At 39.5% G+C, this 143,745-nt stretch overlaps 6 protein-coding genes and 3 pseudogenes across 6 annotated transcripts; 5 read left to right on the forward strand and 4 right to left on the reverse strand.

Annotated features, from left to right (window-relative positions):
- Window positions 1-21,742: 21,742 nt before the first annotated feature.
- Window positions 21,743-23,187, reverse strand: LOC142605996 (uncharacterized). The gene is made up of 3 exons (XM_075777419.1): window positions 22,684-23,187; window positions 22,144-22,602; window positions 21,743-21,892 (listed from the first exon to the last, which is right to left on the reverse strand). Exons 1-3 carry the CDS (start codon window positions 23,185-23,187, stop codon window positions 21,743-21,745), a joined length of 1,113 nt encoding a protein of 370 aa, XP_075633534.1.
- Window positions 23,188-30,795: 7,608 nt separating this feature from the next.
- On the reverse strand, window positions 30,796-76,091 carry LOC142607321 (elongation factor 1-alpha-like; annotated as a pseudogene).
- On the forward strand, window positions 46,059-47,762 carry LOC142607547 (protein FAR-RED IMPAIRED RESPONSE 1-like; annotated as a pseudogene).
- LOC142607552 (protein FAR1-RELATED SEQUENCE 5-like) lies at window positions 47,770-51,343 on the forward strand (annotated as a pseudogene).
- LOC142607553 (E3 ubiquitin-protein ligase JMJ24-like) lies at window positions 59,210-66,474 on the reverse strand. Its single transcript, XM_075779088.1, has 14 exons — window positions 66,277-66,474; window positions 65,772-65,999; window positions 65,287-65,589; window positions 64,938-65,109; window positions 64,267-64,471; window positions 64,060-64,159; window positions 63,777-63,923; window positions 63,505-63,702; window positions 62,532-62,960; window positions 62,355-62,427; window positions 61,464-61,549; window positions 60,253-60,372; window positions 59,799-59,869; window positions 59,210-59,499 (listed from the first exon to the last, which is right to left on the reverse strand). Exons 1-14 carry the CDS (start codon window positions 66,472-66,474, stop codon window positions 59,400-59,402), a joined length of 2,430 nt encoding a protein of 809 aa, XP_075635203.1. The 3' UTR covers window positions 59,210-59,399.
- Window positions 76,092-79,951: 3,860 nt separating the features above from the next.
- Window positions 79,952-81,985, forward strand: LOC142606881 (pentatricopeptide repeat-containing protein At2g27800, mitochondrial-like). The gene has a single exon (XM_075778246.1). The coding sequence runs from the start codon at window positions 80,349-80,351 to the stop codon at window positions 81,663-81,665; it is 1,317 nt and encodes a 438-aa protein (XP_075634361.1). The 5' UTR covers window positions 79,952-80,348; the 3' UTR covers window positions 81,666-81,985.
- A 10,920-nt stretch (window positions 81,986-92,905) lies between these two features.
- LOC142607322 (elongation factor 1-alpha-like) lies at window positions 92,906-95,706 on the forward strand. The gene is made up of 3 exons (XM_075778767.1): window positions 92,906-93,028; window positions 93,902-94,364; window positions 94,467-95,706. Exons 2-3 carry the CDS (start codon window positions 93,903-93,905, stop codon window positions 95,346-95,348), a joined length of 1,344 nt encoding a protein of 447 aa, XP_075634882.1. The 5' UTR covers window positions 92,906-93,028; window position 93,902; the 3' UTR covers window positions 95,349-95,706.
- Window positions 95,707-97,078: 1,372 nt separating this feature from the next.
- LOC142607226 (uncharacterized) lies at window positions 97,079-100,564 on the forward strand. The gene is made up of 4 exons (XM_075778649.1): window positions 97,079-98,761; window positions 98,856-99,195; window positions 99,295-99,915; window positions 99,998-100,564. Exon 1 carries the CDS (start codon window positions 97,303-97,305, stop codon window positions 98,323-98,325), a length of 1,023 nt encoding a protein of 340 aa, XP_075634764.1. The 5' UTR covers window positions 97,079-97,302; the 3' UTR covers window positions 98,326-98,761; window positions 98,856-99,195; window positions 99,295-99,915; window positions 99,998-100,564.
- An 18,601-nt stretch (window positions 100,565-119,165) lies between these two features.
- LOC142605997 (uncharacterized) lies at window positions 119,166-120,326 on the reverse strand. The gene has a single exon (XM_075777421.1). The coding sequence runs from the start codon at window positions 120,324-120,326 to the stop codon at window positions 119,166-119,168; it is 1,161 nt and encodes a 386-aa protein (XP_075633536.1).
- Between the last annotated feature and the right edge of the window lie 23,419 nt (window positions 120,327-143,745).

A 143,745-nucleotide genomic window follows, 5' to 3' on the forward strand; every position in this document is an offset into this window, starting at 1 on the left:
GTAACAGTTAACACAGAGAGACCTTAGAAGTAAAATTGAAATTCTGATTTGAGGTTCATTCCATTTGTATTACAAAAATTTGATCTTGAACCTCTAGAATCATTGTGAATAGAACTAAAATAAATACTGTTATTGGACCGGTCAGGCTAATATGAATTATGATCTAAATTTGGCAGTTGTCATAAAATATGAAATCTGTGTACCCATATGTTTTCATGATTACGTTTCCCACACTTGTGTCAGACTTACCCCTTTTTAATCTTGGACATATTTCATGGTCGTTTTGTGATATAAGGAACTACTCCACTATATCGAGGATTTTAAAAAAAAAGTTTTTGTGCGTGTTTAAAAATTTTAGGCTCCTTATCAAAAAAAAAAAAAAAAGGTTCCCTAAGATTCAGTAAAAATTAGTTATAGACAACATTTACCCGATCAGTTAGAACAGAACAGGGGGAGAGTAACAAAGATAAAAATTGGAATTGTAAATAATAAAATTGATGCACGAATCATTACTAATCACATCAATAAATTATAGAAATAATTTATACTTAAAGTCGCGCACGTATACAACTTAATACCCTGTTATTGTTGTCGTCCTCATCAAAATAATACCCTGTTGTCCTTGATGTGACTTGTGAAATTGATTGATCAATCAGGATAGCAACTAGCGTTTTATAGGAGTAAAGTAAGGTTGTCCAGTAGCAGTGATGGCTGGTAGAAAAATATTGTAAAAGGCAACTTAGAGCATCTTTAATAGTATATATAAAGGTAAAATACCGCCTAAATAGAGAATGAGACCAAAAAACTAGCCTTCAACAGCTTTTTTATATTTAGATTTTTTTATTTTTTGCTCATGAACAGTAGCTCATCAAATCTGATGGGCTACTATTCATTCTTCAAATGTTTTTTTCTCTTATAATAATCAGATATTGAATAAAAAAATGTTGGAAGATGTGTAGTTGTTAAAAAAAAAATAAAGAATGAATAAAGAAATAATATTTAAATGAGAAAGAGAACGTAATAGATAATTTGTTAGAAAATGTATTTGAAAAAGTGGGTAGGTAATAGCTAAATGTCACTGTTTATTCTCCAAACAGTACAAAAATTTAAAAATTTAGAGAATTTGCTGAAAATGCTCTAAGCTCTAGCATTCGGGATAGTTAGGCCATTTGGTAGCAACTAGCGTTTGATAGGAGTAAAGTAAGGTTGTCCCGTAGCAGTGATGGCTGGTAGAAAAATATTGTAAAAGGCCACTAAGCTCTAGCATTCGGGATACTTAGCAGTTTGGTAGAGAAGTTTAAATAATATTATTTGGATGTTTTTGATATATGTGTAAGTGAAAAAGCATGTTGAAATGTGTGCAAAGTTGTTTAAAATGTGAAAATGTATGTTAGAACCACACAACTAAACATGGCCTTAAGCTCATTTGGTACCTATATTTAAATACATATTTTCAATTTTTAAATAACATTATATGTATTTTTACATATTTTTTTATACACATGTATTTTGAAAAAATACAAACAACATTACTAGAATAACACTACCAAACGGTCCCTTAGCATTCAGTGATATATCTCGGATTCTATTTTACCATCTAAAATGTTACTTTATGTATTATATTTAATCATTTTACAACTACAAAGGTAAAGTTCTTTTGTAGTTGTACTTTGATTATATAATGTATTATAGACTCGATTTAAAACATTAATATTACTGTTTTTTGTGTGTTCTAATAAGTATTATTGTTCACTAAAAACAACCATTTTACAAGACACTTCATATCTTAGCCTTTATTCTTTATCACTTTATTTACATATTTTTTTATTCTTTATTTACCATTTCTTTTTTTTTTTCCCATTTCATTTTCATTCTTTTTTGTATCATTCTTCTACAAGAACAACCACAAATTTACTGGACCACCAACAAAAAGAAAGAAAGAAAGAAAAAAAACCCAGCTACCACACCATCCCACCATAATTACTACCAACAACAAAGCAACCACTAGCAACAACAACAAAAACGTAGCAACTCCATCCACCACTGCTGCACTACAAACACCTGACACCATCACTACAAGCAACCCACAAATCCACCATCAACACCACCACTAAACCCACCACCAAAAATAAATAAATAAAAAGCAACCCATGATCCCTACCATCACAAGCAAAACCCAGACCCATGGTGAGCAAACCCACGACAGCAAACCCAAACCCACAGCGAACAAAACCTAGAAATGATCTGGCCAAACTCTAACCACCACCGAACCACCCATCTACCTTGGAAACACCAACCCACAACCTCATTGATCCACAGCCAAACCTATGCCACCACCACTGCAATACCCATGACTCACCAGCAACCCACAACCCATAAGACAACAACCCACAAATCAAAAACCAAAACACATGACTCATAAAACCCGACCATGTCCCACAACCCATTGGTCAAACCACCATTGCACCACTTGAGAGAGAGGAGTGAGAAGGAAAACAGAAAGAAGCACAGAACAAACAAAGAGAGATGGAAGAAATAGAGGGAGAGAGTGATGAGAGAGAAAACCAGCGATGAGAGAAAGAGAATATATATTAAACAAAAGGAAAAGCAAGTTTCCATCCCACTACAATATATATTAAACAAAGGGAAAAACAAGTTTCCATTCCACTACACTAAGTTCTATAAATACAAACTTATTGTAGCAGGTTGCAAAATAAGTTTAGGTTCTCATACTCGGCCGAAGCTTCTTCTTATGGGTTTGGTGGGTAAAATAGCAACTTTGGAGGTTTTACACCCCCCCCCCCCCAATACTAGTGCTTAGCAAAATTCTTATTCTCAGTTGGGCACAGTTTAAGCAAAAATCTTTCTTGGTTAAGATTTATGTATGTGTCTTCCTTCCATGACAAAGTTTATACGAGAAAAGGGAGTGTATTCAAAAGAAAGCTAGGAAATTAGCAGAGAGAGAGAGAGAGAGCCAAGGTTCATCTTGGAATGCATACGAGAGTGCTCAATCATAAGTGCTTGTGCTTCAGCATCTTCAAATGCATATAGGACAAGGGCCAAAGCTCTAGTCTTCTAGAGAGAGACACAAACACATACATTTAAATAAATAAATAAAAAATTGAAGACAAGTTGACATATAGTGGCCAAAGCACATGTGGGAGGTGTCTAATGATTTCATCACAAAACACATTGTAACATAGCCATTCATAGAGCAACACGGTTGCCCATATGTCCAACTTGGGTTGATGAATCATGAAAAAGGACCCCATCCCTACATCTGATTATTATAAAGTGCCATTTGTGGGCAAATCGCATGGTTGGCCTTTGGGGGGAGTATGCCTTGGCCAAGTGGACCAAGGTGGAGAAAACACATGCACCTAGTTTTATGGTCTAGGAACAATGAATATAGCGCCCTTACATGAAATGACTAGTCTTACTACCAAAGTATGGGTTCGGAGTTTAGGAACGGTCTTGAGAAGGTGTTAGGCACCCAAAACTGCTTGACCCATGGGTCAACTTTCACTCATTGTGTCCTACATCTTAATCCTATTAAAGGCACATTTAACATTGCATCTTAAAACACACACACACACACACACACACACACACACACACACACACACACACACGCGCACATTAGCATACATCTAAGCATACAACATGACATTTCATCCCAAGACCTAACATTCATCCATCATGCTCATCAACCAACTCTAGCATTCATTTATCATGGCATCTCATATTATCTCATCCAAGGCAGCAAAACAATTAATGGCAGAAAGGTTGGTATGGCAATATTCAAATAAACATGCGATTGTATCAAGAGTAAATTATTCAAACGAGCATGGTCGTATTCATCATCAAACATATACCCAATGCATGTTCATGTGAATGCATGACTTACCTCACTACATCTTAGCACCTATGCATCAAAGAATGGACATATGAATGCATGTTCATGGTATTTAAGCAAGGAAGAGAAAGAAACCCTAATCTAGCATTTTAAAGAAAATGAACATACAAACAAAGAAGCAGAGACTCAGACCGGTAAAAAGAAATCAAACAAAGGCATATTATATGAAAGGAACAAGGAAACAGAAGGAGAAAATTTGAATTAGGGTTTTTCGGTTTGAGTACGAGTACGCATACTTCGAGCATGCGTACGCATGTAAAAGCATGCACATGCAAACACGCCCTGAAAAACCCTAACCCAGAAAGCAAGAACTGAAACTAAAACAAAAAATCTAACAATCTAGCATGCTTGAAAATATAAAAACAAATAAAACCTAAACTGAGCAAACATGTTAACACATAAACAAAGCAATAAAACAGATCAAAACACTATCAAAATGAATAAATGGACAGAAATGTTTTAGAACTCAATACCTCAAACAAATAGCTTTTTAAGCTTGATTTTGGCCATTTCCTTCAGTCAAATCTATTCATAACCAAAAAAGAATGATTAGTAAACTTCAAAATTTGAAGATCAAGACCAGAAAAGGTGCCAATCAAAATAAAATTGGCTTGAGGATGTTTTGTGAAAAACTCCCACTTTGATTCATAATTTCTAGTAAATCTTAGGTTTTCCTTTAGGATTTTATGTGTGTGTTGAAAAGGTGCTATGTATGGCTTTATATAGTGAGAAAATAGGGATTTGAAATGGCCCTCAAACAATGTGGGATTCATTAAAAAAAAAAAAAACTTGTATTTCATAGGTTTTTGAAACCCTAGTTGCATACGCATGCATCAGACCTGTGTACGTAGATTTTAGCCTTCGTATGTAGGTTGAGGGTTTTCTTGGTCTTTTGTTTTCCAAAAATAGATTTATCTGCTCATAAAAAGGTTATATTTTCCATTTCAACACCTTTCAAGTCAATTTGTAATCTGATTGGGCTCTAAACCAACCTTGAGCTTAAGAATTTCAGCATTGTAGACACTCGATTTTACACCCATGATTTAATCAAGGAAGATGGCTAGAATGACCATTTATATACCCAAAATTCATGATTGCATTACATGCATTAATTTGTTCATTGCATATCATAAAACTGATCTTGAGGTTCTACTAGTCGCAACGATATGCTCGATTTTCAAATCGGACTGTAGGATTGAAAGATATCGCATTATCAAATTTGCATGGTCTGCATGCATTTTGTTTAGGTAGAATTAACTACACATGATTAATTTAAATTAATTCTAATTGGCTAGACAAAAAATTAATTAAATAATTTTGTGATTGGTTGTTAGTTAGTGTCTAAAATAGGCTTGCTTGCATGGAAATAAAGGGGATAATTAGATAACAATAAAACTATGGATAATCAAGACTTTTGGAAGTGTTTATCGACAAGATAATCATTGCTGAAAAGACCTGAATTATCACCAAAAAAAAATAATTCTTAGAATATGGATTAAAAATGAGTCTAAGTGCAAGTTCCAACTCAAAAAACCTCAAAAAATGAGTCCAAAGTGGACCTAAAGTCAAACACGGGACCGGCACCCAATAGGGCCATTTGGCACTTTTGGAGTGCCGATTGGCACAAATGTAGGCCTCGGCCCGAGGACACTTGGATTGAGATAAAACACATCATTTTCAATTTTTGAGAGATAAGGACGCGTCCTAGTTCGTATTCTGATCATTTAGCTGATTTTTCGAACATCCCAGCCTCTATAAATAAAGACTTCATCTTAAAATTCAGCACACTTTTTCATGCTCTCTGACTCCCCTCTTTTTGAGTCTTCTCTTATTTTATTTTCTCTCTTACTTTAAAGACGTTCTAGCGGCTCTGGCCTTAGGAATTTCTTTTTTGTAAGTAGAATATTTTAAGTTTCAAAGAGAATTAAATAAATGGCGATTCCAAGCCTGTAAAATTAGGACTCAAAGCCTTGTAAAATTCAATTTATCAAGATTGTATTTATTTTTAATCAGTCAATGACAATGAAGCATTTTGATCATGTAAATTTGTATTCATTCATTTATTTATTTTGTATAAAAAATAAGTGGCGACTCCACACCACTTACCCAAAAAGAGAGGTGCCCTTAAAAGTATCCAAATCTCTTTTTTGAGAGCACCCCAAAATTTTCGCAGTCTCTCACAAGTATCATTGGAGAATAGGGGCCCAAGTCGTAAGAGGTGTCTACACTATTATTGAGGTAGCTTGCAAATTCTTCCAAGAGCCCTGCCGTTGTCTTGATGACTGGCCCACTTTAACCTCATTTCGATAACACCATAGTCGTCATTCGCCACAGTACCATACAGAACAGGCCCATCCTGAGCTTAAATGCTACAATCCCTCCTCTAAAAGTCCTATAACAGATGAGAAATTTGGGTGCAACTTTGACAAAACAAGTCCATATTAGCAACCTGTTTTCAATTTCATCCTTGTTTGAGTTTTTCTTTAATGCAAGTTCATTTTCTCCCCCCCCCCCTCCCAAAAAAAAAAAGAAAAAGAAAAAGAAATCCATATTAGCCCACTCCCACTCGGCTCCCATACCATAGGTATTGCTTTCTCCTAAGCTGAGTGGCAAACTTCACATATTCTATTTGAGTTTTGAGATCACTTTTCATTTTAATCTTTTGGTGGTAGGATATGTTTACTCTAAAGAATCCCAATCTCAAATCATATGAACTCTTACTAATACCCAAAATGCATAAATCTGAAGTATGAAATATATATATCCAAAAGGGTTCTTCAAAAGAATATATCCAAGCTAATTAAAAAAATTCATTCAATATAAGAAATTTTAAAGTAGGAAAGCATCTTATGGCCAACTTACTCTCTAAACAAATTAACACACTAGAACCCCCCATGTATCTCAAGCATATTTGTAAATAGCATTTTATAGCCAAGCTCTTTCTCTCTAAGAAACCAAGTGCATTTTCTAAAAGCTTACTATGAGAGACTACAAAAATTCGAGGTGCTCTCAAAAAAGAGATTTAGATGCTTTTCCAGACACCTCTCTTTTTGGGTAAGTGGTGTGAAGTAGCCACTTATTGATCTGAGTTGTCGAAGTGTTGATCAAAGGGTTTCTTTACTTCGATCTGAACTGTTGATCAAATGACTTCTCTACTTTGATCTGAGTTGTTGAAGTGTCGATCAAAGGGCTTCTCTACTTTGACCTAAGCTGTTCAAATGTCAATCAAAGGGCTTCTTTACTTTGACCTGAATTGTTGAAATGTCGATCAAAGGACTTCTCTACATTGATTTGAATTATTGAGATGTCGATCAAAGGGCTTCTCTACTTTGACGTGAATTGTTGAGATGTTGATCAAAGGGCTTCTCTACTTTGATATGAACTATTGAGATGTTGATCAAAGGGCTTCTCTACTTTGATCTGAGCTATTGAAATGTCGATCAAAGGGCTTCTCTACTTTGATCTGAGTTGTTGAAATGTCGATCATAGGGCTTCTCTACATTGATCTGAGCTGTTAAAATGTTGATCAAAGGGCTTCTCTACTTTGATCTAAGCTGTTGAAATGTCGATCAAAAGGCTTCTTTACTTCGATCTGGAACTGTTGAAATGTTGATCAAATGGCTTCTCTACTTTGATCTGAGTTGTTGAAATGTCGATCAAAGGGCTTCTCTATTTCGATCTTGTGCTATTGAGATATCGATCAAAGGCCTTCTCTACTTTGATTTGAGTTGTTGAAATGTCGACCAAAGGGCTTATCTACTTTGATCTAAGCTGTTGAATTATTTATTAAAGGGTTTCTCTACATTGATCTGAGCTGTTGAAATGCCGATCAAAGGGCTTCTCTACTTTGATCTGAGCTATTGAAATGTCAATCAAAGGACTTCTATACTTCGATCTAGAACTGTTGAAATGTTGATCAAAAAGCTTCTCTACTTTGATCCGAGCTGTTGAAATGTCGATCAAAGGGCTTCTCTACTTTGATTTGAGCTGTTGAAATGTCGATCAAAGGGCTTCTCTACATTGATTTGAGCTGTTGAAATGTCGATCAAAGGGCTTCTCTACTTTGATCTGAGCTATTGAAAAGTCGATCAAAGGGCTTCTCTACTTTGATCTGAGCTGTTGAAATGTCAATCAAGGGGCTTCTCTACTTCAATCTTGGGCTATTGAGATGTTGATCAAAGGGATGTCGATCAAAGGGCTTCTCTACTTTGATCTGAGCTATTGAAATGTCGATCAAAGGGCTTCTCTACTTTGATCTAAGCTGTTGAAATGTTTATCAAAGGGCTTCTCTACATTGATCTGAGCTATTGAAATGCTGATCAAAGAGCTTCTCTACTTTGATTTGAGCTATTGAAATGTCAATCAAAGGGCTTCTTTACTTCGATCTGGAACTGTTGAAATGTCGATCAAAGGGCTTTTCTACTTTGATCTGAGCTGTTGAAATGTTGATCAAAGGACTTCTCTACTTTGATCTGAGCTTTTGAAATGTTAATCAAAGAGCTTCTCTACTTAGATCTGAGCTGTTGAAATGTCAATCAAAGGACCTCTTTACTATGATCTAGAACTGTTGAAATGTTGATCAAAGGGCTTCTCTACTTTGATCAACAGGTTGAGACCAACACCATTGTAAAGATAATCAAATTCTCATTCCAACGACTATTCATGAGTCGAAATTGAAGTTAAAACGGTTAAGATATTGAGAAAACTGTGAAAAGCGCGTTTGCTAACTTCCCAAAGCTATAACTTTTGATCTGACCGTTGGATTTTTTAGTTCCATACCTTTTTAGAAGCTGAAAATCAAGATATTTCTAGGGGTGTCAAGATCAACTCCATCTAGGACCGATTAAAGGTGGCGGCCATAATTCGTGCCAGGCTTATAAATAGCCCCAAACACCCCCCGATTGAAGGTTTTTACTCTTTACCTGGACCCTGTTTGAACATTTTTTCTCTCTTCCAAAGCAAAGCCTCTTGATTCTTCCTTCTTCACCAAAAATATAAGGTAGTGTTCTTGCACCTAATCTTCTTCTCCTTGGTTCTACACTTTGGATTTGGGGTTTAGGGGTGTAGATAGTAGCTAAGGTAGTGTTCTTGATCTTAATCTTCTCCTTGGTTCTACACTTTTGATTTGGGGTTTAGGGGTGTGGATGTAGCTTTTTAGCTACTATCCACACCCCTAAGCCCCTAAACCTTTTTCTAGCATTTATCTTGCTCTTTTTGCCTTAATAACATGATTTATTGCTTTCTTTAGCATGCTTCTTGCTTTATCTTGCTCCTAGAATGTTTTTAGCTTAAATCCATGTTCTTCCATGCTTGTCTATATGTTATTTGTCTCGATCTACATGTTTTTGCTTTTTGCCATGTTTTCCTATGTTTTGTTCCCCTTTTCGTTCTATGTTGATGTTAGGGTTACATGCTCACATGCTTGTATGATGTTATTGGCTATGCCTTGCTTGTATCTATGTGTTTATGTGCGTGTTTCCATGCTATAGGGTTAGATCCTTGTCTTCACTTGCTTATATGCTTGGATTCATGTTCTTCCATGTTTATGTGCTAAGATCTACATGTTTACATGCATGTTTCTATACCTATATGTATAGATCTATGTTCTCACATGCCTACGTGCTTAGATTTATGTTCTCTACATGCTTTATGCCATCTTCCATGTCCTTGTGCGCTCTATGCCATGTTTGTGCACTTAGACCTAGGCTATGTTTGTCATGCCATGTGTTATTGTAGCCCTTTCATTGGTTTTGTCTCTCTTTCTTGTGTTTAGGCCATTTGATAGGATTTAGATCTTGAACCCTTTATGGTCTTGATCATCATCCGTACACCTTGACCCATATCAAAGGGTTTGGATCATATTTATTTGCATGTCTATGCTTGCTTGCTTCTATGCTTTATGCTTGTGTTAGCCTCTCTTGTTCTAGGCTTTGCCATGCTTGACGCCTTTAGTGGGTTTGTGGTTGTGTGGTTACATCCGACGTCCATGAGGCCTTGTTTGGATATAACCACTTGGGATGCATCTTCGGATGCCGGTTGCTTCGTGCATCCCATTCCCCTTTTCCGCTCCGTGCGATGCTATGCTTACCATGCTTGTTTGTGGCTCCCATTGGCTTTCTATGTGTCTTTACATGCTTGCTTACATGTCCATGCATAAGTCTTGCTTGCTAATGTGTCGTCCATGCTTCAACATAATGAAGTTATGGACATTCGATCCAAACCTACATTTGTCCCTTGTGGACACCACCTTTTGTTTGCTTTCTTGCTTGTTTGCTTTCTTGCTTGTTTGCTTGCTTTCTTGTTTCTTTACTTGCCATGTCTATCATGCTTTTTTGCTTTATGCCTCTTTCACATGCTCTTTTCATCTTTTTCTTCCATTGCATGTTTGCTGGTTTCTTGTCTTTGCCTTTGCAGGTACACATATAGAGCGAGGACGCATGGAGCTAGCGCACAGTCTCCCAGGCACAAGCAAGATGGGTGAGGATGCAAGCATGTGGATATAAGCCAAGCGGTCACGTTCAGTAAATTTAGGAGTCTAGCCTCTCCCTTTTGGTTATGTACTCTTTTAAACGCCCTTCCTTCCTCCTTCATTTCTCTTTTAGATGGGTTGTATTAGGTATATCATGCCATGTACCATTCATCCTCGTCTCTAAAGTATGGCGACCTCTGTTTACTTTCCTGCACCTATGTTTTAGGCCATGCTCTAAGGATGTAGGCATTTACTTTCCTGCTCTATGTGCTTGCATTATGCATGATGTATGTATATATATACTAGCTTCGCCCTTTCCGGTGTGATTGTCACAGTTCATGTCACCTAAGGCAAAGCAATGCCTAATTTTTGTCGTGAAAGTTAAGTGACACGTCACTGGATTTTCGCCGTGGAAATCTGGTACTTTGCCTAAATGTCTTAGGAAAGCATAGATTGAGACCACACCCATTCAAAAACCAAACCTCAAAGCCCCCCATTCATGCGAATTCCCGAAAGCCAATGCCAAAATCATGTTTTTATTGTCAATCTTTGAAAATTAAGGTTTTATCAAAACAAAGGACTGTCCTTGGACAGGCATTGTGGGGTGCCTAACACCTTCCCCACACATAACCAAATTTCCGGACTCAAGAATCAAGATTTTTTGCCATCCACATCAGATTAGGAAAAATGCCATATTTCTTAGCCTAGGATTGGTAATAAAATCAACCAGAAACAGGTGACCAATCACACCTTAAAAAAACCCAATGATCCCTTAAAATTTGGCCAAGATTCTCGCCACACCACCAAAGGTAGACAAATACCTTTCCTCCACCGAGAGAGAGCACTCGAAGCTTCGTGTGAACCAAGCACATCATTCGAGAGGGGCCTCCAATTGGCCCCCCGCACGCGAGAGCGTTGCCACGGCGGGTGGTTGGACAAAGGCCCGATGGCAGTTATCCGTCTCGAGACCAAGCATCAACAGGATTGACAACTTGAAATTTGGAATTGAAAATTTGAAACTTGAGATTGAAAATTTGAGATTTGGAATTGAGAGTTTGAAGCTTTTTCTCCTTAAGAGAAATTGAATCTTTTGTCCTTGATCATCTCCAAGAATTTTTTCTTTCAAAATCACTCAATTTTTTTTTTTTTTTGAAATTGATATCATCTATTTTTGAAATTTTGAAAAAATTCACTCATCCTTCATGATTTTTCTCTTTCTTAAAAGAAAAGAAAAAAAAAGAATTTTTGTTTTGGGAGTTGATTAAGTCAACTCAGTCAAACTTGAGTTGACTCAACAACTCAGGTCGTTTTAATAAGGGGGCCGAATTCTTGGCCCCCATTTCGCTGTCCTTTCTTTCTTTTTTATTTGTTTTTCTCTCTTTTTTCTTCCATCTTCGACCATTGTTACTATTCATCTCCTTCTTCCACTTGAATTTTCTCCTTCACTACACCATTTCTTCTCTAAAAAAACACTTTTCTAAACTTCTCAACTTCCCTTCACTCATCCCCCTCAATATCTTTTCAGATCCATGTGTTCTTGGCCATTTTAGCTACACACCCATTTTGTGAAACCCATTTTTAAACTTCCTTTTTCTTTGTATTAACAATGGCATCATATTCCAATGGGCCTTCTTTCCTTACTTTTCATTGGAAAAAATACCACCCATCCCTTAAATGGAGTGATGAAGAAGAGCTCCTTCAAGACCCCAAGACCCATGCTCCACATCTAAGATGGACTTCAAGGTGAGTTTGTTTTTTTTTTTGTTGAGAAAATTTGTTGTTTTCATGTTCCGTTGAGAGTTTGATGTTGAGACATTGTCATTGTGTTGTTGTGTGCTCTTGTTGAAATTTGGGCCATTGTATGGTTGATCACGTTGTAATCTTGGCTTTGGGGTTGTGTTTTTTTTTTGGCATGGTGCAACTTGAACAATATTGGTGGATCATGAATTTTGGCAATATTGGTAATATGTGATGTTGTTGAATGAATTTTGAGTTGAATTTTGGAGGCATTGAAGTTATGAAAAATTTGTTGTATAGGCTTGGTTGAACTAATTCATGATGAGTGTAGAAATTTTGTTGACATGTGTAAATCTTATTTCATGAGCATGGCGAAATTTTGTGGATATGAGATTTTTGGAAAAATTTTGTGGTGGCTTGTATTTTTTTTTTTGTTGGTCATGGGACTTTGATTACGGCAAATTTTTGTTGAGCATGAGATTTTGGTCATGGAAAATTTTTGTTGGGTATGTGATGTTGGAGCATGGAAAATTTTTGAAGTTGTGATTTTGGTCATGGAAAATTTTGTTGGGTATGTGATATCGGACGTGGAAAATTTTGTTGGGTATGTGATGTCGGATCATGGAAAATTTTTGTTGTGTATGTGCTAACATTAGGTCAAACTTTATTTTGCAGAACCTTAAGAGCCGAGGCAGCCTTTAGATGTTGAAAAGCATATGAGAGATATTGTCTCTAGATATTAAGAACATCATCAACGAGGCCGGCTTTCAAACTTTTTTCCAAGCTTTATTGAACTAGGAAACCAATGAGTGCAAGGATCTCCAGCTACTCCTTACTTTGTCAGAACGGTTTTGGGATACCACGTACACATTCTACTTTCTAGGCATTGGTGAAGTGATGTTGACACCTTATGAATTTTCTGTCATCACTGGCTTGGGATTGGGTGGTGAAAGAATCAAGATCAATGATTACTCCAAAAGAGATCAAAAGCCTCTTGGGTGTAGTGCCGTCAAAATTGAAGAGCAAAAATGTCTCTTTAATGTAGCTGTATGAAAACATTGAGAACTGTAGTACCATAGCAACCAGCACACACATGTTCATGCTCCTCTTCATTGAGACTTTTTTATGCCTAGATTTAGGTAGTACTGTGAGTTTGCGCTACCTATGGAGTCTGAAGGATATTGATCAAATCAAAAATTATGACTGGGGCGGCATGGCTTATGCTACCCTTTTGCACTTCATGAATCAACTTTCTCGGCTTAGCCTCTCAAGCTTAAGTGGTGCACCATTTGTTTGGTAGGTGAGATTTAAAATTTTTGGCTATGTGTGGGTTTTGTTTTGAAAATTGCTTTGGCTATGTCATCATGGTGTGTGTTGATTTTTTCAGGTTTGGATGTATGAATATTTTAGGGCTGGTCCTCAGGTTCAGGAAGATATTGATGGCATATATCCGAGGTTTCTCCGTTGGTTGCTCAAATATCACCTGTCAACGCCTTTCAAGCGTTCTTTGGAAGTTTGGCGTATAGTGATTAACAATTTAACTGTGGCTTATGTGAGTTTGTTTTTTGTGTGGGGTTTTTGGTGTTTGATTGTGGTTTGGTCTTCTTTTCATTTTGGGTTCTTTGTGATTTTCAGATGTCTTTGATTACTTGGCGTGGATGTGAGGAATATGTGGAATGCAAATGGGCTTTGGAGCTGAATAGCTGTCAGGTGTTGTTTTAGTGTGGCCATGGGAGGTACTGGTATCTTGGTGACTGGGTGTTGCCTCAAGTTCAGCACGTGTACCCTCCTACAATAATTATGGTTCCTCCTTGTCCCTCCATTTGGTTGGCTGACCTTCTAGCTAATGAATAGATTGCTCATGCTCGAATTGGCCATGTTCTTTTAGGGATACCAGGAAGTTATTTTGAATTTATTCAAACTCAATTAAAGGGTAGTCTAGCCGACATTCCTGTGACATTAGTATTTCCCTTCCTTTTTGAAATTGAATTTTCATCTTGTATGTTCATCCTCCATATTTTGGCCTTGTGAAAATATTTGTATGTTGCACATTCAGGCTTTATCTTCTGAAGAAGAGGAAGAGGAAGAAGAGACTCCCCCTCCTTACCATGCTAGCGGCTCTTCTAGTCCTTTCATGGAGACCTATCCTTACTTTCCTACATGGCAATATGAAGTAATGAATCCAGATGGATCATATAGCTCCATGACTTTTAGAGGCTAGAGTACACCCTAAATGTTCCTTGGCTCGATGTAGTGTGTTCTTGAATCTTTCAGTTCCTTGACTTCATTCCTTTTGGATCACTGAGTTGTTCATAAACTAATGCATTTGTACTTCATGTCGGTGTTGATCTTGTGAAGGAAAGTATGCAAATGATTGGAGGCTTGCAATTGGTAGCACAAACTCAGTCCTCTTAATATGTGATCAATGAAGTGAGCTGGGTATAAGATGATGCTTTCTGAGTGTTTTTGCTTGAACTTTCATGATGACTGATCTAACATTTGTGTTTCTTGACTTTTCAGGTGAGTTGCATGGCGTTGTCTGAAGCCAATAGAAGGTCCTTGGAGGAAAGGATCAAGAATCTTGACCTTGAGAACCGGCAACAGGATTCTCAGTTTTATGCAAGTCAAGAAGGAAACACTGAAGGCGGCTCTTCTAGAGGTGGGTTGAGGAGATCTTTGCACAGGCAGACTCAGAGTCCCAATGATGCTTGATTTGTGTTTTAATTTTCCTACAAAAACAAGAAGAAGTGTTCCTTAGAAAATCTTGTATTAATTTCAACTTTTAGCTCTTCGCCCTTGGAATTGCTTTTGATCATGTTGGAACTTTAAATGAGACAAGTTTAGAATTCACCTGATGAAGTCTTGTAGTACCAATTTAAACTTATCTTGATCAATTTTAATGGAATTTGTACTTTCTTGAATGAGGCAGAGCTGAATGCCCCTAGTTTAGAAATGAATGCATGATTTTTTTGGAATCTTGAAATCTTGTTTTTTTAAAGGAAAAGATGATGGTGGTGGTCCCCCCCTTTTTATTGAAAATGAATGAGGCATGGTCGAATGTCCCTAGTTTGAGATGTGAATTCATGGTTTTGAAAGATCTTAATTTGATCAATTTTTCTCCCTTCTCTTTCTTTCTTTTTTTTTTTTTTTGAAAATGATGCAAGTTATGATTTTTTTTTTTTTGTTGTTGAAAACAAATGAGTAAGGCATGTCTGATTGAGATCCAATGTAGCTTACTTTAGCAATCTTTCCTGCAACAACTCTCTACATAAAGGTTAGCAAGACACAATGATCACAAGCAAGAGTTATCCATGGCTAACAATCTAAATTTTTCTTATTCAACAATTCATGATATCCACAGATGGGTTCGTAGCTTTGATTTTAGCACCAAGACCAATTTTACAGCCTACAAACTATAGGGAATTAAGGCTTTGCGGAATATCAAGATCAAGTGGGATTTCCTCCGTGCTGCTGTGAAGTTCTAGGATACTGAAGACCATGTATTCCGGTTTCAAATTGTTGAACTTTGTCCCACTATTGAAGAATTTTCGGCTATCCTGGGTTATGATCCTAGCAAGAAATCCGCAACAGTTTCTTGTGATTCCAGGCATAGGGAAAATTTGTTTGATGCACTAGGACTTCCTACTTCAATTACCAATAGCATGATTTAAGGGCACATGATGAATCTTTATGTAGTTCTTTCCAAAGTGATCAATAAACATACTCATGAAGTGACTGACAACATGTAGAAGAATTTTGGCTTAGCTCTTTGCTTTGTGGGAAAATTCTTGCTTTGCTCTGGAAGGCCTAATTTTGTGGATGCCCGAGTCATAAGTGTTGTGAATCAGATTAAAGATTGTGACAATCCTGTTCCTCTGATCTTAGTAGAAACTCTTCTGCGATTGGACTCTGTATTCCATGGTAGAGAGTCACAAAACTTTCTCGGGAGTCCCTTAGCTTTGCAAATATGGTTGATGGAAAGATTAGACATGATTGCCACTCCTATTGTTGCTGATTATGGTCTTGGAAATTTTCTCAATAGGACTGTCCTCAAAGTTGAGTGTCAAATTGAGAGTGACTAGGTGAAACTTCTAAACAAGAAATCTAGCGCCTCTATTTGATGGAATTGTTATTGGTGGAAGTGCCCACCCCCTTTGTCGCGATCTCCGGGATCAGATCATATTTTCCTAGTTGGGCTTGGAGATGGCTAATCGAGTGGATCAGTCCTTTGTTAAGGTTCACTTTCAAAGGATGACCACGGACTACTCTAACTGGCTAGTGAACAAGATTGTGAACAAAGAGGCTGACATGGTCGCTATGAGAAAACAATTCCTCAGAGATAATAGAGAAAGACACGAAACTAAAAACTATGAATTTAAAAGGAAGGACCCAGATGACGGTACCTAACATAGATGAAAACAACGAGCAACCTAAGGAGAAACAACTGAAGAAATGACCATTTTATTTTTTGGCTTTGAACATGTTTATTTTAAAAGTGGATGTGAAACACTTAAGTTTTAGGAATTAGTTAGGACTTGCAAGTTTAGGGTTTTGTTTAAGGTGTAGGTTTTTCAGGTTTGGTTTGGTTTGGTTTGTTTTTTTTTTTTTTTTTTTTTTTTTTAAGGATTTGGTTTTTAGGGTTTTGTGTAATGACAAGGTTTAATGGAATGGTTGAATTTTTAAAAAATTGTTTTGCTTAATGGGTAAATGGTGGTGATGATGCATCGAAAATCAGTAGGCTGAATGCTCCGGGCTTCAATGGATTGGTGATTGCTTGGAAGGCCTAATAAGAAAAAGACACAAGATCAAAGGAGACCGGGATGGACCGGTAGTGAACCCTCCTATGCTTAAATTAGTTTTTTCTCTAGGACTTAGGAATTCCAACTTTTTAGGAGTAATGAAAACTTACCTTTTGTTTGATGTTGATGAATCTTTATATAGTGAATTTTTGGAATGGTTACTTTCATGGTAACTTTTGCAATATTTGTGGAAGTTTGAAGGTTCAAACTTAACCTCTACAACCGCTACAAAAGTTAGAACATTCAATCTTATCTTCTACAATTGCCGTTGGAAGTTAAGTATTTAATAGCGATGATCAAGGATTTGATAGCACGTAGTTTGAGTTACAAACTCTTGTGGATAGGTCAATTTCAAGAAATATCATAAGTGCTGGGGGTCGTCCAGGTGTTTTTCCTTGGACGACCCTCATGTCTATGGACAACCTTCTTACGTCCACGAACGAGCATATCATTTCAGACAACCTTTGGCTCTGGACGACTCTTATGGACGAACTGGAGATGGTCTTAATTTTAGTTCCCCATCAGCTGCCCCCTTTGTCCGGAGGGTCGTCCAGAGTATTGTAGGATTTACTGTTATGTTTGACACATGCCTTTATGTTACAAGTTAGACGTCGTGTTGCGTGTCATAATCTCTTGGTTGAATTTTACTAGTTCCAGATTGTGCCACGTGTCACAATCTCATTGGAGACTTGTTGCATCGATTTAATTTTTCGAAAAAAATACCATGTGGCACTCTTTGGTTGGTTTTGTCATTTTAAATGCCCAATTTTTGCCGCCTATAAATAGTAGAATTCATTTCCTACCCCTCACATTTCGTAAATTTTCTTCCTTGGCATTCGTCATCCAACGCCTCTTCTAGGAGTCTTTCTATGTCCTTAGTTCTCCTTCGTCTAGAGCCAGGTATTCCCCTCATCTTTGTCTTTAGGTTTTCCTAGTTTCTTCAAGATGTCTATGACTGTTATTTCATCATCCGGTAATAGCGTTGATAAGGCTATAGACGAGTACCATGATATGACTAGCTATAGTAGTTCTAGTAGCAATAGTACTAGCAATAGTAGTAGTGGGGGGAAACACCACAGACGAGCAGTATACGTCTGGCGTCCTTGGAGTTCCTTTAGAGGTTCCCCAGGAGCAGCTTAGGATGAGGGCAGCCTCTGGGTCACAGGCTGGAACCTCGACGAGTGCTCCTCCGTCCACTCCTCTAGACGAGGTAGAAATAGTATACAATTGTGTTGTAGGTGTCCATTCCAAGACGAACGAGAAGAGACTCACTTCCCTTAGGACTTGGTATCAAATTCCAAATGACCTTTACCCTAGGTTAGCTGTTCATGGGAAGTGGTGTTGTGACCTTCATCTTGGAATTGGTATTTATAAGGCCTACCTTCTAGGAGGACTCAAGTTACCTCTTAATGCCTTTGCTAAAGAGTTGCTTACCAGGCTAGGCTTAGGAGTCTGCCAATTCGATCCCAATGCATGGAGATTAGTTGTCTCTATGCAAGTTTTGTGGAGGGAAGTGTTTGAAGGGAACTGTCCTCTCACTGTGGACAAGTTTCTCTACTGCTACAAACCCTCAAAAATTAGTCAGTCCCTTGGCTTTTATCAGTTCACAGCTAGGGGTAAAGATTGTGGATTGATGAAATCCCTTCTGATGTCTAGTAGGAAATGGAAGGCGGAGTTTTTCTTCGTCTCTAGTTTTTGGGCTGGACATCCTGTTAAGGTTGGCAGGGATCCATTTGCCCCCTACACTGGAGAAATAGGGAACCTTCGTCTAGAAGGTATGTTTTTTCCTTATTCAGTATTTTTCCTTTCTTTTTAATCGTCTGATCCTCCTTTTCTTTTTGCAGCTATTAGACAACCATCCTTGAACAAATTCTATCTTGAATGCATCCAAAAGGCTTGTCTATACACTGACAGGAGTTTCCACTTGTTGGTCATCCTTGATCATCTAGCGACTTAGGGACTTGGTCCTGAGCCTTCCATTGAAGCTATAGCTCACGAGCTTACTGTTCGTAGACATGAGTTTCTTTTTCCCTTCATCTTCTTTTTTATTTTTTTAAAGAAATTTTTTGAATATCACCTTTTAATTAACCCTAAATCTTTTTAGGGATGACAACTATGAAAGAAAACAAAGGAAAGGGGGTGGTCGTAAACGAGGATGCCTTACCAGAGATGAAGTCTTAGCCTCGTCTTGCTGTGGGAGATAAAAGAAAAAATTTGTCCAAGACAGTGGACCTGGAAAACCTCCCCAATCGTCGAAAGGAAAAAAGGGTGAAGCACAAGTTGTCTAAGAATGGGGTCGTTAAGCCAGGTTTCACTGTCCTTCCTTCCATTCAACAACCGCCAATCCAAATTCATGACATGGATTCGTCTGAACCTGTAGGAGTCACCCCGTCCATGAGCACTATGCCTGCCTTGTCTCAGCCTCGTCCAAGAACTTTTAAGAATCTCATTGAAAATGAGGATTTGGCTTGGGAGAGGTTTCAAAAGGTTGTGACTGACGAGGACATAGCTACATGCTATGACATGTCTTTGAAAGAGTTTGAACATTCTATTGTTCACGATCTTTTCAAGGTATTTAAGCACTTTTACATTGTCTTATTAGTTTACACCCTTCTTGTCTAACAGAATTTTTGACTTTTCGTGTAAGGTATGTCCAAGTTCATTGCAGTGTCCAGGCAGGCCAATGAAATGGACAAGGAGAGAATCAAGCTTAAGACGAGGATCCAGCAAGTTAAGGACGAATGTAGGAGTTGAGCTCAAAAGGAGGCCAAGGCTATGGACGAAGTTAAGGAGCTGAAAAATCTTGTCAAGGAACTTAAGGCTGATGTTGTCGAAAAAGATACTCTCCTTGACCACCTTTAGACGAGGAATGAGGAGTTGAGCACCCTTCTGGAAACTGCCAAAAAGGACGCCGTTAATGAGTTCAAATCTTCTAGCCAATTTACTAGTCTTTTGGACACCAATTACACTGCTAGCTTCGAAGTTTTCTGTATGGACACTATAGAATGCTTCCTTGAAGTTGACTTCAGCTCGATCAAGCTCCATCTTGGTGCTACAATCTCTCTCCTCCATACGAGTTCTGAAGACGTTAATATTGAGGATGACGCTACCACATAACCTGCCAAGGACAAGTCTAAGACTGGAGAGAACCCCCCACAATGAAAATGTGAAAGTTGACCATCCTAGTTTATTCCCTTTTTCTTGTTTTCTCTTTTTTGTTTCTAAGTATGAGGTCTGTTGTTTTGGACCGTTTAAATTAATACAAGTACATTTAACTAGTCTATAATCTCTGGGACGAGTTTCGATACAATTGCCTCTGGGCTTTACTTTAAGGGTTTTTAGACGGTGGTCGTCTACCCTTTCTTTAAATTTATGAATGAATGTTTATCTTCATTACTTACTGTTGAACATGTTATTACGTACGAGCTTCGTTATTTGCATCGTCCACATTGTATTGGTTTTTAAGCGTGGTTTGTTCCCTCATGAAAGAATTTAGTTAAGTCTCTTTATGTTCAATCATTTTTACATTCTTTGAATTTTACAAGTGTAACTCGTCTTACAAATGGCATTGCTTTTACCGGCTTTATTCATCCAGGGGTTGGACTTAGCCAGTTCTTTTTCTCGTCTATAGGTTGGACAGTTTACTTTTGTCTTTAGGCAAGATGCTTCTAGCATTTACTCATCCAAAGATTGGATCATTTTGGTTGGTTATATCTATCCATGGATTTTAAATATTTTTACGCGTGTGCATTTCCTCGTCCATTTCTTGGACGAATAGGCTTAAGGTTTTACCTCGTCCATTGGATGAATATACACTTTCTCGTCCATTTATTAGATGAGTATGCCTTAAGCTTATATTTCTTTGCTTTATCCTTGTTTCGAGGAAAGCTTATAGACGTTACATCCCTGCGTCTAGAGATTTTGCTCGTCTTGGGCCTTTAGCCTTCTTGTGGATGAAGTCACAAAGATTAGGAATTCATAGACTACATACATTGGAAATCCAAACTATATACATAACATAAACATCGTCCACAAGCATGGCATATGCTTAGAAGCTAGTGCCTTTTAGGGAATTGAAAATGCTTACACACAAACAGATAAACTAAGTCCATGACCTCATCCATAGTTTAGAGATAGTGCATAGTTTAGAAACTGATGCACTTTTAGATAATTAAAACACCACATATAATACTCATAACAAACACAAGTAATGAAAAGTAACATATAACTTCAACTCGTCTAGGAAAGACACAACGTCCAAGATGATCTCGTCCAGAACGATGTTCGTCCAAGCTGTTATCCTATTGGTAATATCTTCTTAAGTGCTCAACATTCCAAGGGTGCTTCAGCTTTCTCCCCTCTAGGGATTCTAAGTAATAAGATCCTTGTCTCTTGCAATTGAGAACCCTGTAGGGTCTTTCCTAATTAGGTCACAGTTTTCCAGGGGCTGAGTTATTGGTTGCCAAAGAGACCCTTCTTCGGACGAGATCCCCAATGTTGAAATGCCTGGGCTTCAACATTGCATCATAAGGTTTTTATACCTTGCTGTCCTTTGATCCGAGTTCATCCTTACCTCGTCTATTAGATCAAGGTTCAGACGAAGTTGCTTTCCGTTATCCTCGTCCTGATATTTCATCACTCTATGGTTTGCCATGTACACTTCTGCGAGTATCACAACTTCTCTTCCATAGGCTACTTTGAAAGGAGTTTCCCTTGTGGGGGTCCTCACAGTCATCCGTAAGCCCACAAAACACCTGGTAGCTTGTTTGGCCATACTCCCTTTGCCCCCTCAAGTCGAGTCTTGATGATTTTCAACAAGGATCAGTTTGCAACTTCTGCTTGGCCATTTGCTTGCGGGTGGGAGGGTGAGAAATAATGATTCTTAATTCCAAAGTTCTCACAAAAGTCTCTAAAAGGTGTGTTGTCAAATTGGCGTCCATTGTCAGACACTAGTACCCTAGGTACCCCAACCTACATACAATGCTCTTTCAAATGAAGTTTTTGATATTCTGTTGTGTGATCTTGGCTAAGGGTTTGGCTTCCACCCACTTAGTAAACTAATCGAACCCTACTACCAAAAACTTCATCTGCCTGGTTGCAAGTGGGAAGGGACCTAAGATATCCAATCCCCATTGCACAAAAGGCCATATGGCCATCATCGGGGTGAGATACTTCGATGGCTGTCTAGGGACGTTGCTGAAGCATTAACATTAGTCACACACCTTGACATAAGCCTTAGCATCTACTTGAATAGTTGGCCAGTAGTAACTTGGACAAATGACTTTATGGACTAGCGCTCTTGCTTCTGAGTGGTTTCCACATGCTCTTTCATGAACCTCTCTCAACACATAGTTTGACTCGTCCGGAGCTAAGCACCTCAAGTAGGGCTGAAAGAAGCCTCTTTTATATAATACCTTGTCTTTGAGGACATACTTAGCAGCTTTGATCCTTAATTTTCTAGCCTCGTCCTTATTCTCCAGAAGCCTTCCATCTTTGAGGTAAACTACTATCGGAGTCATCCAATTTCCTTCTTCTGTAATTTGTTGTACCTCTAGAAGGTCTGTGCTTGGCATGTATTGGACTTTGTCATACTCGTCCATAGCCCCCTCTATCAAAGCTACCTTCACCAAGACATCTGCTTCCATATTTTCCTTCCTTGGGACTTGCACAAAACTAGCTTCCTTAAATTTTTTGATAAGCTACTTCACCTAACTAAGATACTTCTTCATTCGATCTTCCTTAGCTTCACACATTCCATTTACTTGATTTATGATCAACTGAGAATCTCTGTGGACGAGTACTAACTCTGCCCCTAGGGACTTAGCCAATTCCAACCCTTTGAGGAGAGTTTCATACTCAGCTTCATTATTGGTTGTCTGATACTGTAGACGAGTTGTATATTTCAACTTGTCCCCTTTAGGAGATTTTAGCACAACTCCAATTCCTCTTGCATATAATGTGGTCGAACCATCTACATAGACGACCCACCTTTGAGCTTCATCCATCTCGTCTAACACACCTTGGTTAGGAGTGAACTCTGCAATGAAGTCTGCCAAGACCTGAGCCTTTATAGCGCTTCTTGGTTGGTACCTAACATCAAACTTGCTAAGTTTTATGGCCAATTGGATTAGTCGTCCTACGGCTTCCAACTTGTTCATCGCCTTCTTGAGTGGATAATCTGTCAAGACATTGATGACATGAGCCAGAAAATAATGTCGTAACTTCCTGGAAGCCATGACCAAAGCAAAAGCTAGTTTTTCCCTCATGGGGTACCGTCTCCCCTCAGCGCTCGGCTTGTATAATAAAATGGCTTCTGTATCTTTTCTTCTTCTCTAATCAATGCTGAGCTTACTGCATGTGGAGACACTGCCAAATACAAGTATAATTCTTCACCTAGTATAGACGAGCTCAGCAGAGGAGTCGTTATGAGATAGGCTTTGAGGTCTTGGAAGGCCTGTTAGTACTTGTCTGTCCATTTGAATGCCTTTTTGAGAACCTTGAAAAATGGTAAACACTTGTCAGTAGCTTTGGAGATAAATCTGTTAAGAGCCGCAACTCGCCTAGTTAGAGATTGGACTTCTTTGATATTCCTTGGTGGTTCCATATTCAGTGTCGTTTGAATTTTATCGAGATTGGCTTCAATTCCCTTATGTAAAACCATAAACCCAAGAAATTTTCGTGACGAAACTCCGAAAGCACACTTGCTCGAGTTCAACTTCATGTTATATCTCCTTAGTGTATCAAAGGTCTCTTGAAGGTCATCTAGGTGCTTTTCCTCATCCAAGCTCTTTACTAACATATCATCTACATAAACTTCCACATTTTGTCCAATCTGTGGACAAAACATATGGTTAACCAGACTTTGATAAGTTGCCCCACGTTCTTTAAACCAAAGGGCATCACCTTGTAGCATAATAAACCTTGACTAGTAATGAAGGATGTTTTCTCTCGATCTGCCTCATCCATCTTTATCTAATTATATCATGAGAAGGCGTCCATGAAGCTTAGCAACTGATGCCCTGCTGTTGAATCCACCAACTGATTAATGCGTGGCAAAGGATAACTATCCTTGGGGCAAGCTTTATTCAAATCAGTGAAGTCTACATACATCCTCCACTTTCCATTTGCCTTCTTAACCATTACCACGTTTGCTAACCAATCCAGGTAATAGACTTCCTGAATAAATTGCGTCGTGGTTAATTTCTGGGCCTCTTCCTTGATAGCATTATCTCACTCCAGAGCGAAGACCCTTTTCTTCTGATGAACAGGCTTGGAAGATGGGTGTACATTTAACCTATGAGTGATAACACTTGGGTCAATTCTCGGCATGTCTTCATGAATCCACGTGAAAACATCAATACTCTTCCTTAAGAACTAGATGAGGTCTTGCTTCGTCTTCTCCTTCATACTTATTCCAATTTTGGTAAACTTCTTGGGATTACCCTCTTCTACAGGGATGTCTTCTAATACTTCCGTGGGCTCCGTGGTAACCCTTCTCTCGTCTATGCTCATCGTCTACATGTGCTCGTCCATAACCAACATGGCTAGGTAGCATTCTCTGGCGGCTAATTGGTCCCCTTGCACTTGACATATTCCATAATTTGTTGGGAACTTAACAGACAAATGGTAGGTAGAGGTTACCACCTTCCAAGTGTTTAAGGTCGGTCTTCCAATGATAACGTTGTATGAAGACGAGCAGTCCATAACAAGGAAGTTTACCTCTTTGACTATTTGTGTGGGTATGCCCCTACCACCATAGGTAATGTGATCGTACCCACAAGTTGCACTTTCATTCCTCCAAATCTTACCAATGGCAAATTCACTAAACGAAGTTGATCTCGTCCAAGCCTCATTTGTTTAAAGGCAGGGTAATATAAAATGTCTGCTGAACTTCCATTGTTTACCAATACCCTCCTAGTCGTGTAATCAGCAATAAGCAATGTGATGATGATCGCGTCATCATATGGGTGGTGAATCCTTTTAGCGTCCTCGTCCCTGAACAAAATGGCTTGCTCATCTGCCCCCCTCCTCCTTGAAGGTCGTCCAGAGAGCATGACGTTTTTCACCACCTTCAAATACGTCTTCCTTGACTTGGAAGATTATCCTGTTGAAGTCCCTCCTATAATAACTCTTATTTCTCTGAGTGGGGGCCATGACGATTCTTTTACCTTTCCCTTCAACTTCTCGTCCTTGTGATCTCGTCTAAGGAAGTTTCTTAATTTTCCCTGTTTGATGTGATTCTCTATCTGCTACTTCAAGTCAAAACACTCATCCGTGTCATGCCCATGGTTTCTATGGAAGCGACAATACTTATTCCTATTGCGCTTGTTAGGATCTCCCTTCATTTTTTCCAGTCACTTCAAGGATGGGTCATCCTTGATCTGCATAAGTACTTGTTCAAGTGGCATGTTCAAGGGCGTATATTGCTGACTTCTTGCCAAAGAACTTGCCTTCTTATTGTCTAAATCTTTCTTCTCTCCCGTCTGGGCCTTGTTTGGATGAGGACCCTGCTCTGGATGGCACAGGATATCCTCTTCCATTCTCTTGGCCTTTTTCCTCTTCTTGGCTATGATTGAGTCATTTGCATTCATGAAGTTTTGGGCTAAATGGACGAGTTCAACCATGGTTTAAGGCTCTTGCTCATAAAGCTTATGGATGAATAAATCAGAATTAACTCCATTATGGAAGGCCACTAATAACAACTTGTCGTCCATCTCGTCTACCGTCAGGACTTCCCTGTTGAAATGAGTAAGGAAGGACCGCAAGCTTTCATTTTCCCCTTGTTCTATGGTTAACATGCTGGACAAGGAATGCTTATGCCTTTGTCCTCCAATAAAATTTTTGACAAACAACTTACTCAATTCTTCGAAGGAACTCACAATGTTTAGAGGTATCTTGCTAAACCACACTTGTGCCGGCCCTTTAAGGGTGGTAGGAAAGGCCCTACACATAATCTCATTTGGAACTCCTTAAAGATGCATAGTAGTCTTGAAAGTAACAATATGATCAAAAGGGTCGCGTGTCCCATCATATGAGTCCAAGGAAGGCATCCTAAACTTCGAAGGCAGGGGATGACTGTTGATAGAAGGCATGAAAGGGGAATCATTCTAATGGACTAAATCATCTACGGGATTAGCCATTCTCATGTTCTCCTTCATCTCGTCCATGGCCTTCCTTATCTGATCCATCTCCCATTCCAAGTATGGCACCCTTCGTGAGGTGGTACCCCTTAACTAATTCTCAGGCTCAGCATTTTCTCCTTCCCTAACTTCTTGACTCTGGGCTTACCCTTCCATGTATCTTTCATGGTGTTTCCTCCTTAAACTAATCTCCCTAGTCAATTCCTAGTTCTAACAGGTTAATTCTGCCATGGCGGCTGCCATGGACTGAATGTGTTGGATGGAAGATGGTTGCATGATAGGTGCTGATTAACGATCATGGTTCAGGTTACTAGAAGCGTTCCAACTTTCATGGTGGCCTGGACTAGTGGCCATCGATCTTATCCGAACCATGCAGCCTTTTTTTGAAGGAAGATAAATTGCAAAACACAAACTTAGACTTCCCACAGAAGATGCCAATTGATGATGAACAAAAAATCAGTAGGCTGAATGCTCCGGGCTTTAATGGATTGGTGATTTCTTGGAAGGCCCGACAAGAAAAATACACAAGATCGAAGGAGACCGGGATGGACGGGCCAAGAACCCTTCGATGCTTAAGTTAGCTTTTTCTCTAGGACTACGGAATTCCAACTTTTTAGGAGTAGTGAAAACTTACCTTTTGTTTAATGTTGATGAATCTTTATATAGTGAGTTTTTGGAATGGTTACTTGCATGGTAACTTCCCAAATATTTGTGGAAGTTTGAAAGTTCAGACTTAACCTCTACAACCGCTACAAAAGTTAAAACATTCAATCTTATCTTCTACAACTGTCGTTAGAAGTTAATTATTTACTAGCGATGATCAAGGATTTGATAGCATGTAGTTTGAGTTACAAACTCTTGTGGATAGGTCAATTTCGAGAAATATCACAAGTGCTGGGGGTCGTCTAGGTGTTTTTCCTTGGATGACCCTCATGTCTATGGATGACCTTCTTACGTCCACGGACGAGCATATCATTTCGGGCCACCTTTGGCTCTGGACGACTCTTATGGATGAAATGGAGATGGTCTTAATTTTAGTTCCCCATCAAGTGAGTTTGGGGAAATTGTGACTGGACCAATGCATGGTTGCTTTTGTACCTCCTTGGTAGAAGGATCAAGTCATCACATATTTCATTATTTTTATTTGCTTTAACTTTTGCCTAGGTCACCCTTTCGGGTTTTCAACCTAGCAGGTCATCCGTTTGCTCTCTCACTCTTTTTTTTTTTTTTTTTTACTCTTTGTTTACTCTCCGTACTGCTCCCCCAGAGTATATCTGCTTGATAATGTAAGGACCTGCCCAATTTTGCTTGAACTTCCCATTTGCATCTTGGATCAGGGATCGAATCTCTTTTAGCAATAAATCTCTCAACTTCAAATTTCTTGTTCTTACTTTCTTGGACTGGCCTAGGGGTAGGTTCTAAGTTATTATGTTGTAGGGTGGGTTTGTTGTTTTATTGTTTCCCATAGCTAGAACGTTACACCTCCCAACTTGTAATGTAATGAACATTGCATTGGTTTGAACGGCATGGTCTATCCTTTTCAATCAACAAGAAATGATCCAGTAATTTTAGGCAATGAGTTGGTGAGTTCGCCATTAACATCCCCAACGGAGTCGCCACTATGAGACACCACAGAAATTTGGGGTGCTCTCAAAAAAGAGATTTGGATGCTTTTCCAGGGCACCTCTCTTTTGGGGTAAGTGGTGCAGAGTCACCACTTTTTTATATATATACAAAAAGAATAAGAAAAAAATTAAATACAACTTTATATGATCAACATGCTTAATTTTCATTAATTGAATAAAAATAAATACTTGATAGATTGGATATTACAAGGCTTGGAGTCCTAGTTACAATCTACCAAAGAATTACATGGCTTTTTGTCCTTGTTACAATCTACCCAAAAATAAAAATAAAGACAAAGCATAGATTTACCTATCCAAAAGAAACTAAGTTTGGAGGCTAGGTTATAGAATAGGAAGGTGTTAAGCACCCATTCCGCCCAGACAGAGTCTGGTCTTCTAGACTCTTATGACCAATATACCCTTTAAGCATGATATGAATGATATGCTGTGTACATGACAAACCTAATCAAAATTGACTCACATAAATCTATTTTATGAATGTGCCCTCTTCTTTTAAAAAATTCAAATATGTTTTTGTGAATAAAAAAAAATTGATTTGAATCATTAAAAAGAAACCAGATTTATTTTTGTATATGTAAAAAAAATAAAAAGTTTTGTAGAGAAAAATCAAATATGTTTTTGGTGAATAAAAAATTAGTTTTGCTCTTTTAAAAAAAAAATTAGATCTGTTTTGGAACAAAGTAAAAAAGAAAATGTTTTTGGTTTATATGTAAAAAAATCAGATCCATTTTATAGTAAGAAAGTCTAGATTTATAAAGAAGAAAAAATCAGATCTGTTTTTTATGAATAAGATGAGAAAAAGAATTTTTAGAAGAGGACTACACTCATGAAATAAATCTACATTACACGCATCAAACAAAAAACATCTCAACTATTGACTTCCTCTTTTAAATCTCAAAATTTGATATTTTTATGACAAATGAAATTTTTCTTGGAAAAATCAAATATGTATTTAATAAAAATACAGATAAGTTTTGAAGTGTTAAAAAAATTCTAATCTGTATTTAATGAAAATACAGATTTGTTTTGATGTGTAAAAAAAAATTAGATCTATCTTTAATGAAAATACAGATTTATTTTGATGTGTAAAAAATTTAGATCTGCATTTAATGAAAATACAAATCTGTTTTAGTTTTTTTTTTAAATTATTAATGACCAAATTTTTGAAACTCTAAAGGAAAACCATAACAACAAAATAATTAAGAACATGTTTTAAAGAAAAGTTTAACAACTCAGGGCATCAACATCAGAAATAAAAAATAAAAGAACACATCTATTCATGCATCATCAAGTAAAACTAATAGAAAATATCATAGAAAAGGGAAAAGAAAAAACTACCTCCTGCATGGACGTGCTCTTTTTATTGAGGGAACATTTTAGGGTTCAAAAAAAATTATTCAATTATCTTTGAAACCTAAAATACATTGCTTACAAAAAAGAAATTCCTAAGGCTAGAGCCTCCAGAACGTCTTTGACGTAAGAGAGAATATAATATAGAGAAGAAGAGTCAAAAAGAGGGGAAATCAGAGAGCATGAAAAGTGCCTAAATTTTGAGATGTAGGCTATATTTATAGAGGCTGGGATGTTCGAAAAATTCGCTAAGCGATCAAAATACAAACTAGGACGCATCCTTATCTCCAAAAAAAAACGAAAATGATGTGTTTTAGTTCAATCCAAGTGCCCTCGGGCCAGGGTCAGAATTTGTGCCAATCGACACTTGGAAAGTGCTGATCGACACTCCGAGGTGCTGAATGGCCCTTTTGGGTGCCGGTCCCTCGTTTGAGTTTTGGTCTATTTTGGACTCCTTTTTAAAGGTTTTTTGAGCCGGGACTTGCGCTTAAACGTGTTTTTAATCCATATTCTAAACATTAAACTCTATTCTTGATAATTCAGGTCTTTTTAACAATAATAATTTTGTAAATAAATACTTCAAAAGTCTTGATTATCCACAATTTTATTATTATCTGATTATCCCCTTTATTCCCATGCGACAAGCCTATTTTTGACACTAACTAACAACCAATCACAAAATTATTTAATTAATTTTAATTTTCTAGCCAATCAAAATTAATTTAAATTAATCACGTGTGGTTGACTTTATCTAAACACAATATATGCTGACCGTGCAAACTTGATCATGTGATATCTTTCAATCTAACGGTCCAATTTGAAAATCAGGCATACCGTTACAACCGTTAAAACCTCGAGATCATTTTTATGTTATGCAATGAACAAATTAATGCATGTGATGCAATCATGAATTTTGGGTTTTTTTTTTTTTTTTGAGAGAGTTTCAATCTATGACGTCCGCTTTTGATAATAACTTTTTATCATCAGACTAAAACAACAATCAGTTTTTGGTGTAGGCGGAGATTGAACCCCAAATCTCTTTATTTTATCCTAGTCATCTTCCTTGATTAAATCATTAGTGCAAAATTGAGTGTCTACGCTTACTCATTGAGTCTCAAAAACTTGGCCAAACGTAACTTTCAACATATTTGAAAGAAGCATTTGGAGCCATGATTACGCATTAAAGCTCAAAGCCTTGTTCAAATGTAAGGAAACATGATTCTGCCAATATATGGGAATGGGAGGATTCACAGCAAGCTTCTCCATTAAGTGAAATCCAATTCACACATGTTAGGAGTGAGCAGCAGGAGGAATAATGGTCAATGAAGAGACATCGGTCACGACTTAAAAGAGCACTCAAAGAAACCGGCAAAAAAACAAATTAGCAATAATGAAACCTCAGGATTCCAGATATAAATAGCAAAAGGTAAAATACTATTTTATAACTCCAAACATAATAACAAAACTTTTGAGCTGCCTCAAGGAATCTGAAGCACCTCGACACAACAAGAAAGGAAAACAAATAACTTCATCTCTATGCCATAGGCCCATAGTCATGCCACCGCCTATCAGGCACCCAATTTTGAGACTGGAAGCCCAACAACGAAGGTCTGAAACTACGACACACAAAACAATGCAAACAAAAAACTAAAGCAGTACCAAACATGACCTCGTTTTTATCAAAACCAATCTCAATATGATAGGTAGTTGTGGAAATAAGATGGTTAACCAGCACGGTTCATTTTCCACCCTTCTTTGCTGCAGACTTGGTGACCTTGGCACCAGAAGGATCCTTCTTCTCAACACTCTTGATGACACCAACAGCCACATTCTAACGCATGTCCCTCAGCAAAACGACCAAGAGGTAGGTACTCTTGGAAAGTCTCAACAACCATCGGCTTGGTGGGAATCATCTTCACAAACCCAGCATCACCATTCTTCAAACTCAGGCTCCTTCTCAAGCTCCTTCCCAGATCGCCTATCAATCTAGATCACAAGCTCAGCAAACTTAACAGCAATGTGGGAGGTGTGATAGTCAAGAACAAGAGCATAGCCTTGGCCAATCTGACTTGGATGGTTCATGATGATGACCTGGGAGGTGAAATTGGCAGCCTCCTTAGCAGGATCATTCTTGGAGTTGGAAGCAAAAAAACCACGCTTGAGATCCTTCACAACATCGTTCCTCACGTTGAAGCCAAAATTGTCACCGAGAAGGGCCTCCAAGAGAGCTTCGTGGTGTATCTCAACAAACTTCACTTCAGTTGTCAATCTAGAAAGGGCAAATGTAGCAACCATACTAGGCTTGAGGACGCCAGTCTCTACCCGTCTAACCGGGACAGTTCCAATACCACCAATTTTGTAGACATCCTAGAGAGGAAGACGGAAGGGCTTGTCTGAGGGCCTCTTGGGCTTATTGATCTGGTCAAGAGCCTCAAGCAGGGTAGGACCCTTGTATTAGTCAAGGTTAGTAGACCTCTCAATCATGTTGTCACCCTTAAAACCATAAATGGGGATAAATGGGATCTTGTCAGGGTTGTAATTAACCTTCTTCAAATAGGATGAGCCTTCCTTAACAATTTTCTCATACCTTCCCTTTGAGTACTTTGGTGTTGTGGCATCCATCTACACACGAGTTTGCAAAGAAAACATTAGTTAAAAATATTTAGCCTAAAAACATAATAAACAATAACAAACATTAAATCCACATATAATGTAGAAATAGAAAGCACACCGTGTTGCAGAAAAAATCATCTGCTTCACACCAAGGATAAATGCAAGCAAAGCATGCTCACGGGCAAGACCGGCCCTAGACATTTTGGGGCTTTAGGTGAGAATTAAAATGGAGCATTTTTTATATTTATGTATTGATTAAATTAATATTTATTTAATATTTTGATATTATAATATATTTCATTTAAAATATATTTTTCTTGCCTTTTGAGATGCAAATTGACTAATTAAATTTTTATATTTAAGTTCTTATAACATCTTAGTTTCAATCGATAGCATAGTTAATCCACTTAATCTTTCGTGAAACATTATCGATCTTAGATATGATTTTATTAATTATAATTTTGAAAAACTTCTTTCTGCAGAAGTAACTATAACAAATATTGTTAGTAAAATTCTATAAGCAATGCATATATTTGGAAATGAATCTAACGTTTTTATATAATTTAGTATGTCAAATGGAGTATATTATTTTATTTGTAAAATTTCTTTTAAACCTTTTAACTTTGAAAATAAATCAAAGCCATCAATATCATAATAAACATCATGTTTGAGAAAAGATTCAAGTTTAAGATAATATTTTTGCAAACTATCATCATCTAGCTCGAGAGAGAGAGAGAGAGAGAGAGAGAGAGAGAGAGAGAGAGAGAGAGAGAGAGAGAGAGAGAGAGAGAGAGAGAGAGAGAGAGAGAGAGAGAGAGAGAGAGAGAGAGAGAGAGAGAAGGTATAATAAATTTTAGGGATTTGAGATTTTTGATTTGTTTTGATTTGAGATTGTTTTGTGGGTAATTTTTTAGATCGGATTTACATTTTATCCAATTGATTTTTGATTTGTCTAGAAGTTAATAATGATTTTTTTGGGATAATTGATTTTGTTTATGCCAAAGAATTTTTTGGATATCAATGTTTACAAAGATGTTCCAAGTTTTTTATTTTTTGGTCTCAATGATGTATTAGATTTTTTGGAGTTTCATCTGAAACTAAATTTTTTATTTATCATTTTTTTTCTTCTACCCCTTCTTTTTAAAACTTTTGGGGCCCCCCTTCCACTTGGGGGCCTTAGGCAATAGCTTAATTGGCCTAGTGGAAGGGCCGGCCATGGCCACAATTAATGGAGTAAAAGTTTTTGCTATCGCATCAACGTTTAGCACCCTTTTTTGTTAGAAACTTTGTGTCCAAAAAGAACTCTTGAGAACTCAATTCTTCATCAAGACGGCAACTCAGTCCTTCCCTATCTAATAGGGTGAGATGATTCCAATTGGTAGTCAAATTATCCATGATAGTAAGTGACAAAATAAGATAATGTAGGATAAAAACCAGCACAACTATTCCGCACAAATCCCATGAGAAAAAAACCAACAAACCTTGAAATAATAACGTTATTTCAAGGGATACCAAAACACCTCTACTAAGAAGGGACCCCAATTCTACTGTCTAAGAGAAAGCTAAAGAGAGAGCTTTCCTGGAGACAAAGGACCTCAAGGAAGTCTTTTCTAAAATGAAGATAGTTAAAAAATGGGAGAATTGAGATTTGAACCACAAATTTATTCAATCATTTAAAAAAAAAAAAAAAAACCCCACGTCAAGTTTAAAATTGGTCAACGGGCAGCACAAGAATCTATGCTTATATTATTAATATTATTTATAATATTAGTGCAAATATTATTTAGTCAATAGCATTTGCACTATTTGTAGGTTAATTTTTTTTGAAAACCACCTTTTGTAAGTTTTGATTAGCTTTGAAAAAAAAAATATTGCTTCATGCTAAAATTTTACAACAATTTATTAATATATTTTATAATAAATGTACCCTTAAAAAAAATTGTTAATATATCATTTTAGAAGATGTTCAAAAATCACTTTCATGAAAAAAAAAAAATTAATTGTTTTTCTATTTATCTATTAAAACTTTTTTTTTAAAAAATTCACTATAATTCCCTTAAGATATTCATTAAATATAAAATATTAAGATCTTCATTCTCATATTCCCACGTCGCACAAGAATCCATGCTCACGTCTACACTGTATTCTTCTCCTATCGGGCTATTTTTTTTATTATTAATTTTATGGAGAATTAACACACACAAAAAAAAAAAAAAAATCATCTAGCGTGCAAGGCTGCCGTGCTGGTATAAACAACTGCAGGAAAATTTAAGGGAGAAAGTATAAGATGTTTCTGTAATTCCAGCTCAGCCTCAGATTTGGTGTTTCTTACCCAATAAATGACTGACATCTGTCTAAAAAAAGCCACATCAGTTTACTCCACAAACCCAAATAAAAAGACAATCTTGCCCCTGAAAATAAATCAAACTGCACCACTTTTCCCAAGCTTACGAAACCTAAAATTCCCAAAACCCATTTGTTTCTCTGTCTCTTAGGTGTTCCCTTTCCCTCTCTTTTTTCTCTTTCTCAAGTGCTCCTTCTCCTTTCTTTCTCTCAACTCCGAATTTTGCTGCCAAACATAGCCAGTTATTTCTCTCAATCAGGATTTTGCTGTCAAACATAGCCACTACCGAGCATCACAGGTCCTACGAGACTGTAAGTTGAATCCTCTGAAAACCTAAAACCAGGCATCACAATCACTACCTAGTATCGCAGGTCCACCGTTGATTTCAAGAATCCGCCGCATAGGGGTAATATTTCTTTTCATCTGCTTTCTTTCATACCTATTCATATCTTCTTTTTCATTTTAGTTTTATTTGTTTGCAACTATGGAATGGTTTTTTTTTTCACTTATTAGTTATCACCCAAAAATGAAAGGCAAATGCACATTTGAGTGTGGAAAGGAGAAATTTTTTTAGTTTCTTTTTATTAATTTATTTGCAAATACAGATGGTTTTTTTTTTTTTTTTTTTTTTTTTTACTTATCACCAAAATAAAATTAAAAAAGAAAAAAGAAAAAGAAAGCAAAGACACATTAGAGTGTGAAAATGAGATAAATGGGAATACGAAACCAAAACATGTTATGTATGTGATAGCCTAAATAGGAAGTTTATTTTTTATGTATATCCTAGCTTTTGTTAAACAAAGAGTTGAAGAAACAAGGTATTGAAACTGATTCGTATCTCTTTCAATTTGGCACTAGTACAGGAATGTGATGCTTCTGTTCTATTGGGTTTACTGAAGGAATTGATTCCAATAAATAGTCTCTTTCTAAGAGTCTTCGCTGTGGTATTTGATCTTTCTTTTCCTTTTTTTTTTCTTAGTTTAAGTCTATAGTTGCGTTATTATAGAAAATTAGGAGTTCTGCCTATTCAATTTGTTCATTCAACATTCTTTTTCATGATTAGGCTAGACTAGTAATGAATTTTTCAGAAAATCCTCTTGATACAGCTGGTGACAATGATAAAAGTGAAAATCATGAGAATGTAATTTTGGGTGAATACTATGAAATTAAACTTGGAATGCATGTGAGTTCTGAAGAAGAAGCATATAATCTCTGTACGGGACGTTACTTCCCCTTAAGCCCAATATTCATAAAACCTATCTTAATGGCGCCCCACGTGTAGGACCTTGGGTCTTAGGACACCATGCACAGTTGCATGTACTATTAGGCCCATAAACTCGGCCTAGGCAAGCTTTGACCCCCATCAAAAGCCCAAAACCACGAGATAAAGCCATTTGTTACATGAATGGCGAAGGTGAGTTCCTACCTGGTCGGGGAATGCAATTTCCTGGGAAGATGAGTCCCAAGATGCTCGGCATCACCTAGGGAGTATTGCTATCGGGCAGTCCCTCTAACAATGGAACCAGTTCCAATGCCACTCTCACCACCTCCCACTTCCAACTAAACACCCACTTAAGGGTAATAGCATTGGACCTCTCTTCCCACTCACCACGAAAATAATCATAACTCTTCCACTAGCCTTGGGCTATAAATAAGAGATGGGAATTTGAGAGAAGGGGTTGGTAATTTGGGAGTGAAAACTGAGAAAAAGGGAGAGCAATTCTGAGAGGTCTAAAGAGTTAAGGAAGTAAGGATACTTGGGTGGCCGGGCATAAAATCACCCATAGTAGGAAATCCATAGCCCACAATACAAATAGATTGTGAGCCCAAATAGAGGTTTGGCCCAACAACTACTTTTTGGGTACGCACAATTGGCGCCGTTTGTGGGAATCTCTTACGTAGCTGTGGTTCTGTCAAGACACGCACAAGAGGATGTCTGGGAGTTGACCAGGGAGTTATGCTGAAAGTGGCTCTAGGAGGTCTTCACAGGGGTTTACATGGCATGAAAGAAGGCAGAAAAGGCGTGAGGATAGGCAACATGAGGAAGAAGAGCAGTACAAGCTTAGAGAGGGGTCGTTTGAAACACTCCAAACAGCGTCTGACGCCTCACAGGGCAACCGTTTCGACAAAAGGGATCAAGAGCTTGAGCGAAAGGATCAGGAGCTCAAGCGTTTATGAAGACTGGTGAAGGATTTCGAGTTGGAAGTGAGGAGTAGGCATCGAGGAAGGGATTGCGAGGAACGAAGGGAAAGGTCGGCTAGTGTCGAGGACCCCCGTGCAGCAAGGTCCCATCAATCTGGATCCCATCGGAATCATGATCACTCACGAGAATATGCAGACCGTGATTTGGCTTCCTTGAAAGAGGGATGACCTCGAAATGTAGCCATGGACGCGATGAGCCGAGCGTTACATTGTGCTGCCTGGTCACCATTCTCAAGAGATATTAAAAGTGCACCAATGCCGAACAGATTCGCATAGCCGCCGTTCAACTCTTACTATGGGAAGACAGATCCGATGGAACATGTCAACCACTACATTCAAATGATGTCTTTGCATGCTCAAAATGATGCGCTAATGTGTAAAATGTTTCCCTCCAGCCTCGGCCTCACCACTTTGAGATGGTTCAATGGATTAAGGAACGGCTTGATCCACAATTTTTCTGAATTGATCCAGGATTTTGGTGTACGGTTCATGACTTACAACCGAGTTCTGCAGCTCGTGAACACGTTACGCTCAATGAAAATGGGGGCTGGGGAGACCCTCCACAATTATGCTAACTGGTATCAGGAACTGTACAACGAGATCAGCGAGGGTAATAAAAAAATCGCGATGAGTACTTTTCGAATGGGGTTGCCCGAGGATTCCAAATTGCAGGAATTGTTGACGAGAAGGCCTCCCGAGGATATGCGGCAGTTGATGAGACACATCAAGGAGTATAAACGGTTAGAAGATGATCAGTTATAGAGCAAGGGTAAAGCCCCGGTCATAAATCATCCTCGTCATATCAGCTTTCAATCAAGACCCTAGCGGGATTTAAGAATTCAAGAACCAGGGCCGTAGATGGGAGAGGTGAAAGGAACCAGTACATAGAATTATGGATCAAATCAAGAACAAGCCATATTTTAAATGGCCGAACAAGATGAGGGGAGACCCCTCCAAGAGAAATCAAAATTTGTATTGCACTCACCATAAAGACAAGGGGCATACCACCGAGCAATGCAGGGTGTTAAAATATCATCTAAAGCAGTTGGTGAAAACGAGGTATCTGAAAGAGTTTGTGGTGAAGCCAAAAAATCAAGAGGCCGAGCAAGCAGCTCGGTTGCGCAGAAATCCTCTCCCACTCCCTTTGGGAGTAATAGAAGTCATCCATGCAATTCCAAAAGGCGCTTAAGCATCTAGGTCAAGGGGGGTATTGGCCATGGTACCAGCGGAAAGTTGCACAGGCGAGCAACCTTCCAGGAAGAAGTTGAGGTACACTAAGCAGCCTATTGCTTTTGATGATGACGATATGGAAGGCACCATTCAGCCGTATGATGATGCTTTGGTGGTCACAGCTCGCATAAAATGTTTCTTATTAAATAGGGTAATGATAGATCAAAGGAGCGGAGTGGATGTAATGTATCCCGACCTATACAGGGGACTTGGTTTGAAGAAGAAAGATCTATCCAAGTATGATACTCCATTGATGGTGTTTGACGGCCATATGGTAATCCTAGAAGGACAAATTTCACTTCCCGTAAGTATGGAGGGTAAGGAGGTGATCGTAACGTTTATAGTGGTAGCTTCTTTCTCACCGTACATTGCAATCCTCGGAAGGCCATGGATTCATGCCATGGGGGCCGTGCCTTCCACCCTGCATGTGAAGGTCAAGTTTCGCACCGATAAGGGAATTGTCGTGATAAGGGGCAATCAACAAGTAGCCAGACAGTGCTTGGTGGCCACAGCTAGCCGAGGAACGGGCAAAGGGAGTCAACCGAGGAAACCCCTTTATAGCAACTATAGCAACCCCAAGAGGAAACGGGGGCTAGCTGTGCTGAGGGCTTGGTGAAAGTGAAGATTCTACCGGATTGTGAAACTAATTTTCTGATAGGGGCAAGTTTTAAGGACGAAGAGAAGGTGTAGTTATTGCCTTTTCTTGTACAGAACATAAACGTATTCGCTTGGAGCCCATACGAGGTGCCTAGGGTTGACCTCAAGTTTATAGTTCACAAGCTTAACGTGGACCTTTTGTACCCTCCTAAGAAGCAGAGGCTAAGGAGATCAACTAAAGAGCATGTTAAAGCCGTCAGACAAGAGGTTGGGAAGTTGAAGGAAGCCGGGGCCATAAAAGAAACATTCTTTCTGGAATGGCTTGCAAACACTGTGGTAGTAAAGAAGAAGAATGGTAAGTGGAGGGTCTGTGTTGACTTTACTAACTAAAACCGATCATGCCCAAAGGATTTGTTCCCAATGTCGAAGATTGATCAATTGGTAGATGCCACATACGAGCACCCGAGAAGGAGCTTTCTAGACGCTTTTCAGGGTTATCACCAGATTGCCCTAGCTACCGAAGATAAGGAAAAGACTGCATTTATAACACCTAATGCTAATTATCATTACATCATGATGTCATTTGGATTGAAAAATGCAGTAGCCACTTACCAATGAATGATGACGAGGATGTTTAGGGATAAGATTGGACGTACGATCAAGGTATACATTGATGACATAGTAATCAAAAGCAAGTACGAGGGGTAACATATTGACAACCTCAAAGAAGTGTTTGAAATACTCCGATGACACTGCGTCACAATACAGATAACTACGCCTTTGGAGTAGGGGCCGGAAAGTTCCTAGGCTATTTAATCACTAAACGAGAAATCGAAGTTAACCCTGATCAAATTGAAGTTGTGAAATGTCTGAGACCTCCGAGCAGTTTGAAAGAGGTCTAGAAATTAACCGGCATGTTAGCTGCCCTTAACCAGTTTATTTCTAAGTTTGCTGATAGGTGCCGACCAATTTATCAGCTTTTGAAGAACTATAAGGGGTTCCAGTGGAATGAAGAATGTGACAAAGCCTTCCAAGACCTAAAAGAGTATCTTGGGCGAGCACCAATGATGACAACCCCGAAGCCCGGAGAAGATTTATACATGTACCTCTCGGTATCCGAGCATGCCACAAGCAAAGTGTTGTTGAGGGATAGAGGTGTGCAACTACCAATATACTATATAAGCAAAACATTTGTTGATGCTAAGACAAGGTATTTGCCATTGGAGAAACTAGTGCTAGCACTCGTGCACTCTACCCGAAAATTGCCCCATTATTTTCAGGCTTACACCGTCTATGTCCTGACAGAGTATCCTCTGTAGTCATTGTTGATGAGATCTGACTTTACGGGAAGGATAGCTAAGTGGGGGACTTGGTTGGGCTCTTTTGACATTAGATACAGGCCAAGGAGCCCGGTGAAAGGTTAGGTTCTCGCCGATTTTATTGCCAAGTTCTTGCCGAAAAGATTGGAGATGGTCTGCCAAGTAGAAGTCATCCCTTGGAAGTATTTGTGGATGATGCGTCCAACGTGGCAGGGGTTGGAGCCGGGATCGTGGTTATCACCCTGGAAGGAATAAAGCTGGAACATTCATTTAGATTAGGCTTTAGAGCCTCTAATAACGAAGCCAAGTGTAAGGCTCTACTGGCCATATTAAGAGTTGTCTCTGACTTGGGAGCTAAGGAAGTGGATGTCTACTCGGATTCCCGGCTAGTAGTTAACCAAGTACAGGGGGGATTCGAGGCCAAAGATCCCCAAATAATTGACTATTTATGGTTGGTGAAGTAGACTATGAGCTACTTTTCAAGTGTGAGGGTGGAACAAGTGGCTAGAGGGTAGAACCAACACACCAACTCCTTAGCCACGTTGGCATCGTCGATAGTCAATGAGGTGCCCCGATTAATCAGGGTGGAATTGGTGGCTGAATCGAGTATTAACGCTAGGACGGGAGTTTCACAAGTTACCACTACCAGGAAGTGCTGGATGGATCTTATTGTCGACTTTTTAGCTGAGGACCGAATACTGGAGGATGAAAAAGAGGCGGCTAAAATGCGACGGACCGCTGCTCGATACTGGCTGTCTACTGATCGGAAGCTATATCGAAGGTCAATCAAGGGTCTATACTTACAATGTCTGCACCCTAGCAAGATTGAAGAAGTCTTGGACAAGCTACATGAAGGTGTGTGCGGCAGTCACGTTGGTGGACATTCATTGGCTCACCGAGCAATGACTCAGGGGTTTTGGTGGCCACAAATAAGGAAAGATGCCATCGAATATGCATGGAAGTGCGAGCAATGTCAAAGGCATGCCCCGACGATCCACCAACCTGCTAGGAACCTAAATCCTGTCAGTAGCATGTGGCCTTTTGCCCAGTGAGTGCTAGACATAGTTAGACCTTTTCCTCGAGCAACGGGCAACTGAAGATTTATATTGGTGGCAGTGGACTACTTCACGAAGTGGGCAGAAACGAAGGCACTGGCAAACATTCGGGATGTAGATGTCAAGAAGTTTGTATGGAGAAACATTATAACGAGATTTGGAGTGCTAGAGTCCCTTGTGTCAGACAATGGGCTACAGTTTGACAACAAAGCCTTCTGCAAATTTTGTAACAATCTTGGCATCAGGAACCGATATTCTACCTCGGCATACCCACAGAGTAACGGCCAAGCTAAAGCCACCAATAAGGCCATCGTTAACGAATTGAAGAAAAGGTTAGAGGGTGCCAAAGGTAAGTAGGCCAAGGAATTACCTAGCGTTCTGTGGACAACCCCGAGGAGATCCATCGGAGAGACTCCATTTTCTTTAACTTTCGAAGCAAAGGCTGTCATACCAACTGAGGTAAACCTATGCAGCACCTAGGTTAAAGGATTCACTCCGACCGAGAATGAAGAATTGATGTTCCGACAGCTAAACTTGTTGGATGAACACCGAGAAGTAGCGACATTCGGCTTGCAGAATATCAGCAGAAGCTCGCCCAAAGATACAACAGAAGTGTGAGGAGAAGGGAGTTTACCGTGGGAGATCTAGTACTTCGAAAGGTAGTAAGGAATACCCGAGACATCAACGTAGTGAAGTTGGCACTGATTTGGGAGGGGCCATACAGGATTACCACCATTACAGTCGCTGAGGCATATTTTTTGGAGGATCTGGCCAAGAAACCACTCCCCCGGCCATGGAATGCCCACAATCTGAAGAAATTTTATCACTAGTTATCAGTTCGCAGGGGTACCTGTTGAATGTAGTATTATATGTGCATACTAATTAATACAAAAGCAATGTTTATCCATGCAGGTGCATTCGTTCTTAAGATTCCTTCATTTTCAACTCATTTGCCCTGATTAATATATTTGCAGAGGAAAGTGAAATATCTTAAGGACAGAAACCTGTCCTCGGTTTGATCTTCATCACTGAGCAGGTGGAATCCTTAGACTATGTGAGGGTCAATTTTTGAATAGTATCCAGGCCTAAGCTTAAACAAGGACCCTAGACCCTCTAGTTGTAGTATGAAGGGACTAGGCTTGGTTTACCGCAGCTAAATGGGCTGTTTACAAACCAAGTGGTGCACAAGACAAGACTCCTACAATACGTATGCACTAGCAAGCGAGAATATATGTATTGATCAACAAGAAAATAGCAAAGGAAGACAAATGTAATAAAGAAACACAAAAATAATTGCTCAGGATCCTCAAATCAATAAGAAATACTCCATTAGTTTTCTTAATTATGGATTACAATGTGCTCACTAAGACGTGATACAAGGTTCAAATAAGCTCAAAAATTACAGACTTGGATGACTATCTAAGCCGCTAAGACTTGCAAAGTTTGAATCCAAGTATGTACTGTAGTGGCTGTTTCCGAGATACTGGGAGATATTTCCCTACTTTCTTTGAGTTTTACAGAGTTTTCTCAATGATTCTATATGATTTCACTATTGCTGAATGCCCTTCAATGTTGGCTGTTTCTCCCTTTTATAGTGTCACTTTAGGGTCCTGGGGTACCACTGATTCTTCCCCTTTAGCTCCTTGGGTACTAAAGCCCCTGTTTGTTCTAGCCCTTCTGACAACTGATTCTTTCCTTGTTTCCCATAGTTCTCTTCTTTTGGTGGTTTTTCCTTCAAAAGTGCCCTGCTGACCTTCTGTTCTGAGGTGCCTTTGGGGGAGCTGACCTTTATCTTCGCTTCCTCCAAGTTTTTCTCTATCTTCTTTTTTCAGGCTTAGCCCCTTTTTAGCCGCCCCTCCCCTTTTGTCATTTTCCCAGTAAGCCAAGTCCTTCTCTGCCAAGTCAAAGGTTTCCCCAACTATTTCCTTTTATGGGTCTCTTTTCTAGGTTCCCTGAGGTACCGGCCTCTTGCTCTTGAGTCGTTGCTCTCCAAGCCCTCTGGTTTTGTGCTGCATCGCTGAGTGCTCGAGAAAGACCCATTTACCTTTCGTTCCTAGTGCCTTTTGATCTACCTTTGAGGTGTCTTAATCCCACCTTGGCCGTGTTGCACACCCTAGAGGTCCTAGGCAGTCTCTAGGATCCTGGCCCAGCCCCTTTCTTTTGGACTTTCTTTGGGTTTTCTGATCTTAGTGGGTTGATTCCTTTCCTTTCTCCCTTTGTTTTATGGACTCTAAACCTTGCCTCTTCACTAATCCTAGGTCTCAAGTCCATCGGCCCTAGCATCCTTCTTTCTTTTATAAGCCCAATCCTTTTTCCTCAATTTTTACTTCCCATGGGTTGGCCTAATGTGCCATTTCTTTGGGCCTTTTATCATGATTTTTTTTAGACCTCAACAGACTAAAATATCCTAAGGATAGAAACCTGTCCTCAATTCGATCTTCATCACCGAGCAGGTGGAAACCTTAGACTAAAATATCTTAAGGACAGAAACCTGTCCTCAGTTCGATCTTCATCATTGAGCAGGTGGAAACCTTAGACCAAAATATCCTGAGGACAAAAACCTGTCCTCAATTCGATCTTCATCACCGATCAGGTGGAAATCTTAAACCGAATCATATTAAGGATAGAAACCTATCCTCGGTTCGATCTACATCATCAAGCAGATGGAAACCTTAGACAAAAATATCCTAAGGACATAAACCTGTCCTTAGTTCGATCTTCATCATCGAGTAGGTGGAACCCTTAAACCAAAGCATCCTAAGGACAAAAACCTGTTCTCGGTTCAATCTTCAGCATCGAGCAGGTGGAAGCCTTAGTCTAAAAGATCCTAAGGACAGAAAGCTGTCCTCGGTTGGGTCTTTATCACCGAGCAAGTGGAAACCTTAAACCGAAACATCTTAAGGATGTAAACTTGTTCTCGGCTCAATCTTCATCACTGAGCAGGTGAAAACCTTAAACTAAAATATCTTGACAAAAACCTGTTATTGGTTCGATCTTCATCATCAAGTAGGTGGAAATCTTACACTAAAGTACCCTAAGGATGGAAGTCTTCCTCCGGCTCAATCTCCCTCGCCGAACATGCGAAAACCTAAGCTTGAAGCTATATCTAAGGTCTAAAACCCATCCTCGATCCGATCTTTATTACTGAGCGGGTGGCGACCATGAATTAAAATAGAGTCAACCCCTATATGGTTTCCCCGCCACCAAGAGTGAGAAAGTAAGGTATGATGAGCAAATTGATCACTGTCATGTGCAAACTCGGTAATTACCAACAAGCATAAATGTGTTTAAAAGTAAGGGGGAGAGAGAAAGGAGAAAAACACACAACTTCCATCTCAACAAGATTAATTAAAACAAATTTAAAAGTTAAAGAAATTGTTTCATTGCCACAACCCGGCGGTCTAGGCTCACCAAATATATAACAAATAACATAAACAAAAACTAATTCTTCATGCAACAAGGTCGGTAGGTTGAGGCTGAGCAGTAGGTTACCCGGATCCATCCTCGACTATCTGGACTATAAGGGGCGTTTGGGATTGAACATCTTCAGCTTCGGTATGAATGTTGCTCATGACGTCTAGATCAACCATCTCTACGTGGGAGTCAATTGCCCATACTAGATCCCTCATGCTAGGGGTATCTTCCTCGTCTGCGGCACTAACTTTGACTCTGAACGGTGGGGGGGAGGGGCTGGATATGGGATCTGCTCGGGATTCCACAATGGAGAATCCTCAGCCACTCCCATTGCTTGAAGGGCAGCCAACCACCCCTCCTCGAACCCATTATGCCAGGCTTGATGAACAATAGGCTCTATAGAATTCTCAGCCTCTATAAAGCCTGCGTTATACCACTTATCCTCGCAGGCTTCAAGGGCTTCTTTCAAGTCAGCGATCTGGTCGGCTTGGGCCAAATTTAGGTTGTCTGTCATTGCCAGTTTAAGCTCAGTCTCACCTAATTTAGTCACCATGTTTTTCAGCTTGCTCTCTGCTGCCAATCGGGCTTTCTCTGCATCTCTTGCTTTTCTTTTCGAAGTCTCAGCAGCTTCACCCTTCTCATTGGCCATGGCCTCAGCAACAACTTTTAGTGCCTTCTTCCGATCAATGACTTCAGTAGCCTCCTTTAATCTCTCATTAATGACGCAAGTTAGTTGCGTGGCCTGATGACATGATAATGATAGAACGATAAAACGAAAAAGTTACCTACATATTATAATATTGCAACACGTGAAAGAAGAGAAGATAGAAAATTACCGCAATAGTGTGCCACTACAGCCGCCTAGCTAGTGACTCGTCATCACCTTCCAAGAGGAAGTGAGCATCCTCGGGCAGAATGAGACCCTGCGCTAGGCTCTGGGCAACCTGCCCCCCTTCACCTTGTGCCCACGTCTGTACACTAGCGGTCGCCGACAAAGGCTTGTCACCTAATCTAAAGACGGGCTGCCAACCAACCTCGGGCTGGGAAGAGGATGCCACATTGGTCCTAACCTAGACCACCAGTTGAGAAACACCAATTGACTCCTGGATCTTGGGCCCACCTTTTGTGAGAGGCAGGGTCTTCGGTGGAGTGTCACCCTAGACGAGAGTGGTTTTCTTGGTGGTGCGCTTCCTTTTCTTTCCCTCACCAATAGGAGTTTGACCCTTTCCTTAGGGGAGTTAAGGTTGAGCTGTGGGGTTGGCGCCGGGCAAAAACCGAGTGAAGGTCATCATTCTCTACTTTACCAACCTCTCTACCTGGTTGGCTTTAGCGCAGAAGTACTGATCGGCCCAGCTGCTTCTTCCTCGGCTACTAGGGTGGGGACTTCAGGCTGTTCAATGGCTACATGTCTCTTACGACTCTGGGAAACACGCTCGACATACTCATTTCTCACCAACGCAAGATTGTTTGCAGTAGTGTACCGGGGACCAAGATCCTGAGCTTCACCAACGATGAGTGAGGGTGAGAGGAAATTTGAGTGTCGTACATCTATGTACGAGAGGAGTGGGCTATCTATAAGCAAAGTCTGGCTGAATGAATGTCAAGTCATGTATACGGGTACGACACCGAGAATCAAGTGGGATGCTCAGAGTTTTCTGTCCATATGAACAAAAATTTCTCATCTAAGTACAAAATTAAGATCCCGAACATTTACAACCCGGAGATCTGGTAGGAACCCTTTTGACTCTGCAGCAAATCAACAAAAAAGAATGATTAGCTTGGAACATAAACAACTAAAAGATGCAAAATTAATTCAAATGAAGGCTCTCAGTACCGACCAACATCACGCGGCGAGAACGGGTAGGGGAGCTCTTTGGCAAACCAATTGCCGCTCACCTGGACAAATTCCCCGCCGAGTTTCTGTTCGAATCGAGCAAGCACGATATCAGCCGTACGCGCATATCTCTGGTCTTTAAGTAATAATCGAACCTAATGTTTCCGCATAGACTATACATGATGTTAATGCCGTGGTGGTTTAATTGCAGACCAAATATGTGGTTTAACCTACTCACACAACTCACCACTCAGTAAAAATTGGGGGGGAGTTGGTCGGGACATAGACCATAAAATCTAAGGGTACCAACGACAAAAGGGTTGACCGGGAACCTAACCCCACTCTCAAGAATAGCCATCAAGGGAAAAAGACAGTGTTTACGCCGGTGCGCCTATGGAGTTCGATATCGCTTTCATGACAATAGGCGATATTGACGTCCCCAAGAACATTGTAGGCAGCCCTAAAGTTGGCCAAGGATGCCTCTGAAAATAGAAGGTGGGAATAACCCATTCCTAAATTAAGATTGAAAGAATGTTGAAAAAAGAAGAGGAAATGAAAGGAAGGGTGGAGAAAACTTACTTTGAGGGTTTAGAAAGGAGTGGTGTTCTTGACTGAGAGATGAGCGCACAATAGCAGTATGCTCGGTAGAGAGGTAGTTTGGAGAACGGAAGAATGTAAAAGTGAAGTAGGGACTTAGAAGGAACTATTTATAGGAGCCAAATAAGGGGGATGAATGACCTTTAATGAATGGGAGGTGGGAAACCCCACGAATCCCCATCTCAACTACCACACGCGTGTTGCCTTGGTTCACGAACCAAATATTAATGACGGTTGAGCCAACACTCAAACGCCACACACCTTTTTAGGGCACATTAATGAGTCTTTTAAACCACCCCATATCTGCTCGTAGGATTTCTTGGATAGTGCTTGGCACTTAGTCCTTGATTCGTGCCCGGGGGCCCGACACGGATCAAGGGGGGCTATTGTACGGGACGTTACTTCCCCTTAAGCCCAATATTCATAAAACCTATCTTAATAGTGCTCCACATGTAGGACCTTAGGCTTGTTGGACCTTGGGTCTTAGGACACCATGCGTAGTTGTGTGTACTATTGGGCCTACAAACTCGGCCCAAGCAAGCTTTGATGCCCATCAAAAGCCCAAAATCATGAGATAAAGCCATTTGTGACATGAACGGCAAAGGTGAGTTCCTACCGGGTTGGGGAATGCAATTTCCCAAGAAGATGAGTCCTAGGATGCTCAGCATCACCTAGGGAGTATCGCTGCCAGACAGTCCCTCTAACGGTGGAACACCCACTTAAGGATAATAGCATTGGACCTCTCTTCCCACTCACCACGAAAATAATCATAACTCTTCCACTAGCCTTGGGCTATAAATAAGAGATAGGAATTTGAGAGAAGGGGTTGGCAATTCAGGAGTGAAGACTGAGAAAAAGGGAGAGTAATTCTGAGAGGTCTAAAGAGTAGAGGAAGTAAGGATACTTGGGTGGTTGGGCACAAAATCACCCATAGTAGGAAATCCATAGCCCACAATACAAATGGATTGTGGGCCAGATAGAGGTTTGGCCCAACAACCACTTTTTGGGTACGCACAATCTCTATAATGAGTATGCTTTAAATAAAGGGTTTAGCATTAGAAAAGGGGTTACATGAAAGACTGATGGTGTTCTTAGGCAACAAGAATTTTTGTGTTCAAAATAGGGTCATAAAGAGTTTGAAGACCCCTGTGATTATAAAAAGTATAATAAATTAGATACAAGAACAGGTTGTCAAGCTAGGATTCGTTTTGATATTAAAAATGGTATTTGGAGTGTTTCACACTTCAATGATAAACACAATCATGAATTTGCAAGTCCAGAATAGAGGTATAATTGAGATCAGGAAGGAAAGTGCTAAGTACTTATGGGACTATAATTGAGACAATGGTTAGCTCAAGCATAAAAGCAACAAAGCCTTACTCATTTTTAATAAAGGAGCTTGGTGGTGCAAATAATGTTGGGTTCCTTAGAAGAGATTGTCATAACTTCCTGCACACTAAAAGAAAACAATTGATTGAAGTTAGGGATGGGCAAAGTGTTATTAGTAAACATCCCAGGACTCTATGGTAATCCAGATTTCCATCAAAGATTTAATAAGTGCTTAAACGGACGTTTAACTGAAATGGAGTTTGAGTCAACTTGGAATGGTATGATTGAGAAGCATAATTTAACGGATCATCCATGGCTTAAAAGGTTATACCAACTCTGAGAAAAGTGGTGTCTAGCCTTCAATGTAGATTTCTTTTCTGCAAAGATGAAGTCTACCCAGCGGAGTGAGAGTACAAATAGTGTATTTCATCAATCATGAAAACATCCATGACACTTTTCCAAGTTGTTGAATTTTATGAGGAAAAAGTGGTAGAAATGCGCCAAAATGAAATAAATGAAGATTTTCATTGTAACAATGGTGTACCTTCAAAAGTAATGAGGTATGGAGGTATCTTAAGTCATGCTGCTAAAGTTTATTCTATTACTTTGTTTAAAATGTTTGAAGAAGAGTTCAATTCAGGTGGGGGATTGAGTTGTGTTAAAACTAACCATCATGAGAATAACTTCACATATTCACTACATAATGAGATGAGTAGTAGCGAATATACTGTGCATTTTAACCGATCTAAATTGACCATTTGCTGTGATTGCAAGTTATTTGAGACTTTGGGCTTGTTATGTTGCCATACTTTAAGGGTGTTTCTTGTTAACAATGTGAACAAAATACATGATACATATATATCAATTAGTAAGACAAAAGATGCAAAAAAGAGATTGTGTTGTTATGATGATTTTTCTCAACCAAAAAAAGAAATCAAGTCGTACATTGCGTATGAGCATGTTAACTCATTTGGGATATAATATGTTTGATAAGGCTTCATTGACCGATAGTGGGACAAAATTTACTATGGATAATCTAAGAGAGCTATCACGTGAGTTTGAAAAGTATATGATGGCTACATATGAGGTGGAAGATGTTGGTAAAGAATGTCCTCAAGATCTTGCACATGATGAGGTGCAACCAAACTTAGATGGGGAGAAACCAATCCTTGATCCACCACATGTGAGAAAGAAAGGGATAACCAATGCTAGAATAAAATGTCAATTGGAGAAAGAAAAGAAAAAAGGTGAAAGATGCTTCAACTTCACAAGCTCCACAATCTACTTCTATGCTTCAAGAAATTCAAGTGAAAAAGATGAGAAGAAGCGTGAAAAATGCAACTAGTTCCCAAGCTCCACAAGCTAGTTCTATGACACATGGTATGTTCAAAACTACTATTTTAGTCATTTTTTCTCTTTGCTTTGCTTGTCAAATTTAACCATTTGCTATTTTTTCTTTTTCTTAGGAGATGTTCAAGTATCATTCATTCCCCTGGAGATGTCTATTGCTTATCCCATGTTTAGCTCTACAAAAATGCATCAACAAATTCAAGTGGACAAGATGAGAAGTGGAAAATATGCAACTAGTTCACAAGCTCCACAAGCTAGTTCTATGATACATGGTATGTTCAAAACTTCTATTTTAAGCATTTTGTTCTTAGCTTTGCTTGTTAAGTTTAACCATTTGTTACTGTATCCTTTTTTTCTTAGGAGATGTTCAATCATCATTCATTCCCCCAGAGATGTCTATTGTTTATCCCATGTTTAGCTCTACAAGAATGAACTAATAAATTCAATTGGAAAAGATGCAACTAGTTCACAAGCTCCACAAGTTAGTTCTATGATACACGGTATGTCCAAAACTACTATTTTAATCTTTTTTAATTTTTTTTCCTTAGCTTTGCTTGTTAAGTTTAACCATTTGTTAATATTTCTTCTCTTTTAATCTTGTTTTTTTCTTAGCTTTGCTTGTTAAGTTTAACCATTTGCTACTATTTCCTCTTTTTCTTAGGAGGTGTTCAATCATCATCCTTTTCCCCAGAGTTGTTTAATCCCATGTTTAGTAATACAAGAATGCTTCAAGAAAATGATCTAATATCACCCTTCAACCAGATACATTATGTCACTTTAAACTTTTTACATTAGGAAGAAAAAAAAAAGCCTTTTAACATGTACTGTTTTTTAAACTTTTTACATTAGGAAGAAAAAAAATGTCTTTTAACACGTACTCATTTTTTTCCAGGACTCAACCACAAGATTCTGAATATAGTGGAAAACTTTTTTGGACAATTTTTTTATTAGCAAACTGCACAGTCATATGCACAAGATTCTGAATATAATGGAGAACTTTTGGACAGCTTTTTGAATAGCAAACTACACAATCATATGCATAAAATTCTGAATATAATGGAGAACTTTTTTGGACAGTTTTTTGAATAGCAAACTGCACAGTCATATGCACAACTAGTGGACAATATTTTTGGGCAACATATTTGACTTAGACAGCTGCTTTTTAGATGGGATATCTAACAATTTGGATAGTTGATACATTTTGTAACAACTCTTTGGAATACCTTTTGTAATTAATGAAGCTACAAAAACATGTTAGATTCTATATTTGCATTTTGAGTAGCTTCTAGTTTAACACAAATTCTATATGAAAATGATGAATATATTTAAATGTGATTGTAAAGTTCATTTCTATAAGTTTATCTTTAAATAAGGCAATTGTGGATGAATATTTTTACATGTCCTCCCATTTGGACAATTTGCAAATAGTTGTGTCATCTTGGCTCTCCTCTCATTGCTGAAGCTGCTGCTATCCAGTGGGCTGCCCAGTTAGCTATTTTTGAAAGCTGGAGTAATGTGATTTTTGAAAGCTTAGTTGTGTCTTTTGCTGCTTGCTCTTTTAGTTGGATCAATAGGAGTTGTAATGGTGCAGCTCATGCTGCTGCCAAGTTAGCTTTAGTTTCTTCCTCACCTTTTTGTTGCAATAACAGCAATCTTCCGACTGCTTTACAGTCAGCTTGTAAGGTTGCTTTACAGTCAGCTCAAATGTATGTGAATTTTTCTTTACTTATTGATATGAACCCACTCTTTTAACATTGGTATAATTGAATGGAAGTTGCTAAACAAGTCCAACTTATTAATTTGAGTTCAGGCTTATAACATTGATAAAATGGAAATGAAAGTTGCTGAACAAGTTGGCAACACCATTCATAACTAACATTCACCTTTAATGCTATGAGAAAATTTGTTTTGATGAAAATGATTGCTCATCTCATTCATTGAATCAAAACTGTACATATATACACCAAAAGAACTAGATCAACTCTGTAACTAACTTAACAGATAGCTACACGTGTGAACAGGGACTAACAAACATAACAGAATCTTACATGTGCTTGACTTACTAAGCTAACTATACTTATATGCAAAATACATATCGTTTACTGTAAAATTACAATTGAGCTACACTTCTGCTCTGTCGTTTAGACAGATTTATACTATTCTTGAGCTTCTTCAATTTTGTAACACAAGACACAATCCCTTGATGCTCATCCAATCCTTCAATCTGCATATCATCTGCTCTTGCACTTGCTATTGCACTTTTTGATTGCCTTGCCTGCTCTGGTGCTTGTGTGTGCTACTCTGGTGCACTAGTTGTTGTACTATGTTACAGCCTGAGCTGCTTTGGTGTGGCAGCTGATGTTGCACCTATTGTAGTTGATGTTTTATCATCATGTCTTTGACAAATGCTACAAACATTATGACACAAAAGGTATTATTAGCATGAACATAAGATAACATAATAATATATATCATCCAAGATGACAACTACAAGGTAAGTCATCTACCTTCAAAACTAAAACTTCTCATTTGGGTGCATGATAACTAACAATTCATACAGTACTTAATACACTTAATCAACCTATATGGCTAACTAATGTCCATGAAAAACTTACAACTTGGCCATTTCAAATAAGTTTTTCATTTTGTCGTGAATAAAGCCTATTAGGGAAGAACAAAAGAACAAACTTGCCAAACTATTGGATTGCCCATATCTTGATCAGAACAATTTGGGACCTATGACACTGACTCCACATTGCCAAATGAAATTAAAACACAAGCTTCATTAGGGAGAAAACAGGGCAGCTCATTCATATCTAATATAGAGAACAAGCATAGCTGCTACAAATTTCCAATAAATATGATGGTATCAAAAACAAATTCAAAGAAAGATAAAAATTATTCATCCACTAAATTTGGGAATAATTAAAGCAACAATGACAAATTCAAAGAGATACAGATCAGTTTCAATATCCTAATCTTTGTTTCATAAAAGCTGGGGATATATATCAGAAATAAATATCTTGTTCAAGATATCCAATATACAACATGTTTCGGGTTCAAGTATTCCTATCTATCTCCTTTCCAAACTAAAATGTTCCTTTGCTTTTTTAAAAATAAAAATAAAATTGTGATAAGTGAAAAACCCATCTGTAGTTGCAAAAAACCCAAGAAGAAAATGAAAAAGAAGATGCGAAAATGTCCTAAAAAGAAACAGGAAGAATGGAAAAATTATCCTTTTGGGTTGTTGGGCGTCGGAATCGGTGAGTGAGAAAATGGCCTGGGTTCTCCAAACCGACGGTGATGCTTGAAAAAGAGTGAAGGTGATTTTCAAAGGATATAAAGGTTGGTCTCGTTGGACCGGTGATGCTTGGCAGTGACCGTGAAAACTCGCGCCGTAGGTGGGGGAAGAGCACTGTGGCGACGAGAAAATGGAATAGGCAATTGTGGATCGAAGGGAGTTTGGGTATGAAAGAGAGAGTAATGTTTGATTTCTGGAATTAGATTTGAAAGTGACGAAGGAGAGAGGGAGAGAGTAAGTGGCAGGGGTTCAAAAAATAGCAGGGTTTCATTTTGGGAATTAGATTTGAAAGAGGATTAGAGGAAGGAGACAGAGGGTAACAGTGGCACGGTTTGAAAATTTTTCAAGGAAAAATTTGTCTTTTTATTTGGGGGAAAATGACCCATTAGCCATAACTGCTCAAGAATATAGTTAGTAGGCACTGTTTTAAAAGTAAATATCATACTAACATCTCGACTCTTAAAGAGTTGATTTTGAGCCTATAAATCGTCTCTTAGATACTCGATTTGTATGGGTTGATCAGATCTGATGTGGCGCTTTTCCATGTGGCGGCCACTTGGAAATCGACTCTTAGAGAGTCGATTTACATGTGAAGAATTAAATACTATTATATGTTGTTAGTTAGATCAACGGGGACTCCAAGTAGATATCGAGTCTTATAGACTCGGTTTTTAAAAAGGAAAATCGAGTCTCAGAGACTCGATTTTCAATGGTTGGTCCCCTTTACTCCACGTGGTTAGGGCAGCTACTTTTTATCATACAATACCTATTTTTTGGGTTCTGCCGTTTGCCACACCAAAAAATCCTGCAGCTCTCTCTTCCTCTCTCACTCTCTCTCTCTCACTCTCATAGAAAACTTCAAATCAAACTCACCATCCATTTACACATTCTTATGTCAAGTAAGGTTTTTATACACTCTCTCTAGTTGTTAGTTTTTTTTTTTTTTTTGAATAGTTGTTAGTTACATATATGTAATGTTAGGGTTTTTTTATGGGTAGTTGTTAGTTACATATATGTAATGTTAGGTTTTTTATGGGTATGTATCATTAGTTTTTTTGTTTGGTTTGTTATTTTTCTTTATATTTTTTATAGAATGATTTGAATATTTGTGCGTTTAGTTTTTTTTTTTTATTTAATTTGAGTATGATTAATGATTTTTTTTTTTTTTTGTTTAGAAACAAATGGTAATGATTGAGTATATATGTTAATGTGGGGTTTGTACATGCATATGATGTAACAAGTTAGTGTATATATGCTAGGCTTTTTTTTTTTTTTTATAAGAAGTAAAAAATATTTAAGATATATTTGTATTGTTAGGCTTTTATCACGGCTATTTTTGTTGTTGTTTGGTTTAATATTTGTTATTATTTTTTTGTTAGAATGATTTGAAATTTTGTAGTGGGGGTAAGTGTTGTCTTTGGTTTTTTTATTTGTTTGAGTATGAAATGATAATGATTGAGTGTGTTTGTATGTGATGTGGAGTGAGTATATGCAAATGTGGGGTGTGTTGGATGTAAGGAGTTGTAATTTTTGTACTTTGAGTACATAAAAATGTTTTGTAATTGTGTTAAAATATGTCACTAACATATTACCCTTGACTCTAATAGGTTCACAATCTCTGAAGAATATTGACATAAATCTATACTACGGTGGACCCTTTTTCAATCCTGAACAGATTGACGGATTTGCATTTCAAGGGCCGAAGATCGAATGCTATTACATGATGATACGTCGTAAGTTGAAGACATTGAATGATTTGAAGATGAAAATAATGAAAGAACTGAGTTTGAGCCCTACTTGTTATGACATAAATATTATTCATCGTTACCCACAAGAAGTCCTTCATGAACGGATAAATTACAAGTACATGGCGATCAAAGAAGATAAACATGTAAAGGTCATGTTTAATAGGATCCATAAAATGCCCCAAGTAAATGCTACTGAGTTGTACGTAAGTTCTGAGCCGTTCGTAAAAGTTGATGTCGAGGAGTTGCAGCAACAAACAACTACATCTTTGCAATTTACAGCCTTAGACGATGGATGCACTACAATGGGAGGTTACACATTCCCATCTCAAGATTATGCTGCCAATACTAGTGAAAAACTTCAACCTCAAGAGACATATTTAGGGGTGGAGGACGAAGATCATTTTGCGAATAATGAGGAAAATCTTGATGATATGGATGAGTATGAAGAGAGGATTGAGCGAGGTGACTTTGAGAAGGATGTGGATGACCATGAACTTGCTTCCAATTTTGAAGAGGAAAATATGGAGTGCCATGATGAAGGTGATGCGGACAATGATATTGGCGTCCAGCATGTTACAAATACGACCACTGCCTACACATCTCCTACCGAGTCATTCTCCACAAATACTTGGAAAAATATGATTGATCCTTCACGTCTTCAGATACCATTTGTTTCTACTTAGGAAGATGGGATGCATTTTAATAAAGGGTTGACTTTTGCAAATAAAGAGACGGTGAAGCGTGCATTGATAATATACACAGCAAAGGATAATAGAAATTTTATAATCTGGAGGTCGACCAAAACTAAATTGTGCGCTGCGTGCATTGACACCAACTGCAAGTGGTACGTTGGGGCATTCATGAAGGCTAAATTAAATGGTCTGTGGATGGTCACGTCTTATGTGGGTCCACATAGTTGTATACCCTTTGGCCTGCAAAGAGCCGGTAAAACGATGGATTCTAATTTTGTTGCATCAGAAATTGTGGGAAAATTGCGACAAAATCACACTGCTCGTATTGATGAGCTCTGGGGCCACATAGATACTAAGTATAATCATTAGCTCTCTTACTATAAGGTATGGGATGCAAAACAAAAAGCAATTGCTAAGATATTTGGAGATTGGGAGGAGTCTTACCAAAGGTTGCGAAAGTTGTTGTTGGCATACTTGGATCAGGATTCGGGTACCCAGTACACCTATTGGACCATACCTAGCCCCATATATGGTACTACGTTATTGCGCTATGTATTTTGGGCATTCGCTCCATGCATTGCTGCATTTAGATATTGTAAGCCAGTGATCAGTATTGATGGGACTCATTTGTATGGTAAATATCGAGGGGTGTTAATGATTGCAATGGCAACGGATGCTAACCAAAAGGTTTTGCCTCTCGCCTTTGCAGTTGTGGACAAGGAGTCAGGGGCTAGTTGGGGGTGGTTTTTAGAGTGTCTCAAGAATTCGATAGGGCATGTGATACCTGACGAGGGCATTTGCATTATTTCTGACCGACATAAAGGTATCAAATGCGCCATTGCAGAGTGGCCTTTAGGTGATGACGGAAAGTTACAGGTACATCACCGATATTGCCTTCAACATGTTGCTAGCAACTTCAACACACACTTCGATGACTCGACTCTAAAGGCATTGGCCTTGAAAGCTGGATATGCGACTCATGAAGCTAAATTTAAGTCCATAATGCAAGCTATTAAGGATGTCGAGATTAATGCACTGAGGATGGTAGACCCTGATGATCCCCATCTTGAACGCTATATGCCATACACATATCTAATGAGTGAGGATGTGGAGAAATGGACCCAGTCACATGATGGTGGAAGACGTTACGGGGCAATGACAACCAATATCTCTAAGTGCTTTAATGGGGTACTTAAAGGTGCCCGTGGTTTGCCCATTGCTGCAATGGTTGAGTTCACTTGGTGCAAACTTGTTGCATATTTCCATGATCGACATAAAGAAATTACTTCTGATCGCTCTCAAGGTAAGGTGTGGAGTGATTATGCAATGAGGATCTATAACACAAATTTGCAAAAAACTTCAGGACACACTGTGAGGGAATTTAATCATGAAACTGGTTTATATCAAGTGGTTACCCCGTACAACGACCATAGAGGTGAAGGGGGAAACCACAGTCATGAAGTGCGCGTATTTGCTAGAACATATGGTTGTGGAAAGTGGCAAAACATTAAGATCCCTTGTTCACATGCAATTAAAGTTTTGCAACAATTGCATCTCAATGCGGCCAGCTATATTGACCTATGTTACAGTTTGGAGAACGCCATTCACACATATTCACATCAATTTGTGGTGCCAAAGTCAGAGTCATTGTGGAGGGACGTTCGCGGACCACGATGGGTGCCTGACCCAAGTCTGTTGTGGGCCAAAAGTCGTCCTGTGAAGTCAAGAATAAGAGATGAAATGGATGGGGTACAGCGAAAATGGGGAAGCCGAAACCCAGATTCGGACTTGAGGGAGATTCAACCGAGGCAGCGATGCGGAGTGTGTCATGAAGAGGGGCATAACTGCAGAAGATGTCCCAATTCCCTTGGGGGTTCGACAAGCGGTTCCCGTGGGGCTTCGACAAGCGGTAGTGCTACAAACTAGGCAAATGCCTTTGTTGTTTTGATATAATATGCTCAAAATCTGATTTGGTTTTTGTTCTTCGCATTTAGGAACTAACAACCGCATTTTAATGTTTTTCAGGCGAGCGGAGGCTCAATTTTGGAATGGAATTGTACGTGGGAGTTATGGTTATCTTTGGTATGGACAAGTGCTAGGCGACCATGTTGTATCAGTATGGACAAGTGTTAGGCGACTATGTAGACTATGTTGTATAGACTTAGTTGTTATTTTGTTTATTGCTGAATGTTGTTGTAATTGAACTAATAGCTATCCATTGTACTCGTTACATTAGTTGCGTTGTGCAGCTTTTGCCTATAATGCCAGCAACCGTAGTACTTTGGCATTAGTAGCACTTACTTCGGCAAGTTCAACCATAGGGGCCTTGTTTGAAGCAATGATAGCTAGTAATCACATTGTATGCCGGATGTACTCTGGTTAAATTTGTATGGTTTGTAGCTAAGAGGGCAACTATACTGCCCATGCCCAGTAACTATTTTAATCCAGTTTCTTGCATTCAATGTACTCTTCAATCAATGTTTGTATATAGCCCATGTGATGTGTTTTGGATCTGGTTTACAACTGCAGGGGAAGAAGAAAAAAATTTTCTGGTATACTACTGCAGGGGAAGAGTGTAAAAAAAAAAAAAAAAAAAACCCAGTAGAAATCGAGTGTCTAAAACTCGATTTCTAATCGGATGGCATAATGGTAAATACTGCTAGTACAAATCGAGCTACAAAAACTCGATTTTTATATGACTTATTTACCAAAAAACCACTGAAATGGAAATCGAGTTTCAGAGACTCGATTTCCACTGGAAATTTTTCTAGTGGCAGTTGCCCGTAAATATTTTTGAACTCTCTGTCTGGCGTACTCGCTGGTATTGAACTCGAGTTCCACTGATGGAAATCGAGTGTCTAATACTCGACTTTAATCGGATGGCATAATGGTAAATACCGCTAGTACAAATCGAGCTACAAAAACTCGATTTCTATAGGACTTATTTACCAAAAAACCACTTAAATGGGAGTCTCTGAGACTCGATTTCCACTAGGAATTTTTCCAGTGGCAGTTGCTCGTAAATATTTTTGAACTCTCTGCCTGGCGTACTCGCTGGTATTGAACTCGAGTTCCACTGATGGAAATCGAGTGTCTAATACTCGAGTTACACTTTATTTTATTTTTTTTCCTTTTTTTCCTTTGTTTTTTCAGAACTGTATTTGAAACTAAGAAAACTATGAAATTGAACTTGTTGTCCCTATCTATCTTAAACTTTCAATGGGTAATTTGAGACTTCTGGAATTACATTGTTTTAGTTTAAAAATTATAAACCAAATTTTGAAACCCACTCTTGTAATGCTTTGATCTCTAGTTACAAGCCTTTCATGAAATGAGTCAATGCGAGGATCTTTGCCTGGAAAGGATTTTCACCTAGTAATAGCTCTTTTTATGTATTCCATCCTCCTTCATTTTGTACCGGTTATTAGCTGACGCTTGAAGTGTTGCCCTAAACCTTGTACTACTTAATTGTATTTAATTTAATTTCCTCTTCACCAAACAAAAATAAATAAAATAAACATAACATCACTCCTCAGTAAGTCCCATTCCCACTCGAGAATGCTGGTAAACAAGTCCGCAATATTTGATACGTTCAAACCTACCATGAAATAAGCACCAACTTGGGGGCTGCTCCTAGGCATCTCTCATGGCCTCAGGCCACAGTAGAAAACTTCAAGTCAAGAGTAGATTAAAATATAAAACAAGAAGGCTTTGCTAGATGGTACATTGTAACCATTAAAAAACAGGTACTAAACATAAAAATAGCATTCAAATGCCACTCATCTCAACGAATCATGCTCTATTATTCAAATATTTGCGTTCATATTCATGATAAAATCACAAGGCTGGTACAGTTTAAGTGCCAAAAGAAAGGAAGAAGAAAAAATTACGTAATGTGACAACAGAAAACGGCTTGAAGCAGCTCACTAAGACTTTTGAACAGCCAAAAAGGGAAAGTAATCGAGTCTCTATGAACTTTAAAATTCAAGAAGAACAAAAAAAAACACTATTTCTCAACACTACAAGTATTAATAAAAAAAATAACCATTGCTGGTCCATTATGTCATGAAAACTATCTCCACTAACAGCTTCCAATAATAGCTTTTAACTGAAAGCCAGTCAATATATTGTGAAGAACCAAAATCCTGCAGCTGCAATATAAAATGGTAGACTATTTACTTTGAATGCTCAGGCACCAGAATCAGCTTGGCCAGAGGTGAAATCAGACTTCCAAACAATTGCTCATTCATTTAGTCTCACCTTCTGATAATGAGGAGGATAGGAGAACACTACAGTTTCTTCATGCAATTTTTCCATAACAGGGATGTTTTTAAACTTCTTGCAACCTGTCCTCGTTGCCTGTACCTTTCCATGACTATTTTTCCCAGTACTTTCCTCTTTTCAAGGTGGGTTGGGAGATGGTATGAGGACCATGACTGTGACTGAGAAGATGGTGTATTGGAGATAAAAGTAATCTTATTAAGAAACACAGTTTGGACTTCAGACTTGTGACTACTACAAAACTAATTCAATAATATATTTTGCTTTCATTTTCTTCTAAACTATAATGGTTCTCATTAAATGCAGCACCAATGTCTAAAATCAGACCAGCTTAGGTTGTAGGGATGGGTAAAAATTACATATAATACATATATAATTGATATTTGCTCTTTAAACATTAGATTTCCTATACCTAAATTACAATTACTGTACACATTCAAGCACAAGTTATCTGTCTTCTCTTAATCATCTTCTCCATGTTCTCAGAAACCATTGCAGTCAAGTTAGGATCTTCAAATCCAAGCTCTGCGCCAAGTCTGCAAAGGAGAAATCAAATATTAACACAAATAGTAGTATTTAGGAAAACCTCAGACTACCCCATAGTCTTGGCTCCAACCACTCCTCGTTATGTAAAAAACACAATACTAGGCTTAATTGCAGACCCTTGCAGGGATGCAGCTTAATGCCATTGGGCAACAATGGCATTAGTCAGGCGTTAATTTCTATTTTTGTTCTTTTCTATGGAAGAGACAAGAATGTTGGAGAGAGAAAGAGAAGTGGGGGTGGGGAGGCAAGCAACAAGTACTACAACAGAATTAAGACTTAATTTGCTTACTTTGGATCAAGAACCAATTTCTGGACTTCTTTAATAGTTGAACTTGCTGCGTAAAGTGATATCTTTCCAACCTGTGTCAGAAACCAATATGAAAATGAGAACTCGCCAAAATAAAGAGAACAAGAATTTTTTGACAAAATAGAGGGGAGAGCGGAAGGAAGGAATTAAACAATTTCAAGCAATAAACTAAAGGGGTAAAACTTAAAGTTACAATACCTTTTGTGCATTACATTATGTTCTTCAATTAAATTCAAACACAAAAATGTATATTGAATTTAATTGTCCTTGGAAATGACAACACTGCTTGTGTCAATAAATCCAGGTGTTTGAATTTAATTGGGAAACCTAATGTACTAAATATAAGGTATTGTATCTAAGTTTTGCCAAAAATAAAGAATGACAGAAGGAAAAGGAAGGAAATGAATACTTCTAGGAAAAATTTCCTTTGTTTGACCTCCAACACCTGCAGATTTGCTTCATGGTTGTTAGGGAGACAGCGGATTTCTTCAGCCAATCTTACAGCCTCCCCCAGACTTTCAGGAGATAAGAAATCAAGCCCCAACTGAACATTGGACTGAGAATTTTAAAAGGAAAGCAAACATCAATCTAGTGCTACAAACCCAATTTCACAAAGAATCTGGAATAACTTTCTAAAATTTTCAACACATCTAAATTCAGTGTCTAATTTTCTACTAATTCAACCATCTATCAAAATAGTTTCTACTAATTTAAGTTGTTTCATAAAGAACAAACAGGGAGTCTGCTTCAGCTTTCCACCCAGGGCCGTACTACATCATGAAGCACATTGCACGGAAGCATGTGATATAAATTATGAATTGAAGACACAGCTTTTGTGGCAAAAGTTAATTTCCTCTTAACTTTCAATAATTGGGCAGTCCAAACTTCATTAAAAATTTCACTCCTTCATTAGCAAGCAAATACTGATAAAGAACTTATTGGAAACCATCTACTGCAACTACTGAGAAAATTATAAAAAACATATATATTTGAAATGGTTTACGCACGCACACATGTATATAGACATAAATATACAGGTGCACAGAACTATATATTTTAGCGACTATAATAATAATGAGTTTTTTAATTTATAATGAACGTTGAAAGTGGGGTTTTAAAGCTCCCCATTTGGCCCACGATTTAATGTTGTAGCCAGGACTCACTCAAGATTATGAAAAGATCAAATTCCCATAACCTTCCTAACTGCAATGCTTGCGAATAAGAACGAAGATGAAGCCAAAATTCTTCAAGAGGAAAGATATATATCCTCATGAAAGACACAAAGAAAGTTTTAAAGCAACTAACATCTTAAGCAACATGACCAGCAGTGCCTGTCTTGCAGATAACCAAAATAACATCCTTCCATTAAAGAAACAAGAAAGAAATAACCCTTCCGAAAGACAACAGTCTAAGCTTCTAATAAGACAATGTCTAAATTACTCCAATAGTCCAGATACACTCTAACGAATATAACATATAGACCCTTCAATCTCTCATCAAGACTTTTAAAGCAATATTCCAATCACGAGTCAAGAGAAACATTATTTCATTCAAACTCAATAATTTAAGTAAAAACATGTAATATTGGATTCGCTAAAAAAATTAGAGTTATACTAGCATGAAGGTAATCAACCATGGTGAACTTACCTGGAGATTTCTCACTTGGAAAGGGCATCCTGCAGGGACAAATACAGCTTGCCCCAAATGCTGTTCAAATGACCATGGCTCAACTCCTGAGGAAGAGGAAAGCTCTTTAGATTTTAAACAAGCATTCAGAAATGCCATAGAAAGTACTTATGATTCAACATCAACACACAAATTGCATGAAAGGGGAGCTGTTATAGAGGGAAAAGATTCTAGAAAGAATCCAAAAAAAAAAAGCCAGCTTGGTTTTAAATGAAAAATTAGCGTTCTCCTAGTTTATTTATTTTTATAAGTTTTTAGTGAAAGGATACACGAATTTCATTAAACTCCCTAGAAAGTACTTATGATTCAACATCAGCAGACAAATTGGATGAAAGGGCAGCTGTTACATAGAGAAAAGATTTTAGCAAGAATCCCAAAAAAAAAAAAAAAAACGCCAGCTTAGTTTTAAATGCAAGATTGGTGTTACTGCAAATTTTTCAAACCACAGGCTTCTTCCTTTTGTCGAATTTGGTTTGAACAAAACTCTTTCTTTTTCTTTTTTCTTTTTTGATAGGTTTGAACAAAACTCATTCTTAGTGGTTAGCTTTTCCATAACTTTGTCTGTGCCATATACATTTCAAAAACAACCAACATGCTTAGTTGGAAATGACGTGAAATATATCAGAATATTAGACAAACATAAAACCAGTATTACATTTAACTTTTTTTCTTTTCAAGGAAAATTCCTCAGAGAAATACAGTTAATAGCAGGAAAAATTCCCCCAAATAATCCAGTAAATAGTCATGTTGAAAAGTTCTACACATCTCAAACATACATCTTAGGTCAAAAGAAGTATTCTGTCTCCAAAGCTTGATCAATAATTAGGAAAATCAGTTGTTACTTATCCTTACCAAATTCTTCCTTTAGCTTTCTTTTATGATGCCCATTCAGGAATACCGTTTCTTCATAAAGATGCCTTTTCACCTGAAAACCCAAAAGTTGTTAGGAGCACACATTAAGCAAGCCAATTACGGTATATTCAATTAAAAAAAAACTACATTTACTAAGATTATAAGATAAAAACTTACTAAATCATTTGATACTCCATCAGGCTTCCCAAATTCTTTCCAGTGAATTCTTAAATAATCAGTCACCTTTGGGACATCCTGCCGGCGAAAAACATCCCATAGAACTCCAGGATCACTCCTTTCAGGGACATTTTCACCCTCTCTGTTTGATGTTTCACAATTGACATTATTCTCTTTAACATCAGCAGTTTCAATCCCCTGATCCACCATTGACTCATTTTCATTTTCATCCACTTTTGCACCACATTCATTCTGCACACTTTGACTACCAAGCAATATATCAGGGGACCCTTCCTCATCCAAATCTGCTTGTGGATCCTCCAGTGATTCTTTCATCTCAGAATCCTCAAAGGATTTTTGTATCTTTTCAATCTTTACACTCTGCTGGCCTTGTAGATTCACATTACAAGTATGCACCAATAGGTATACCTGACCATAGTTCAATGATGTCAATTCGATTTGACTCATCACTTTGTTGGTTTACATCAGATGACAGAATGGGTGATAAAAATAAGATAAAAGCTCATGATGTTAAGACTCCAGCAACAAACAGATTAAGGGTTTTCAACCCATACAGCAATGTAGATTATATTATGACATATTTATAACAGTTGAAGCAACCTAAATTAAATAAGAATAACAATCAGGTTCTATGGTTATTAAGTGCTTGTTTATAATACTGGATGTATAATACAGTATTATTATATACAATTTGAGAACCATGAAATTAGAGGTTAAAACTTGAGATGCATACATGATTAACAATTGTGCAAAGAAATATTTTAGCGTTTTTTCTAATTTGATATGCTTAATATTTTTAGGGGGGGGGGGAGTATACAGAAAATACAGCTTACAAAAATTTTCAAACACAAACTGCCAATCAAATGCAACAGTTTGGTACAAAAAAAGTATATCTAAAAAGTTAACATCATCAAGAATAGGTCAATGAGAAAGGGGAAGAATAATAACTTACCATGTCACGCATATTGAAATGAAGATTGGTCACTGGATCGCCTCTACCAAGTTCTTCATAGGTCCCATAAGAAATAAAAATTTTAGGTCCTACATCATTCTGCAAGGAATAATGAGGCAATTTTGCAGCAACATTTAGAAGACCCCACTTGGAGTGGATATACTCAAGTAAGGGCAGTTTACTGATAAAATCAGGTCTCTGGTACATACCCAAAAAATTAAAATATAAAGAGAGAGAGAGAGAGTATTTTAAATGTCACTGGGAGCATGAACAAACGACATCTTACCATTCAACTTTTTTTGTAGTTCTACTTCAGAAGCCTGCTCATGATGGATTTGCTTAACTACCGGAAGCACCGAAGATAATAAGCAGTGAAGATATTTCAACTTGTCTAGAACAGGTATTTCACGTATTCTAACCTGAAACTCAAAAAAAATTATAATAATAGAGATCAAAGAACCATGCCCAGTGAAACTTGGTAAGCATACTTCACAATATTAATGAAACTTAATCATGTAAAGAAATGGTGGCCTCTCCAACCCATATATGAAATACCTTTTTTGAATTATCTGAACGCAAGCACACTTTGCAACTACAAGTACCCCGGCATGCAGGGCAACTTCTCTGAATTTCTTCCAATGGAATATCTAAGTACCTAAGGTAGTGAAGCATGAAAATCAGGTCATAAGAGAAGCATAATGACTAAGTTGTAAAAATTAAAACAAAAATACCATCTCACATCTAAAGTGATAAAATACTAACCATGTGGAGATACAGCTATCACAATATCCTCTCCTATCACATTTAAGGCACCAAGTAACTTTATCTCTATCATTCCTCCGGCATTGGTGGCAAGGTTGCCCACCGGCTTCTTCATGGGAATCTGTACTTCCATCAGAGTCCTCCTGGAAAAAAAAACTTGTAAACCCTGGCATCAGATAACATAGAAGTGGTAGAGAAAGGGTTCCTAAATATTAATAAAGGGTAGAAATACAAAGTGATAGACCCACCCAAAAAACTCTTGAAACAAAATCAAATATCAACATTGAATTTTGAATTAGTCATTCTTAAGGATAAGGCTCCACTTCATTGATAAAGGGATTTTCAATTTTAACCAAACAATAATGATGTATCTCTCACACCACATGGCTTATACGGTATGTTTCCATCTTCAGTCCATATATCCTTTTTGTGTGTGTGATATTAATAGGCAGTATCAGAGATCATTAACAATAACTTCCTTATGATATTCTTTAGTCTAGCTTTGAAGTTTGCAGGAGAAGCAAGGTATCAAAAGGATTGAAAGGGAACAAAGTAATCAAGTTTCATTTGTTTCATCGTCTGATCCAGCTAGAATGGCAGTAAAAGAGCTGGAGCCAAGGTTTTTTGTTATTTAGGTAATAATAATTTCAAAAGTAACAGCTGTAAAATGCCTAACCAATAGCCCATCCCATGAATGTTGATGAGTTTGCATAATACCTCTTTAGCACAAAGACCACGCATCTCTACGGTCATTTCGTGAGCCAAATTTGACCACATAGCTTCTTGTTGTACTGCTGTTTCTGCAGTATTAAGAAATCTCCTCCGTTCGAGCGCTATTCTTGCCTGTTTAAGACATGAGGCTCATATCACTGCCACTGAATGTCAAGTAGATTTGACAATTGATGCTAACAAGAAAATCAAATAAAAATGTTTTTTTTTCTTGTTTGATAAGTGAAAACCAATTGCAAATGTAAACATAGAAATCTTTGTCTCTCTTCTATCTAATTACCTTTTTTGAACCTTACGCCGTCGCGTATAATGAGGAGGAGGTCTTGCATGTCCTTTGTCAAATGCCTCGGGCCCAGCATTGTGTCCATGTTTGTGCCCCCCTGTCCCACAAGGAGGTGCCTTTGCTATGCGTTTCGGCCGACCTGCTACCTTTGCAGGTAACCCGACAGGCTGCTCAGCGTGAACATGGGGTGGGTCAATGCCTGAAGAAGGGCCAGTGGATGTACTGTGGGAGGGTGGCTGCGTGTGCATGTCAGGAGGGGTTGGATCAAGACCCAGGTCAAAGGATGGAATGGGTGACAGCTCAAGAAATGACTGTGGGGTGGGTGGACGGATGTCAGACCCAAGACATGGATGTGGAGTGGGTGAAGGGATGGTGGTGGGGCTAGGGGATGAATGTGGGATGGGTGAGGGGATGATGGGGCTAAGGGATGGATGTGGGATGGGTGAGGGGATGGATTTGGGGTGGATGGGTGGGGATCGGGGGTAGGGACAACTCTCGGGGTAGCAACAGGCGAACGAGACCCACGTCCGACAAGAGCTCTGCTCGTGCTTGGGCTTTGAGTAGGCGCTGTCGCAGGAGTAGCTGCCTCCTCATTCCGGGCCTCAGGGATAGGAGGTTGTACATGGCCAATCTCCTGCACTTCCTTTAGCACATCAGTAATGTCCTTGTGGTCCTTCGTGCCCACTGGGTGACGCCTCAACAAACGGGCGTATCCTTCAATCTGACATGAAAAAACCAGGTATATTAGTAATGCAATACCAATTGAACAATGGCAATCGATAATAAAATAAACGTTGGTTTTGAATTGGTTCTACTAGTAATAATTGCAAGTTATAGGGAGACCAAATGTTACCTTTGACTAAATTTAAATTATCTTTTCTATTAAAGATGTAGCTAGCACATAGAGTAGACAAAATGCTAATTAAAAATTCAACAGATGGAAAAGTTACAATTATAATCAATCTAGCATCGAGGACATTGATGAACCTTCGAGTTACCCTTTTGTACCAATCGAAGTACTCGTGTTGTGGAGGCATATCACCAAGCATTGCTTCACAACACTGTTGAAGGCGATTACCCCTCTCTGTAATATGCGCAGCATGTTTCCGCATCCAATCAACACCAACCTTCCCCCTCAAATCAATGGCATGAAGCACTGTATCGGTGTCAACATTATGGGGAATTTCTTGGATCATCCCGAATTGACGAACGACACAATCCGGTGTATGTTTATCTACTAGGTGGAAACATACAAGTGGCACCGTTGCTGTCCACACGGCCCTCCCTGCAACTCACGACGGCGGAAGGTCCTCAAATTCAGCTTCATACGGCTGCCACACCACCTACAACAGCTAAAAAACAAGTACGCAACACATTAGGCAACAATGTTTATATGTCAAAGTTCACCAAACCTATATCTTGTTCCTAAACATGTTAAATAAGGCATTTTCATACCTGGCCTGGCAACATTGAAGCTATTTGCTCACGATACCTGTCCAGGAAGATGTGGGCGGGCCTGTTTTTCTTGTTTGGGACCCACAACCACCTACAATCCAGAACAAGGGATCATATTAACCGAATCATATAATTTAGGAATTTGACACAAAATTATAGTGTATAACCTCTGTTTAAAATTGTTTAATAAAGACTTAAATAATTCCTAGAAGCTTTTAAAATAAATAAATTGAAGTTACATGACGTGTATGAGGTAGAGACTTACTTCAGGGACAGTGGACCACGAACTGGAGGACCATAAGCACCCACTGGCGGGCCATGTTCAACTGTCGGGCACAAATATGGGAACCTGGCCCATGCCCAATACTGGACCAACAGCAAACACCCACCAATCTGATTAGCTTTCTTATCACTTGCCCTACATAACTCTCGGTACAACCATGCAAGGCAAGCACTTCCCCAGCTATACCTTCGTGGGTTGCGAAGGTCTTCCAACTGCTGCACCCACATTAGATGCACCCTATCGCCGGATTTGTCCATGAAGATTGTGTCCCCTAGTAGTGCTAGGATGTAGCATCGTGCGTACTTATGCAACTGATCCTCTGTGGCATTAGGCGGCAATGGATTGGCAACAGCTTCCAAAAGCCGTTGGATGAGAATCCTCTGGCCATAAAGTTCCTTTCTCTGATTATTTACAGGTCGGGAGCCAAGAAATTCGTCACACACATTCTCCCATTCTTTCTGCGTGCTCCTTGTAATGACCTCGCCGTCAACAGGAAGCCCGAGAAGAACCTCCACATCTTGCAATGTGATGGTGACCTCACCATGTGGCATATGGAAGGTGTGAGTCTCCTGCCGCCATCGCTCCACTAAGGCCGTTATCAGGCCGTGGTCAATCTCTCTACCCGGGGTCTTGAGGAGTCCCTCCAAACCAAGTATCTTAATGATGTCAACGACTCGATCGTCCACCATTGGCTCTCGATCGGAGAACTCTTCAGTACAGACACGGCATTTAAGGGACCCTGGATCCTACACAAAACAAAACCATGGATTAATATATGACAGCAAGTGCGTGTACATTGTATGAATCAAATGCGTGTACATTCGTTAAATATTTAGTGTTGTGCTTTACCTGCCCATTCCAAATAGCTTCTAACCGATGGTTGGCCTGCAACGTCAACACCGACTGGTCAATGGGGCCAGGCTGTGCATGGTCAATCTGTCCAGTATTTGCAGTAGCCATATTGCACAAGAATGATAAGCAATTAGCACGTAATAGACATTGAAAACAAAAAGAAAAACAATCTTCTATTTTTTTCCTCATGGACACTAGAATAATTGTAAGTAGGATCCAGTAGCATGTGATGCAAGCCAAATAGAAAAATAGTGCACAAATCTGTGAAGGATTTAATTGCTCTTAATCTTAGTGATTTAAGATCATTGAGAAAGCAAAATCTCAACTTTTTTGTCAGATATCTCAAAATAAAAGAATGAACACAATATGATCTCATTAACTATTTTGTGATTATTACTACATAAAGACCAGTTTTTCACTTTCATGATCTTTCCCAAATGATCTAAATTAAGCATATTTCTAATGAATTCTTTTGTAAATTAAATTAAGTTTACTCCATTTAGTTTCCGTCATTTGGATATCCTATGTTTTCTCTACCATTTTATGTAGTTTTTTCAGTGAACATATCCTGTTTCAGTGACAATTTATATGTATTTGTAATGGAGCCTTAACATTGCACATCATTTATTTACAAATTTTAGTTTTTTTTTAATTAAATTGTCTTGATTAGTGTTTTCTTTTTTGATCGGTAAATTTTCTTGATTAGTTATGTGTTACACATGAAGAAAGGAAAAAAAAATTCTTAAAGTTTTATGGTATATATTATGTTTGAGAAATGTATTCCACTATCCTTAATTGTTATAGAATTGATACAATATTACAAACTATCATGAAGGTGACTGTGAAATGACACATTGCTTTAATTTTAAAAAAGAAAAACCTCCTTCATGTTGGGATAGAAATCATATCAAAGTTAATCAATTCCATTATGATTGAGTAAGTGTTAAGTCTTAAGGAGTCTCACGCACCACTTTTGTGAGTGTGCATGTGTGTGTTTGTATCTGTGTAAGGTTTGGGAGCCAAGGCTAAGGAAGCTGGAAGAGGCACAACCTTAAAGTTAATCTATTCCACTATGAGGCTCACACCTCTTAGTTTTACTAGATAGATATCTATTATTGATTACATAGATGATTAAGAGGCACAACCTTAAACTCAGGACTGTGCAAGGTTTTGGGAGCCAAGAAAAAATTCAAATGCACAACCTTGATGTATTACCTTGAATTTCAAGAAGCCTGAGGCTTGCACCACTCAATGTTTGGCTACCATGACATGTTAATCTTACATCCAAGGCTCATGTTATGTCCAACTTACAATCCGACTAGATTATCTAAATAGAGATTTTATTTAGGCTAAAATACACTTTACGATCTATAACTTTGATCAATTTTCAATTAGTTTATTAACATTAATCAATTGTCATTTTAGTCCACTAAGATTAAAAGTTGTCATTTGTTTGGTTTAAGTTAATAAAATAATCTCTATAATTATTATTTTTAATGCGTAACATGTGAAGCAATGTCATTTTAGGAAGTTTCACAGTAATGGACGGAAGGACTAAAGTGACTGCCTTATCAGTTGTTCCAAATTATAGAGTCAAGTTTATTTCTGCCTTTTATTTAATATACTTTTGAAGTAGTGCTAAAAGTTTAAAAATGTAATTCATAGTGTGTCTAAAAACAATTATATTTCCTCTCCCTCCATCCAAACATAGGGTAAAATTTTGGCTAATTTTAAGCAAAGGATCCTAAGCTCTCTCCCTCTCTGATTCTAAAAGAATTTCCAATAGTTTCAAATAGTGGCACTCTATGCCCATAGACCTGCCAACAGGAAAATCAACACAAAACAGAGTCATGCACACCACATGTAATTGTTTTTTCTGATTTTTTATTTTCTAATCTATTTTCGCATTAATAGTAGCCTAAAACTGCACAACAGTACACACAAAATCAGCTTTCCCCATAAGTCATTACATTATAAGAGACATAAGCATCCTGCATAAAACATAGGGGCAACATGACCACAAAAAGTCACTCAATTAGCCATGAGAGACACAAATATATTACAATAGGGAGGGGAAAGCCATGCAGTTTAACTATCAACAGATACACACAAAAGGGTTCAAGGTGTTAAACAAATTGGCATAAACTTCAAGAGCTCTTTCTGCAATCATCCTTTTGGTTTTTGATAAGTAAGAATTAAATAGTTTTTACACCAAATGATCTTTCTTCTTCGTCTCTGACATCTTGAAAAAAAATTTACTAAATACTTGTGTCTTGTGCTTCAGGCTTATGAGAAAAGGTACCGACCTGATATATCTTTTAGGTCTCTGTGTAATGCTAATCTGGGACACTATAAACATTTAGTACATCTTCTGAAAATTCCTCACATGTGATTTCTTCTGTACTGCCCCCAGCTTTTAGAGCTACAGGCAGAATCTGTACAAACCATTATCACCCATTTTTTCCTTCAGTTAAACCAAACTGTGGCCTGCAACTTTTAAGACATTCCTCTCATCCATCATTTTTCTTAACCTCTCAGCATCTCCGAACTTCCAAAACCTGCAAAGATGTTGGACATGAGTACATAATCGCCTCCATATGCCCTCTCCATCTCCAATATCTTCATGGTTACCCTCTCACCCATCTCAGCATTACCATGAAAGCTACAAGCACCCAAAAGCGTCCTCCAAATCATAACATTAAGAATCTCAGCAGGTATTTCTAATGCCATCTTCTCTGCTTCTTCTAACCTCCCTGCCCTCCCCAGCATATTTATTTGTCTATAGGTTCATTCTTTGAAGGAACCACACAAGTTAATGTAAACTTTTGGCTGTTTGGAATCCTAATACTGTATCTAATGCATAAGCAAGTTCCATTTGTGACAGTTGGATTCTACAGTAGAAAGTAGAACACATTCTCATTATCATACTTCTTATTTTGCAATTTCCTAATCTCTAGGGGATAGAATCTTCTAGCATTGCCATCTCAATGTTTTTCTCTTTGTCCCATATGCTATATTTAAAAAATCAATTGGGAGCACTTATAGCACCAAGTCTCAAAGTGCTTTTCATATATGGTATTTGATACTGCCTGCCAATGCAATTTTTTTTTAAAGAAAAATTGAGAGACATTTCTACAATTTCCTTAGGAGGCTCAACTTCTGACGAGACCTTGAGAACATTTGCAAGGAGCAATGTTTATCCCCCAACAGTTTCCAAAACCATAAGGCTTTTTGCTGTATTTCTTTCTATTGAGACGATATTGCAAGCTAGTGGTGATAGTGTTCCTTTTGAGAACTTTTTCCTTATAAGTTGTGTTAAAAACCTAGGATTCTACTTAGGGAAAAGATAGTCATTCACCCACCCTGTCATCAACCTAGTCGTTATTGCCAATGCAGTTAGTATAGTCGTTATTGCTTAACGAAAAAATTGGCAACATAGGCAACATATATGAGGAAACAATTGGCAAGCTTACAATAAATCACTCTATCATAGGCAACATATTGGAAAATTGGAAATGAATATCCACAATTTTGTGAGGTCCTGCCTATAAGATTTCTTGTGTCAAGAAATTCTCCAGTCGCTACATAACCTCACCCACGTGATTTTAAGATCAACAACTCAAGGTGAGTTTAAATACTTAAAATAAACATAACATCTAACAGGACAGGACCATTCATTAAAGGTCTCCAAGCCAACTCAAGGTGGACATGTCAGAACTTCTTTTCGTGCTTTTCATCGTATAGAGAATAAAGTTGCATATACTGTAAGGCCAGCCACAGGTGATTAAAAGAATATTTGTCCATGAAATTACCAGACCTCAAATGAGGATGTTGATAGATGAGTGGCAAGGGAAAAAGTTAAAAATAAAGACCACTAAACATAAGTGCCAAGTTTTCTTGGGGCCAAAAGCTCGCTGATAATTATTTTAAAAAAAAATCAAGTCCCAACTTGAGCACAAATTTTAAAGTTTTATTAATTAGACAATGAACAATCTATCATTGGCTCACTTTATCTATACACTAGGATGCTTTCCCAATGTCACATGAGTTTTATTGGCATATGGTTTTCAATCTGCAAACAGATCCCACAGTTAAGGTAAATTCTAGGTTTAGACTTTAACGTGAGCATTCTTCAAACTTGGTCAAGGTCCAATCAACTATATCACTGCCTTATCTTTATTTTGGTGATCCTTTTGTTAAAGTTTTTTAGTCCTAATGATTCAATTTGGAAGACTACTTTAAGTCCTAATGATCCTTTAAGTTGTACAGATAAAATAGAGTACCATACGAAACAATCAGTTCAATCATAATTTTCGAACAAAAACCACAAACCCACATGAAAAAATCACACATTAAGAAAAACATACCTGAGAACTGAGTAAGAGTGGAGAGTGGAGACTGAGTGAGTGAGTGACAGCTCAAGGGGCGAGTGAGAGAGGCGCGAGCGTGAGAGGGTGGAGAGGTTGTGAGAGAGGCGCGAGAGGGAGAGTGAGAGGGTGAGTGACAAAGAGTGGAGAGAGCCGCTGCAAGAGGTCTGCAAGAGTGAGAGGGTGAGTGACAGAGGGTGAGAGGCTAGACTTGGCTTAATTTTGAAAAACCCCTATTAGAAATCGAGTCTCAAAGACTCGGTTTCCAGGTGGAGCAACTCACTTCAGGTAGCTTCCACGTGTTGTACACGTCACATGTAAATTGAGTATTTAAGAGTCGATATATAAATCGACTCTTAGGCACTCGATTTCCAGGTGGCCGCCACGTGAAAAATCGCCACATCAGATCTGATCAGAACATGGAAATCGAGTATCTAAGAGTCGATTTATAGGCTCAAAATCGACTCTCTAAGAGTCAAGATGTTAGTATTATATATACTTCTGAAATAGTGCCTACTAACTATATTCTTGAGCAATTATGGCTAATTGCCCATTTCGTCCTTTTATTTGGGTTTGTGGAGTAAACTGATGTGGCTTTTTTTAGACAGATGTCGATTATTTATTAGGTAAGAAACACCAAATCTGAGGCTGAACTGGTATTACGGAAACATGTTATACTTTCTCAATTTAAGGGAAGAAAGTCATTAGACGAGAAGAGAGAGAGAGGAGGAAGAGAGAGAGAGTAACTGACAATGAAGATTTAATCTGGTCAGTGATTTCAATTGTCTTTTGGAATCTTTATATTTGATTGGTCATAGGCTATTACAGTGTTTGTCCTTCAAGAAAAGACTGCAAAAAAGAAAAAACACAAGTCTTTATTTATGTACAGGGAAGGAAGTAGTGTAAATAATGTACACATTTTACTGCTAAAAACAACTCTTCACAATCAAGTATCAAAGAATCCGTATTTACTTAACTCAAATGGCAGAGCCAGCTAAGAGGCTAAAAATACGTCTTTTCAACTCATTTCAATCCCCCAAGAAGAAGAACCATGTTGCCGTGACTATTACCCATGTCAAAACTCCAAACAAGTAATGCTTCTAAGTCACAAGATGTCAATATTGATGCTTCTAAGAAGAAGAAGAAAACACTTGATACCCATCAACCTCAACCTCAAGCTAATGATGTTGACCCTTTGGCTTCACAAGGCGTCAATGATACCCCACCTGCTGCTGGCAACGTAGAGATCATATTGCAAAGCTTTGCAGATCGTATAGATGGAGAAGGAATCTATTTAGAGTTGCTTCACGAAGGTGTTGTTGCAAACCTAGTGGAGCTGTGGAAATTGTTCAAGGATGCAGAGTTTAAGTGCAAGCTACAAGAGGTGCGCTTTAGGGAGGAGTTTCTCAATGCTACCGTGATTTCTTCGTCTCACACTAGTTAGCTCCATATCTATGAAGTACGGGTGCGTTTCGGGATTCAGGTGCGAGTGCAGGACTCGGCAATTTTTGAAAAAGTAGGGTGCAGGTACGGCGGGGTGCGGCGATTAAAAATATTTTTATTTATATTTTTAATATATTGCTAAATATACTTTTTTCACATTATATAAATATATGCCAAATTTAAGAGTAATAGTAAATAATAACTAGAATACAGAAAATGGGAGAGAGCCTAGTTGAAGAGTGAAGGCAGAGAATGGGAGAGAGGCGCAAGAAAAATGAAGAGGGAGAGGGCTGGGTCTTGGTTTTTTTCCAAACGGTGCGTTTGCACACTTTTTTTTTCGGCCAAGTTAAACGGTTAAGCACCTTTAGTTTTTTTTTTTTTTTTTTTTGAATTTCGGCCTGTATCGGCCGATTTCACCAGTATCAGCTGATTTTGCCAATATCGGTTTGCGCCCGATATGGATCGAATCGGCCCTATTTCGTGCGCGTCGGCCCGAATCGGTGCGAATCGCGCCGAAAAAATTATTTTTTTGATGCCCGATGTAGCACGGACACGCAGGCAGCGGCGTCGCCTGCACGTCCCCACATCGGGCCGCGTCGGACACGGGTGCGGCGGCCCAAACGCCGCACCCGTGCTTCCCAGCTCCATATCTTCTTTAGCACATTTTTCTTTTGCACTTTTTTTTTTCATAAACATGGATAATTATATTACTGATAAAACGGGTCGTGCATAAATTCTCCACACTAGCTTCATGAGAAAGGCCAAATTAGTGTTTCTCATTTGTCTAATTCCAAGTCCCCTCTAAGACTTAGCTAGGGTTACTTGTTCCAACCGGTGTATCCTCCTACATGTTGGTGTGCATCCCCATAAGAAGCTGTGGATCATTGCATCGATTTCTACATGTCGGTGTGTCTCCCCATAAGACGCTGCGGGTCATTGCATCAATTTCGTCTAGAAGGTTGCTGACCATCCTTAGAAATACTAGCTTCAAAACCTCTAGTGGTGGAGTCAATGACGAGAACGGCGCAGTCAGCCTATGAGGTACCAATAATCATGTTCTTAATAAATCACGATGTCCAGGAGCATCAATGACTGTGCAGTAGTATTTGGTGGTCTCGAACTTCCACAAGACAATATCAATGGTAATACCACGCTCGCGCTCAGCCTTGAGCTTGTCCAACGCCTAGGCATACTTGAACGACCTCTTGTTCATCTCAGCAGCCTCCTTCTCGAACCTCTCAATAACACGCTTGTCAATACCTCCAAGCTTGTAGATCAAGTGCCCAGTGGTCGTCGACTTTCCAGAGTCGACATGGTCAATGACCACAATGTTGATGTGAACCTTTTCCTTACCCATTATAAACTCTTAGAAGAAAACTGCAAAAATGCAAAACTATCTTCAATCAATTTTGTACAAACAAAGCATCAATATTAAGTCCTCCATACAACAAGAATAGAGTACAAAAAAATGAAGTTGCCTTATCCGTATGCCAATATGCCAACAATAACATAAAATATTTTGCAGCAACATAAAATATGAATAAATTCCATTGTTACATACAAAAAATTTAATTGACAGCTATATAATAAATATGGCTATAGACAAACAACAAATCTATTGGCAGCCATATAAACATCACCTCATTAGACGAGTAAGACTCTTTGTATTTATAGGTTTGGTTACAATTCATCGTAATCGGTTTAAACCAAATCAAACAATTCTAGAAAAAATAACCCATCAAAGATATGGTTGAACCACTATTATAAATCAAATGTAACCGATAAATAAAAACAAAATCAAACAAGTTTTGACTGCAAAACTCACCACTTCCTATATAAACCTTCTGTCATGAACAAACCGCAAATATATTTGATACAAAACTTCTTCTTTTTTAATAAGAAAAATCATTGAATAATGCGTTCACCGGTAGTCGACCCGGGTCTATTGCTTGGAAGGCAATTATCCTAACCGTTGGACTACAAACGCCAAGTCAAAAACAAAAATATTTTGAGATTTCCTCACACGTATAGAAACAGAGCAAAACGTCTGTTTGATCTTATACGTATCCGAAAAGAAAATCTTGATGAGCATTGATATTTCCAAATCTTAAAACCAAAAATAAAAGCTCGTCTGTGTGATCGTACCAATCAAATAAGCGATTAAGAAACACAAGAATCAGATACATAATAGATATATAGGTTTAGCAATGAAAAGCAAGAGCACAACAAAAATCAACTAAGAGATGAACAGAATCAAACATATAGATAGATCGTTCACCTCTGCTGGCCGCAAAATAACGAGAAGAGCTAGAAAGAGAGAGAGCCATACAATAGTGAAGAGAGGAGTATGGGTTGTGTGTGTGCGCGCGCGCGTACTAAGGCTTTGCGTGGGGATTATATATATAGGACGAGAGGGAAGGAAGTCACAAGTTTAGAGTTAGGGCTTCGTTTTGGATTTTTGTCACCAGGGATGGTTTTATATAAATGCCCTTGTGTTAAAAATTGACTAACCCAATGGAATGGTGGCACTGGAGTTTGAGTTGGGGATGGAGATGAAGACTTGGGGCTGAAGTTTTGGAAATTGCAAAACCTAATAAATTATGGTATAAAAAGGCCGACAGTGAACTTACGGAAGCCTCTTCAAGCTTGCTTTACTGCTGAACTTACGGAAGTGATGGCGCTGGAGCATGGTGTTCTTTTGGCTCAGGAGCTCCAGCTATCTCGGGTTATAATTGAATCAGATTCATTGAATGCCATCCAAGTAGTCCATGATAAGGCCTCGGGTAGCAGCTATGGGCACATTGTGCAGGGTATTCTTCAAGTTAGTGAATCTTTTGAGACCTGCCTTTTCAAGCACTTAAGTAGGAACTTTAACTCCGTGGCTCATGAGCTTGCTCAATTTGCTAGAAGATTCGGAACTCAGCACCTTTGGATTGGAGTCACGCCTCCTTGTGTAACTTCTTTTATTTTAGCTGATTTGATGTAACTTGTGTTTTCTGTCCTGCTTTGCAGGCAGTTTCTGAATGACTCTTTGTTATGGTTTAATTCCATATCACTTCCGTTCCAAAAAAATAAAAAAAAGGCCGACAGTTCGTGTTGGATTGGGCCACAATAATGGTGTTGGTGGCTAATCAAAATGGGCCTTTTTTGACAAATGCGGTTCTTGTTGTTACTAGAATGGGCATGTTCCAGCTGGGCCTTTTCTCTTCTTCTTCTTTTTTTTTTGGTTGCAGTGACACTTTGCATTATTGCGAGAGAATGGCAAAAAAAAAATTTATTACTAAAAACAAAAACAAAAATATATAATGCAGCATAAGCTGGGAGAATTCTACACCTTCATAGATAAATTTACTAACCAATTTGTTCACCAAAAAAAAAATGAGGAGAGACATCAATACAGACTTAGAAAACAAACAGCCCTTATCCTCCCCAAATCTACCTCAAAGCCACCACTCCAGAACTACTAAGAAAAAAAATCTAGGAGATTGAGACTACCTCGCAATAGCCAATAGGAAGAAGCATTTGAGGTCTGCCTAATTGCCAACCATCGAAAAATACACAACCACATAAGATCGACTCAAGACTCACGAAGGAGGTGGTGAAAACTGCCACAAAGGACAGCAAAATGACCACCAAAGGGCAAAAAGCCCACAAAAAGGTAGAAAGAAGCTCACTATGGGTCCGTTTGGATACAGCTTATTGCTGAAAATTGAAAACTGAAAACTGAAAACACTGTACCAAAATAATTTTTAAATGTATGAATAGTACTGTGGGTCCCATTTTTAATTTAAAAAAATCTGAAAAGTGAAGTTTGTGGGTTCCGTGAACAGTACACGGGACCCACAGAGGTGCTGAAAAGTCAACAAATGCGGCTACTGTTCATGCACAGTAGCATGAACAGTAACCGCTATCCCCCTGAATCGTGCATCAGCAGAAAAAAAAAAAAAAAAAAAAAACGCAGAAATTTTTCATCAAAACGCAAACGCCAAGTTATCCAAACACACGCATATACTAATTTTTTTTTTTTTTTTTAACTTCTTTCTTTCCCTCATTATTTTTGTTATTTTATTGTATAAGAGAAGAAATACAATGGTAGCGCCTATCAACTGATCTATTGGCCTTAGTACCAAACTCAATTACCATCAAAATGAGAATTGTTATAAAGATACATATAGCGTGTGTTTGGATAACTTGGCGTTTGCGTTTTGATGAAAAATTTCTGCGTTTTTTTTTTTTTTTTTTTTTTTTTTTTCCTGCTGATGCACGATTTAGGGGGACAGCGGTTACTGTTCATGCTACTGTGCATGAACAGTAGCCGCATTTGTAGACTTTTCAGCAGCTCTGTGGGTCCCGTGTACTGTTCACGGGACCCACAAACTTCACTTTTCAGATTTTTTTAAATTAAAAATGGGACCCACAGTACTATTCACACATTTAAAAATTATTTTGGTACAGTGTTTTCAGTTTTCAGTTTTCAATTTTCAGCAATAAGCTGTATCCAAACGGACCCTATATTAGAGACAAAGAAATACCATGTTTCCCTCAAAAAAAGAAAAGAAAAAAGAAATACCATGTTGGTATTTTGTGAGGGAAAAACAAGGGTATTTTGTGAAGAAAAAACATTGCATCTCTGTAGTCAGGGGCAGAGCAACGTTAGTGACTAGGGGGGCCATGGCTTCCCCCCACCCCAAAAAAAAGTTTTTTTAAAATTTTTAGAGTAGGTAAAATTGTATACTTAAACAATTTTTCTAAGAATTGACCCCACATGAAAAATTATTCCACCCCCCCCCCCCCCGCCCCCATTTGTCCACGTTTAGTGTTCCTTTCAAACTTGTTTTTCATCTTCTTTTTTTTTCCCCTCATTTATTATTAGTCTTTACTATTGAAACTCTTTCACATGTCAAACTATTATCTTAATTAGAAGTTTTATTTTTTCAATTCCCAAGCTTCAATATATTTTTCTTGATTTGGTATATTGCTCTTTATTGTTATTATATTGCTCTATGTTGTAAGCTGATATTGTTGTCTATATCTATTGTTATTTGCTAGTAAATGTTGCTCTCTGTTACTAAATATACCTATTGTTGTTTTTCCTGCTCTATTTTGCTATGGCCATTCTTTTGGCTTTGTATTTTTTCTTTTCTTTGCATAAAATTTATACTTTTATCTAAAAAAAGAGTGATGAGTTTATTTAGAACTAAAAAAAATGACTTTAAGATCTTAAGAAGTTCTAGAGTATTCTTCTCCTTTTTTTTTATTTTTTTATAAACCAATCGATAAGCTTTATTCAAAATTTCATTTTTGGCTTCTATTCTACTCAAACAGCCAAATTTAAAAGTCATCTTGTATCTTTATATATAATTTCATATTGACTTATAAGGATTTTGTTATTTTTATTTTCTAAAAATTTTATATCTTCTTATAGATATAGTTGTTATATTTATATTTAATTTCTTGAATGATTTGAACTTATGGTTTGTTAAAAGGACTAAGAGAAACTTAGATGGGAAAATGAACTTAAGATACTTAATTGGTCATTTAGTCTTGTTAAGTGCTAATAAGAATTACATAGATTAAACCAATGCACAAAAACATACATGTAGCATTTTGAGTTTTTCTTGAACTGTGACTCACTACGAGATAATTTAACCTCGGCCTCCAAATCAAAATTCCTAGCTCCGCCCCTCTCTGTAGTTAAAGTCTGCATACGTGTTTAGATTAATGGTCCGTTTGGATTGAGGGAGAAGGAGGAGGAGTAGAGTACTCTATTCTACTCTACTTCTGCTCCCTTCCCCCTCAATCCAAATAGACTCTAAAATAGATTTTTTATGAAGTTTTAGAGTTCCTTTGTACTTTGATGAAGTACTAAAAGGTTTTTTTTTTTTTTTGGTACATGAGTACTGAGAGGTTAGTTGTTTGCCATGTATGCTAATGTGCTTATAGTGATTGCATTACTGCTGCTACGACAAGTTAGAGAATCTGGAGTGAAAATTTGGCCTACAGCAGCATTGTTAACGATGGAGTCCATTTATTTGAATAGAAAATTTTAGGTATAGATAGTTTTTTAGTGATTTTTTATGTCTGATAGTATTAAATAAAAAAAAGTTAAAGAAAAACTATCCTTATTAAACTAAGCTTTGGCCTGAGAATTGAAATAGAGTTGTTTTTTTATAAAAACATAGTAAAAAATCATTTTATTTCACACCAAGTTAAATAATACTCATTTTAAATGATATTGTCAACTTACTCTTCAGAAAAACATTATCAGATAGACCCATCAAGAAAATTATCAAATAGACCTCCATTTCCAAATAATTAACGGCATAACACCAGTCACGCGACTACACGTGCACACTGTAGCACCACCGCCGCCAAAACACCAGTCACTGCACCCCCTTCCGTTCCGAACCATCTCAACGAGCTGAGCAAACCACACAAACCACCACCTCCCTTCTCTCTCTCCGTTTCGGTTTCAGCTCAACTTTTACAGTTCCAGTTCTCATTTGTATTTACATTCCAAGTATCGCTGCCACCGCCATTGATTAGGTATTTTATTTCTTCAATTCGCAGTTGTTTCCTTTCTCTGATCATCTCTGTAATATGGATTTTCGCACTGTATTAAATTGAAATTTTGTGCAATAACTCATGTACTATTTCCAGTTTTGATAGTATGTGTTCTGCACGTAGAAATTGCTTGAAATTTATTTTCTCAACCAGAAATTCGACCAATCCGATATGCCCCACAAACCCATTTCACCATTTTTTTGCAAACTCAAGAAACTTCTCTGCGTATGCAATTCCCATTAGTCTCATCACTTTGAAGCATCAGTGCTTTTTGAATCAGACCCAAGTTAGCCCATGTCCCCAACTACCTTCAAAGCAAATTTTGTGCCTTTCATTGTATTCTTTATACTCTACTAAAGCTCCGTCGAGATCTTTTCGAAGGAGAGAGAGTAGGAGATCAAAATTGAATTCTAAACCCACACTTGATGAAGCCCAATTTCGACGTGCAGTGTCCCAACTTCTGCCGAGATTCACTGCTGAAGAGCTTTGCAATGTTATAACCTTTATAGAGGATCCTATAGTGTGTTTGGAGTTATTCAATTGGGCGTCGCAGCAACATAGATTTAGACATGATGTTTGCACTTATCATGTTACAATAAAGAAGCTTGGTGCAGCAAGAATGTATGAAGAAATGGATGATGTTGTAAACCAAGTGCTTGCTGTTCAATGTGTTGGTTCAGAGGCTCTTTACAATACCATTATATACTTTTTCACAGAGGCCCGGAGGCTGACTCGAGCTGTCAATATTTTTAATCACATGAGAAATAGCAGAAATTTGGATTGTAGGCCTTCAATTAGAACCTATAATCTTCTTTTTGCAGCGTTTTTGAGTCGGGGAAATAATTCTTATATAAACCACATGTATATGGAGACTATTAGATGCTTGTTTAGACAGATGGTCAATGATGGGATTCAACCTGATATTTTTACTTTGAACTCTATGATAAAGGGTTATGTACTTTCTCTTCATGTTAATGATGCTCTAAGGGTATTTCATCAGATGGATGTGGTGTATAAGTGTTTGCCCAACTCGTTTTCGTATGATTATTTGATCCATGGGTTGTGTGCACAAGGCCGAACAAACAATGCCAAGCAGTTGTGTGATGAGATGAAGCAAAATGGCTTTATTCCTAGTAATAAATCGTACAACTCGCTTGTGAATGCATTGGCTCTAGGTGGAGAGGTTGATGAAGCAGTGAGGTACCTGTGGGAGATGATTGAAAAGCGGAGGTCAGCTGACTTTATTACTTGCAGGACTGTCTTGGATGAGATCTGCAGACAAGGAAAGGTTGGAGAGGCCATAAGATTGTTGAAGGAGCTTCAAGAAAAAGACATTGTGGATGGGTATACTTACAGGAAGCTTCTATATGTGCTTGAAGATGACTTTGGAAATTCAACTGACAAAAATCAGTTTGGGTACTGAGTATTGGAGATATTTCATCATTATATAAGTTTTATATTACTTCCTTGAATCAAGAGTTGGCTGGCTGCAATTGCTTTGAGATTATCTCTGAACAAGTCTGCTAGTATTAGATGCGCAGTGTAAGAGGTTGTGTGTGGCTAAGCTGCTGGTGCAGAACTTTGTTAAATCCTCCCTCTTGCATAAATGCAAATGGAAAATTGGGAACTAAAAGCCAAAAGCACAATCTTCAGTTTATTTATCTAAGGTTAGATAATTTGTTTTCCACTCCAGTATCTTCAATGTAAATTTCTACTGTCTCTTAACTATTGTTGTCATTTGTCGAAGTATCTTCTTCTTCTTCTTTTTTAAATAAGTGACTGTCTCAAAGTTTCTCGTTTAAATTACAAAATTTTCATGGTTGTAGTTGAGTCAACTCAAGCATATGATTCAAATGTTATGGATGTTGAAGAAAATTTCTTTCAATAATGGTAATGTCTTAGGCTACCCAAACGTTATTTTGTGCCAGTACAATATGGCACATACTATATTTGTTTCATTGCTATGTTCATTCAGGTTGAAATAATTTCATACTCATAATAATACTAAATTAGGTGCAACTGATCATCCACCTTGACTACTTGAATCAAGATCTAAAAGTGTGATTGTCAAAGTAGGGGAATTAAAAGAAAGCATTTTTTTTAAAATAAAAAATTTATGAATAAGACTGTTTTTGTTTTGTCATACAAGTTATGGATCTTTTATCCTGATTCATTGAAGCCAAATATCGTCTTACAGCACATAAAATTTTTAGTTTGTGTCTAAAAGTTGATATACAGCCACACCTGCAAGCATCGTGAGGTTACTTTAGCTCATAATTTCAGCCATGTTAGCTTTTGCACTTACGGCTTATGGAGTAATTTGGGTAATAGCAAGCAAGGGGATTGATTTGTTGACTATCTAGACTGGGGTGGGGTGTTTGGACACCACCACAATAGGGTTGTGTGGTAAGCTACTATACATTGCATTATGTGGAGTCGTGGACCATGTGGAGAGAGAGAAATCACCAAACTCTTCAGAATGAGGAACAATCAAGATATTAAGAATGGTGTTTTGAGTTCTTTGTATAAATATTTTACTTTGATTGGGAGGGGGTGCCGTGTAGTTCCATTGCTAATCTAATAAGTGTCTGTTTGTAATTCTTTAAGGGTGCTAGTATTTGACCTATCCTTCCTTCTATTAAGTTATTCTCATACTTATATAAATAAATAAATAAAACTTGGAGACTTTTTTTGAATTCAAGATGAATGATAAAATTTCAATTCTTATACCATATTTTGCAGTATATGCAGGTTTTATCTTATGTGCAAAAAGCTTGTGGCCATATGGTTTGAGTTTCCAAAGCTTTTTATTACCTGTATCCATGTCAATGCTACTTGATGCATATGCTTCTTTACAAATAGGATCTACTCTATATAAGCACATATTAGCGTATTTTCTAGTTCACATTAACTTGGCCGTATATCATAACATCCTTAGTTCTGTTGGTTTTTATATTTGGTTAATAAAATAAGCATAGTTGCTTCCTATATGGCGAACCTTCAGAAGAGCTAATTATTTTTTCTTAAGGTTTTCCCTTTTCTTTCATCTTTTATTTTTAAATTGCTATTCATCAAGGAGGGATTCATTTTAACTGCTTCTTTCCTTTATAATTTTAGGAAGAGTCAGTCTCTTTGCCCTCTTTAGTTATGTACATACTGGATTACGCCCTTTGTCAGGGCACCTACTCAATATCTTATAGAAATGAGTTTCCTGTTAATTTGTATATAAAAGATATTGCACTTGGTATTCATGCTGCATTTAGATCTCCTGCACGATTCATGGTACCCTTAACTCTCTTATCTTTCAGAAATATCTACAGATTTGCTTCTTCTGCTCATTCTTGAATGCTAAGGAAGATGTAATCACCCTTGAAATGCTGTATAACTTCTGCTTATAGTTAGAGAAACTACCACTAAAAGATTGACAATCATGTTAGAACTTAAAAGTCAAGATAGATGGCTGGTGACATTTTATAGTCAAAAACTATAAGATTGACAATCATTATATAAGCTTTATATTACTTCCTTGAATCAAGAGTTGGCTGGCTGTAATTGCTTTGAGATTATCTTTGAACAATTCTGCTAGTATTAGATGCCCAGTGTAAGAGGTTGTGTGTGGCTAAGCTGGTGGTGCAGAACTTTGTTAAATCCTCCCTCTTGCATAAATGCAAATGGAAAATTGGGAACTAAAAGCTAAAAGCACAATCTTCAGTTTATTTATTTAAGGTTAGATAAATTGTTTTCCACTCCTGTATCTTCAGTGTAAATTTATACTGTCTGTTAACTATTGTTGTCATTTGTCAAAGTATCTTATTCTTCTTCTTCTTCTTCTCCTCCTCCTTCTTCTTCTTTTTTAAATAAGTGACTGTCTCAAAGTTTCTCGTTTAAATTACAAAATTTTCATTGTTGTAGTTGAGTCAACCCAAGCATATGATACAAATGTTATGGATGCGGTAGAAAAGTTCTTTCAATAATGGTAATGTCTTAGGCTACCCAACATTATTTTGTGCCAGTACAATATGGCACATACTATATTTGTTTCGTCACTATGTTCATTCAAGTTGAAATAATTTCATACTCATAATAATACTAAATTAGGTGCAACTGATCATCCACCTTGACTACTTGAATCAAGATCTAAAAGTGTGATTGTCAAAGAAGGGGAATTAAAAGAAAACATTTTAAAAAAAATAAAAAATTTATGAATAAGACTATTTTTTTTTTTTTTTCATACAAGTTATGGATCTTGTATCCTGATTCATTGGAGCCAAATATTGTCTTACAGCACATAAAATTTTTAGTTTATTTCAAAAAGTTGATATTCAGCCACACCTGCTAGTCTGGTGAGGTTACTTTAGCTCATAATTTCAGCCATGTTAGCCTTATCATTGCAAGTAAGTTGAAAGTGCTTAAGGAGGATTTGAAAGAGTGGAACAAAATGGAATTTGGAGATGTGGGAATACGGAAAAGGAATCTCTTGGCTGAAATAATGAGGTTGGATAGGAAGGAAGGAGTAAATGGACTCTTGACTGGAGAGAGTATACAAAGAGAAGAGTTAAAAGTGAAGTTGGGTAGACTTGCACAAATGGAGGAAGTTTCTTGGCATCAGAAGTCCCTTGTTCTGTGGTTGCAAGAAGGGGATAATAACACCATATTTTTCCATAAGATGGAAAACTCTCATGGGAGAACAAATTTCACCAGTGAATTAGAGGTGGATGGGGAGCAGGTGACAGAAGAGGAGGATATTAGGGGTGTTATTGTAGGGTTTTATGAATTATTGTATAAAGAAGATGCTGGATTGGGGCCACAGGTGGATGGTTGCATTGTCCGTCTATTGATGGTACTAATAGAGAGTGGTTGGAGAGGGAGTTCGGGAGTGAGGAGAATTTGGAGGTGGTCAAAAGCATGAGAGGAGATAGGGCACTGGGGTTTGATGGCTTTACAATGGCGTTTTTCCAAAAGTGTTGGGATATTGTAGAGGAAGATGTTATGGCTTTTTTTCATGACATATTCTCTTATTGTACTTTTGAGAAGTCTCTAAATGCTACTTTTATTACCTTGATAACAGAAAAGTTGGGGCATGAAGCTTGAAAGATACCGAGCCTCTTAGTTTGGTGGGCTGCTTGTATAAATTTTATCAAAAATGTTGGCTAACAGACTTAAGATGGTTCTAGAGACATTAGTATCTAAATACTCTAATAGCTTTGTCCAAGTAACAAATCTTATATTTGGTCCTCATAGCTAACGTGTGCTTAGACAGTATACTAGGAGATAGGATACCCAGAGTGGTAAGGCATATGATCTTAAATTGGAGCTGTTTATTGTGGCTGTTAGAACAATATGGTTTTGGGGAGAGGTGGAGGAAGTGGATAAAGCTGTGCATTTTTCAGTGTTGGTGAACAGGGCTCTGTTGGGTTTCTCTAGTTGCTATTGAGGGCTATGGCAAGGGGAATTTTTTTTTTTTTTTTGGATAAATAATGGAATTTTATTAACCAAAAGTCCAGGTGTACCGGGGGTGTACATCAAAACAGTACATCAAACGCATTAATTACAAAGATCAAGCATTTCTAAAAAATTAGAACAAGGGAAAAGATTAAAGGAGGAACTCCACTCCAGCAAGGTGTGAAGAAGAAGAGATTTAAATTCTGAAATAGACCACTCCTTCCCTTCGAAACATCTTGAGTTCCGTTCTCGCCAAATACACCGTAGGACACAATGTGTGACAACCCTCCATAAATCGATGCTCCGATGCCCACGGAAGGAACCTTGCCAACTCAAAAATAAATCATAGACACCAAAAAGGCATAACCTATTGAAAACCAAATAGAGCCCACACCATAGACCATAATTCATAAGCAATAGGACAATGAAGAAGAAGATGATTCACCGATTCCCCACCCTTTTTACACATATAGCACCAATCTACAACTGCGACACTCAATAATCAAAATCTTACCTAATGCGGCAGTCCACGAGAAGAAAGCAACCCCAAGAGGGATCTTTGAAGGCCATACAATTTTTCAAGGGAAAGAAATGTCAGGAATAAAGGAAAGGGAGAGATAGTACTCACTCACTTTAAAATTCTTATTCCCTGCTAGTTTCCAACATAGTTTGTCTTGACCTTCACCATTAAGGGGCATAGAATTGATAAGATCTAGAAAAGTGTAAAAATGTTTCATTTCCCAATCTTGGGGAGCTCTAGAAAAAAGATCCCAGTGAAGCCTCTAGTTAGGAAAGTGCATAACATTTGCAATAGAAAACTCCTAATTACAATTAATGTTATAGAGTTCCGGAAAAGCCTCCTGAAGAGTACAACTCCCACACCAAACATGATGTCAAAATTTAATACAGTCACCAACACCAACCTCAAACTGAATGGATTTTGAAAAGGCTGGCCAGCCTTGTCTTATGGTTCTCCAAAGACTAACACCATAAGGATTAGAGACTTCTTTTGTACACCAACCTCCCCAATCATTCCCATATTTAATCTCAATAACCCACCTCCAGAGATGGGTTGTCTCTCTTCCATATCTCCACAACCGTTTCCCTAACAAAACTTGATTGAAGGTTCTCAAATTTCTAATACCCAAACCGTCGGACTATAAGGGAGAACAAACTTGGGCCCATTTAACTAGACGAAATTTAGGTGACTCATCTATCCCACCCCATAGAAAATTCCTTTGAAGCCTCTCAATACGAATAGCAATATCTGCTGGAATAGGGAAGAGAGATAGGAAATAAGTTGGCAAACTTGAGAGAATGCTTTTGATTAAGGTAATCTTACCACCTTTTGATAAATATAATTGCTTCCAACTCGTTTATCTTCACTCCATTTTTTCTAGAATAGAGTTCCAAATCGCCTTGTCCTTGAATTTAGCACCTAAAGGCAGTCCCAAGTAAGTCATTGGCAAAGATGATTGTCTACAACCCAACAATGCCACAAGCTCCCCCATATTAGTCACCTCTCCAATTGGAACTAATTCTAACTTAGCCATGTTAATGAGAAACCTTGACACCGCCTCAAAAAAGGCTAAAATCACCCGTAAATATTCAATCTGACTTGTTGAAGCATCACTAAAAATTAAAGTGTCATCTGCAAATAGTAGATGGGTCACCATAAGGGGGGTATCAGACCTGGTCCCAACAGTGAAACTCGAAATGTGTCTAGCAAAAACCGCACCATCCAGCAAATGGCTTAATGCCTCCGTAACAATAGCAAATAGGAGTAGGGAGAGAGGATTTCCTTGGCACAGCCCCCTAAAGCTCCCTAAGAAATCCTTAAGAGAGCCATTTATCAAAATCAAAAATCTCATTGTGGATATACAAAATAAAATCCATTTTCTCCATTTCTCAGAGAATCCACAACGCTACAACATATACATAAGAAAATCCCAACTAACATGATCACAAGCTTTCTCCACATCTAACTTACATAAAACCCCAGGTATCCTTGCCTTGAGCCTACTATCCAAACACTCATTAGCAATTAAGACAGAATCTAGGATTTGTCTATCCAGAACAAAGGCATTTTAAGACTCAAAGATAATCCCAATAATCACCCTTCTCAGCCTATTAGCCAGCAACTTGGAAATGACTTTATAAATACTACCCACTAGACTAATGGGTCTAAAGTCTCTCACATTGACAGCATTTACTTTCTTTGGAATGAGAGCAATGAAAGTTGCATTAAAGCTTTTCTCAAAGACAACTTGTGAATGGAAGTTTGCAAGAACCTCCATAATTTCAAGTTTTAAAAAGTCCCAACAAGCCTTAAAGAAAGCCATTAAGAAACCATCTGGTCTTGGAGATTTATCGCCGGTACAACCTTGGATGACACCAAATACCTCATCTTCCTCAAATAGTCTATCTAACCAAGCAACTTCCTCCTCATAAATCATAGAGAATTCCACTTTATCTAGCACAGGTCTTTGGCCCTCATTTCAGAGTACAATTGTTTGTAGAAATGAGAGATGCAAGCAAATATTGAATTTGGATCCAATGTCAATTCACCTTCCACCAAAAGATTGTCTATAGTATTAAATCTTCTGTGGGAGTTTGTTGTTCTATGAAAGAACTTAGTGTTTCTATCCCCCTCTCAGATCCAAAGGGCCCTAGATTTCTACCTCCAACATATTTCAGCCATAAGAGTTACCTTTTCAAGATCAATGCGAAGCCATTCTTTTTCCAAAGTCTCATCATATGATAGAGGATGACAATTTCCAACAAATCAAGTACTTCAAGATTCTTCCATAACTTGTTCATCTTATCCTTCACATTGCCAAATTCTTCTACATTCCATTTCTTTAAATCTAGCTTCAAAGCTTTGAATTTGCTTGCAAACCGAAAGCTAGGGGAACCTTGAAAATTTCCCCCTTCTAAAGGAACTGGAAAGTGGTCTGAAAGTAATCTATGCAATCAGAAGAGAGAAGAAACTTGTCAAGCCTAGACCGCGAAGCCACTGCTCTAGAATTAGACCAAATGAAAGTACCACCCTCCGATGGTAAATCAATAAGATTGTATTCAAAAATGAAATCTGAAAAATCAAGCATTGCTGATGAGAAAGAGTATGCACTAAGTTCCTCTGAAGGAAATCGTACTACATTAAAATCACCACCAATGCACCAAGGCACATTCCACCAACTATGTATACCAGCTAGCTCATCCCAAAGCAGTCGTCTATCACGATCAAAGTTTGGTCCATATACACCAGTGAAAGCCCATAAAAAATGATCTACCACATTCTTAAATTTGCATGAGATAGAAAACCTTCCCACTGCTTTGTCAATTTTTTCCACCATCCCTCTATCCCACATCACCAAAACACCCCTCGAAGCACTTATAGAGCCGATCCAAATGTTGACAACCCCATATGCTCTGGATCTCTCTCCTTGTTATCAATTCCATTTTTGTTTCCTAAAGACAAATAATGTCTGCACCCCAACCTCTGATCATATTCCGAATTCGAAGTCTTTTTTCACAATCATTCAACCCCCTTAACATTCTAGGAGATAATTTTCAGATTCATTGAGACACCACAGAATCCCATTCCCTACTAGCATTTCCTAACAAATTAAAATTATTCTCAGAGTTCCAAGAATTTAGCAGACTTTTTAACTCCCAACGCCCTTTAGAACTTGTCTTAAGCTCTCTCTTCTGAGAGCATTCTACCTGTGTTATAGCTTTCTTCCTAGCCTCTAGAGCTAAATCTTTTTTAGTAATTTCTGCTTTGAAGCCTTCCAAGGAAGTACCCATAGATTTCCTAAAAGTTTTAATTCGTTTCTCAAACTATGGTGATAATTGAGTGGAAGCATTTGCCACCTCTACAAGTGGAGCAACTGGGTTAGCCATGGCCAAAGGTTGGACAACTAGTGGTTTGAGGCACAAACAATTTCACATCGTACTTTGGTGATAAGTTGTAATGGTGCAACATCATTTTGACAGGATCACTGACATCACTTTTATTGAACACTGATCACAATACGTCATGCTTTTAAACAAATTTATGAAACTTTTTTTTGTGCATTTAAGTGGTGAATATCTTGTTTATGGAGCAACCATGCAGCGTGTTCATTAATGGCTATCCTGCAAGTTGCCAGCTCTTAACTTTAGAAAGTGTTCTTCAAGGATGTAAATCTTTTATTTTTTATTTAAATCAGTACCATGCTGCCAAAGGTGACCATTTGATCCAAAAGTTTTCAAAAATGTTAGGGATACAATTTTTTTTTTTTCCATTTTTCACAAATTTCTAAGGGTATTAGTTGTGATTAGAGAAATGTCACTTTTATATGATCCCATAAATGACACTGCTTTTCTTTTATATTATACATAACAAGCCATGTTAGCTAGTGAAAAGTTTTGTGTCCCTAGACTTATGAAAAGTTTTAGAGGGCCTAATGTATCACTTAAACAAGATGGATGATGATGATATGGTGTTTCTATTAGTGATTTGGCACATCCGCACATATGCTTGTTTGAGGGTACATTTGGTTGAAGGGATGGAAAAATGAGAATAAAACATATGGGAAGAATAAAAAAATAGGAGGAAAGAACCATGTTCTAAGTTAAGACTTCTCATTTAGTAGCATCAATGAAATGTCTTTTTTCTCCCTCCTCACTTATCTCATTTGTTTATGGTTCTTAGCTAGTTAGTTTTTACCTACTCTTTGTTGTCACACTAACTTGGAGTGGCAAAGAGCGCACTAGTAGCCGTCATTGCTTACTATGTTGATGCCAATAGCAAACTCAATCCCCAACTTAAACCCAAGTCCAAGAAGGAGCCAATCTAAACCTATCAAGTGATAATAGGACAATGAAAAAGAACCAAAACAAGCATTACCAATTAAATAAATTTAACATTTCTCATTTTTTGTGCTCTATCACTACCCAAAATAACCAAAAATGAATAATGAAAATGGTCAAAGATTTCAAATTGAAAGGATTTCATAAGTTTGGTAAATTGATAAAACTATGAATTTGAGACCTAATATGAAATAAGGTATAAGTCCAAGAAGGAGCCAATCTAAACCTATCAAGTAATAATAGGACAATGAAAAAGAACCCAAACAAGCATTACCAATTAAATAAATTCAATATTTCCCATTTTTTTGTGCTTTGTTACTACCCAAAATAACCAAAAATGAATAATGAAAATGGACAAAGATTTCAAATTGAAAGGATTTCATAAGTTTGGTAAATTGATAAAACTATGAATTTGAGACCTAATATGAAATAAGGTATAAACTCTCTCTCTCTCTCTCTCTCTCTCTCTCTCTCTCTCTCTTGTATTGATCCACATAAATCAACACTGGTTTGGATGGATTTTTGATTTCATAGTGGATGTGGTCAATAAGTTTAGATTTCATGGTGGCTAGGTTACGATGGGTGATAGGCAAAAATGTTGCCGATGTCTACTTGCAACAAAGATGTTATTTGGGCTAGGTGTGGTAGTGTGTTAATTGTGTGATTTAGGCTTGTGGTTTGTGGTGGTTTGAGAATTGTTTATTGGGTGGTTTGTGTTAGTGACATGCCATAAAATATTTGTCAAAAATAGGAAAATGGTGGAAGAGGTAATAGAGAAACAACACTCCGTTTGTTTTGACATTAATGTTTTCTAAAAAAACGATATATTTTCCAAAAACTATTTTATAGAAACCTATTTCACTTTCCTATGTTTGATAGCATTTTTTAGGAAACTATCTCATTTTCCTATATTTGGTAGCGTCCTTAAAAATAAGATAGAGTTATTTTCAATGTTTTCATATTGATTCTTAACTTCCTTTATTTAACATGACATAAGATAAAGTTATTTTTCAGAAAATTTTAGTAAAAAACAATCTCTAAAAATAAGTCATATTTTCAATCAAAATAAACAAAGCATAAATGTCAAGTTTGATGTAAGTAGGGGTGCTAATGTATTACATGACACGATACGAATTTTTGCAGGTTAATGTTCAAAGTAAATGAGTTCGTGTCAAAAGAACAAAGTTTAGTTATAAAATTAGTTGTAGCCTTATGTTACAAATTTGCTAAATATCTTTTTTATTGGAAATGAATTTTGACAAATCTACCATTGGATTACATCTTCTTTTTATATCCTCCTTACTTGCAAAATTTCTAGAAAATCAAAGATTAGTAGCTATGTTATCAATAAATTGTTTAAATTGTAAGTTTTTGTAGTTTAAAATTATGCATAAAATATGAGCTTATAGATTATATAGTAAATAATATCTAATTGACACAAAATTTGACATATGTATTAAGAGTATAAAGAATATGCAATTCAATGGTTAGATTTTCAAAATATGTGGTAATGTTTATTTTATTAAGTAAAGTTATAACCTAAGGCTACAACCAATTTTTTAGCTAAACTTTGTCCATGTCAAAATGGGTTGACATGCTTTAATATAATTAGTCAATTCTATGTTGACCTACTTAACTTTAATGACTTGATTAATATAGATAAATGTTATATTTATCTTGCATAAATTTGAATTACAAATATAATTGAGTAATTAAAATAATATTGGTGATATTGATAAATTATTCATTAAAACTCTAAAGTCCTTAACCCTTTATCCAAAATAATGATAAAAAAAACTCTATTTTCACTCTATTTTTCTTAGGTTGTCTATTAAACGGGTTGTCTTGTGTCAACTCACTTAATATACAGGTTGTGTTAGGATTGAATGGTATTGACTTAATTATTAAATGAGTTGTGTTAAGGTTGAGCCATATATTCAAGTATTATTACCTCACGACATGAAAATGACTTGCTAATACTAATTGCCACCCTAAAAGTGTATATATATAATAGGAAAAAAATGATATATATATATATATATTTTTTTTCCAATTTAGCTTAAAACTATCTCGAGGCTGTATGATTCAAATTTTATCTTCAAGTTGGTGTAAATGCTCTTATATACATGGTGTAATCTATATGGGCATTTGCGGTAATTAAAAGGTGAAAGGAATATGCTAATAAGATGCCAGCGCTCCTGACTGCTGGGTGTGCGACAACACGATATGCACATTAGGGCACCATTCTTATTCCAACGTGGCAATATCGATGCACAACCGTTAGATCATCCCAAACCCCAATCCAACGGCAGAGAGAGAAACCCTAGCGTAACCAAAGCAAAAAAGAGTCTTTAAAAACAAAGATAACTCTCATATCAAACCCTCTCCACTCTATTTCTCTCTTTCTCTCTCGCTCTTCACATTGAACTCTGTCAAAAGTGCGGCGAGAGAGTCTGTCTATCTTAGAAGCGAGTTTCATCTCATCAGGTTCAGATCTCTGTCACTCTTGTCTCTCTCTTTTTACAGTTCTTCTCAGCTCTGATTCTAATGTTGTTATTATATTTGATGATATCTAGTTTGTCTTTGTTTTGTTTGGATCTGAATGAACATATTATAAGATTCTGTTTGCTTTAGATGTTACGCTATCTCTGAATATGTTTCTCATCTGATTAACTGTTTATTTGTCTTCCTAGATTTGCTTTCTGGGTTCTGTTTGGTTTTGTCTCTCTTAGCTTTTTATTGTTATTTATTATTTTTTCCAAAGTTTATGCGGCTTGTAATTTGTGACAACGTTGTTTGCTATGTCTGTCATGTATGAATTATTGGGGTTTATTGGTAAGATCTGCTTGGGTTTGATTACGATGAAGACCTTAGGTGTAAGGTCAATGAGTTGTGTAGTATACCATAAAATCGTGTTATTATTATTATGAGTTTGTTAATGGGATCTTGATCTGGTGGCTGATGTGTTTTAAGTCCTGCTGACCTACTCAATTATATGATAATGACCTGGTGCATGTGTATTCAATTGTCTTTGAACTTGTTGATTGAAGAAACCTGATGATAGGTTATGGTTGTGGCATGTTTTGTTAATATCAATATTTACTGGAGTGATATGATTGTTGAATTTCGTTGTCTGCCAGGGATAAGTTTGGTTTTGTTTGGTTGATTCATATTTTTATTGATCCCATGCGTTACCAATAAATCTTTTAACCCTTTTAAAGGGCTATGTATGATATGCGTTTGAATTGGGACCTATTGAATGATACTATTATTGTAGTCAATTACCAGCTTCTGATTGTAATCAATTTGAATTAATGGTGAATGCTGACTTTTGATGATGGTATATTATTTTTATTGCAGAATGGGTAAAGAGAAGGTTCACATCAACATTGTGGTCATTGGCCATGTCGACTCTGGAAAGTCGACCACCACTGGACACTTGATCTACAAGCTAGGTGGTATTGACAAGCGTGTTATTGAGAGGTTCGAGAAGGAGGCTGCTGAGATGAACAAGAGGTCATTCAAGTATGCCTGGGTGTTGGACAAGCTTAAGGCTGAGCGTGAGCGTGGTATTACCATTGATATTGCCTTGTGGAAGTTTGAGACAACCAAGTACTACTGCACTGTCATTGATGCTCCTGGACATCGTGACTTTATTAAGAACATGATTACTGGTACCTCACAGGCTGACTGTGCTGTCCTCATTATTGACTCCACCACTGGAGGTTTTGAAGCTGGTATTTCTAAGGATGGTCAGACCCGTGAGCATGCCTTGCTTGCATTTACCCTTGGTGTCAAGCAGATGATTTGCTGCTGCAACAAGGTACATTTTCTTCATTATTTGTAGATTTGATGTCATTCTCATTTATTATGTTTTGAGGTTGCATATATAACTAATGTTAACTTTGCAAACTCTTGTGTCTAGATGGATGCCACAACCCCAAAGTACTCTAAGGCCAGGTACGATGAAATTGTTAAGGAAGTCTCATCCTATTTGAAGAAGGTTGGTTACAACCCTGACAAGATCCCCTTTGTCCCCATTTCTGGTTTTGAGGGTGACAACATGATTGAGAGGTCTACCAACCTTGACTGGTACAAGGGCCCTACCCTCCTTGACGCCCTTGACCAGATCTCTGAGCCCAAGAGGCCCTCAGACAAGCCCCTCCGTCTTCCACTCCAGGATGTCTACAAGATTGGTGGTATTGGAACTGTCCCAGTTGGAAGAGTTGAGACTGGTATCATCAAGCCTGGTATGGTTGTGACATTTGGCCCAACTGGATTGACAACTGAAGTTAAGTCTGTGGAGATGCACCATGAAGCTCTCCTGGAGGCCCTTCCTGGGGATAATGTTGGCTTCAACGTGAAGAATGTTGCTGTGAAGGATCTCAAGCGTGGTTTTGTTGCTTCCAACTCCAAGGATGATCCCGCCAAGGAGGCTGCTAACTTCACCTCGCAGGTCATCATCATGAACCACCCCGGTCAGATTGGCAATGGATATGCTCCTGTCCTTGATTGTCACACCTGCCACATTGCTGTTAAGTTTGCTGAGCTTGTGACCAAGATTGACAGGCGATCTGGTAAGGAGATTGAGAAGGAGCCAAAGTTTTTGAAGAATGGAGACGCTGGGATGGTGAAGATGATTCCCACCAAGCCCATGGTTGTTGAGACTTTCTCTGAGTACCCACCTCTTGGTCGTTTTGCTGTGAGGGACATGCGCCAGACTGTGGCTGTTGGTGTCATCAAGAATGTTGAGAAGAAGGATCCTTCTGGTGCCAAGGTCACCAAGTCTGCCGCAAAGAAAAAGTGAAATGTGCTTTTGAGGTTTATCATAGTCAGACTAGTTTTGTCTATTTATGGTGCTACTGGTTTTCAATTTTGTTTTGGTCGTTCTTGCGGTTTTGAGGACAGCTTTATTAGTTTCCATCACAGTCCTCTAGCCTTGCTTCTGAGGATGGTGGAGGGGTTGAGCAATCAGATTTCTTCTGGTTGCTTGACAAGCTGTGGTGGAAGCTCTGTTTTACAAATTATGTTTTAAGTTTTATATCTCAATGAGATGAGTCGTGATTTAAGTTTTATATCTCAGTGAGATGAGTCGGGTAGTTGATTATCGATGAAGAACTTCATTTTAATGTCAAAAACTCTGGTTTTTAAGTTCGTTGTTTAAACTTTCTGGTTCTTATCTTCTTATCTATTACTTCTCGACCCCCTTTAAAGAAGGGTTACTGGAATGGTTCTGCTCTAGTCTTTCTGCCACCCAGCCCTCTTTCCCGATAAACTTTCACTATGCTTGATCGTAAGGGAATAATGCATCTCACTTTGAGAATTCGTTAGGGAGTAGAAATAATGGAAACGATTGTAAGAGGATAGAAATTTATAAGTCTTAGGAGAAGATAGGTTTCTCTTGTAAGTTGTAACCAATACATGCAGCAGGCCTCACAATGCGTGGTTCCACATGCTTACATGTAGCGGTAACATGTAATAATTCTTCCTCGTTTTGAGTTGAAATAGTGGGTGAAACCACATGCTTACATGTAGCAGTAACATGTAATAATTGTTCCTCGTTTTGAGTTGAAATAGTGGGTGAAAATGCACTTTTCGTCTCTATATTTTAGGTCAATTTTCATTTTGGTTTCAAAATTGATTTCTTTGCAAATTTCATTCCTAAATTTTGAAAGTCATTTTTAAAATCGTCCTTAATGTCAACCAACGGAAATATCTTACGTGGCGTCTATGTGTCAAACTCACTTATTAAAATAATAATATATAAGCCAATGTATTAAGCTCACTCATCCAAAAATGCATATGCTCCTCACGTGATGGACACCTCACCTGTCCACCTCAGCTTCTTGCTCTCCCAAACCTCCCATGTGACCCCACCTGACCCTAGCTGACCCCAAGTCTCCAACTACCTCAGTCATCACACGAAAATCCCCAAATGTCACCCAAAACCCTAAAATCCTCTCGTCGTCTTCCTCAGCCCGATCCCTAAAATTAAACCTAGACACCCCTAAAACAACGAAATTCCTAGAAAAATCAATTTCTCTGCACATTGAAAACTAAAGAAAACGAGGGAGAATGTCGTGGGTTGAAGCTTCAATCCAAAATTTGCAATAGTTTCAAGATTGTATCAGTGGGTTGAAGTTCAAAAAGGTAGCTCTGTCCACTTTATCTCTTTCTCAGTGCACGTATCTCTGTCACTTTCTCTCTCTCTCTCTCTGTATCTTTTGCACATTATATTTGTCTCTCTCTTAACTTTTTTCACACACTCAATATGCATAGGAACCACTATTTAGATGGTTGTTTATGCCTTTATTTCGATAGTGTTGCATGTTAGTTAGGTGTTGTTTTTTTGATTTGGTTTTCAGAGTAGTTGATTATTTAAATAATGTTGACTTTATATCCCATGCATGCAGAATGGACGAGCACTTTACTTTGTATGTGCATCATGGTGGGTATTTTGATGTAAATCCTCAGAAGTATGTGGGGGGGGGGGGGGGGTGAGGTGGGGGTAGTAGATGATTGTGATCCTGACAAGTGGTCTAAGGTAGAAATTGAGTCCATCTGTAGAGAGTTTGGGTATACACGTGAGTAGGCTGTGGTACAGAAGGCCTGGGGATAATGAGGAGGATGGGGTGTTCCAACTAATTAAGGATGATCATGATGCAGTGGCAGTGACTAAGTTGATGAGGGGTCATGTATAGATTCATGTCTATGTAGAGCACCCAATTTATGAATCTATTCTTATTAATGGTGGTAATGGCATGTTTCTAGATATTGATATTGCTGTAGAGTCTGATCATGGTGACCCTTTTGTTGTTAGTGATTCTGAGAATTGCAGCTCTAGTGACTATAATGGACAGGGCTATTATGCTGACTGGGATGATGGTAATTTTGAGGATTATGATGACTGTGATGATGATGCTCACTGGGATGGTGGCAGTGCTGGTGGTAGTGTTAGTGGTAGGGCAAGGGATGCAGATGATAGGGATGATGAAGTGGAAATACTTGAGTGTAGGAGACCAGGGAAGGAACCAATTGTAGAGGAACCACAACAGGAAGGGGTTGTCACCAATGACAGTTTTGAGGACAATGATGTAGAAGGGGCAAGATCAATGAACCCTAACCAGAGATATGTGGGTGAAGATAGTGCAAGCAATGACAGTGAGGAGGTGATGCACATGTGTGATCAAATGGGGGATGGGGTAATGAACTCTAACTACACTACTGAGGAGCTATTAAGCCTAAGTGAGTCATCATCTGATGGTGGCATTCAGGGTGATGGTGATGATGATAGTGAAAGTGATACTATTGTCAATGAAACAGTTGTGGAAAATGTCAGAAGGAGGGTGACATTTCCTGTGTTTAGACCTGTGTCCAATCCTGAGGACTTGGTATTTGAGAAGTACATGTTATTTACCTCAGCTAAGCAATTCAAGGAGGCCATTACTGAGTATGCAGTGAAAGGTGGATGGGGGGTGAAGTTTGTAAAGAATGACAAAGTTAAGGTTAGAGCCAAATGCCAACCACCTTGTAAATTTACAGCTTACCTTGCTAAGCTACCAAGGGAGATGGGTTGGCAGCTTAAGACTCTGAACATGGAGCACACATGCACAAGGAGCTACAAAAACCCAAGGTGTTCTACCAACTTCCTTGCAAAGAAGTTGATGAAGAAAGTGAGGAGACAACCTGATATTAAGCTAAGGGACATTCAAGAGGTTGTGCATGAAAAGTATATTGTCAATATCAGTGCAGGAAAAGCCAGCAGGGCTAGGGAAAAGGCCTAGGAGTTTGTTGATGGGTCCTATGTAGAGCAGTACAATCAATTGTGGGATTATTGTGCAGAACTGAGGAGGTCTAGCCCTGGTAGTACAGTTGTAATGAAGACAACACACATTCAATGAAGGTGACTTAGCAGCTGAGATGGACTTACAGGCTGGTCTACCTTATTTTGAGAGACTGTACATATGCTGGTCTGGGTGTAAGCAGGGGTTCAGGGTAGGTTGTAGGCCAATAATTGGGTTGGATGCTTGTCACCTAAAGACCAAGATAGGGGGCCAACTGATGGTTGCAATTGCCAGAGACCCCAATGAAGAATATTTCCCTCTAGCAGTTGCAGTGCTGGAAGCAGAAACCAAGGACTCATGGTGTTGGTTTCTAAATTTGCTGCTAGCAGACATTGGTGATGAGAAGAGGTGGACATTCATATCAGACCAACAAAAGGTATCACTATAGAACATACTTATTTGTTAACTTAACTACATTGAACATTGTTGATTTATGTATATATGCTAAACACTGTTGATTTTCTTGGCAGGGGTTGGTGCAGGCATTTGCAGACAATTAGCCACAGTATGAGCACAAAATTTGTTGTAGACACCTGTACAATAATCTGAGGAAGCAGCATCCTAGCATAATGATTAGGGAGTTGTTTTGGAAAGCAGCTAAAGCCACATATGCACATGAATTTGAAAGGATAATGAATGTGATGAAGGACATTGATGAGGGTGCATATAATTGGTTGCAAGGACATACCATGACAGTATGGGCCAGACACATGTTCAGAACTGATGCATTGAGTGACACTGTCATCAACAACATGTGTGAGTTTCAATAGCAGGATACTGAAATTCAGGGGGAAACCCATCATTAGCATGGTATGTATATTTTTGGATTTTGGTAGGTGGAATTTACATAGTTTGGTTAGCTGTATACCTTGTTGCATGCACTGACTTGTGGGTTTTTCCTGTTTGTAGCTTGAGGACATAAGGTTATACTTAATGACCAGATTCCAGCAAAACAAAACCAGTATTAGGAGGGTGGAATCTGAGCTCTGCCTTAAAATTTGTAAAAGGCTACATAGGGAGAAGGTGGGCAGTGGTAGGTGGTTAGCTTGTTGGGCTTCTGACACCAAATTCGAGGTGAAGAATGGACTGCACAACTTCATTGTAGACCTGGCTAAGAGGGTGTGTAGCTGTAGGAAATGGGATATCATTGGTATCCCATGCTGCCATGCAGTTTCATGCATATTCTTCAACAGAGAGCAAGCTGAGAAATACACTAATGCCTGCTACCACACCAGCACATACAAAGCATGTTATGAGCACACCATTGATCCACTCAATGGTGCCAATATGTGGACCTCAACTGGTCTCCCTTCTGTGCAGCCTCCCATAAAGAGAAGGCCACTAGACAGGCCCAAGAAGAAGAGAATCCTAGAACCCAATGAACCAAGGAGGGGTCACTACAAGGGCTTGGGTATTGCCAAGAGGTGCAAGTCCTGTGGGAAGATAGGCCACAACAAAAGAAGCTGTAAGGGTGAGGTTGGAGGTAATTCTTCACTGCCTGGTGCTCAAAACCAAAGGAGACCAAACAAGGTAAAACTAATTTTTTTTAATTCCACATGTTTTGAAATGAAAATTAATGTTCTAACTTAGTTGTATTTGCTACTACTTGAAGACAAATGGCAATGGCCAAAGAGCAACCCAAGAACAACCGAATGATACAAGTATGTCATCAAGCCAGCAACCCAAGACCAACCAGCAAGGCACTAGACCATTAAAGTTGCAACCTAGAAGCAGCCAGCAAGGCACAAGACAGGCAAACCAGCAGCCATTAACCCTGCGACCAGTTGCCAGCAACCCTGCAGAGAGCAATCTAACCAGCACCAATCCAAAGAAGAGAAGGAGGGGGACTGTGACAAATGAAACTCTGACTGCCTCAAGAAATGCATCAAGGTACATGAAGGCACTGAGGGTTGCTGACAGCCAGGCATCTGTGCATGGTCCAAGGGGATAGACTAGTGGACATGGCCTATTTTTTGTAATTGGCAAACATTGCCTTTTTTGGGGTTTACTTTGATATTTTTGTAATTGGGAGACATTGCCTATTTTTGGGTTTACTTTGGTTTAAATTCACTGCTTGAAACATGGCAGACATGGCCTATTTGTTGGTTCACTTTTGTTTAAAGTCACAGCTTGAATTATGGCAGACATGGCCTATTTTTTGGTAATGCAGATTATGTAAGTAATGCAATTTATGAATGACTTATTAATGCAGATTTGGTAATGTAGATTTGTGTAATGCAGTTTATGAATGACTTGTTAATGCAGATTTGGTATTGCATATTTATGAATTCTGAATTGCAGAATCTTGAATTTTGAATTTTGAATTGTGAATTGCAGATTTGTGTAATGCAGATTTATGTTAATTGTGAATTGCAGAATTGTGAATGCAGAATTATGTTAATTTGTGCATTCAGATTTGCAGAATTGTGAATTGGTAATTGTGAACTGCAGAAATGTTTATTTGGTAATTGTGAGCTGCAGATTTATGTTAATTTGTGCATTACAGATTTGGAGAATTGTGAATTAGTAGTTGTGAACTGCAGAATTGTTTATTTGGTAATTGTGAGCTACAGATTTATGTTAATTTGTGCATTACAGATTTGCAGAATTGTGAATTGGTAATTGTGAACTGTCAGAATTATTTATTTGGTAATTGTGAGCTGTAGATTTATGTTAATTTATGCATTACAGATTTGCAGAATTGTGAATTGGTAATTGTGAACTGCAGAATTTGCATGTTTGGTAAACCTGTTGTGTTGTGCATTGCAGATTTGGTAATTTACCAAATCTACAATGCACAACACAAAAGGTTTACTAAACATGCAAATTCTGCATTGCAGATTTGGTAATTTACCAAATCTACAATGCACAACACAAAAGGTTTACTAAACATGCAAATTCTGCAATTCGGATTTGTATACACAAACTTGGTAAACTTGGTAAACTAATTGCAATACACATAAACTTGGTAAACTAATTGCAATACACATAATTGCAATACACAAACTTGGTAAACTTGTGTATATCAATTTTGCAGGTTTGGTAAATTAACACAGCCAACATTATAGACCAAATAAACACTAAACTTTGTCATCCATTCCATATTTCATTCATACTGAAATCAATGGGATTCATAGGATACCAACATCATCATCTACACTACATTGTCCTAACCCTATCCTAACCCTGCCTACACCCACATTGTCCAAAACATACTACACCATACCCCACCCATATAACCCACCAAAGCTAAAATCACACAAAGACATATCCCACACAGTAGCAGTGCCAATATCAAACACACTGTAAAAAGCTTCTCTCTCTTCTTGCATGTTGAAACCTCGGCTTGGAGTCTGAGAATTTTCTGCCTCATCTCTGGGATAAGCACCTTCCCACGCTCACAAATCTCATCATCAACCTATTAGAAGAACTTGCACTTCTTACCAATTTGAAATTAAACTCAAATTCAAAACAAAATTAACAAACAACAAACCCAAATGTACAAACCCAAGTGAAAAAAATGAACAAAAAACACAATGAACAAACCCAACTTACCCAGTAATTGGGACATAGAACCTTATCCCTGAGTTTTTATCTGTCCAGGAAACCACTAGCACGGGCTTCTGAGGGGAGGGGCAGTAGCACATGCGTGGTGCTCTCCTCCTCAAGCTTCCCTTCGATGATGCAGAGACAGATGTAGAGCTAGCTTCCATTCTTCTTCCTCCTCAAGCTTCCCTTGCTCTGCTCGTGTCATACTAGGTTTAATTTTGGGGATCGGGCTGAGGAAGACGACGAGAGGATTTTAGGGTTTTGGGTGAAATTTGAGGATTTTCGTGTGATGACTGAGGTAGTTGGAGACTTAGGGTTAGGTGGGGTCACGTGGGAGGTCTGGGAGGGCTGGGAGCGTGGGAAGCTGAGGTGGATAGATGAGGTGTCCATCACGTGAGGGGCATGTGCATTTTAGGGTGAGTGGGCTTAACACGTTGGCTTATATATTATTATTTTAATAAGTGGGCTTGACACGTGGACTTCCGTCAGACACGTAGGATATTTCCGTTGGTTGGTTGACGTCAAGGACGATTTTAAAAACGACTTTCAAAATTTAGGGATGAAATTTGCAAAGAAATCAATTTTGGGACCAAAATGGGAATTGACCCAAAATGTAGGGACGAAAAGTGCATTTTCGCCAAAAAGGTATGGGCAAACATTGGGAATAGATGGCCAAGGGGCTGTTTGGATTTTCAGTCTCCATCACCCATAACTTAATTTTCATCACCCATATGTGGGTTCTATGGCTGAATGGTTTGTTTGGAGATGTTTTCAGTTTTTGTTTCTATCATTCAATTCTCTGATTTTTGAGTGATGAGTTATAGAAATTGAAAACATATTTTTAGGTGCTTTTTAGTTATGAAAACAAAGTTATGATGACATTTTTATAAATACACACATTGAGGGACCCACAATCAGACTTGTGCTCTTTCCAACACAGTTGTCTTCTTTTTCTTTTTCTTTTTTCTTCTTTTCTTTCCTTTTCATGTTGGTTTCTGGGTTTGGTTCCATTTTTTTTTCCATTCTTCTTCACTGGGTTTTTGGGCTTGGGTTCTCTCTCTCTCTCTCTTTCTTTTTTTTTTTCTTGGGTTTTTGGGTTTGGTTGCAATTTTTTTTTTGGTAAACTATACCACCATTAACTCAAACCCACCAACTTCTCCATCCTTCCAAAATCAAGAAACAAAATTTTCAATTCAAGCAATACCCACAAACAATACTCACAAACTTTGCAATTCAAACAGTCTCTAAAACAAACCTCAACCCAAAACAAACACAACCCTAACTACACAAAAAAAAAACCGGGTAGGATGTTTGTGTGGGTATTTTTATTTTTCTTCTCCATTTCCACAGTTGGCACCATCATCTCAGTCTTAGACCAAAAAAAAAAAAATCAAGAAGACATAGGGCTGGGTCACCTCGCTGGGTCACGCCACCGCTGGGTCAAGCCGCCACTGGGTCACGTCGTTGGGTTGTGCCCTAGGGTCATGCCACCATTGGGTCACTCTTCCTTCTTCCACTTCATTTTACTTCTGTTCCTATTTTCTTCGAAACCCACTTCTTCAAATTTGAAGATTTTCTCTTTTGCTTCTTTGGTTTTTTGTCTAAGACACAGTTCTCTATGTATATCTATGCCTGAGTAATTGAACAAAAGCTTCAACCATTTTGAGAGGTACATATAATGGCTTAGTGGGAATGCTTTATGACGCTGGTAGACTAACTATACTCACTGACATGGTGCTCAGGCAGTGGGTCCCACAAACAGTAGAAACATTTGAGTGATGAGAAGCTGAAAACATGTGCCAAACGGGTGGGGTATAGGAAATTGGGGTATGTTAAGTGATGAGTGATGGGTGACGAAAATTGAGTGAGGAGTGAAGAGTGATTGTTTTCAAAAAACCAAACAGCCCCTAAACTCTCCTGAAACCTTATTGAGGTATAAAAAGTTAAAACACCAAGGCCCAAAATAGCACAGTGAGTGCACTCCATGGAAAATAATAATAAAAAGGTTGAGCTCATCACAAGAAAAAAGAAAGGATGGTAGGACCAAGTCCATTAAAAAGATTTAAAGTCCAAGACCTATGAAGGGATAGGCCTTAGGGCCCATGAAAAGGAAGGGAAGAAAGGAAAAAGCCTAGCCTACTAAGATCAGAAAATCAAAAGGGAGTCCAGTAGTAAGAATTGGGCTAGGATACCTAGAGGCTGCCAGGGGCTGGGATCCTCGGGACGTGCAGCACAGTTAGGATGAGATTGAGATAGCTCAAGAAGAGTGTTAAGAAACACAAGTAACAAAGAACAGAAACGTCATTCTCAATCACCCAATGATGCAGAAAGGAACCAGAAGGCTTGAAGAGTAATAATTCATGAACAAGGGACTGGTACCTTGGGGAACCCAGGAAGAACCATGAAAGGAAGTAGCATGGAAAACTTTCAACTTGGCAAGGATGGAATCGGCTCACTTGGGAAAAATGACAAAAGGAAAAACAACCCAAAAAGCTGAGTTTAAAAAGGTAAGGTTTAGAACCTTAAGGGTAGAGAGATTGGAGGTCAGCTCTCTAAGGACACCCCATAATGGAAAGTCAGCAAGAGGTTTTTGGGGGAAAAAGCACCAAAAGAAGAAAATTATGAGAAACAAGGAAGGGACCAGCCACCAAAGCTACTGACACAGCATGGGCTTTGGTACCTAGGGGAGCAAAGGAAGGAAACCAGTGGTACCCCGGAACCCTAGAATGACACCATAAAAGGGGGAAGCAGCCAACAGTGAAAGGGTATTCAGTAACAGTGAATTAGAATAGAATCATTGAGAAAACTCTGTAAAAAAAAATTCAAAGAAAGTAGTAAAAGAAAGAGAAATATTGCCAGGTTTCCCAAAACATCATTATAGAACATACTTGGATTCAAAGGAATTCAAACTTTACAAGTCTTAACGGCTTATAGAGCCATCTAAGTTTGTAATTTTTGAGCTTATTTGGACCTTGTAACACGTCTTAGTGAGCACATTGTAATTCACAAACTAAGAAAAGTAATGAGATGTTCCTTATTGTTTTAAGGATCCTTAACGTTCATTTTATGTCTTTATTTATATATTTCTCCTTTATTGTTTTCTTGCTGTTCAATACGTATTTATTTTTGCTTGTTAGCATGTACGTATTGTAGGATTCCTACTCTGTGCACCATTTGGTTTGTAAACAGCTCATTTAGCTGCGGTGAACCAAGCCCAATTCCTTTAAACAACAACTAAAAGGCCCAGGGTCCTTGCTTCAACTTGGGCCTGGACACTGTCCAAAAAAGGACCCTCACAAACCTTCACTAAATTATAAAATTCAAAAATTCAATGAGCAATTTTAGATTTCACTAAATTATAACATTTAAAAATTCAGTGAGCAATTTTCATGAGAATCTACGTCTTTTGAGAATAGAAGAATATCATCTATATAGATTAATGCATTAGTCAAGAGTAGCTAGAACAGCGTTATCATTGCCTTTTGGAATATGATAGGGCATTTTTGAGACAAAAGGGATGACCATCCATTGGTTATGATGATCTAGGATGCAAAATACTATTTTGTACCTTTCTTCTATGTGGATTTCTTATTGCCAAAATCTTATTTTAAGGTCAATTTTGAAAATACTTTTGCATTTGAAAGATGATGGAAAAGAACACTCTCATTTGGCAAAGGGACTTGTTATCTGCAAGAAAATGGTTGAGATCTTGGTAATTAATTACCAATTTGAGCCTCGGATTTGCTCAATATACTTGTTGACATAAAAAGCTTCACATGCCCACGGGAAGGTTGTGGGTTCAATAAGGCCTTCTGATAGAAGGTTTGATAGCTCTTGTTTGGCTAAAGATAAATGTTCTGGGATGTAGAATCACTCTTTTCACTTGACAATGACTACTCTCCTCAAGCTCTAGTAGTCATGGCATACTCCACATCAGAAGAAGATTTAGACTCGAACAGTTATGATACCTCAAACCCAGAAATCCAAATCATCTATACATCCCATCCCATTATAGCCCCCCTAACCAGCCTCACTCCCATAGCAAAAGTACATATCCTTCTAGAAACTTACTCTAGACCCATTCCAGTTATAGCCCTTTTTGACACTGGAGCTGCAACAACAATTCTCTATCACAAGATTTTACCTACGGAAGATTATATAAAACAAGCTCACTAATATTAGATTGAACATGGTTTTTACATTAGACATAAGGAAATGATTTCTGAAGGAGGCTAAATTCTATCTTTTCGTAGTTACAAAATGGCTATTTATAGGACACAAACTTCAAACTAACTTAGCTACAATTTACAATGAGTTCTATCCGATTATGCATGAGATAGTGGGGGCCTGGTTTGTGGTGACAAGTTGTTGAAGAGGTAAGGGCTTGGCTGAGCTAAATTATTTGCTAGATAAGACTGTTGCAGAAAGTAGTAAATGCGTCTGGCATGCATGGATAAGACTGAATGAGGCTGCTTCAGGATGTTTCTGAGACCTTTTTTTTAAAGTGTTAACCCTACTTAGTCCTATCAGTCTCTTCATTGGAACCATTCTTCATTGGCATCAGCATTTGGATCATGGTTATCATAATAGGGGTCATCATGACCAATGAAAGGATTGGAAATTTTCCAAGGGTCTTCATATGACTAATTTGGTCCTTAAACACCTTTAGATGTGCTTGGTATTACCCTAGGGAAAATCACTGGTTGGTCTAGTTGGGTGGATAAAGAGCTGTCTGATGGTGAATTTATTAGTTGCTTGGAGTGCACCGGGATCTTGAAGTCAGTGGTAATCTCTAGGAACCTTGAAGGTTTCAAGGATACTAAAGGCCTTAGACATCTGGTGCACTGTTGGTCTCCTTCCCTTCATACGTTTTTCTTTTTAGTCGGTGAACTCACCATTACCCTGGAGGATGTAGTCAATAATCTCCTCCTTCCAGTGTTTGGTGATGAAAACCCCTTTGATATTGTTGAGGTCTAAAAATATCATGATAAAAGGCCCAAAGAAATGACACATTCGGCCAACCTGTGGGAAGCAAAAATTGAAGAAAACAAGGTTGGGCTTCCAAAAAAAAAAAAAAAGAGAAGGATGCTAGAGCCGATGGACTTGAGGCCCAGGATCTATGAAGAGGCAAGATTCAAAGTCTATAAAACAAAGGGAGAAAGGAAAGAAGTCAGCCCGCCAGAATCAGAGAACCCAAAGAAAGCTCAGTAGAAAGGGCTGGGCCAGGATCCCGGGGACTGCCTGGGACCTCTGGGGTGTGCAGCATGACCAAAGTGGGATTAAGACAGCTCAAAAGGAGATCAAAAGGCACCAGGAACGAAAGGCAGATGGGTCCTTCTCGAGCATTCAGTGATGCAACACAAAACTAGAGGGCTTGGAGAGCAACGACTCAAGAGCAAAAGGCCGGTACCTCGGGGAACCCAAAAAGAGACCCATGAAAGGAAATAGTTGGGGAAACCTTCGACTTGGCAGAGAAGGACTTGGCTTACTGGGAAAGATGACAATAGGAGAGGGGTGGCTAAAAGGGGGGCTAAGCCTGAAAAGGGAAGATAGAGAAAACTCGGAGGGAGCAAAGTTAAAGGTCAGCTCACCCAAAGGGACCTCAGAACGGAGGGTCAGCAAGGCACTTTTGAAGGAAAAACCACCAAAAGAAGAGAGCTATGGGCAACAAGGAAAGAATCAGTCATTAGAAGGGCTAAAATGAATAGGGGCTCTGGTACCCAGGAAGCCAAGGGGGAAGAATCAGTGGTACCCCAGAACCCTAAAGTGACACTATAAAAGGGAGAAGCAGCCAACGTTGAAAGGCAGTCAGCAATAGTAAAAATCATATAGAATCATTGAGAAAACTCTAAAAAACTCAAAGAAAGTAGGAAAATATCTCCCGGTATCCTAGAAACAGCCACTACAGTACATTTTTGGATTCAAAAGGATTTAAACTTTGCAAGTCTTAGAGGCTTAGATGGTTATCTAAGTTTGTAATTTTTTAGCTTATTTGGACCTTGTATCACGTCTTAGTGAGCACATTGTAATCCATAATTAAGAAAACTAATGAAGTATTTCTAATTGATCTAAGGATTCCGAACAATTATTTTATGTTTTCTTTATTACATTTGTCTTCCTTTGCTGTTTTTCTTGTTGATCAATACATATATTCTCGCTTGCTAGTGTATACGTATTGCAGGAGTCTTGCCCTGTGCACCACTTGGCCTATAAACAACCCATTTAGCTGCGGTAGACCAAGCCCAGTCCCTTTAAACTACAATTAGAGGGTCCAGGGTCCTTGTTTAATCTTGGGCTTGGATACTGTCCGAAAACTGACCCTCGTAGATATCTAGCTCTCTATTGAGGACCTCAAGGTTAAGGACTGGCTCTTCACTCTTTTTGGTGGGCGTATTGCTTCTTCTGGAGGCAAGCCAGTCAGGATGGGAAAATAGGTAGTGACCCTTTCTCAAGAAAAGGGCAAGGTGGTCAAACGAGCCGGTTTCCTGGCGTTGTGGTTGAGTAAGTTTCTCTTTAGTGAGTTTCCTATATATGAGATTAAGTCCACTTCTTTCCCATTTGCTGTTAGGTTGGCTAGGGATGCTCAGTATCCTTTAACCCTCATGTTCTTAGGCCACGTCTACTCTCAGTTGGACTTGCTTCATGGTGATGAGGTTGAAGGCAATTCCTGTTGTGCCATAACCTTGTCTTTGCACTGTGCTATTCTTCAAGTGTTTATGTAGGACCGGTCTCTTGTTACTTTGGCAAAATGCAGAAACCTGAAGTATGTGAAGGATAAGTTTCAAGGATCCCTAGATGTGATCAAGGGTCTGTGTGGCAGCTCTACTGATGGCCACCCTATCATCTTTCGTTGGTCTAACCTGAAAGGTGGTAGCATCAATCTGGTGGAATTATTCGACCAGGCGGGGCATCTAAGTTGGCGTTCCCCCCAAGAGTTTAGCCCCGGCTTTGCATGTGATTTCGTTTTGTCTTCCTTCCTTAACTCTACAAGGAACACTTTTCACATTTGCCGAGGAGACAAAGGCAGCTTGGCATACTTGGCATGTACCAGCTCCTCATGGCTTCCAGTACCTTCATCAAATGGTCCAAAGTACACCCATTATTCTACACACAGAGTACTTAGACAAATTGGCTTTGATCAGGACATCCTGTTGATATTCAAGGAGGTGGTACCTTCTCTCCCATCTTGGGATCCATTTTTAAAACTTCAAGCCTATTCCTATTGGTCACAGACAAGCCCTCAATTCGTGGTACCAAGTTCTCAGTGGGGAGTTTTCGCTTCTAGTGGCTTTACTAGTTACTAGAGAAGGGTTCAAAAGTCTTTCTCAGATTTTGTTGGCTTAGGTAAAATTGGAAGGGTTCTCGATCCTGATCTTTTCTCTACCCCATCTTATAACAAATGCTTGGCCCTTCCAACTGCTAGCATTTTATCTGCTGCAATAAGTAGTTAAACAAGATTTATGGAGTGGCACGCCTCCAAGGGTGGTTGGGTGTCCTACGCCAATGACTTCCTTGACTCTTGGCCAGGGTGTGACCTCATTGTAGGCTCTTCTTTTGGCGTGCCAATTAAGAAAGGGGTGGCTGAGGCAATTGGTGCTGCAAATCCTGTAGGAAGGGTAAGGAAAAGAAGATTAAGCAGGAAGTTGTCAAGAAATCATAGGTTGGGGGGAGTGCCAAAGGTACTGAAGTTGGCCTTAGAACCAAAAGGAGGAAGACTGCTTCAGCTCGCAAGCAGCTCATTATTTTTGAAGGTTCTAGGGAAATAGATCCTTCTGTTATTGGAAAGGAGGTCAGCCATCCTCCCATTCCAAAGATCAGAGTGAAGACTAAGGTAGAGTCTTCTATCCTTCAGATCCCTGTAGGTTCCTTTAAAGAACCTCTTCCTTAGTTGTCACTTCCTCAGCCCAAGGTTCTCTGAGGTCCTCTGACGTTATCCCCCGATCTCTCCAGGAACCCTCTAGGCGTACCCGTAATAACAAAATACTGCTGAAGAATCTGTAGAGAGAGAGAGAGAGAGAGAAGGGCAAGGCCTCATTCCTTCTTTTCTCATTCTTTCCTCCTGACATATCCTCATTTGTTTTTTTGGTTTGTTGTTTTGTTGTGCCCCCTTTCCCTCCTCCTTTTTACTGATAAGTGGTCTCTCTTTTTCTTTGTAATCTAAGAGCAAGTCGAATCCTAAGGGAGCAAAGAGCCAGTCTTCTGGTGATGATGTGTGTTGAGGTCTAAAAAATCATAATTAAAGGCCCAAACAAATGGCACATCGAGCCAACCCATGGGGAGCAAAAAAAAAAAAAAAATTGAGGAAAGAAAATTGGGCTTATAAAAGAAAAGAAGGATGATGGGCCATGGGCCCTGGATCCGTGAAGAGGCAAGGCTTAGAGTCCATAAAACAAAGGGAGAAAGGAAAAGAAGTTTGCCCGCCAGGATTAGGAAAAAAAAAACCAAAGAAAGACCAGAGAAAAAAGAGCTAGGCAAGGACGCCGAAGGCTGCCTAGGACCTTTAGGTGTGCAGCACAGCTAAAGGAGGATTAAGACAGCTCAAAGAAGGAAAAAAGGCACCAGAAATGAGAAGCAGATGGGTCCTTCTCGAAGCACCCAGTGATGCAGCACAAAGCCTGAGGACTTGGAAAGCAATGACTTAGGAGCAAGAAGACGGTGCCTCGGGGAACCCAAAAAAAGAGGTCCATGAAAGGAAATGGTTGGGGAAACCTTCGGTTTGGCAGAAGAAGACTCCGCTTATTGGGAAAAATGACAAAAGGGAGGGGCGGCTAAAAGGGGGTAAGCCCAAAAAGAGAAGACAGAGAAAAAAGGCTTAGAGAGAGAGAGAGCAAAGTTAAAGGTTCAACTCCCCCAAAGGCACCTCGGAATAGAAGGTCAGCAAAACACTTTTGAAGAAAAAAATACCAAAAGAAGAGAACTATGGAAAATAAGGAAATGATCAGTTGTCAAAAGGGCTGAGACAAACAGAGGGCTCTAGTACTTAGGGAGCTAAGGGGGAAGAATCAACAATACCCCGGAACCCTAACGTGACACTATAAAAGGGAGAAGCAGCCGATGTTACGGGCAGTCAGCAAGAAGAAAATCACATTGAATCATCAAGAAAAAACCCTGTAAAATTCAAAGAAAACAGGGGAATATCTCCCAGTATCTCAGAAACAGCCATTACGGTACATACTTGGATTCAAAAGGATTCAAAATTTGCAAGTCTCAGAGGCTTAGAGAGTCATCTGAGTCTGTAATTTTTGAGCTTATTTGAACCTTGTATTAAGTCGTAGTGAGCTCATTGTAATCCATAATTAAGTGTGGGGGCCTTTTTCGCAAGTGTTGGGCTGGGCCGCCTGCCGCTACACTAGGCCCAAAGTTTTCTAGATCGAGGAGTTGGGACCGATCCGAAAGCAAACCTTCCTGGTCCGACTTATGCACAAACAATGTCCTTGTTAGTCATTTCTTGATTATGTGCTTACGGCAGATAGAACTATCACATTAACTACAGCAAGTAGATATAGTAAAGACAATAATAGGAATTTAGACAATTTTCAATGGGCCTCAATGAAGGGTGCCCATTTTTACACAATGGTAATAAAGGGATGAGTTTTAGATGGATAATAAGGAGCGTATTAAAGAAATAAATGTCATCTTGCCGCGTTAAGCCGTTCTGCGTTAGGAAAGGGAACCATTCCTTCAACGCTACTAATCTCTCTAAGAAGGGAAATTAGCTTCTTTGAAGGAACGGGCCTAAGTGACTTGGGTCTAGTGAAGTTTCTTCCTTTGGTCATCAGAGATCATGGGTTAGAGGGGGAGAGGGAGATTAACCCATTCGGTGCATGCCAATCACTCTATTCTCTCTGCTTCTCTCTTACTTTTTTTCTCTGTTTCTTTAATCCTTTTCTTTTTGTTTTTCTTTCTTGTTTTTACTCTCTTTTTATTCTTTCTCTTTTTTTTCTTCTTGTTTCTCTTGCTCCCCCGTTTTTTTGATTCTAGCGAGTATCTCACAGAGGTTTTCGTCCCTCTCTTCTCTCCTATAGCTGTGCACAGTAGGGCTCCTTATATAGAGCCAGCCGTGCTTGGATTTTTTACCATTTTAGCCCCTAACCATTTTTTTTTGGCATGGGTTCCTTTGCCGACCGTCACTGACTGGTCAGTCACCCAGCCAACGCCCCTCCGCCTCAGTCAGAGAAGGCTTTTTTGTTTTGCTTGCTCCTTGTGGCATTCTTACCTGCCACGGTGTGAATACTCTCCTTCCCTCTATCTCTCACGACATGCACCTAGTGGTTCCCACTCGGCCTTGCCTCTTTTGGGTTGTATGCCATCCCAGCAGGACATAGCTTCCAAAAAGGCTTGAGCAGGAAACACGAAATGAGTTTTCCCCCCCCCCCCACCGCCAGACCATACCCCCTTACCTCTGACCCGTGACCTCACTATTTCCTGTATTGGCTGGGTACACGCTGGTGGTGCCTGGGCCTTGCGCGTGCCTTGCCTCCATGCTTGTTCAAAATTCTGCCTGCTGATCATCGGTCTGCCGTGGTCTGAACGTCAAACTGCCCAGTCTACTGCTTGTTTTTGGCTTCTTTTGACATGGGCTGTTTCGTCTGACTCCACATTTATGGCCTGCATCTTCTAAGGGCTAGGCCTTGCCTGGTTGTGGGCTGTTCCATGTCTTTATTCCTAGCTCCTATTACTTGCTTCTTGCCACACAATTCTATTGTGCCTGCCGTGAGGTTTACTTGACCCAAGCCCGCTGGGCCACTTTAGACCTTTTCTATTTATTCTTTCTCTGGAGGCCCATTGATCTTACTGGGCCTCTTGCTACTCGCGGGCTCCCTTGTCCCACCTACTTTCATTTGGGCATCCTTGACCCTCTTACTCTCTCGGGCGTCCTGGGCCCTTTTTCAATTCTATGTTTCCCATGGGCTTTTACTAACTTCTTGGGCTTCCTCGGCCCAAGTACTTCTCACCTTTTCCTTAGGGGTCATGGGTTTTCCATAGCCCCTTACTTTCTTTACTTGCACTACTTTGGGCCTGTTGTAGCAGCTGTGGCCAATTCTCACTTTTCCACATCCATACAACCCATGGGTTTGTTGTTACTTTCTTCTAGGCCTTTTTAGGTCCACTTAGTTCCTCAGGATCCATTTATTTGCTTTTTAGACCCACTATTTGTTATTCCTGCCACTTAGCTTAATGGCATTCTATATAGCTTCTTTTGCCCATGACTTTGGGCCTGCTTCCCTGCTGGGCTTGCAAAAAATGAGCGTCTACATTTAGCCCCCTAAACATATGAAATGCTTCTGTAGTTCATATGTGAATAAAGACTTTTCTATCCTTTTGGTTTTCCTCTTCTTCTTTTCCTTCGTGGGCTTTTTCGAAAAGTGGACCCTAACCCATATACATCTCTTCCCCCTATTTTATTTTTCTTTTCTTGTCGTGAACAGTGTTGTCTCTTCGAATTTCCCAGTTTAGCAGTTATTCTGAAGCATAGCCTCCACTTCATAAACTTCTTCCCTCTTTTCTGACTGACCCATCGCATCCCCTCGCACCCTTTCCCATGGTACGGGTATTTAAGGCCGTGTCCATTCAGAGTTCGGGCACGAAAACTTTTTCTTTTCTCTTTTCTTTTCTGCGTTTTCCTTCCCAATCACCACAAACTTTCTTCTCCCACCAAACGATACACTATAACTCCGGCGAAGGGCCAATCCTCTTCCCACCGTAAGGGGAAAGAGATTACTAATGATCCTGCCATACACGAAGAGGTCGCCTATTCCGAGTCAGATCGTTCCGACGAAGAAGCAAAATGGTGCGATCCCAACGGCGAGTGCGCGCCCCTTCTAGACCCTTGGTATGATGTTCACGGCCACTTCCTTAAGGTTCCTGGTGACTACATGCCGTTGCCGCCTGGCCGCGTATGGCTTGCTTTTTGTCGGCGCAACCCTAACGTCTCTTAGGCTCCCTTGCCCTCTTTGATCTCTGATCTCTCTATCCGCCAAGGCATCTCACTCCCTGTACCCATCCATTTCGAGTTTAGGTCTGGTGCTGCTTCGGGTTGGAGGGAGTGGGTAGACTGAGAGTTGTCGGATACATACTTCATGGGTTTGCTTCAGTGGACCGGTGTGTTGAAGGCCATCGTTCAATCTCGCTGTTTGGCCAACTTCATAGACCTATTTAACCTCTGCCATCTGGTCCGCCGGTGGTGCACTCACACCTTCTTTCTCTCCCGTGGTGAGATTACCGTAACTTTGGAAGACGTGGCTAACCAGTTACTTCTGCCCATTCTTGGTGACGTCGATCCTGCCACCCTCGAGCTTTCTTCAGAAGAAGAGGCCATAGAGGCCGAATTGATGAAGCGAATGAGCGGTAATGCCAAATTATCGTTCTGGATTAGTTCTCCCTCAAAGCTTTCCGCCGCTACCACTCGTACAACTTTTGTCGCATTCTGGTTATGTAAGTATGTTTTTGGTTCTCACTCGCATTACGCTATGAAGCCTTTGTACTTTTGTTTGGCCACCAAGATTGCTGCTAGGGTGAGTCTGCCACTGGCACCTATGTTCTTGGGGCATCTGTATGTCTAACTAGACATCCTGCGGAGCGATGAGAGTCAGGCGGGCTTTTGTCACTTGATCACTACTTCCGTTCATAGCACCATCTTGCATCATATGTTGTACGAGCGCTGCGCCAAGCATCTGACTAAGCGTAGGCCCGTGTGCTTCGCCAGAGGGAAATACAGTTCATGTCTGGAGGTTATTACAGACTTCTGTGGCAAGTTTGACTCCGATTTTCCTTTGGCTTTTCGTTGGGCTGGTTTAAAGCCGATTGGGCATCCTATCGTTGAGTTTTTTTTTTATAAAGGAGTTGGGTTTTCTTGGAGGGCGTATAGGGATTTAGGTAGAGGTTATACATGTATGGATTCTATTATGGGCACTTTCACTAATGTTGCTGGCACTACCACCCCGCTGACTAAGTTTGATGAGAGGGGTATAACGTATTTGATAGCCACCAACACTGGGTGGTTACCTTATTTGGCCGATGAAGGTGTTAGGTATGTGCATTATCCTGCCAACCATGTGCGAAGGAAATTTGGATTGGACCAAGACATTCCTGACGGTCCATCTTTTCTTGCGGAGTCTCCTACTTCTATCCGACCTTTCCTGCGGCATACTGCCTTCGAGTTCTGGAGCCAGCACTTCACAGCGGTTACTATCCCAGGTTCTCAGAGGGAAGGTATGTGTACTGTCGCTATGCATGGATACTAGCAGGCAGTGATGATTTCTTTTGAGAGAGAGTTGTTGGGTAGTCTTGGATTTTCCCTTATTCCACCTGGCGGGCTTAGCATGGTTGTCTCTGCCAATCCTCGTCTACTTTTGCCTTCTACATCTGTGCGGGCTTATGTTAGGAAGCAAAGCCATTCTGCCATATTTGTGTGGGTCGAGGAGGAGAAATGGTGGTATTGGCATGACGGTGATTACCCCGCAGGCTGGGAAAAGAAGGCAAAAGTGATCAATGTCCCAGTGCCAGCGAAGAAAAGTTCTGCTAAGTCCAAGCCTGCAAAGAGGAAGGTAGGTGATGATTCTTCTGAAACTTGCACAAATATTGTTCCTTTCAAAAGTGATCTGCCTCCCATGAGCAATATAGTGTTAGAGAGCACTACTCCTCCCCCTGTTTGTACTCGTTCCAGCAAACGTTCCGCCGCAGGCAAGACCAAGCCTGCCATTCCTCGGCCATCCACTGACGCTCCACCCTCTAGTAGGACACGAGACAGCAAAAGGAAGACTTCTCCCACCCAAGCGCCCACCACTACTGAGCGGAGGGTATGTCATCTCTAACTCTCTTCCTTATTCTTTGTCATTCTTGTCTAGAATTTGCGGCTAACCCATGTTGGCTTATTCCCTTCCCTTTATTTCTTCTTTTGCAGTCGAAGTACAAGGAGGACTTGTCTGCTACCCATCCCATCCCGCTGGATGAGCATGAGCTTAAAGTATGACTTCTTCCCTTCATTCCTTTATTCTTTATTTATATTTGCGTCTCCAACCTTTGTCTTTTTTTTTTTTTTTTAGGTTGATCCTCAACCCATCTCCGTGTACCATCCCACAGCCATGGAGATTTCTGCCTCCCAGGGCGTTCCAACTGAAGGCTTCTTTGATGGGGCAGACATGGTGTTTCCTGCTGGAACTTCTGCTACTCCCTAGGGAGTTCCTACTGAGGGGGTCAGTGAGACCGTTCTCATTCCTGCTTCGATGCCTTCTTCCCAAGAGAAGGATACTCCTGCTACTACTGTTCAAGCTGAGGCTGCTTCCCCGATCACGCTGCTCATTATCTCTGCTAGTGACCCCTTTGCATCCCTATCCCAGGCCATGAAGGATGGCTCTTCTTTAGTGGTCACCCCTTCCTCCATTCCTAATTCTGCCACATGCGGTCCTGCCGCAGACTTGTCTTCCGAGGAATCCGAAGATATTCTAGAGGATTCTGATGATGAACCGGCCAAGAAGAAGAGGGTCTCGGAATCCGAACGAGAGGAGGAAAGTTCCAGGCATGGAGTTGAATATATGGGTACGCATCTCTTTGTGTCGCCAAATTTCCTTCCCCTTCTCTTTTTGTTATTTCTCTTCTACATATAACACTCTTCCTACTGCGGTTTTGTGATTTGCCATGCCCATTCCTTCTTATTGCAGAGACTTTCGAAGAAGCAAAAGTGGCAACAGACAAGGACATGCCTACCGTTACTTCTTCTACCAAACCTGCAGCACCTGTTTCTGCCATTCCCACAGCCCCCACTCCCGTAGGTCCTTGTGAGTCTCTCCTTTCTTCTTTCCTCCATTCTTCATTCGCTATGCGTTTTGATTTGCTTAGTCCCATGTTCTTATTCCGCTTCTGGCACCTTCTACTAGGTTCGCTCCCTGCTGTTCCTTCTCGATTTGAGGTGGGTAGTAGTTCTGTCGTGGTACCTGATCCGGCAAGTGAGGCTGTAGCCTTCTTTACTCGATTCGATCAGCACGAGGTTAACGACCTTGGTCTTGCAAATTTCTGGGGTTCTGGGCCTCCTTGTGTTGATTTTCATGGCTTTAGAATTCTTGAGGATTACGCCTCCCATCTCGAGGCAATTTACAATAGCCGCGGTGACTTCATGCGAGAGTTCAAGTTTGGCCGTTCTACCAGGGAGCATTTTCTGAAGTTGCTAGGGACTGTGATGAACGATATCGAGAATAATTTTGTTGACACCATTTCGACTGAGAGGATTCTTCAGTGGAGGGCAGCGATTCAGGAACTTGTCAGTGTGGGGTTTGCTGTGGGGTTTTTCTTGGACCATCTTTGTGAGATTGCCCATGCTTATTTCATGAGGAAGATTCAGCCTGCCATTGAAGCTATTGACGCACGCCTTGAGGTTCTGAAGAAGGAGGTGGTGGACTTGGAGGGTCGTCACGAGTGTCTTGTTTCTAGCACTGGTGGTTCTAGCCGTTTTGGTGACCAGACTCTTATCTCCGGTCTCCGTTGATGTGGTTCCAATTCCTTTTCTGTTTGATCCCCTTTACGTTTCCCTTGTTCCTTTTTTTTATATGCACTTGTTTGGCGGATTTGCCACAACTTGGGTTTTGTAACTATGAGATGCTACTGCTTTCCTTTCTAGCTACTTATTATGACATGGGATGTTTTTATAATGCTTCATAACTTTTCATTGCGTATTCTTTTGCATGAAAGCATATTACAATTCCTTGTTTTGTGTCTTAGCCACTTGGAAGATAAAGAAAACAAAGGAAAATAAAAGAGAAAAACGATATTCTCTAGAAAAGAGACAAAAAAAGAAAAGAAAAGGGCAGTTGAGTGACCTTTCACTCTCTTCCCTCCTACGCATGATAACACTTCAGCCATTTCCCATTGATTGGGTCCATCAAGTCCTTGCCATCTGTCTAAGTTAGTTGGTAATACCCAGTGGGGTGTGCCTCCCTTATCACAAAGGGTCCCTCCTATTTAGGTGCAAACTTAGACGGTCCTGCCATGCCTCTTCTGACATAATCTGCCACCTTCAACACGAATTGCCCTTCCGCGAATACCCTTTCTCTGATCATCCTACCGTAAGCTTCTGTCATCCTTCGCCTGTATCTGCAGCTATGTTCCTGGGCTTCTTCTCTCTTCTCATCAAGCCCTTCTAGGTCCTCATATCTTTCTGCCGCGAAGACCTCTTTCTCTTTTTCCTTTTCTTTCATTTGCATAACCCATAGGGAAGGGGTCATTATTTCTACCGGGCTCATCACTTCCGTTCCGTAGACCAGAGAGAAAGGTGAAAATCCTATGGCTGACTTTGGCGAATTCCTGTAAGCCTAAAGGGCGTCTGGCAGATGCGTTGTCCATCCTCCTGTATACCTTTTGGCTCATTTTACTGATGATCTTTATGAGCACTTTGTTCGTAGCCTCTGCTTGCCCATTCCCCTGTAGATAATAGGGCGATGATCGATGGTGTTTAACTTGGTAGAATTCCAGCATCCTCCTTACATCGCTGTTGACAAATGATGTGCCATTTTCGCTGATAATTCTATGGGGCATGTCGAACCTCACTATTATATTTTCCTTGATAAAGTTGGCCACCGCTCCTCCGGTGGCTTTTTGAAGCGGCATCGCCTCTGCCCACTTGGTGAAGTATTCCGTAGCAACCAGGATCCATATGTATCCATGCGATGGCGGATTAACTGGCCCTACCAAATCAAGCCCCCAAGTGTGGAATGGCCACGGTGTGACCATACTGTGCAATTGCTGCGGGTGGGTGTGAATCAAGTTGGCCTGTACTTGGCAGCTGTGGCATCTTTTTACAAATTTCACTGTGTCCCTTTTCATGGCAGGCCAGTGTAGCCCATCTGCAGCAGACATCTGTATAACTTTTTCTTTCCTTGGTGCTCTCCACATTCGCCTGCGTGCACTTCCTTTATCATACTTTTTGCTTCTTCGGGGCCCAGACAACGTAGTGGGTCTCCATCATACCCCTTTTTGAAGAGGACCCCATTGTGCAAAAAGTAGTGTGTTACTAGCCTTTTAAGCTTGTATCGCTCACTGTGCTTCTGTAGCAGGACACCTTCTGCTAGGTACTGAGTGAATGGCTCTCTCCAATCCTCGCTGATGAACACAGCGTAGCTTTCCTCCCTGTCAGCCGCAAGTTGGCAGGTCCCACATTGAACTTGGACTTGGTCCACATCTTTCCCCATATTCCACCAGTAAAAGCCTGCCCTTTGGATTCTGTGGTAAAGGCTGATCTCCTAGCAAGATCCGTAGGTTTTTTTGTGCATCTCCTTCAGCTTTCTCTGGGCCTCCTTTTGCCCCACGCACCTTGACAGGATCCCCCCTGGCATCCTGCGATACAGTTCTCCTCGTACCAGGGTATAGTCTTTTAATGCTTTCAACTCTGCAGGCCCACTTTCTTTCATTAAGACCTCCCTTATGGGATTTCGCCAATCCTCTTCGCACTGTTCCTCCTGGAAATTTTCCTTCAAAACTTCTATGATTGATTCTCTCCTCTTGCTGACTTCTATCTTGGCACTATTTCCTTCAAATATTATTTGCGAACCTAACGCAGCCAACACATCCGCAAACCGATTCTCGCCTCTCGGCGTATGTTCTATTTCAAAGGTTGAAAACCTTTCCTCCATCTTCTGGGTCATCACCCGGTAAGGGGCTAAGCTAGATTCCTTCAAGGAGAAGCTCCTTTTGGTTTGGCAGACCACTAGGTTCGAGTCTCCTATCACTTTCAAGTGTTTAACCCCCATCTCATGGGCCGTGGCTAACCCAGTTAGATCGGCTTCATATTCTGCCGTGTTATTTGAACAAGGGAATTTTAGTTTGAATAATAGCGCTACGGCCTCGTTTTCTTCATGATACAGAACCACTCCCACTTCCCCTGATTGGGTGATAGAAGACCCGTCAAACTTCACTAACCACCGTTCCCCAACTTCCTCTGCCACAGCTACTTCCCTTGGGACTTCATCATCTAGCGGGAATTCTTCTTCTCTCGGGAACTGCGCTAACAGGTCTGCTATAGTCTGGCTCTTCACTGCTTTGGGCATTCCTGCTTTCAGATCGTATTGTGATAATTGCAGTAACCATTGGGATATCCTGCCGGAGAGAATTGGCTGTCGCAATAAGGCTTTGATAGCATGAGACTTAGTCATCAGCCACACCTCATAGGCCAGGAAGTAGTGTCGTAACCTCTGCGAGGCATACACAATAGCCAAGCATGCCCTTTCTGCCCTTGGGTAGCGAGTTTTTGCGTCTTTTAGGGCTCGGCTGATGTAATACACTGGCTGTTCCACTCCGTCTCCATCTTCTTGAGCAATCAGCGCACCTACAGTGTATTGGTTGGTGGCTAAGTATAACAATAGTGGCTTCCTGCGGACTGGAGCTTGCGCGGTAGAGAGGTTCATCATAATCTGCTGCAACCTGTTAAAGGCCTCCTACTGTACTTCCCCCCATTCAAAGCTTTGCCCCTTTTTGAGTAGTTTCCTGAAGGCAGAGGTGATGGATGCTAGCCCAAGGACGAATCTTCGAATGTATGAGACCTTCCCTAGGAAACTTTTCAACTCCTTTACTGTGGCTGGAGGTTTCATAGTGGCTATAGTTGTAGCCTTGCTTGGGTCCACATCTATTCCTCTTCTATGGACTAGAAAACCCAAGGATTTCCCTGAAGATACTCCGAATGCGCACTTGAGGGGATTCATTCTAAGCTTGAAGGTTCTACATCTTTCAAACACCCTTCTCAACACTTGAATGTGTTCCTCCCGCTTTTTTGACTTCACAACTATGTCATCTACATAGTCCTCTAACTCTCGATGCATCATGTCATGGAATATGGTCGTCATTGACCTTTGACAAGTTGCACCTATGTTCTTCAACCCAAACAGCATTACTGTATAGTAAAAGTTTCCTATAGGTGTTCTGAAGGCAGTCTTCTCCGCATCCTGAGACGCCATTCTGATCTGGTTGTATCTACTGAAACCATCCATAAAAGAGAACATAGCATTTCCTGCTGCAGAATCTATTAATAGGTCCATGTTTGGCAACGGGAACCCTTTTTTTGGGCAGGCCTTATTAAGATTTTTGAAATCTACACAACACCTTATTTGCCCATTCTTCTTCTTTACTAGCACCATGTTGGATAACCAACGTGGATGCTAAATGGGTTTGATGAATCCTACGGCCAACAACTTCTGTACTTCCTTGACTATTTGCTCCTCTATTTCAGTATGGAAAATCTAGCAGGCTGGGCTACTGGCCTGGCCTCTGGGTCCACGTTCAATGTGTGCACTACTAACCCAGGATCCAGTCCTAGAATTTCACTGTAATCCCATGCAAAGACGTCTTTGTATTCTTTTAACAATAGTATGAACTCCAATTTTTCTTTTTCTGACAACTTTGAACTGATTAAGATGGGCCTTGGCTCGTGTGGGCCAGGTCCCAAGTCGACTTCCTCCATCTGTTCTTCTGCTGTAACATGCGCATCCTTATCTGCCGTAATTTCCTTGTTTCTTTCCTCACAATTTCCTTCTTCTGAGCCTTCTTGGGCTATGCAACACATTAGGCTTTTGTGTTACTCTTCACATTTGGGGCCCGCTAGTGTTTCACTCGTGGGCCCCACACACCTTTATAGTTTGTACACAATCCTGTCGTTGGGTCCTCGGACCTGGACACATTGTGGTGTATCGCCTGGTTCTGCGGCAGGCACTTCCTTTCTCTTCTTTTTCTTCTGAGAAAGTAACTCCCTTAGATCAGGTTCTGGGTCATCTCAAACGTCCTCCGATCTGGGGACAAAAGTACCTCTCGGCTTTGATACTGAGCTTTCCCCAGACGGTGCCCATTGATCGTAAAACATTGTTTCCATTAGATGAGCCTCTGCCTGCTCAAATGGTGATGGGTTTGCTGCTATACGTATCATGCAGCCATTCAGCCTTCCTTTTACGCACTAGTGGTAGGTAGATGGCACCAGCCTGTGCTTGTGTAGCCATAGTCTCCCCAGAAGCACATGGTATAAGACCTCCATCTTCACCACATGGAATCGGGCTAAGGAGGCTATAGGACCTACTTTTAGCCACAGTTGGATATGGCCAACAGTGTATTCTCCTCTCCCACTGAACCCTGTTACTTCCATTGGGCACCCTTGGATTTTTCTTTCTGAGATTCCTGCCGCCTGCAGGGTGCTTAATGGTACCAGGTTTACCGAGGCGCCAGTATTTACCAAGGCTCTCTTAATGGGGATCTGATTTATAGACACAGCCAAGTAAAGGGGTCTCCTATGGTCAGGACGGCCCACTTCCATATCTTCATCACTAAAGGTGATTTTTTAGTTAATTCCTGCAGGAGAGCCCTATCCTCTGCAGCTTCTGCTGACAAGCATTCTACTCCTGCCCTAGAAGCAATGCTTACTAGAACCTCTGTGGCCGTCTTTTGCTTCTTTGCTGTGAGACCTAGTTGGTCAAATAGATTTTTGAACTTTGAGCTTCTCTGCAAAGTGGTGATAGCTGTGGCAGGCAGAGTTGGGTTTTCCTCCTCATCTTCCCCTAGGTCCGCCTTTCCCTTTGTGGTTCAGGAGTGGGTTCCTCTAAACTTCCTGCTGCGTTAGCTCTAGGGTCCCTTCTTTAATCCTACGATGCACCATCCTGTGGAGCGCCCAACATTCTGTCGTAGGATGTTGCACATAATTGTGCAAGCGGCAAAAGCTTGGTCCCTCCGTTCTTCCTCTGTGGGCTCCCTGGCAACTTGATTGAGTTTAAAAACTCCATCTGCTATCCACCTGTCCAAAAGAACATCCAATTTTTTAGGAGTACACGGTATCGGCAGAAGGGTATCGTATGCCCTCCCATTTGTCTTCCTCTTCCTTTCATTGGTGGATGCTGCCATAGCCTGCGGGGCGTTCCTCTTGTCGGAACTTGGCTTTACCGATTGGGCGGTCTTTCTGGCTTTTTGTAATAGCTGCGCAAACTGGGAAATTTCCAAGGTCTCCAAAACAGCTCTGTATTCTCTGATCATGTTCATCATACACATCTCCACCAGTGTCTTCTCCTCACAGTAGTCATAGCAATCCAATTCTATGTCCCTGAATCTCTTGATGTACTCCATCAAGTCTTCTCCGTTTCTCTATTTAGTAGCTTGCAAGGTGGCAAGCGTTATTGTTTCTTCTCTGTGGAAGTACTTAGTGCAAAATACGTCCACCATATCATCCCAGGTTGGGATGGATCCTGGTTTTAGGCCTATGTACCAGGTATAGGCACGATCGCATAGTGATTTTGAAAACTCCCGCAGACACAGGTCCTCATCTACCACATATGGGCCAAGAGTATTGATGAATTTGCTGACGTGCTCGACAACGCTACCTTTCCTACCGTTGTATTGCGCAAAGGTGCGTGGTTCGTATCTTTCCGGATACGGTTTGCTAAGCACCCTTAACGAATAGGGAGGTCTGTGTGCGTAGAATCTTTCTTTGGGCACTCTGGCCCTCTCCTGCTCTAATAGAGCCGCCACCTCGGCCATGGTGATGTAGCGTTGTCCTTTAATTCGCTAGACGCCTCTGACTGGTGTCTCTTCTCTGTCAGCCACATTCTCAGGGTCATGCCGGCTTCTTTTTTCCTTAGTCTTTTTCGTCTTTAGCTGGCGTATTTCCTCCATCATCTGCTGCTGTGAGTGTTGTAGTGCTTGTAGTACTTCAACAAAAGCATTGATCCCTTCAGTGGGATCCCTTGCCTGCGGTTGGGGCTCAGTCCCAGGCTTATTGATGTTTTCTGCCTAATTGGGCTGATGAGGCGTTGCTAGCCTTGATTCAGCCTACGAGGGGATAGCGCTCATATTACGTGTTGTTCTGGATCTTGGCGGCATTTGTTTGTCAGGATCTTTGTATCCGTCTGTTTCCCAACTCTCTAGTGAAGTCGCCAATTTAAATGTGGGGGCCTTTTTCACAAGTGTTGGGCTGGGCCGCCTGCCGCTACACTAGGCCCAAAGTTTTCATGATCGAGGAGTTAGGACTGGTCCGAGAACAAACCTTCCTGGTCCGACTTGTGCACAAACAATGCCCTTGTTAATCCGGTATTGATCATGCCCTTACGGCAGGCAGAACTATCACGTTAACTACAGTAGGCAGATATAGTAAAGACAATAATAGGAATTTAGACAAAATTGTTAGTGGGCCTTAATGAAGGGTGCCCATTTTTACACGATGGTAATAAAGGGATGAGTTTTAGATGGATAATAAGGAACGTATTAAAGAAATAAATGTCGTCTTGCCGCGTTAAGCCGTTCTGCATCAGGAAAGGGAACCACTCCTTCAACGCTACTAATCTCTCTGAGAAGGGAAATTAGCTGCTTTGAAGGAACGGGCCTAAGTGACTTGGGTTGAGTGAAGTTTCTTCCTTTTGTCATCAGATAGCATGGGTTAGAGGGGGAGAGGGAGATTAACCCATTCGGTGCATGCCAATCACTCTATTCTCTCTGCTTCTCTCTTACTTCTTTTTTTCTCTGTTTCTTTAATCCTTTTCTTTTTGTTTTTCTTTCTTGTTTTTACTCTCTCTTTATTCTTTCTCTCTTTTTTTCTTCTTGTTTCTCTTGCTCCCCTGTTTTTGTGATTCTAGAGACTATCTCACAGAGGTTTTCGTCCCTCTCTTCCCCCCTATTTTTGCGATTCTAGCAACTATCTCACAGAGGTTTTCGTCCCTCTCTTCTCCCCCGTTTTTGTGATTCTAGCGACTATCTCACAGAGGTTTTCGTCCCTCTCTTCTATCCTATAGCCGTGCACAGTAGGGCTCCATATACAGAGCCAGCCATGCTTGTCTTTTTTACCATTTTAGCCCTTAACCGTTTTTTTTCGGCATGAGTTCCTTTGCCGACCGTCACTGACTGGTCAGTCACCCAGCTAGCACCCCTCCACCTCAGTTAGAGAAGGCTTTTTTGTTTTTCTTGCTCCTTGTGGCATTCTTACCTGCCACGGTGTGAATACTCTCCTTCCCTCTATCTCTCACGACATGCACCTAGTGGTTCCCACTCAGCCTTGCCTATTTTGGGTTGTATGTCATCCCAGTAGGACATTGCTTCCAAAAGGGCTTGAGTAGGAAACACGAAAATGGGTTTCCCCCCTCCCCTCCCCCCACCGCTAGACCATACCCCCTTACCTTTGACCCGTGACCTCACCATTTCCTGTATTGGCTGGGTACAGGCTAGTGGTGCCTGGGCCTTGCGCGTGCCTTGCCTTCATGCTTGTTCAAAATTTTGCCTGTTGCTCATCTATCTGCCGCGGTCTGAACGTCAAACTACCCAGTCTGCTGCTTGTTTTGGCTTCTTTCGGCATGGGCTGTTTCGCCTGACTCCTCATTTATGGCCTACATCTTCTAAGGGCTGGGCCTTGCCTGGTTGCGGGCCGTTCCATGTCTTTATTCCCAGTTCCTGTTACTTGCTTCTTGCCACACAATTCTGTTATGCCTGCCGTGAGGTCTACTTGACCCAAGCCCGCTAGGCCACTTTAGACCTTTTCCGTTTATTCTTTCTCTGGAGGCCCAATGATCTTACTGGGCCTCTTGCTACTCGCGGGCTCCCTTGTCCCACCTACTTTCATTTGGGCGTCCTTGGCCCTCTTACTCTTTCGGACGTCCTGGGCCTTTTTTCAATTCTATGTTTCCCATGGGCTTTTACTAACTTCTTAAGCTTCCTCGACCCAAGTACTTCTCACCTTTTCCTTAGGGGTCATGGGTTTTCCATAGCCCCTTACTTTTTTTACTTGCACTACTTTGGGCCTGCTGTAGCAGCCGTGGCCCATTCTTACTTTTCCACATCCATACAGCCCATGGGTTTGTTGTTACTTTCTTCCGGACCTTTTTAGGCCCACTTACTTCCTCAGGATCCATTTATTTGCTTTTTAGACCCACTATCTGTTATTCCTACCACTTTGCTTAATGGCATTCTGTATACCTTCTTTTGCCCATGACTTTGGGCCTGCTTCCTTGCTGGGCTCGCAAAAAATGAGCGTCTACATTAAGAAAACTAATGAAGTATTTCTTATTTGAGGATCCCGAACAATTAATTTTTGTGTTTTCTTTATTATATTTTGTCTCCCTTTGTTGTTTTCTTGTCGATCAATACATATATTCTTGCTTGCTAGTATATGCGTATTACAGGAGTCTTGCCTTGTGCACCACTTGGTCTGTAAACAGCCCATTTAGCTGCGATAAACCAAGCCCAGTCCTTTCAACTACAACTAGAGGGTCTGGGGTCCTTGTTTAAGCTTGGGCCTGCATACTGTCCGAAAACTGACTGTTACAATGTGGTATGACACTTTCTATACCACTTTGTTCTCATTATCCACTTGTTCCTTTCTCTTCTTGGGGCTTGTACAATCCTCTTACTGTTTGCTATTTATCGCCCCTTACCTCCCCCCGTGACTAGTGGTTTCTTGTTGGAGAGAGTGGTGGCAATCCAGCCCCCAACTGTCTTGGGTGTGAAAAAGGGGCCTTCTAGCAGTAACGTGGCTTGTGAATCCATTTAGGTAGCCAAGGACGCTGAGTCTGTACTAGCTTCTGCGCCCTTGGTAACCCAAGATCCTGAGGCCTCTCGGTCCCTCATCCCTTAGGATCCCAAATCTAAGCAGACTCTCAGCCTGGATAAAACAGTGACAGTTGCACAGACTGCTGAACTCTCGTTGGTTAAGGAGTCTCTTGGGGGTGCATCCTCATCCACAAGAACTGGTAAAATCTATCTCATCCTTTATTAGCGTTTGTATTATTTATCTTTCTTACCCCCTTCTTGCTGAAAAACTTTGTTTCTTTCTTCTCCTTCCCCTTTAGGCCAAACCAGCGCCTAACCTGCCCTTGAAGTTGACCCTTCCTTCGAGACAGAGGCATCTGAAGGTGTGTGTTATTGCTACTGTCTCCCCCTTTCTCCTTTTCTCTTTTCCCATCTCTTTCTTTTTCCTTTTATACGGGTCAATAGTCGGTGTCCCTCCCCTCTTTTAGTAATTTTGCTAAAATTTCTTCGCCCTTCTTCCAACATGTGCCATATTCTTTCACGGAATCCTCTGAGGGATCAAAAGGGCAGGAGGATGAACCTCCCATAATGACTGAGGTAGTTGCCCAGGTTCAAGAGGAAGCTTCATCGCAGGGGGCTGGTACATGTTCTTCACTCTCTCCTCGTTTTTTTTTTCTCTATACTTTGCCATAACCTTGTTCAATTGGTAGATGTTGACACAGGCACTAAGGAACCCAAGCTTGCGATTACCAAGGAAGCCAAAGGACCTCCTCCAAATGTCCAGATCATTGGGGCTCAATCAGGGATCTCCCAGGCCACCCAAATTCCTGAGGGTCTTCCAATTCCTGAGGAAAGAGATACAACGATGGAGGAAGCCCCAGCAATGAGTGTCTCGGATCCCAGCTTAGGGCTTTCTTCTTTCTTGATCCGTTTTGATTCCCTAGAGTTCAACAGCTTCCCTGCGAACCACTTTCATCAATTTAGGCCACCCTTCATTAGTTTCCTGCGGTTCTCTATGCCTGCTAAGGGCTTGCCACTCTTAGAGGGGTTGTTCAAGGCTCATGGGGACTTCACCAGTGGGTTTAGGTGAGGTGTGTTTTTGGGCAACATTCTGATGGAGCTTCTTTGTATTGTGTTGATTTCTTTGAAGGATTCATCTCTTGACTCTTTGTCTGAGGAGAGGCTTTTGGAGTGGAAAGGAGTGGTACAAGATCTTGTAGAGGCAAAATTCAACTTGTCCTTTTTGCTGGAGTACCTCCAATCTTTAGCCCATGCACTCTTCCAGAGGAAGGCCTCCAAGGATCTTGATGTTGAGATTGTTGCTGCTGAGGAGGCCTTGGCTCGTGCTCACATGGTACTACAAGATTTGAAGATCAAGAGGCAGTTGGTCCTTTCTTTCCCGACTACTTCTACTATTCCCCTAGAGGGCTTTTTATTGGCTGGCCTTATAGCTTAGTTCTTTTTCTTTTTCTTTTCTTGTTTCCCCACTTTTTTTTTTTTTTTCTTTTTTTTCCAGACAATTCAGGATGTACAAATTAATTTTCTTTCCTTCTAAGTGCTCATGACTGTCTTCTTTTTTTGAAATGTGGATCTTGGTAATTTGATATGTTTATGTATTTGCATGCCATCCTTTTCTCTCTCTTTTTTTCAGTTTTTTTTTAAACTAAGTCCTGGACCATGGCTCCTACGAATTTGTTTTGTGGTAGGTCCTGGGCTAGGTACTTTAGTGATTATGCTCCTGCATAGGTTCTAAGCCAGGTGCTTTGGACATTTTTCCTCATCTAAGTCCTCGGTTATGGACCAGGCGGACCTATTTTTTGGGGCAAGTACTGGGCCAGATACTTCGGGATATTTATTTCCACCCCAAGTCCTGGACCATGTACTTGGACTGTTTCTAGTGTAAGTCCTGGGCCATGTGCTAAAAATTTTATTTTCATGATCTTCCTTTCCTCCTTTTTTTTAGATCTAGCCAAGGTTTCCTACCCAGATTTTGGCCAATCTTAGGCTATGTGATGTAATGTTATCTAAGTACAATTGTAAAGTTTACTCAAGACCTCCCTTTTATTTTGAAAGAAGATTTCATTGAGATTCATCATATCAACTAAAAAAAGAGACATAGGATGATGACAAAAGATAGGAATGATCCTAAAGCAGAGTGGCCTTCTATTATCAACTTTTGAAAGAAATAGGTAAATAACGCTTTTGGCACAACAAAACACATGGCAAAAGACAAGGCCTATAAAAAAAAAACATAGAGAGTGACGAGACACTTAGTAGAATGGAGAGTGACAAAAAGGGACCCTTGGTGTACTGCAGTTTTTCCTTTTCACGCATTATACTGCTTTAGCTATTTTCCATTTATAGGGCCTGTCAAGGGAGTCCCATCTTCCTTTCCGAGGTAGTAATATCCACTGTTGTGGGCTTCCCTGACAATGTAGGGTCCTTCCCACTTTGGAGCAAACTTGGAGGGTCTTGGGATATTCTTCCTTACATGCTCCGCTACTCTTAATATCAGCTGCCTTCTGCAAAGGTTCTTAGGTGTACAGTCTGCTCATAAGCCCTGGCCATTCTTTATTGGTACCTCTAGCTCTTCCTCCTTGCAATTTCTTGCTTTTCTTCTAGCCACTCTAGATCTACCAATCTTTCGACAACATGTGCACCGTCTATATCTTCTTGGATTTCTTCAAGTACTACTCTCAGCGTGGGAATGATTAGCTCTTCTGGGCTGATGACTTCTATCCCATAAACAAGGGAAAGTGGTGAAAATCTTGTGGCTATCTTTAAGGAGCTCCTGCATGCCTAGAGTACATCTGTTAGGTGGGAGCTCCACTTCCCTCCATACTCATGCTTCATTTTCTTGAGAATTTCCAGTATCACCCTAATAGTAGCCTCAGCCTTACCATTTCCCTGTGGATAGTAGGGCGTGGACCTTCAGTGCTTGATGTGATATGCCTCCGTTAGGCTCCTTACGTCCTTGTTTATGAATGGGGTACCATTGTCACTAATCAGCCTTCTAGGGATCCTGAACCGTGTAATGATATGCTCAAGGATGAAGTTTGAAACTGCTACTCCAGTGGCTTTCTTCAAGGGGATAGCTTCTACCTATTTTGTAAAATGATCGGTAGCTACCAAGATCCATATATGGCATTTGGAGGGTGGGCTATGGGCCCTATAAGATCAAGCCCCCAAGTATGGAAGGCCATGGTGTAGTCATATCTTGCAGCACATTCGGGTGAGTATGAATTGCATCTCCCAGTACTTGGCATGTATGGCATGTTTTAATTAGCTTCTTAGAATCTTTCTTCATTGTGGGCCAATAATATCCCAGCTGCAATAGTTTATTGTGGAGCCTCCCTGGGTGACTTCCACACTCACCAGAGTGAACTTCTTTTGCTACTTCCTTAGCTTCCCTAGGTCCCAAGCATCTTAAGGTATCCCATTACACCCCATCTTGAACAGGATCCCATTATGCAGAAAGTATCGTGCTACAAGCTTCTTGAGCTGACAAGCCAGCTTCTTGTCAGCTAGAAAGATTCCTTGAGTTAGGTATCCCACAAATGGGGTCCTCCAATCTCCCGCCACCAACACAGCATAGCTTTCTTCTATGTCCACTGAGAGCCGATAATTTTGGCACTTTTCCTATACAGCTGCAGCTTCTTTGCTCATGTTAGGCTAGTAGTACCCCATACGCTGCATCCTTCTGTATAGATTAATTGTTTTTGCGACTCACATAGACTTGGCTGTGTAATTCTTCTAACTTCAATTTCCCTTCTTTTTCATTGATACATTTGGACAGGATCCCTCCAGGCAGCCTCTTATATAGTTTCCCCTCTATCAAAGTGTAATCTTTCAACTCCTTGATACTTTTACCGTGCTCCAACTTTTGTATTTCCCTTTTCATCTCGTCTCTCCAATATTTCGACTCTGACTCTTCCGGGAACATCATTTTGAGGGTTCTATGATAGAGCTTTGCTGCTTACTTACCCTTCAAAAGGTATCTGGGATCCCAAAATAGCTAGTGCATCAGCGAACTGGTTTTCACTTCTCTAAGCGTACTCCATGCTAAAGGTCTGGAATTTCTACTCCATCTTCTGCGCCTAAGTCTGGTAAGCTGCTAAGCTCTATTCCCTTAATGCAAAATCTCCTTTGACTTGGGAAACCACAAGGTTGGAGTTCCCCAAGATCCTCATATGCTTGATTCCCATGTTAAGTGTTATGGCCAGTCCAGTCATATATGCCTCATACTCAACAACGTTATTTGAGCATGGGAACTCGAGCTTAAAGGATAATGGCACGATGTCCCCATCTTCGTAGCTTAACACAACTTCTAGACCATTTGAAGTTGTCATTGCTGACCCATCAAACCTCATGGTCCACTTTTTTCCTGGGAGTTCTACCACTACCACTTCTCTTGGGATCTCTTTGCTTAGTGGGCACTCTTCTTCCCTGGGGAACTAGGCCAATAGATCTACTATGGCCTGGCTCTTAACAACCTTGGGGGTCCTTACACCGATGTCATATTAAAAGAGCAAAAATAGCCACTGTGCAATCCTTCCTGTCAATAGGGTCTGATGGAGGACTGCTTTTATGAGATGAGACTTGGTCACTAAAAGGATTTGATGGGCTGAGAAGTATCATTTTAACCTTTGAGACGGGCAAATAACTACTAAGCAGGCTTTTTCTATCTTGGGGTATCCAGTCTCTGCATCTTTCAAGGTCATGCTTACGTAATAAATGGGTTGCTCATTTCCTTCATCTTCTTCCTGTGCTAGTAAGGCCCTAATAGCCTGAGAATTTGATGCTAAGTACAGCAGCAGGGGCCGCCCACGTATTGGCGCCTGTAGGGTGGGTAGATGGTTCATGATCCATTGGATTCTTTGAAAGGCTTCCTGTTGTTCAGCCCCCCAAGTGAACTCAGCTCCCTTTTTCAACAGTTTGGATAACTCACTTGTGACCGAAACTAGTCTTGGCACAAACTTCCTAATGTAGAAGACCCGTCCCAAGAAACTCTTGAGCTCCCTAACTATTGTAGGCCTTTTCATGGTCGCGATGGCTATGGCCTGGGCTAAGTCTACACTTATGCCTCTGTGATGCACTAGGAACCCAAGGAACTTTCCAACGGATACCCCAAAGGCGCATTTCAGGGGGTTCATGCGCAACTTGTACATTCTGCAGCTTTTAAAGACTCGTTCAAGTGTTTGGAAGTGTCTTGCCCTGGTCTTTGACTTCACCACGATGTTATCTACACAATCTTCCATTTTCTTATGCATCATATCATGGAAGATGGCTATCATGGTGTGCAGGTATGTGGCTCCCGTGTTTTTGAAGCCAAAAGGCATCACTGTGTAGTAGAAATTTCCAATTGGAGTTCAGAATGTTGTCTTCTCTGCATCCTTGGCAGCCATCTGGATTTAGTTATATGCACTATACCCATCCATGAATGAGAACATGGAGTTTCCCACAGTTGAATCTACAAGGAAGTCAATGTTGAGCAGGGGAAACTCATCCTTTGGGCATATCTTGTTTAAGTTGCAAAAATCCACGCGACATCGAATTTGGTCATTCTTTTTCTTTACAAGTACTATGTTGGAGAGCCATTTAGGATGCTAGATCGGCTTAATGAACCCAGCTACCAGTAATTTCTTGACTTCCTAAGTTATTTGAGCTTTTATTTCAATATGGAAGACCCTAGCTGGCTATTCTATCAGTTTGATTCCTGGGTCCACATTAAGCAAATGAACTACCAGCCTAGGATCCAGGCCAGACACCTCCTTATATGTCCAAGAAAACACATCAACATATCTCTTGAGTAATTCTACTAATTGCTCATTTTCCTGTGCTATTAGCAGACTGCTAATAAGAACTAGTTTTAAGGATCCCAAATCAGCCCCTAAGTTTACTTTTTTTAGTTCTTCTTCGGGCTGGATCTGTGCTTCCTTCTTCGGATCCTCCAGGATATCTTCTTGAGCCATCATACAATATGGTCGTTCAGGACCTTCCTGCATAACACATTTTGGTCCCATGCATCTTCATAAGCGATATATTAACTTTCCCCTGGGTTCCTTGACAACTACGCATCCTCGGGATCCCGAGGAGCTAGCCTCCTTTTGCCTTATTTTGTCTAGGAGGTTCCTTAGGTCACGGATACCCCCTCCTTCTTCTTCTTCTTCTTCTAAGATAGGTGCGCCCGGGGTCCCTAGTGCGAGACTCTCGTCATTTGGGGCTAATTCATCATAAAACATTTTCTCTACAAAGTTTACTTCTCCTTGGCTGAATGGGTTCGGATTGGTTGGAATCCTTATGGGCCTCCCATTTAGCATCCCTTTAACACACTGATGGTACGTCGAGGGAACGAGGCAGTGCTTATGAAGCTAGGGTCGCCCCAACAGAATGTGGTAAGAAACTTCTGAGTTGATCACATGGAACCTGATTAGGGCTACTATTGGCCCTACCCTCAAAGCCAATTGCATATATCCCTTTGTTGACTTTGCCTCTCCTCCAAATCCTGTTATCTCTATAGATGCCCCCAGGATCCTCCTACCAGCCATACCAATGGCCTCCAAGGTACTTAAGACAATGAGGTTGAGTGATGCCCTTATGTTTATCATGATTTGAACACCATTTATGGTAGCTATCAAGTAAAGGGGTCTATGATGATCCGAGTACTCAACCTCCATATCTTCGTCCGTGAAAGTTATTGCATTGGTTGTCTCTAAGTAAGCCCGACTAGCATGGGATTCTGCTGTAAAACACTCCACTCCTGAATTTGCTGCTATAGTCATGGGGGATTCTATGACAACCCTCCTTGCTTCGGGCCCAAACCCCAATTAGTTAAATAGTGACCTGAACTTGGAGCTCTTCTGAAGGGTCTTGACCATAGTTGGATGGAAGGATCCTTCCGACCCTTTTGCCTCTGCCTTAGCTAGGTTCCCATGGATCACCACAGCTACCGCCCCTTTTCCTTAGTGATTGGGTGAAGGGTTCCTCTGTACCTCTAATTCCCTTTGAGTGAGCTCTAGGGTCCTCTCCTTGAGCTTCTTGTGAAAAATCCTCCTGACAGTCCAACAATCCATGGTAGAGTGCTTTACATAATTGTGAATCCTACAAAACAAAGGATTCTTTCTCTCTTCTTTGGTAGGTGGCCTGGACACAACAAATGGCCTAACAATTTCATCTCCAATCCATTTATCTAGGAAATGATTCAATTCTTCCGCAATACATGGGATCACAGGTGGTTCCTCTGTCATCTTTCCTTCAGGCCTCTTTCTTTTTTCTCCCACTAAAGCTGTCATGGCTTAGGATACTGATACCCTTTTTGTTTTCATGGTTAACACTGTCCTCTTGGTTCTTTGTAGTAAGATAGCGAATTGAGTTATGCATAAAATTTTGAGATTAAGCCCATAATCAAAAAGCATATTGGATATGCAGGTTTCCACGAGCTCTTTTTCTTCATGGTCTCCATAGCAATCTAGGGAAACGTCCTCAAATCATTTGATAAAATGGACAGGATCTTCCCCAGGCCTTTACTTCACCATTTGAAGGCTTTAGAAAGTGACTTTATCTTTGCCTAGGTAATACTTAGCATAAAATCTCTTCATCATCTCGTCCTAGGACTTGATGGGCCCAAGCCTCAGGGTAGTATACCACGTGTATGCTTTGTCCACTAGGGACTTAGCAAATTCTCTTAAACATAACTATCTGTCCATTGCATAAGAGCCCATGGTGTGAATAAATCTGCTCATGTGTTCCGCAGCACTTCCATTCCTCCCATTAAAATGGTGGAACTTTGGAGGTTCATATCCTTTGGGGTAAGGTTTGCCGAGGAGCTCTGGTAGAATGGGGGATCCCAAGAGAACTGCTTGGGGACCCCCGAGAGCCTCTCCCTTTCCTGTTCAAGAAGGGCATTCACGTTTGCCAATGTGAGAAATTGAGGGTTGGCTCCCCCTTCCATTGCTGACCCTCCCTTTAGTTGGGCCCTCTCCTGATTGATTAGGGGAGGAGCATTGTCTCTGATCTCTTGGGTTGTTCCCTTTTTAAGGAGGTATATTTCTTGCTAAAGGTTCCTCATCATTTCTGCCATTCGAGCCATGGGGTCTGGCTCTTGTATCTCACGCCTTTGTTTGAGACCACTTCGTGCTCTACTAGGGGTACCTCATTCCTCTGCTTGGAAGCTACTTCATTCTCCCTCACGGGCTCAGACGCCGCGGGTGGCACGTTGGTACCCTTACTGTTCCATGGCCTCAGAGCCATGCTTTTCGGAAAGACTGCTTCTTCCCTTTCCTTTGCCCAGTCCACAGCGAAGTTGCCTTAAAATGTGGGTTCTTTTTTTGAACAATACCTCGGCCCGAATAGAAACTAAGATCTTGGGCCTTATACTTGCTGTTTGGTGGACTGAGCTTAGTTATCCGCAGCTAAATCGGGTTGATTATGAACCAAGTTGTGCACAAAACATGGACCCTACAATACACACACAGTAATACATACAAGGTATATACATATTGCATAGTAAGGAATAGTAAAGAGTGATAGAAGCAAAGGAAAAATAATAAGAAACGTTAGGGGTCCTTAGCATAATAAATAATACTTCATTATTTTCTTGAATTTCAATACAATATGTCTCTCTTACACTAGGATGTGTTATAAGGTCCAAATAAGTTTAAAAATCACAAACTTAGATAGCTATTTTAGGCTTCTAAGACTTGTGAGGTTTGAATCCCTTTGAATCCAAGTGTATCCGTTAGTGCCTGTCTTAGGATCCCAGACAAGGTTTTCCCTCTTTTCTTTCTTTTTGAATTCTAAAGAAGTTTTTTAAAAGATCTTTTCTCCCTGATTCACAATTTCTGAATGGTTTTTGTTGTTGGCTTCACCCCATTTTATATCACATTCCTAGGGTTTTTTGGTGTACCATAGATTCCCTCCATTTGCTGTCTTGGGTACTAGAACCAATGTTGTGTCAGCAACATTGGTGGCTGGTCCCTTTTTTATTTTCTCACTATTTTGCCCTTTTAAGGATCCCCCCCCCCCTAAGGGTTGACCTTCAATGCTTCTTTTCTCAAAACTTCTCCAGATGGGAAAATTCCTTTCTCATCAGGCTGAAAGATCCCTAGCCACCTTCCTTCATGGTACATCTTCTTGCGCTCCCTGAGGTGCCAAACTCATTTTCATGAAGTGCTGGTTCCCAGGTCATCTGCCTTTTCCTGCATCATTGAGTGGCTGATGGGACACATCCATTCTTGTTCTTCATGTTCATGGGCATGCTCCCTTGAGCTATCTCAATCCCAGATGGCCTCCTACTGCGAGGATCTCAGGCTTCTGGGAATTCCTAGGTGTCCTAGTTCAACTTTCTTCTTGAGTTCCCCAGCAATTTTCCCTCTTAAGGGCTAGACTAGGCTTCCCCTTTTTTTTTTCTTCATTTCATAAGGCCCAAAGTTTACTTATTCATGGGTTTGGGCCATTTCCTACTCATTTTAGGTAGTCCTTAGTTGGTGGGTTTAGGCCTTACTTCTTCCTTGAAAGCCCAAATGGTTCTTGAATTTTAACTTTGCTTATTTTTGGACCTTGGTACAATATTGTGACATTTTGGACCTCAACAATTTTTTATATCTAGATCTGCCTTGTGATGTTTCTACCCTTGGTAATATATGCTTAATGCCATGATAGATGAATGTTAGGCTTGGGGATGATTATGTCATGTTTGTTTGCTTTTAAATGCATGTTAAAGTGTGTGAGTTAAAATAACATGTTAAATATGCCTTTAACGAGATTAAAAATTGGAACACATTGAATGGAGGCCAACTCATAGGTCGGGTAGGGTTGGATGCCTAACCTCTTCCCATCCTCATACCTAAACTCCAGACATGTGCTCTAGTAAGGATCAGTCCTTCCACAAAAGGTGCTATATTTATGGTTCTTAGACCTAAATTAGGTAGCGACTTTATTTATACCCTCCGCCATGGTCCACCCTAGGCCAAGGCATACTCACCCAACCGCAATCGCTGGCACTTGCGCCCACACCCACTGTCTTCAATAGTTAAATACTGAAAACTGTTGTTTAGAATTCCTTACCAAACAGGTTCTTATTAATTAATTATAGTGATCTTTGTTTTGATGACTTCAATGCTATTCCTATTAGGATTTTATTTATATTTTGAAGATGCTGGTTGGAATGTGGCTTAATTTTATATATTGTTTTTATTCTCTTTGGCGAGATTTTAATGATAAGATGTGGACTAACTGATATTTTATGGAATTTAAGATCTAAAAGGGAAAAATAAGAGATTGGTCTTTGTTCAGGGGCCTTTTCGGTTGCTCGGCCACATGTGGTCCACTAGATTAGTGACCTTGCTAGGCTCAAGTTCTTTTTGGGGAGTTGCATCCCAGAACTCAACATTGGGCCACGTGGTCCAATGGCTACCGATGTACTTTTAAGCCTACAAAACCATCAAAACCAAAGTTTAAGAATCATGATAATGGTTGAATAAATATGTAATATGTGTTTGATATAATAGGTTTGATTAGTAGTTGTAATAGTAGTTGAAATAAAGTAGTATGTATTTAGAAGTAAAGTAATCATATACTCAATGATGTAAATTTAAAGATATGGAAGCAAAGTCACTTATCTTCGTATGGTTTGTAGCCCAGCTGTGTAGTATCAGTGAGCTGATAAAATTCCAGCAGAATGCTAGCGGTAGAGGCTAGTTAGGCTTGTACCTCTTGTCATGCATCTTTGTATGGTTTATAGCTCTAATTGTACAGCTTCTGTGAGTTGATAATATCCCAGCAAAGTGACCCCAGAGGCAGAGAGGCAGTTGCCATGATAACTTCAAGATTGAGGGGGAAAAATGGGTGCAACTGGAGGAAGAGAGAGTATGTCTAACTGTGTATAGGGGCTGGTTAAGCTTTCCCCTCTTATCATGCACTTAAATGAGTTTTCCCCTTGACAGTGCTCTTTTAGTTGTTGTGAAGTTATGATTAGTGTTGCCTTCTATGAGAAGGGCTTTTGTATAGAGTATTTGTGCCTTCTAAGAGAAGGGTTTTATGTAAGATGGATTTGTGCCTTCCATAAGAAGGGCTTTGATATGAGATCTTGGTGCTTTCTAGGAGAAGGGTTTTAGTAATAAAATTTTATGCCTTCCATGAGAAGGGCTTTGATATGAGATCTGGGTGCCTTTTAGGAGAAGGGCTTTAGTAATAAAAGTTTATGCCTTCCATGAGAAGGGCTTTTAAAAAAGAGATAGAGAAGAGTATTGATATGTGTTTATGAGTAGCATAACAGTAGAACTTCAGAGTGAGAGAGTATGAGAGTGGAGTTTAGAAGAGTGTAGTGTGTTATATGTAATGGTGTAGTAAATGTGTATGAGATTGTGTAAGAGAAGTGGAGAAAGAAATGTTTAGAGACATGAGTGTTTTGTGGGATGCAGTATTTTTAGGAGAAGGGCTTTAGTAATAAAAGTTTATGCCTTCCATGAGAAGGGCTTTTATAAGAGAGATAGAGAAGAGTATTGATATGTGTTTATGAGCAGCATAACAGTAGAACTTCAGAGTGAGAGAGTATGAGAGTGGAGTTTAGAAGAGTGTAGTGTGTTATATGTAATGGTGTAGTAAATGTGTATGAGATTGTGTAAGAGAAGTGGAGAAAGAAATGTTTAGAGACATGAGTGTTTTGTGGGATGCAGTATTTGTAATATGTATGATATATGGAAGTATAAGAGATATGGTGGTTAAAAATAGTAAAAATATGAGATTATAACTGCTGGAGAAGTTGTAAAGATTGCTTTGCAAGAGGAAAGATTTTTTAAGAGAAGAGTATGGAGATGTGTTTAGGTATTTGGAGATAGGAGCAGTAAGATAGGTGTATTTTCTGAATATGGAGAGTGAGAGAATAAGTATAAGAGAAGTAATAGGGTTGTAGTGTGTTTAGCAAAGCTGCTGGGATCTACTACTGGGATTTACTGCTGGGAGGATGTATGAGGGCTTATGATGGCATTTATGAGCTAAGGGCTGAAGAGTTTTGTTCCTAATTTGAAAATTAAAATCTCAGAACTTCATTAAGAGCTTAGGGAGAGAATAGAGAGGTTTGTGAAAGAGTTGTACTTCTCCCTTTGTGTCCCTTTTGAGGTGTTGATGGGGGGTTCTATTTAGCTGAGTTTAAGGGGGTATTTTAGCAAATAATCTCAGCCCAAAATTTATCCTAAATAGCAATGAATCTTCAGAGAATCCATCTTAAGATTTGGGCAAAAATGGTATGTTTAGCTTTAAAATGTTCTTGATGTTTTGGGTAAGAGCTGCTGGGGAAAGAGCAGCAGAAAAGGAAGGTATTTTGGAAAGAAAAAGATAGTTACTTAGTTGGTTTTGGTTTTAGCCAAATGAGGAAAAATCAGTAATGCTCAAGCAGCTGGGTTAGCTGTTACATCTGTTCTGAAAAAGCTGTCCCAACTGTCAGGAAAAGCTGTCCCAGTTGTCATAAGATAGCTGTCACAGCTGTCATAAGTCAACTGTTGCTTTGGGCAGGGGCAAATGAGGCCAGCTGGGTGATTTCAGACTGCTAGAGAGGACATTTAGCATTTATTTTATGGATTTGGCTGAAAATGGTAAGATCTCTTTCAAGGGTATCTTGCTATTTTGGATATAGCAACTGGTAACTAGGATTTCAGCATTAAACGGCTGGTGATATCACTTCCAGCCAGGTGTCAAGTGTTGAATACACTGCTGGGGTTCTGTTGGAAACGTTTCCTTTTTTGGGTGTTTGTGTTTTTGGTGCAAGGTTCCATTACAACACATTTCTAGTAAGTAATAGAAGGATTGGTTGAAAGTTAATGAAACTTTAGAGATTTAGTCAAGGTCTCATTGTGTTGTGACATAATCTTGGTGAGCAAGAAGAGTATTTAATGCTCTGCTCTGGCAGTTGGCAGAGAAATATATGGTCTAATTGTGGCAGACAATAGCTGGGTATGAGAGATATCATGAATATTTTGCATATAGTTGGAGATTAAAGATAGCCAATCAGATTAGGCCATGTGTTTGAGTTGGATTTTAGCTGAAAGAAACAATAAGATTTATGTATAATAATATAATGAAGTTTCTAAATTTGTATAGCAATAGCTGGGAATTGAATGAACAGTTATTTTCCTAGCAATTAGATGACTGGGGATATTGAATATAAGTTTTAGGAAAAGAGCAATAGGGAATTTTATCATCTAAAGTGCTATGTGATAAGAGATGCTTACCATATGTTACCCGCTACACACGGACTCGTTAGAGTTTAAGGAGTTGAAAAAGACACGTCAAGTAACATGTTTCTTTTATCAACTTTAAACCGCTGGAGCTTTACTGAACATACTTCTTGGCCCTCCAAACCACGACTCCCAAAGTTTCCCCAAAGAGACTTATGAGCTTGGATCATAAGTCGAAGATGAGATAACGTACCTCGGGTTTTGTTGTCATTTTGTGTAAATATGGGCTCTTGTTGAAAAAGCCGCTTGCCATGAGTGTAAGAGAGGTAATATGGGCTGTGAGCTTTGATTCATTGCTTAAGCCCGATCCATATGTTGATGTTGATGATGTTGCAGGATTATGATCCCAATTGATGAAGAGGACATGTGGACCATGAATCCGCCTCTTGAAGTAAAGATCTTGCGGGCTATGTGAGCCCAATTAATGTAGTTGAATGAGATATGAGCTTATTTTGGGCTTTAAAGAGATTTACCCAAAAAAATCAATAATATGTTGATGTGGCATGGATTGCCAATGAAGCAATGCCATGTGGGCCAAAAAAAGAGTCATCAACAGTCTTTTACTTGTTATCACTTCTTGTTTCTCTAACTCAATCTCTAACTCTTTACTTTTCTTTTTTTCCCTCCATATTTTGCAACAAAGAGTATTTTTTTTTTCCAACATATGTAGGTAACACTCTCCTTTCATATATACTAGTCACAGATTTACGTGATGCACAAAAAAATTTGATGATTTGTTTTTTTGTTAAGTAAAAAATGAAAATAGTAGATGAAACTTAGAAGTGTCATTCCCAAACTTTTCTCAAAATGTTATGATTATTTTTTAACAAATTATAGTTAATATAATAGATTAGATTTTTTAAATTAAGGTATTTATATTTGTTATTTGAAAGTGTTTTAAATTTTGTAATAATTTTTTTTCAAGGAAACATAATGCATCTTACATTCAATTATTATATAAGGTGAGATATTTTGTATATAATATAATGTGTGGTTGGAAATTTGGTTCAAAATTCATTAAATAGTTTTCATTCTCTTATGTTTTGCCTAATTTTGGACAAAGGTCTTCTCAACCCAAAAAAAAAAAATAATAATAAAAAATTGGGGAAAGGAATGGAATAGAATTAATGCTCACTTACCATCCATTCCATCTACTCTCATTAAACAACCAAACAAGGGAATGCAAAAAATATTCTCTAGAAATCAAATTGCTTCCTTTCCATTCCACCCTTCCAAACATAATGTTAATGTCCTTCATTCATCATCATCATCGTAAGATAAACCCTCTCTCCCTATTCCTTGATTATGACATGAAAAAAAGCAATTAATCTAGAAAAATGTAGCACAAGTGGGAGTGAGAAGCACAATGGAAAACTGATAAGATTCAGGTTTGGAAGTGATACAAAATTTATATTCTCTAAAATTTACATTCCCTAATTAAAGATAAGGAATCACGAATCTTCTGACTTGTCAACTTTTTACACTAAAAAATATTGGATTAATCCTGTGCATGTCTTCTTTCACTCAGGTTCTCTACTCAAAACCCTTAACCATACATATATCACTCTTATACCTAAAGTTTCTTTCCCAGATAATGTTACCTATTTTCGTCCTATTAGTCTATGCAATGTTGTTTATAAAGTCATATCCAAAATACTTGTCAATAGACTAAAACCTTTTATGGATAATCTCATTACTCCATTCCAAAATGCATTCATTCAAGGGAGAAACATTATGAATAATATCCTCATAGCTCATGAGATTTTTGATTCCCTTCATTAAAAAAAGGGCAAGAAAAAATGTTTTGGTGTCTTAAAAATAGACATGAGCAAAACTTATGATAGGGTTGAATGGAATTTCCTGAAAGCTGCTCTTATGTCCATGAAGTATAGTTCAAAATTGGCGAATTGGATTATGGAATGTGTTACTACTATAAACTATACTCATAAATGGTAGCACCTCTAAATCCTTCATTCTTTCTAGAGGTCTTAGACAAGGGGACCTCCTATCTCCTTATCTTTTCCTCATGTGTGCAAAAATCATGTCCCTCTCCCTTTTGAAAGGTGAGAGTCTCAAGGAAATTAAGGGGCTTCAACTTGGAAGAAATGGATGCTCCTTCAATTAGCTTTTGTTTGCTGATGATTCCCTCCTTTTCTTTCAAAATGATAGGCATTCTCTGTCCAATATACAAAAAATTGTCTTGGTATTGTTCCATTTCAGGACAAAGTATTAACTTTTCAAAGTTTGATCTTTACTGTTGGCCTAATATGCCTAGAGAGGACCAAGATAATCTAGCTCAAACCCTTCCAGTTAACTTAGTCCAAACACCAAGCAAATATCTTAGCTTAAATTTCAAACTTAGGGGAAAAAGAGTGGCTAATTTTCAAGTCCTGGTGAATAGGCTTCAATCCAAACTTCAGGGATGGAAAGCAAAACTTCTATCTCAAGCTGGTAGAACCACCCTCATCTCATCAATTCTCCAAGCAATGTCTCTATACACTTTTTCCTGTATGAGAGTTCCTAAACCATTTGTAACAAAATGGACGCCATAACTAAAGCTTTCTGGTGGGGTCATGATTTAGGAGCGAGGAAGTTGCACATCATAAATTGGATACCATTTGCAGACCTAGAAGAGAGGGAGGTCTTGGGCTTAAAAAATTTAGTCTCATAAACCAAGAAATGATGGCTAAATAGTATTGGAGAATTAGCCACATACCTCAATCCCTTCTAGTTAAAACCTTTAAAGCAAAATATTTCCCAAGAAATTCTATACACAAGTGTTCTCCTAAACCTCATCATTCCTGGTTTTGGAGAAATATCATTGATAGGAAAAACAATAAACTCCAAGAAGGAAGATGGTTAATAAGGAATGGTAAAGAGATTACCTCACTCATCCAGCTTGGTATCCTTGCCAACCCCAAAACCTAGACAATCACAAGTTACACTTGGGCACAATGGCTGATTTAATTGATAATAATTCATGTACTTGGAATATAGGGACATCCCATTTCCAAGACAGGAAGGTCTTGATAGTTTATTATGGAAACACTCCCACTCTAGTGACTATTAAGTTAAGAAAGCTTACAACATGCTTCTTAAAGAGGCTACCTCTTCCTGTTCTGTTCAAAACAGAAATCATGATTTCCCACAAGAAGTCTGGACTTTGATTTGGAAGGTGAAACTCCCTGTGAAAATTATTACTTTTGTGTGGAAGGTTCTCCATGACAGCATCCCTGTGAGACCAACTTTAAAGAACAAAGGGATACCAACACCAATTACTTGCCCTTTCTGTAATATAGAGGATGAATCCATATCTCATCTATTTCTCTACTGTCCTTTTGCTAGAGCTGTGTCGCATGGATCCTCTTTGGCTGTACATACCTCTGAATTAAACAATGTATCTTTCGAACATTGGATTGGGACTATCCTCCAAAGACAAACTGCTGGATTAGGGGATGATGTTCTACATTCAATCCTAATTCACCTTCTTGTGGACTATTTGGAATCACAGGGATAAAGCGGTTCATGAAGGAATACACCCAAACCCATTACCCAATGGAAGTTATTCTAACAGCTCAATGTTTAACTTGCAGGTACTAGGAAGCCTTTTCCAAAAAACAAAATCTTGATCAAATTATGGACCATCAACCTCTAAACTGCGGTAATGGAGATAGCAGGCAGCTGATCATCAAAGTTGCTAGGGCGGGAAGGAAAATCCTAACAGATGTGGATATGCCTATGAAGCCATCAATTTGCAAGGAGACCTCATCTTCTTTGGTGGAGCAAGTTGTGCTGCTGATTCTGTTCTTGGTGCTGTTCAGGAAGCAATAGTGGAGCCGTCCATATAAGCTACAACTCTTGGCTATAGACAAATCCTTGTACCAAGTGATTGTAAGAGACTAGTTCAAGTATCAAATGGGAAACACTCTCCCAATTGGAAAGAAAAAATTATGCTCACAGATTTAATCCTTTTTTGTACCAAGGATCATTCTGTGTAAAGTTGCTACTTTAGCTGAGCAAGCTACTAGGATGCCAACCAACCATTGTTGGATTAATCCAACATTTTTGTAATAACTCTTGTATTGTTTCTTGGTTTTTTCCTATGGGGGCTCGA

The sequence above is a fragment of the Castanea sativa genome, chromosome 8, assembly GCF_040712315.1.
Source record: "Castanea sativa cultivar Marrone di Chiusa Pesio chromosome 8, ASM4071231v1".
NCBI lineage: Eukaryota > Viridiplantae > Streptophyta > Magnoliopsida > Fagales > Fagaceae > Castanea > Castanea sativa.

Coding starts and splice junctions, on each gene's coding strand:
- LOC142607553 (XM_075779088.1), bottom strand. CDS start 66,474: ATGATCCAAGAAATTCCCCATAATGTTGACACCGATACAGTGCTTCAT. Junction 65,590..65,771: donor CGCCTGTTGCTACCCCGAGA/GTTGTCCCTACC, acceptor CCCACCCCACAG/TCATTTCTTGAGCTGTCACC. Junction 65,110..65,286: donor ATTATACGCGACGGCGTAAG/GTTCAAAAAAGG, acceptor TGTCTTAAACAG/GCAAGAATAGCGCTCGAACG.
- LOC142605996 (XM_075777419.1), bottom strand. CDS start 23,187: ATGAGGGAAAAACTAGCTTTTGCTTTGGTCATGGCTTCCAGGAAGTTA. Junction 22,603..22,683: donor CTCAGTTGATCATAAATCAA/GTAAATGGAATG, acceptor AAAAAATTTAAG/GAAGCTAGTTTTGTGCAAGT. Junction 21,893..22,143: donor ATGCTAAGGCTTATGTCAAG/GTGTGTGACTAA, acceptor CATTGTATGTAG/GTTGGGGTACCTAGGGTACT.
- LOC142605997 (XM_075777421.1), bottom strand. CDS start 120,326: ATGAACCTCTCTACCGCGCAAGCTCCAGTCCGCAGGAAGCCACTATTG.
- LOC142607226 (XM_075778649.1), top strand. CDS start 97,303: ATGTTTCTAGATATTGATATTGCTGTAGAGTCTGATCATGGTGACCCT.
- LOC142607322 (XM_075778767.1), top strand. CDS start 93,903: ATGGGTAAAGAGAAGGTTCACATCAACATTGTGGTCATTGGCCATGTC. Junction 94,365..94,466: donor TGATTTGCTGCTGCAACAAG/GTACATTTTCTT, acceptor TCTTGTGTCTAG/ATGGATGCCACAACCCCAAA.
- LOC142606881 (XM_075778246.1), top strand. CDS start 80,349: ATGTGTTCTGCACGTAGAAATTGCTTGAAATTTATTTTCTCAACCAGA.